Source organism: Lytechinus pictus, chromosome 14 (assembly GCF_037042905.1).
Source record: "Lytechinus pictus isolate F3 Inbred chromosome 14, Lp3.0, whole genome shotgun sequence".
NCBI lineage: Eukaryota > Metazoa > Echinodermata > Echinoidea > Temnopleuroida > Toxopneustidae > Lytechinus > Lytechinus pictus.
Window position 1 is genome coordinate 15,042,042 of NC_087258.1, and position 112,091 is coordinate 15,154,132.

At 37.6% G+C, this 112,091-nt stretch overlaps 1 protein-coding gene, 1 long non-coding RNA gene and 2 pseudogenes across 2 annotated transcripts; 3 read left to right on the top strand and 1 right to left on the bottom strand.

Moving 5' to 3' along the window:
- Positions 1-15,037: 15,037 nt before the first annotated feature.
- On the bottom strand, positions 15,038-19,818 carry LOC135156629 (uncharacterized). Its single transcript, XR_010295685.1, has 4 exons — positions 19,719-19,818; positions 18,314-18,446; positions 17,689-17,771; positions 15,038-16,853 (listed from the first exon to the last, which is right to left on the bottom strand). It is a non-coding gene; the product is annotated as an uncharacterized LOC135156629 (long non-coding RNA).
- Positions 19,819-23,554: 3,736 nt separating this feature from the next.
- Positions 23,555-34,699, top strand: LOC129276190 (uncharacterized). The gene is made up of 2 exons (XM_064109764.1): positions 23,555-23,635; positions 29,062-34,699. The coding sequence occupies exons 1-2, from the start codon at positions 23,555-23,557 to the stop codon at positions 30,811-30,813; spliced, it is 1,833 nt and encodes a 610-aa protein (XP_063965834.1). The 3' UTR covers positions 30,814-34,699.
- Positions 34,700-48,951: 14,252 nt separating this feature from the next.
- On the top strand, positions 48,952-50,330 carry LOC129276188 (uncharacterized; annotated as a pseudogene).
- Positions 50,331-71,816: 21,486 nt separating this feature from the next.
- LOC129276189 (uncharacterized) lies at positions 71,817-73,191 on the top strand (annotated as a pseudogene).
- The last annotated feature ends 38,900 nt before the right edge of the window (positions 73,192-112,091 follow it).

Sequence of the window (112,091 nt, forward strand, 5' to 3'; positions counted from 1 at the left end):
TCAAAAGCACACTGTTTGTGTTATCGGATATTAATATGGCTGACGGCATCGCGCAAACACTCAGAGAGCAGAATCTAGCCCATCGAGACTTCAAGAACCTACATTTCTTGGAAAATGAAAGGTGTCTCTAAACTCTGGATCTCTCATTCTACAAGAGTTAAACCGGGACATGGAAAGGACAAACGGCGACACATTACTTGGAAATACGATAAATCGAGTGCCTCTGATCGGGCCCTACCCCGCATTACAAAATAAGACATCAAATTATTCACATGGAATTTCACTTTACTCGGAAGTTGGACACCTTTTCTGTATCGTCGAAGTTTGTGTTAACTTTAAACGGGATACTTATCCCGGTCTAGGAGTCACAGGAGACGCACTGATAATCTTATTCACCACCCGACCATCTTTCAAACATGTCCGAAGCGACATCAGGACCCTAGTGCCTCCCATCGAAAGAACCACCCCGGCTCCATTAGCCCCCGGTCAGTCCGACCTACCGCCACCACCAGGACAAATGTACCCTAATACCAGCACCCCTCACGCGACCACGCCCTATGATGACTACACCCCGACTTCAAACTCTTCATCCCTCTCTACACTTAATGACTCCTCCATTCCTACAACAACAGTAGTACCTTCTAATACCACGGACGTCTATGCTTACAGCGACACGGCAACGCTTTCAGACTTCCTTAATTTCACAGAAGATGGCAATTCTACGATTGTTACGTCACTGGTGACGTCATTTGTCTCCAATGAAACGCTGGGTGATAATGCAAGTCACGTTGGCATACCTGGGGATGTTATTCGACAACCTAACAAAGGAGGTAAGTCGTTTCAGCCATCATTCCAATCGGTTAATCAAATAAATTAGAATAAAAAGTGCTAAAACCAAGAACAACTGGACATTGTGAAATGGAGCAAAGGAGACAACATGTAATATGTCACTTTGATTATGAGTGACTCTTTAATCAAAAAGTCAAAATGATAGAAAGCTAAAACCCTCATGATTAGAAGATTTAGTTATTGTCTGTTAGTTTTTTCTTTAGTTTTAAAGATATCACTTGTATTCAGTCATTTACTTGGCAAAAAGGAGATCCTTACCTTACAAGCCCTACTTCTTCAGGTTTTTCTTGTCTTTCGTTCAATAGTTTCATTATTTCCTGTGTTTCTCTTTACTGTAATGATGGTTTATGATTATACCGACTTGTATTTGCAGGATGTAAAATCACATTAAAGACACATGTTTGTGCAGAAAGAAAGACGAATAAATATCTTATCTTATATCAAAGAAAATAATTTAAACGTACTGCCGATCACGGAACGAGTTCAACGGCTAGCAACTTTTTGAATTTACCAAAACCATTGATAGATTAATAACCTATCCAAGAGAGTCCCAGGAGCTTCATTGATTATATAACTTGATAATCAAGAGCAATAGCATGATTGATGAAACATTAACAATCGAGTTAATGTGATGTTTTATCATTGTTTTTACTATATCAAAGTTTTTTTGGAACCGGGTATGATGAACATGGGCCTGGGAAGATGGGTGCTGAAGCACCACCCATGATTTGCCTAGGGGGAGCTGCGTATCAGGTTGCTATGCTAAAAAGTAAAAAGTAAACCGTTTCTTTTTTTTGCTTGTCATTTTTTTCTGAACTAAATCAACTTTATTTTGGAGTGAAAAGTTTTTTGGGGGCTTGTCATTTTTTTTCAAACCAACACCCTCTCTTATAAAAAAAAAAATCGTTCCCATGGCCCTGATGGTAGAAATAGTTTGTAGGGGTATGATGAGTTGGTGAGAGAGAGAAAAAAAATCCAAATGAAAATCTATATTCTATTGTTCGAAATAGACATGAAATGGAATACTCCAAAAAATTGCTTAGCCCAATTGATCGTGGGCCCGGCAGCCGATGTGCAGCGCCAGATAGACGAGGCTCTATCCCTTTAACCGTTGAACGCCAAACAGGGTAGCAGCAGTTCCCATCTTTTAACGTCTTTTGGTCTGACGTGGTCGGGGTTTGAACTCCAGACCTCCCGGCGGACGCTCTACCAACAGGTATTAGAAGGGCAAATGGGAAAGCGGGTTAAGGAAATTGAAATAATAAAATTTCAACTCTGAACATTCATTAGATCCGACATTTCAACTAATCAGGTATAATGAGCCAATTTCTAAGAGCCAAACAATTTCTGGCATGATAGGATTTGAAAATGCAACAACTCACGAATTTGTGCGCTATGGGCAGTGCGGATGCAGGCAGTATCAGGCGTATTATCGTATTACAATTCAAATCGTGTTTTCATCCATCAACACTATAGTAGAGATGCTAAGCATTGCCAGGAATACTTTTAACATCTTTTATTCTTGAACCCCTCAGCTCTTGACATTTTCGAAAGAATACTCACTCAAGCTTTCTACAGAATGTAAAAGCCTAAGAGAATACATTAATAATCCCTCAGTGTCCGGTATAGAATTGTGTGTTATATTCAGAAAACGGCAAATGTATAAAAGAAACCTGCCTTCATAGTATACAGGTATAATGCTAAAATGACATGAATAGGGAACTATTTCATAATTGTTTCGAAACCCTTTGTGAGACGTAAAATTCTGAACTATTATGGGATAATCCAATCTGATATTGATGAAGTTGAAAGAAAAGTGTTTTTTTGCAAAACATTTTGGATAATTGAAATTAAATTCTGAAATACACAACTGCAAATTAAAATCGAGGTTGTTGTTCAGCTTGTTAGGAATATGCTGTTGATGGCAAAGTCTGGTTAGCAAGCAAGCACGCACCCACCCCCCCCCCACACACACATACATACATCAAAGTCTCGATGAATATGATTGCAATTGCAAAACAGTGGTAAGTTACGTGCAGTTGCAGTTTCAGGGGGATGGCTCATCCGGTCTTTGCCTCCTTTTTTATTCATTTGTTTTTTAATATTTGTTTAAATTTGATTTGATTTTAATTTTCTTCCTATATATACATCATTGTCAACATAACATAACATTCATCATTGGTATAATCATTCAAATAATAAATGTATACATGAGTGGATCATCATAAGCTCTAGGAGTGATGTAAAAAAAAACTGACAAAAATACGAAATATGTGGTGGTATATTATGTCACCATGATGGAACATGATTTTGTTGTGTGGTTTTAATAATTTTTTTCTTGCTTTCTATTTTTTTCTTTAAATAAGTCAGTATCATTCGGAAGTGAATAACTTTCCCCCTGTTCATATTTTCCTGGTTTGTCAGATTTTTCTGAACACAAACGCCCCCCCCCCCCTTTCTCCTCGGAAAATACCGGACCTGGCCCTGGCCTAGTGCAACAGGCGCGTGATGATCATCAAATCGATGGAACCTCAATCAAACCATTGCCCCCCCCCCATTTGCAGAAATATTAATCCTGAAGGCTATTTAAAGGTAAACGTTTATTTAATTGAATTTCACTCCGTCAAGAAGGCAATGAGCCAAGGAGTTTTAGTTGATGATCAACTTACATGGCTTCCGTCGGACACTTCTGAATGCCACACTGTCTTGTTCGCATTGTAATACATTTGCAATGTAGATACCAGTGATAAGTGCATGTAGTTGTTGTATACCATCTACTAGTATATTACGTAGATGGCCTGTTATACAAAATATGCAACAGATAGACACAGCTCCGAAAACCGCTTATCTAAGAATGATAACAACAACTAAAATATTAACAACAAAGGTTTTACTGCGTCCATTTAGAGATTCATTCCCTAACTTGCTCCTCGTCTACCAATATAGGTGCATACCACTAGCGTACCTAAGGGGGGGGGGGGGGGCAGACTGCCCCCACTGACGAGTCACAACTCATGCAGGGGACGTACCCCTGCCCCCCTGACGAGTCACAACTGATCCAGGGGACGTTCCCCCCCCCCCCTTTTGAGAAGCAAAATTAATAATTTGTAATGTAAATATGCACCGACGTGTGCCCTCTCTTTTGAACTTGAAGATTTTTTTTTTGCTTGTCAATTTTTTTTCTGGTACGAAATGTGCTTTAGTTGCGGTTAAAAACCTTTTTTTTTGCTTGTCAAATTATTTCGCGGACGAAATATCCTCCAAAAAATTTCCCCCCCCCTTTTGGAAAATCCTGGGTACGCCGCTGGTGCAAACTGTCTAAACAGTCAATTATATAATGTTCTAATGTATTGCCTACTCTTAAAACACTGATGATCAGAGTAAAAACTGGTATAAACTTTAGTAAATCTTTAAAATAAGAACTATATATCGGCTCTATACTTCTTTTAAAATTGATGAATTACAAGACTATCTATTATTTCTTGAAAGCGAGAACCTGAAATATTGGATGGGTGCTTTAAGATTAGCTGTGATTGTGATATTATCATTTCCCAGCTCTACATAGATCTATAGAGCTTTTATTCATTTTTAGCAAATTATTCCTATACATGTATACTCTTAAATTTTATTTGGGGGAAAAACAATGCTTCTTGATTTCATGAAATGAATGATAACGAAGAACAAACGATCATCATTCTGTTTGAAACTATGAACCATCGATTTTGCAATGGTTTGGATCCTCCTAAGGAGAGTAAAGTTATGAAAAATAAAAATCTTTATCTTACCACGTAGTCGAACATCTTAGTAGTGTCAGTATTAGTATTATTATCATTAGTAGTAGTAGTATTAGTAGTAGTAGTAAAAGAAGAAGAAGAAGACGCCGTTGAAGTAGTAGTAGGAGAAGAAGGAGAAGAAGAAGAGGAGGAGGAGGAAGAAGTATTCGTAGTTGTAGTAGTCTCATTTCATTTTTTTCATATCTCATTCTGTCTATTTAAATTTCAAAATGTTTCGTTTCGTACATCTTAATAAAATAAGCAATAAAATGTCTAAATTATATGCTTTAGTCAAGATAATCATACAAACGGGTTGGGGATGAGGCTGCTGAAAAAGCCGAGCTTATAAAGTGCAGCCTAATATTCAATTTCGTATCAAGTTATCCATTCTTTGATTCTTTCAGTTTTATGTGTGTTTGTATATATATCCGTTTTTCCATAATTTCATTCTTAGTGGGGGAGGGGTGGCCTTCAATTAACAGACCCTTTCACATTTCCTTTGCCTGTGTCACTTTTTCTTTTCCTTTCCCACCCTCTCTCTCTCTCTCTCCCACTCCTTTCCTTTCTTTTTGTCACCTTCATTCAGCTTTCTTTATACTCTTTCCCCGTCATTTCCACTCATTTTCAGTTACAAGTAACTATATTTATTTATATATTTTATTAATCGCATGCCACAGTATAATTAAGTTAACTTTTTCTGTCCCTGGCGTTCCACTGGTTGATATTTCTTATTTTGTATTGTTTACATTGAAATGTATTTTTGAATATTATTTGCCGAATAAATAATAATAAAAATAAAATAATAATAATAATAATATACTGCATCTCTTTTGTCTCCTACAGAAACAACGTGGGTAGAATGTATAAATCCCGTATACCGAGAAAAAAAAATCAGTCAACTATACATATTTGTTTTGATTTAGAAAAGCTAATTTCTGGAAAGGAAAAATAGTTCATTTTCATATATTTCATATATTCATATATTTGTCAGGGGTAGATAAATTTTGTCCATGAATATAGTTTCAAATTGAATTCATTTTTGAAAATAATTAAACACAATCTTTATCATTCATAGTATTCAAAAATAGCCAATGGACACCGGCTCCTGAGGAAACGAAATATTTACACGGGGAAAATGTGCCAAATGTTTCTACTATTTGTATTACTTTATTCTTGTTTTCATTTAATCATTGAAGTTTTCTATTTATTTATTTATTTACTGACTTCCTTCTTATTGATTAATTCAATCTATTCATTAACTTGCTTATTTACTTATTCATTAATTCGTTTTTGGATTAATATATTTTGTATTTATCTTTTTATTTACATACTTACGATTTTATTCATTTGATTATTTTTGTTTGGGGATGCCCATTAGATTCGGCTAAATTGGTTTAAAGTTTCCCATTTTTTATTACACAGAGTTGAAAGCTAGTGAAAAATAAATCTTATCCGTGCCTTATCAGGACGACAACATTATTTTTTGATGCACCTAATATAAAGGACTGACAATTGATTACACACGCACACCCTCACACACGCCCGCACACAAACACCCACACACACCCAATTTACCCGAAAACACCTCGGCTATCTTCCATCCAAAATAATAGGCTAGACTAACAAAGATTGGCGTACAATGCTTGCCTGCTGTAATTTGCTTCACGCCTTCTTGTATACAATTAACTATCATGAACAAATAAAGGTAGGTATGAAACAAAGGAGAAAACAAAAAGACGTTGTGTCTAATGTATATTTATTGAGAAAAGATGTTGAGGATACGATTAGTGCCTTTCGAAATTAAAATATTTACAAAACGTCATAATTGTAAATGGAACTGCGTAAAGAAAGGCAGGTGCTGACCCAAGATGGATTTGTGGATTCAGAAAAAAAGAATGGGGGCAGAAATAGAGGGAAGGGGATCAAGAGAGACATAAACAGACAGAGAGAGGGGGAGAGAGAAAGGTATTTTCTTTTCCAGTTTTGAACAAATTAACGTTCAAAATAAAATTGTGAGATAGACACTTCATGAAGGCGATGAGCATGTCTTATTCACAAAAGGTGTCAAAAACATTTATTACCTTTTGTTGTTGTTGTTGTTGCATATTTGGGAAACAGGTGAAACATTCAAAACGAGAACTTTACTTTCACAGTAGGTCCAGAATTGACATCGAAAATGTGATATTATACAAAAGAAATACTGGAGATTAAATGGGGGAAAATAAAGGTGTTATTTCTCGGTACACTGAATCCATCACATTACTTCTTATAAAGGGCCTTTTCACTCGTGAATCTTGAATTGTAATCTTGTAATGATGATTGCTATTGAAATCGTGATTGTGATAAGCGTTCGTGATTCTAATCATGTTCTAGTTTGGTTTCACACGTGCTAAATATTCGTCATTAGCCTTATTTTTCACTGGAATCATCATTCAAATTACGATTTTTTACCGTGTGAAAGGGCGTTGTGTCAAGCACAATAATTGAATGTCCTACTTCTTTCGTTTGGGAAGCAAATAAATCGACTTTCTATTAATGCTCATCGATTATAAAACGAGGAAAGAATGTTGCAACCGCTTTCTTATACCTGCATACATTGAAACGTCTTTAATACATCTTCGTTTTTCGGAGCTAAAATTTTCATTGAGTGACGGCAGATTTCAAGACAGAAATTGTTTCTTTTTCGATATTATTTCGAAAAATTATCATTATGCTTATCATAAAGATCGTAACCAATTTTTCAAAAAAGGAAACGGTCTAGATTAAATTGAATAGTCTGTATTCATGCATTTTCAAAACAGATTTGTTATATCATTGTACTGAAAAAAAAACAAATGAAGATAAATGTTAGTGGATAATATCTTTACCGGAATACACTTCTACTACAACTAAATCATCAGTGTTTTTTTTATTACAGCAAGGGTCGTTGAAGAGTATAAGAAATAGTTTGCTGCTCACGTATAAGACGAAGCTATCATATCTATTATATGGATTGTTTTAGTTATTTATTCATTTATTCATTTGGTTGTTTTAAGGGGATGCTTTCTATCTAAATATTTTCCTGGAATATTGAAAGCCACTTCTCAATCTTCCTTAATGGATATAAGACAGTTTGATGAATAGGCTTTCCACTTTTATTTATATCTTAAATGGGAGTTAATCTTCTTCTTCTTCTTCAAGCTACACTGCCTCCTTCAATCCTGAAGATTCTTGCAGTATTGTAGTACCGGGGACCGGCAGGTGCAATACACCGGGTGAACACCCTACTCTTTGACGAATAGTGTATTGGTTTTAACGTGCATAGGTTGTGACTCTCCTATACACGGGACCAACATTTGCGTCCTTTCCGATGGACGGAGTGTTTTCCAACTGCATTCACACCCGCACTGAACACAGCGGTGAGGCACGTTAACACACAACGCTAGCATCAGTTTTTTTGTTAGACGTCTTCCGGCATGCTGCGGGACTCGAACCCACGCACGTTGAGATCTACGATCTTTTCCGGAACAGGCGCTCTAACCGACTGAGCTACACTGCCTCCAATCTATATACATGATATATCTAAAATAAAACGGGATAGCCACCCCCCCCCCCATTTTGCCTGTAAAAACACTTCCGTAATAATTGTGTACGCTTAGGCATATCGTGTGTATAGTGTGCATGATAACATCATATTTTTGGCTTTTTTTCATAAAAAGAATGGCTCCCATTCAGTGGCGTACCTGGGATTTTTCACATTGACAAGAAAAAAAAAAAAAAAAAAAGGTCTTCAATCACAAATGAAGGATTTCGTACCAGAAAAAAATTTGACAAGCAAAAAAAAAAAAAAAAAAAAAAAAAAAATTCTCGTCAGGGGGGCAGGGATACGTCCTTTGCATGGGTTGTGGCTCGTCAGGGGGGGGGGGGGGCAGACTGCCCCCTCTGCCCCCCGTAGGTACGCTAGTGCTCCCATTGTTTTGTGATCCTGGGAATTCATCTATTGTGTGCAAGAAAACAGCAGCATAATGGGGTAAGTGGGGTGGGGGCCGGGGCCCATTACAATCTTACCGTAATTTCCGAGGTATATAAAATAAACCAGTCCGAACCTTCACCATTCTGTCATTTCACTGACATTTCGGAATTTCCGCTTGGATGCTCGACGGTAAATATTGAAGTCTAGACGGTACCAAACAGATCGACAGGCTTGTCAACAGAATGGAATCTCCTTCTTAGTCAGTCCACACACCCTTCATCGCTTCAGATATTACATCCATCACCTTTCACATGGGAAAAATAATGGCATGTTAACAACACTTGGATGATAAAGTCCTTTCATTTCGGACTCTACATGAAATGATTTTCATGCATAAGACCTTCATTGCTCACCTTTTTCTCAAAATAGGAATTATTCTTGATTGAATTAATAGAAGAAAAAGGATTAATTTTAATTTGATCCACATCTTTCAGAAGGGAAAAGTTAATCAATGTTAAAGTATTCCGCCTGGGTCTGTACAGTATAGAGTCAGTTGGGTTTTGTGGACTTGCATACACCATGCTAAAATCTAGGCAGTGGATTTTGGTATAATTGCTCTTCATCCTTCTTTTCGAAATAAACTTGATGAAGTAAAAACTTCCTTTTTTTACAGTTGTTATCTGAATAAAAAAAGAAAAACCCTCCCCAAAAAGTCAGAAACAGTAAGAGAACTGTTCAATCCGACAGCCCCCCCCCCCCCCCAAAAAAAAAAAAACCTTTGTTTTTGTGGCCCAGGTGCTCCTGGTATTGATTTGTTATAAAAAAGGTCATTTGAATAAATACAGAAAATGATTTTTTTTTAGATAATGACGCTGAATATATCATCGTAATTGGATGTAGAAAATGCCCAGACTGACATTTCAAAATCTTGCTTAATTTCACAAGAAACATTTAATGCAAAACACGGTAAGTGTGAAAATGGGGAAGGCGATGAAGACGCCCCACAAGCACAACCCCTCTTGCATTTGATCAGGAAATGTGAAATGTATGAAATCTTTCTTTCTTTTTAGGGTTAGTTATAAATAAGTGTGAGTTTTGACCATAATATTCCACACATTGAGATGAATTAACACCACCTTTCGCAATTAATACACATTTTGATCACGCCATGCATTTAATATGTATTGTTTTTTTTACCCACGCTTAAAGTAACTGCGAATGCTACTATTTCACTATCAATGTCCATTACATTTTAAGTACATTTTGATTGTTATAATGTACAGGGTTATTATCCCACGCCATATTGATAACAAGTATACTTTTTGCATTGTATTCTCATCATAACATTGCTATTAGCAATATCTTATGGAGATCTTTGTGAGCGATGCTGATGATGTTACGTAATCCATAATGGATTTTCATCGAGCTCGTCCCTACTGTTGCTAGGCAACGTAGGAATATAACAAAGGAGACTGCCCGAGAGGCAAATGCATGACCATTCTCCCTCGGCGGATGAAAAATATCAGTGACTTTTATTCCGTTTAATAATCATTTTATACTGCGTAGGCAAATAAACCTATTATGAATACGCGTCCATTCCAAAGCGGCTGCCATACTTATTTATAATGGAACCTTCCATTAAAATGGAATGTCAACACACCGTATGGTTTGCAAAAACTTCGTAAGTGATGATGACCTTACAAAAACAGACATTGACATTGACACCATTTGTTCGGAATCCCGAAATAATTACATCTGCCTATGATGTTTACCATAAAAAAGAGTTATATTCTTGCATGTTATACAATATAATAGCAGGATTTCTTTTTAGTCCATTAAAATACTTTTTTTCACTAATATTTCATTCTATCGTAAATCATGGTTAGATACGCATCACATGAAGTTCGTAAGATATTTACTTACGATGTAGTATATCAGGTGAAACTTTTGTGAAAATATTTATTTAATGTAAGTGTAATTTTACGAGGCAAATCAGTATACTTTCACTTATGTCATGTTCCTTTTTATCTTTTTTTTGGTCAAAATTACAACAACAGTTTTGGTTGGTACCAACCCCATTAGACATTTGAATACCCAATCTTAATTGAATAATATGACGTTCGTAATAGATGGTAACATTTACAGCTCCAATCCGTGTTCAATAATTAATTCTGATATGCCGGTCCTAAAACCGTTTTACTTTAAAACCACACGCTCCTGAAAATGCACCGCAAATGCACTGATATTCATGAAACATGCTAAGTAGGTCTTCTGATAAGAAACATGAAAAGAGGTAATATATCTATCTGCAAAGCAAAGTACTTAGTGAAATCAAAATGTAAGTTACTATTGTAAAGATCTTTATTTGATTCTATTTTGGTCTTTTCTCTCTCTCTCTTTCTATCACTGTTTCAAGGTTTGTCAAGAAGTTATATTGTGCTTATTACGTCTCTCTCAATCGTGATTGGTTGTTTCGCTTTCACTGCTCTGCTACTCAGGATAGGGTAAGTCATACGTCATCATGACGTCACTACTTCTTCTACAACTAATATACTACAAATACTTACCACCGCCACCACTACCACTACTGCTATACTACTACAACTACTACTGTTTCTACTACTACAACTACTAGTGTTTCTACTACTACTACTACTACTACTACTACTACTACTACTACTACTACTACTACTACTACTTCTAGTACTACTACTACTACTACTACTACTACTACTACTATTACTACTACTTCTACTACAACTGCCACCACCACCACTACCAGAACTGCTATACTACTACAACTACTACTGTTTCTACTACTACTACTACTACTACTACTACTACTACTACTACTACTACTACTACTACTACTACTACTACTACTACTACTACTACTACTACTACTTCTACTACTACTACTAATACTAATACTACTACTACTACTGCTACTACTACTTCTACTACTACTACTACTACTACTACTACTACTACTACTACTACTACTGCTGCTGCTGCTGCTGCTGCTACTACTACTACTACTACTACTGCTGCTGCTGCTACTACTACTACTACTTCTACTACAACTGCCACCACCACCACCACTACCAGTACTGCTATACTACTACAACTACTACTGTTTCTACTACTACTACTACTACTACTACTACTACTACTACTACTACTACTACTACTACTACTTCTACTACTACTACGACTACTATTACATCAAAGTGATAATTATTATCATTATTATATTTCCACCACTTGGCAAAGAACACTATTCAAGAGTATTTGATTTGGGGTCAATGGAGGGGAGGAGAAGGTCATATTCGGTAACAGATATCGTTGGATTTAGCGAATAATTTGTTGTTTTTATTGTACTCAGGAGTAGGGTGATGAAAGCGAGGAAAGAGGCTGAGGAGAGGAGGAGAAAGAGACGACATGCTTTAAGAAGAAACCAGGTGAGATATTCGAAAGCGACTAATTTTCCATCTTATCTCACCTCGAGTACCATACCCATTTCTACCCCAACCAATAAATAATTTAAGTCTAGATCTGGACGTTAGTAGTTATTTATTTAAAAAAACCTAAACTCATTCATCCCACAGGAGGAATGAGTTTAGTTATTTCCTTCCACAATTCACATCTTCCCATCCCATGGAAGCACATTCTGGTTCATTCTCACGAAAATAGTAATATTTTTTTTAATATTCATCTTTTAATGTAGAGGTGCTGTGACTCAGCGGACTCTGTATTCGGACTTTGAACCACAAGGACTGGGGTTCGAATCACACTGCAGCGCTCGCGTACTTCGGCAAGGACGCCCTAAAGCTAAATTGTGCTAAATTATTATTATTTTTTTATTATTATTGCCATTATTTTCATTGATAAAGAGATATTTTTAGGGGCATATGTCATGCCTACGCAAGTAAAGACATTTACTTATTTTGCTTGTCAAAGTTTTCCTGGAACAAAACTATCTCCATTTTGTTGTGAAAAACTTCCTTTTTTGGGGGGTGGGGGGAGCTTGTCAATATTTTTCCTGTAGAAAAAACCCCTCTCCATTTGGAAATCCAGGATTCGCCCCTGCTCTCCCTCCCCGGTGATGACTCTTCGCCCCCCCCCCCGATGTTTCCTCATTCTACGCAATTTCCATCCTCTCCCCATAGTCTGCTTTAATCCTACCCTTCTTCGTGTCTTTAACGATAATCCGCCCGATACTTTACCCCTCTTGAATCCCGAGCCCCTCGCCTTCCTGATTGGCTTAGCGTCTTCTATGATATATCTCCTCAGATATCCATTAATGTTTCAACTCTATGATGATGATCCTTCGATTTTGTGGTTGGACTGAGAACAAAAAAGCGACGGGGCTTTATGGAGAGGGAAATGTGAAGAAAAAAAAAATAGCAAAATGTGTCAAAACATTTCTTGGGTCCCCTCTCTCACGTCAAGGAAAGGGGTGGGGGTGGCTATTACATTCATTATTTTTTTGTGTGTATTTTTTTCTTTGTTTGATGTTTCTGTTTGTCCAATATTCTTGTGTCTCTCAAAATTTTACCAGAAAATGCTCCCCGGCCGTAAATGAAAATAGCCTTTTTCGGGATTCGGGGAAAAGAATGTCCACCCCTTTCCATTGGAAAATCCTGGACACACCGCAGGCCAATGGGGAGGGGACATATGTATTTTCTATAAAAAAAATATAGAAAGAAAAGATTGCCAATGTTAGTAGGACGCGTTTTCTCTAAACAATGTATTATTTGTGTACAAATTGGGATAAAAGGGGGATAAAAGTTATCTGAAACGCTGTATACACTTTAAAAAATTAAGTGCTAATTTAGCACTTACAGTGCTTGTATAGTGACTGCACTATGAGTGCTGATTTTCTAGTTCAAATTTAAACTAGAAAGTCAGCACTCGTAGTGCAGTCACTGTACAAGCACTGGAAGTGCTAAATTAGCACTTCATTTTTTTACAGTGTATACTCTGCGTTTAGCATAAGCGGTTGTGATATAACACTAATAATAGAATTGGCTCAAAGGATGGGAAATTATCCTAAAGTTAGATTCTTAGAATGACAATAGTGTAAATTCACTACCAAAACTTTGAACTTGGAACTTCAGATAGAAGAAAAAAGAAAATAAGTGTTTCGTATATCAGGAAAGCAAAATCCTGGAAGGGGATCATTCTGCGATGGAAACGTATTTAAAAGAAATCCATCAAAATCGGGTGCGAGAGTTACGAAAGACTGGACAGTATCAGTCCTCTTGCTATATGACAATCCTAAAATATGAAATATTGCTAAACATTATGAAATATATTTGTCGACCACTTGCATAATGGATGTTCTGCGATTCAGAGATATACTCCATGGTCTTGTGTCAAGATATTAGCTGTCTTTTTAAGCTATGTCGTGAAAAAGAAACAAAAATCAGTTGATCAAAAATATTTATTGAGCATTGAAGGAGACAGGGAGTTCCGCAGGGAATAATGTAGGGATTCTTAGGATTATGATCCTGCCAAAACTCCTACCATTGGAAGATATACTGCCAATTTATGAACTTGAAATATAGAAAAAGCGATTCGGATTCCGGTGACCCTGGTTCGATTCCCGCTTAATAGTGCATGCCTTTATCCTTATTACAAGGTCCTTTTGACCTTAAAGGTAAATGCTAGTTTTGGTAACGATATCAAAATGAGTTCGTACATAATCCAATGAAATGACTACCAAAGTGTCTGTTTGTATAAATAAAACGTATGTGCCAAAGGATTCTGGAAGAAATTTTGTAATTGCTGAGAAATCAGCAAATAAGCACAGGATTCGGGTGGAGTGTCGGGCACGACATTCGAAGCAATTATTATACATTGTCCCACGTGCGCTTATCTGTGTTGGGGATCTTCAGTCTGAACATTTTTCAGCGTAGATTTCAAGATTTCACGAAGTTCAGTTTATGTAACTGTACCAGATCTAGATCATCGATGATATACTGACAATTAAGCCTTGTTTTACAGACTTTCTCATGAAATCAGTGTTTACTGCAACTACTGGAATTTCTCTTTAAGCCTTCGGCCATGTAGTTACTTGCTTTGATGCTTTCTTATAAATAATAATAATAATAATATATATATATCACCAACACCACCACTTTGATTGTTCGCACCCCTCCTTATGCATCCCCTTTCTTCATCTAACGCACATCAGCACATGGCAGCCTTGTAATAGTATAAGGCATGCAAGCGATTTCCCAACACAATACAACCTCATAACTCTTGGAAACAAGAAACCCATATGTCAGCTTAGCCGTACCGATGACCTCTCTAAACTATGCAACGTTATATCCAAGCAAGATGTAACTGAAGAAGTTTACCAAGGACCAATGATACAGATTGAGAGTGGAGACTGACGTGGTGTGTTTGTGTGTGCGTGAGGCGGTGTGGGACTCCCAATCCAGAGTTAAAGTCTGTTTATATATGTGTGCCATCCTGGGAAAATGGGTATTATAGGTGAAATTTTGGATTTTGGTTTTTTAATGTTTTCTGGTACATGGACACATGTACAATGTGTATACGAAATATTAGAGTCTAATTCATATTTAAATTAGAGATATGGCCAATTGAATCAGGGGTACCCCCCCCCCCCCCCCCCCTGCCTGGCTGTATGGGTCGTCATGGTAGTCGGGCTTATTATTCATCTTTTCATGATAGGGAAATGTTGGTTCTTTTGTAACGCCCAACATACCTGGCATAGGCGAGGTGATCTTTTGTAGTGCAGACATAATTTTTATATATACACAGCTAGGCGAATACAATAAAACAAATTATTCTACATATTCAACCACACCCACACTAGAACCCACACCCACACACTCACATTACATGCAAAAAAACCCTTATGGAGACTTTTTGTCATACTATATATAGTTCGTCATAGCGCGTAGTTTTAACATGAGAGGAGGTTCCCAGATCCAATGACCAGGGGAAGATGGGGTTGGGTAATTCATCTGATTTTTTTGTTGTTGGGGGGGGGGGGGAGGGGCAGCTTATCATATTTTGGGGGGGTGCCCACCCCCACAGGCGCCGCAGAACATTTTTTGAAAATGGGAGGGGCTGTCCATGCAAAAAAAAAATTACAATCAAATGGTAATTTTTTACATGTTTATACATGCGTTCTGGGGAAAAAAAGTGGGGCCAAAGCCCCTGCCCACCTCCATCCTAGATTTGTCCCTGCCCTTAACCCCCCCCCCCCCCAAAAAAAAAAGACACCACCATGCTGTTTGTCCATACTTCACTTTCTCGCAAAGTAAAATCTAAAAAAAATCATGCTTAAGCTTTGGAAAATAACCACAAACAAAATTCAATTTTGCAAAACCAAGTTTTTTCGGTGGCAATACACAATAGTGAAAAGCTGATGCGAGCTACATTTCATAAAGATTTAATATGACAGCAACTCTTGATGAAATATCAACTTTCATTGAACTAGCGAATCAGGAAGCAGAAGGTTCACTGTTTTCATGGTAGTTTTCATTCGAGCAAGGGATCATATCCATATTTAATGAAATGGGCCACATTTGGTTTCTTTTTAGGGATGGGGTATTCATGAAAATATATTTCACAAATTGCTGCCAAATTATCTGGATCACTGAAGGATTTTTTTTTAGGTCACTTCGTTTGAAAAGAAGAATAAAACTGTGCGTAAAAACTTGGCTCCACATATTAATACGACAGGTATTATAACTAACAAATACTCACAAATACATAGTCATCTTTTCTCTGCTACACTCTGTACACGTGTGTAATGATATGCGTTGTAAACATCTTGTGCTTGAATAAAAAAATAATATCAGAGTTTAATTCTTGATATGGAAGAGACTACATACATTTACTCTCTTCTATGCAGCAGTATTAGCAAAACTCAGGAATGTGCATCGCTCTCCACTGTCCAAATTTGCACTAAAAATTATATAAAACACGATAATCTCTCCCTAGTGTGTGTGTTTAACATTGTCACAAACTTCTTAATACAGCAGCAAACTTACCACATTTCAATTTTCTACAATGACATCCTTCTAATTGGTTAGCAAACGTTACAAATTAAGTTTAATTTTTTTATCGAAAAACTTCAGAGTTTGTTCATTCAAAGTAAAACATGTATTCATTGTTCAATTTCCTCTCCTACCGGGGAGGCCGCGAGGTGCCTTGTCCTCATCTAAGATCTTTCCATATATCATATTCCCTCTATTTGGAAAATCCAGTTGATAGCTTATCAGGGAGTATCTGAGAGACTATGGCTGCGTTTATGCGACCTCAAGCCAGAATCACGATTTGAATCATGATTCAAAACACAAACATGAATCACAATATCACAGAATCAGCGTTTAGACGACCTTCATTCCAATGCTGTTTCTCCTCAGATTAGGGCCAATCCAGTGCGCATCACTAGTGCGCAGTTTGACAGAGGAAGTTTTTCGCACTTGTTTCGGCTCTCGAAAATTCTTTTGCTTCCATCAGAATTCAGTCTATACCTCATTTTGTTTACTTCTATCATAAAGGGTCCATATGCTTCTATTCATCTTGTTAGTTTATCCAAAATGGTGTTCGGAAGTGAATTTCAGCGTAGATCCAATTTGATATTGATACTGTATACTCAACAACAACTGAGATCAATGTCTGTCCAGTTAATTCATTTACTAGAACTTGAAGTTGAAGACATGACCAAAAAATGAAAAGTAGTGGACGATGCGATGACCAACACAGAACTTGAACATGACAAGAAATGAATTCATAGTACATAGTCATGTACATACAATGAGCATATAGAGCGCCTTGAGCTTGGCAAGAGTCAAACCGAAAGTTGCCCGACACAACAGTGAGGTCATATAATCATGATTGTAATCACGATATCGTTTATTCGAACATTTTCGTACGTGATTCTGCAGAAACGTCTTTCCAAACGCCCCTTTTTTCGTGTTTCATGTTTGTGATTCTAATCATGATTATATTCAATTTCGACTAAACGCAATCGTGATTCTGCAGAATCATGATTTGAATCATGATTCAAATCATGATTCTAGGGTAAAAAAGTGGCGGATAAACGCACCCTCAGTCAGCAGGGTTCACCAAAGGGGATAATTTTCTTCCTCTGCATTGTTTGCTTTCTTCATGTTCCAGTCTTAAAAATGCCACGTTCCGATGACTCAAATCTACATGTTTGATGAATGCAATTGAAAAGTTCACCGATATTAATGTGTTATAAAAACAGTCACATTACACTCTCATTTCTTCATGATTCATGGACATTTATCAACAACATGATATTTAAAATACATTAACTTTTCACTCTTTGGCTTTGTGTAAATGTTACTTGTATTTCTAATAAAGGTGGAAGTACTCCCTGATGTCATATTTTTCTACCAAAAATAATAAGATTTAACTATTGTTGGGTAAAAAAATCCCTCCAAAATTCATGAGATGTTCATATTTAAATGTTTAATTTGATATATCACTTGCAAAAAGCTTTCTCTGCATGAGCTTTTATCAAAATTCTATTTTTTTTTTTCATTTTTTATTGTTTTTATCATTATATATTTTTTTATATTTTCCATAATTCTAGATTTCATGTACTAATAGTGGTAAAATAAATTTTAAAAAAATATCTTATAAAACGGCAATTAATTCGTGGAAAAATCAGTTACAACTGGCACACTATTTCCATATAGAATATGGATAAAGCATGGAAAGCTACCTGAAGCTGTGGTAATGGTGAATCCCATATCAGAGTCTTAAAGTACTTCTTGAAGGGCTGCTGTCAGCTGTATGTTGGTTCTGAGATGTCTTGTTCTCACTGCACTAATACAGTTGCTCTGTAGATACCGTGCCTTTAACATGTTTAACACAACGAAAGAAAACAAGGCCAATTAGTTAACAAATTTTCAGAGTTAAAGTTTATTTTAAAAAAAAACACTACTTAAGAAAAAAAACTTAACAAAAAAACAATTAAAACTATAAAAAAAAAAAATCAAAAATATGTCTTTTCATTTTTCTTTATAATATTGAATGATTTTGTGTAGAAAGTTGGCGAACCTCATGTAATGTAGCTCGACCAGATTGTAGAAAAAATAAGAAATACCCCCCACACCCGCCCCCCAAATACATTGTTATTTTTGAATAAATTTCTTATAAATTGTGACAATCTGTTTTCTAGTTATAATTTCGATATCATTTGCACAGCTTTGGTGAAGCTCATACCAAATAGACCCCACCCCCTCCGAAAAAAAAAATATTTGAAATCAGAAGTCCGACAAATAAGAATTTGTTAGAAGAGGGGATTTGAAAAATGTCCAAAATTAACCGATTTAAAAGGGTACTCCGAGCTGAAAATAATTTCATCAAATGTAAGCAAATGCTGCAAATTTCATCAAAATCTGATAACAACTAGATCTAAAAGGGTTTTTCATGCATTATAAAAACAGTTATATGCACGTCTTAATAAATATTCGTTAGATGGGTTGATGATGACACCCCACTTTAACTTTTCTTATAACAAAACATGAAATCATACTTATTTTATTTGGTCATACGTGTGTGAATGATATGTCACCTTTTTGCATGAATTAATATCTAGTCTTGGAGGGGGGGGGGGGGATAGAACAAACATAATTTCATGTAACAAGGTGAGACATCTTTGCATCAGTTTGTCAAGTAAATTCATAAAAACATGCATAGAACTGTTTCACCGAAATCCATATCTTTAAATTATCATAGCTCTTTTACTCCTTGTCCAATTTTGAGTTTTTTTTTTTACATTTTTTACAAACTTGTTGCATGTGATAGATTTAACTTAAATGGTTACAAGTATGTAACGAAGGCCTATCTAAGTACGTGCAGATCTAGATCTAGTTGATAGCCTAGGCATACATAAGTTAGATCTTAAAAAGGCCGTCAAAGTCCCGGACAAATACCGCGAATCGCTGCAGCAGTCGCATGTAATTTGACGTTTAAAGTCGTTCCTAAAAAAGCTCTCTCTCGATCGATCCACATAAACACGCAACACAAAATTCACATTCACGTGTTTAGTTGCCATGTTCCTCGCATCGCAATTATCAATGAATTTAACAAAACAACTCAATCTGCAACATAATTTAACTTACCTTCATGGATTTCAGCCAAGGGAATTAAATTCAATCAACATGTATCCGAACCCGCCACCAAATATATCGAGCCGATATCCACAGTTCTGAAAAATAAAAATGCGCCTGACATTTTTTTTTTCCCCGCGGGTTGTTTGTTTTGTTTTTCCTCGCGACGCGCGCCAGACAAAAGTTTGATGACACGCGTATTTCAATGACGTCCTAGCGCATTTATTGTCTCTCACCAATAGTCTGGTTTTTGCGCGACGCCACACATTATATAATGAAGTATAAAGCATTTCAGTGATGAACTGATGTTGTCAAAAGTAATGGAACTTTGATTTGATTTGATTTGATTTATTTTATTTCCAAATTTCAAAACAAAAACAAAGAATATACAAGTATAATATTTTTTTTCAATATTACATAATAGGCAAATATTTTTTTAAACATAATGAATAATGCACATAAATCATTATAAAATATCAACTGTACTGTGAAAATTATATCTATATATACATTTTATTTAATTACTGAACATATATATATAGAAATGTGGGAGACCTCCATCTTTAGCTTGGAGCTTGAAACTTCGAAGTACGACACGCATAAAACTATGCCTACTGGAAAAATAACACTAGTAAAATCTTTTTAAAATCAAATTACGTATAAATGACGGCTTAGTGCAAACAATTTTGGCGATTACTCATGTCTGACCTACAGATTATAATGATTTCTGTAATTATAAAACAGTATCGCTACAAAAGTAAACTATAGGGGCCTTACACCACCACCAAAGCCAAATTTCTAATGACACAAATAGTGATAAAATTTTATTGTAAAAAAAAGGTGAAAACGTGTATCAATTTACTTTTTAGGTCTTCAAACTGGCCCACATGTGATGTAATTGTAATGGCGGGTAGACCAAAACTCGTCAATTTGCTTCAATACACAAAAAAAAAACAATACTCACAAATTCATACTAGCAATGACCTTTTCTTTCATGGGGATATGCACTAATATGCTTCATATTTTAAGGTTTTGTTATAGTCTCATGTGAAAATGGATTGAGGGGAAAACCACAAACCCTGATTATTATAAAGTACATGTCTAAATTGGAAGTTATAATTTTTGTCATACTTATCAAATTGCCAATTTGAAATTTGCATAATATTTATCTCATTTTTCTATCATTCATTACTTTCTTATTATATGTCCGATTTCTTTCAAACTCTCACCTTGTTTTCTCCTTCCGCAAAAATATCTTATTATAAGGGTTGGACCGTTGGATTCTCTTTTGACTTTTGCATTGCCACCTGGTCATAATCTCTCTTATATCTAATGAGATCGTTCGCGAGGATGGAACTTAAGTTAGCAATACACAGTTGAACAAATATTTTGGACGTGTCTTTTGAAAGTATAGTTATTCTTAAATGGACTGGCAATATGAATATTTTAGACGCTGTATTTTTTAAGTAAAAAAAAAATATTCGTAAAAATGTCTTATTCTCATTATGTGGAGTACCATCCAAACGTTTTATCAAAGAAGCCTTTGTATGCTATATTTAAGAATAGTAACATTCATACATGAAAACGTACATTGGTTGTTACCCAACCCTTTTACAAACATTTTTAAAATATCAATTTTTAACATCAAGTTCATAATCATAATATGCGATCTCCAGTGTTTTGGCTCAGTTAGTAGAGAGTCCGTCTAGCATCCGGGAATTCAAACCCCATCAAACCAAACATACGTTAAAAGTTGGGAGGTGCTGTTACCCTAGCGGTTTTAAGGGATAGAGCAACGTCGATCTGGCTGCCAGGCCCTCGTTCAATTGGGCAAATTGAATTTTCGGAGTATTTCCATTTCAGATTTCTATTTTGAACTATAAAATATTGATTTTCATGGAATATTTTTCATTTCCAGAAAATGTAATTTAAGGCCTTGTTAGTCTGGTCATGAGGCTAAATCGTGGAGAGTAAATCCAATACCTGTACAGTTACTATTCATCCAATAATAACTAAATCGCAACTTATATCCGCCAGTAGAAAAAAAACTTTTAAAATTGTATTAGTTGACATAACATGTTAATATAAATAATTCTATATTTTACCTAATCAACAACATTCACCGTACCCCTCCAGAATATTCTAATTTTGTTTTAATTATTAAAGCAGAGTGTATACGATTTTGTATTTCATTGTTGGTCTATTTTTTACCTCTGTTTGTCTGTCGGGCGATGGAACCACATATGCTTTAATTTTATTTGTTCTGTTATTCTTCTCTTAGTTTTTTTACGATTTTTTTCTTTTTCTCGGTAAAAAAAAACCGAGGTAGATTGAAGGGCAGTTGAAGATTCTCCTGAAGTAAAGAGATATTATCTTTGGTTGTAATCTTATTTTGTGCTGCAATTTAGGTAACAAGAACACTTTTTGTCATCTTCTTTAGATATGAACATAGTCCCATGGGACTTGATAAGAATCGAGTAACTGTAGTGAGATAAGGGTTCTGAATAATATTCATCCATTAAAAAAAAAATTATGATGAAGATACTTATAACGTATTCATGAAGCAAGTCCCTCACCTTTTCTCATGTTTTAAAACCATTTTATTGCAAAGCGTGTCCTTTGATATAGATTCAGCCACGATAGTCAGCGAAAAGGTGTTTAAAAAAACATTAAAACTTTATAAAAGGGATAAAAGTTGGGATTATTGTTCTTATGACTTGATGTGGTGATGGTTAACAGTCCCAGCAAGTAATCAGTAAAAGACTTCATCTACACTGTTAGAAAGAAAGAAAAACACAGAAGATTCTACAGAGAAAACATTAATTTTAAATTATCTTTTTTTTTCTCAAAAGTAAAGGGTTTGATATATTCTGCAGTTGTGAAGTGTGTCCACTCATGCAGTTTTATTGTTAAAGATTGGATATGTAGCGTAGTCTAAATATCGATGAACGAGGATCAAACGTTAAAATCATACTCGTAGACTTTAATAATAATAATAATAATAATAATAATAGTCAGTTCTTGTATAGCGCATAACACATTATGAATAACTTCTCTATGCGCTTCCAAACGACTTGGATTTTATTACCCTGGCTGTAGCTCAAGCAGCTTTTACGCGCTCGGCATTTCAAGGAATAAATTCCTGCCAGGTGCCCATTCACCTCACCTGGGTTGAATGCAGTACAATGTGGATTAATTTCTTGCTGAAGGACTCTACACCATGGCTGGGATTTGAACCCACGACCCTCCGTTTTTTTTTTTTTTTTTTTTTTTTTTTTTTTTTTTTTTTGCTCGAGTGTGTGCGCTACTAGGTGGCCCAAAAGAGCTCTCTCCAATTTCTTCTTTTTATTGCTGTTACTGTTGCCGGTGATATATATATATGGTCTATCACGTGTTGGAATATAAACCACTGACTCATCAGGACCAATTTGGAGTTATTCTTGTGCATTTCAAGTAGGATTTCTGCAGTATTTCTTTTGAAATGTCATATGTTCTACAAGTACACAGCCATGTTATGTAGTATATAGCCCTACTGTAGTATATGTGGTGCACTTCTATATACTGCTTCTAAAGGCCTATTCACCGGATTAAAGTGATTATTCAATCTGTTTGTTAATGATATCACTCATGTAGTAAAATCGCAATGTGTGCTCTTTGCAGACGACACGCTCTTATACCGTATAATACGAAACGAGTCCGATAAACAGTTACTCCAAGCTGACATTTCATGTGTAATTAAGTGGTGTGAATTAAACAAAATGCAACTTAATGCTGCAAAAACTAAAGTTCTTAGGATTGCCCCTCGTAAGAAAAATGTTGGGCAAACAGAGTATACAATTGATGATACAATGATAGAACAAGTACATTCTCTCAAGTACCTCGGGGTCACCCTTAACTCTAGTGTGACCTGGGATGACCAGGTTGATAATGTAATTAAAAGGGCTAATAGAATGCTAGGTCTTATATCGAGATTAGGTAATGGCGTGTCACAACAGGCATTATTCTGTCTGTACAAATCACTTGTGTTGCCAATCCTGGAATACGGGATCCCGTCACAAGGAAACATACTGAAGCCCTGGAAAGAGTTCAGCGAAGGGCAACACGAGTAATCTTGAAACAAAGGCAACAGGAAATGCCTTACCCACAGCGCTTACAGAGCCTTTCTTGGTTTACTCTTGAATCCAGAAGGAAATATCTAATGATGTCATTTGTAATCAAAAACCTGTATAACATTGTATCATGTGAGGCGGTCAATGACAATATAACTGTACGATCACGCCAGAGTGAACACACAATCCTATTCCACCACATGAAAGCCAGAACCGAACGTTTGCACCAAACTGCAATACATAGATTTCCGATTATATGGGAAAGTATGCCCTCACATATCAAAGATGAAATTGTATCTGGAAACATCTCAAAACTTCTGAACCTCCTTCGTCGTGAAATTCTTTCTGTTTTTTGAATGATTAGATGTCCGATTTATAATGGTATTTCCTTCGATAATGCTTAATTTATTATTTTCCCATTGACAAATTTCAACAAAAGAGCAAGTTTATTCATAATTTATACACTAAATCTAATCCAGCCTATTTCAACTTCAACATTATGTCATTTGATCGCTCTTACATGGTTTTATATATTCTTATTGTATCCCTTTACTTATGGTAGATGCAGTATTATATATCTATAATTTCAAACTTACGATTGCTTTAATGTTTGATGCTTATCATTCTAATGCTTGTAGATACATAATGATGTGATTGGGGGAAGTATTGTGGGGGTTGGCTTGAAGTGACCAAGTTACATGTATGACCATTGTATTTTGCCGATTCTAAATATCTTCTTTTTATTTTCACCATTGGTGTTATGACCTGGATGGGGTTGGGAGGTTTGGGGAGGAAGACCTGTGGGTTATGGCTATTAAGTTAGCCTTTTCCATACCCAGGCAGCCTCTCCAACTCTCATCCAGGTCTTATTTTCTATATCATGTACAAGTTTGATTGATACTGTCTCTGATCTGTTTGTACTCTTATTTTTTTGAATGCCAAATAAAATAATAATAATAATAATAATAATCCACTGGGCCACAACGCTCCACATTTAAACGTGAATGGATATCAACGATTTATATCTAGCCCCCTCCCATTATTTAATACAAGAATGGCGTTTTCTGTAATTATGTCCTAATGTTACGGCCATCACACGATCGGCTAACTTCCCCTTTAATTCATGTGATTATGTTTCATGTAGGTTTGTGAAAAGGCGGGGATGCACCATTTGTTTTCTTTCAGTTCTGCCTCGGCACATAAAATGAAATGCAGCGTTAACTCACCATAGACACATACAACATTGTGACCTTTGCGTTTTTCCCAGGAGGGGAATGCTCTAAATAGAAAATAAATTTTTAAAAGGTGGGGGCGGTTGAGATGGAAAATGATTTGAAGGCCGATTTAAATATCGATTCATACAATAGTCATACTCCATACTGTACGTATTACACATAACACGTATAGGATAAATGACATGTGAATTCTAGACATTAGAATTGTGAATGCTTCAAAAAGGGAAAAACAATTTTGGAACGATGTTTCTATTTTAAGTCTGTTTTTGGATGGGTTTCTAACTTCCCGTGTTCAATTGATTATTTCTATAAAGAATTGAGTTCTTTTTCAAATTTTCAACACTAAACCTACAAAGTAAAGTAAAATATCAGCTAAAATCGAGGAAACCTCCTAAAAAGCACATATTATTAATTAAGTTTTCCTACAATAAATGAATAATGGACATATCAATACAAAATTCAAAACATCTCCAATACATAAATCAATCATATCTTGGTTCATGGAATATGAAATATCATTGTCTTTTAAATGTATTGACGTATTTTTCTATTATATCCAATGTAACTCATAAACGCAAAATGAACGTCGCCATTGTAATTGCTCACAAATGCCCAAGTGACACGTTTTTCTGAATTCTGAAAGATTTTATTTCATTTGCAAAAGAATTTCCTTCAAAAACAACACATCTCTCATATCTGTGTAACTAAGTTTTTACATTTATAAGATGGCAGAATATGTAATGCAGCATCTTACGACCGTAAATTGCAATCTCTTCTAGCTTTTATACAAATCATCACAATAATACAGCAAAGAAATCACCAGGATAATTTGATATTATCCCCAGAATACGAGGACGCAAGGACAAAATTGTCACTGCACAATCGGCATCGTTGAAAAAAATTATAGAATTTATAGCTTATAATCTCTCAAAAAGATCGTAAACCGCTTATTTTCCTTTCCCATGACAGTTGTTATGGCCATTCAGCGATGACGTTTCGAAATATAAATCCGATATTATGGAGTAAGTATTATGTATTATTAACGGAAATGCGTCATGAAAGGTTATTTACCGTAGTGATAAATCGAAAAATGAAAAAGAAAAGGATTATTGCGGTAAATCAAAAACTTATATGGAATTAGATAAAGTGCACCGAAATCGTTTCAGAGACTCTCGATACCCTCAAAGGAAATATCATTATGGAAGAACTACCAAATAGGCAGCCACGACAAGGCGATAATACAGTGTGTCCCAGAAAAAAAAACACACACAAAACCTCGCAATATCGCTTTTTTATCATAACTTAATCGCTATACCAATGGCAAAATTACCTATCATCGTAAAGTTCGTAATCTCGCTCACCTGGTAAAACTCAGATGATTCCTCATTCACGCACAATTGAGTAAAAAACAATTTGAAGAAAAAATACAAAAAGGCTACTTGTCGGGCGGTATCTGAATTTCAAAGAAAAAAATCATTTGTCTAAAAAGCACATAATCTCCTCTCTAATTTGATTCCTCAATCAAAGAAAAAGGTCGAGATATAACAAAATTATGTAAATCTAAAATAATAATAATGGAAATGATAAATGTAAATGCCTTATACCTCGTTATCCGAAGTCTCTAAGCGCCCTACAATACGTACGTCCTAATTTCCCTGGCATAAGGCGCGCTACTGTTACTGCCAATTATCTTCAAATACTTGAATGTCAGTTACGCAAAGCAGGTTCCAGAAAACCTTCATTGAAGTAATTCTAAGGGGGAGAGACATTAAAATATATATTAAACACTTACAATGAAAATATGTATAATTTTAGTTGATAGTGGGATAGTTTGTTAACATTGCTTGGAAAAATACTTCTCATTTAATTACACATTTTCTTCCAGAGCCATTTGGCACATATTTTTCTCATTTATAGATACAGTTGGGTGGTAATTTTATTATTCTGTTCAAAATCATTTTGAAAATCACAACTGGCATATATCTTTGAAACGTGGACATAGCGCACGCTGCAGGGACGTCTTAAGTTTGCCGACCATTGCAAACTGTCTTAAATCACATATGGTACAGCTAAAGGGGCACTCGATTTTCAATGATATAAGATGTCCTCGGTTGTATTGTAAAATTTCAAACACTCCTCGGTTGGCCTGATTCATACTGATACTGCGTCCTTGGTAATTTAATGAAATACTTTAAAAGCAAATATAGATTGTACAATAAACATTTGTGTAGGGATGTTTGTGTGTGTGTGAGAGAGAGACGTATTCTTTTGAAAAAAAATCGAAAGCGAGTGAGCGAATCGACCGAGCTTGTCAGTGGGGCGCTTTTGCTTTTCCAAAGTGATTGAAGGATCTCGTGCATATACTTTTTGGTGAATTTTGTGAAAATTTTCAGTTAAAAAAAAGCAAGTTTTCAAACCCTGTGGGGGGGGGGGTGAGGGAGGGCAAATGCCTCCCGCTGCATACGACCGTACCTTTGGATCATCCTTGGTTATGCTCCAGTCATATCCGCGAACTCGACTCCAGACCAAAAAAAGTATTACTTCATTACCAATGACATATCACAGTGGCGGATCCGGGAGGCACATCCGGCCCTTTTGAGAGCCATAATCAAAATTTGTATTGTAAATATACCGTTTTACTCAGGTAAGTGTGCCACCCCCCCCTATGAAACAGTACTTTTTTTTCTTGTCAAATTTTCCGCCGGCGAAATGACCTTAAATTTTAGGTGAAAACTTTTTTTTTTTGCTTGTTAAATTTTCATCGGGAAAATGTGCCCCTCCCCCCCCCCCACCGTATGAAAAATCCTGGATCCGCCTTTGTACCATCGGTCGGTTTGGAGTCTGTTTCGTTGCTGTGACTGTGACACCAAACTCGCCTCTTCAAAGATTTAAACCTCATTCTGGTAATTGCCTGACATTCTAGATAACTGATACACATTTTAACGAACGCGATGATACGATTGAAGTACATTTCCGTGCCTAGTACACCATTATAATTATCCCATGCTTTTATTTTCAAAAAGGTAGAGCCTGCCAAACACGTAAAGTTGTCAGAATGATAAGCGAATTAAGTAGCGGCCAAAACAAACAAGGCAATTATCCGAATTCAGCGCGATGTTTCGCCTTTCCGCTCAGTGTTTCACCTCTCCGTTCAGCGTTCAATTAATGAGAAGATGCCATTCCACTAAGTGCATGCTTCAATTAGCATCAGAATCACCGGGTGTATGCTCAACCAATGACTTGTCAAGCGAGGGGGATTGGAAAATGGAATGCTTTTTTTCGAAACTAAAAGTAAACATCATGCACTTTCCACCTTTCTGAAAATTACACGATTGTCGCTTGTTGTTGACGTCAAACACCCGGAATGTCCGGTTCTGTAGAACTTCGAAATAGGTCTCAACCATTGGAAATGTGGCTCGTTGATGTAATTACGTTAATGAAAAATGCCCCACTTGACAGACATGAGAATTAGTTTGTAAAATCATTGTAAAGATTTGTTTATATTAATTCACCTCCTTCCGTACGTTATAAAAACAGATAACCAATATAACTTTGCAACAAATAAACATTACTGTTAATAGGAATCGTTTATAAATAACTGTATTTCGTAGATTACTTGTGTAGGAAGTGTTCGAATTAAATGACTGACGACTATTTTTGTGAGTATCAACCCATCGGCTTAAGACAATTAAGATCTAAATTAGTCGTAGGGGTATTTGATCCCAAATGGGTAGAATAAACATTATTAGTATTTTCAAACAGGATGAATTTTATTTTTTAGAGAGATTTCTTAAAGCCCATAAAAAAAATAAGGTTTCAACATGTTCAAGGAGTGGGATGCCTTTGTAAGAATGCTCATTTCAGAAATGAGTTTTCACCATGCCAACGGGCACTGTGTATATGAAAATAATTACACTTCTTGAACACCGACATCGGTTGGTATCACTGAAGAATGGAGATACGATGAGGTGACGATGTGCGGTAATATTTCTTTCTTATCATTTTCTGCAGGGAAAGCGTTCTCCTCAAATCACCATCAAACAGATTCGAGTACGAATAGAACCTGACAAGAAAGGAAAACGAGCTCCCAAAGGTGTCACCAAGCAGATACGGGCACAACCGAATCGACTGAGTCTCCGGCAGCGGCAGGAAAGAGAAGCTGAGACATCTTTCATTACAGTACCTCAGACTTCCACAAGAACTAACAGTGCTCTACTAGAGATCGGTACATGTACAACTGATGTTGTTCTCGGTAAGGGAATGGTTTCCACGCTAAAAGGGGACTCCTTTACATCAGAAACTGAACTTCTTGAATCCTTGGATCAACAGAAAATTAAACACCGTGACAACGAATATGACAATCCCATCATGAATTTGAAAGACCCTGATGAGGATATTGACATGATTAAGAATGCTCGAAGAACGAGCACAGAGACGGATACCCCGTTCACTTCTGATACCAGTAATGTTCCAAGCTGGAATAATTCACCGCTTCATTTTATCAGCGGTAGGACAGTGAGACGAGCATCGTCGCCTGAAAGGACATCATTGTCAGGTGCGAATGCGGAAAGGGATACTGTCTTCAGGGAAAGCTCAGAGTCCGGAAGCAACGGTGAGGTGCACCGCCGAATCAAACTGATGCGAATGCACGGCCGGAGGAACAGTGGTAATAACTCGAAAGATTCTGGATACGCAGGTGGGAGTTTTGCCTCAAATGACAGTTCACGCAATCTTTTAGCGTACAGAGATTTGCGCGAAGATCTGCAGAAACGTGAAAACCCCAACCTGGGCGTAATGAAAGACGTTGATAATACGAGGGATACTACACCGGTTATATTTGAAATGGAGAGTGAAACGGCGCCTCTTGTTCGTCTCAACAGCACCCGACCATTGAATCCCCAACAGCCAAGGCGTTACAGTCTTCAGGTACCACCACAACCTTCTTTGTACCATGCCAATGTAACGCGTAACAACAGCCACCCGTACTACCCTCAGGTCCGACCTGTGAGGCGTATAGTTGGATCATCAGTGAGAGGGAGAAGGAATCCTTTGCCATTCTATCCCCGAGATATCCCAAGGCATGAACGGTATAATGAATACCCATACATAGTGGACTGCCCGCCGCTTTACTACGAAGACTCTTACTTAAATTTCAACGAGCCTTTGGAACATCCTGCAAGAATACCTCGTAGGACCAACAACCCACTGTATCGTCTACCTCCACAGGATAATCAACAGTACTCTCCAAACCTCTTCCCATCTCTTTCTTCCTTTCCAGTGACTCCCCAGCTCCATCAAGTACCTCACGACCAGATGCAATTTGTAAAACGCAGGACAACCTCAACCCAGACACCAACCGACTACAGCCCAGATACTCCCCCAGCTAGCCCGCCCTCTGCGCCGTCCATCATCAGATGGCATAGGGAAGGGCGGTCGTTCGTTATAATGCCTCGTGAGGACATGGCTCTGGATTACCTCGGTCCGATATACTTAGCGGAATCCATGAGTGAGAGTGATCAAAGCCTCGATGAACCTACGGGTATAGCCATTGCATCAGACTCTGATGCAACACGACCACCGCAACAGCCTCGAGAAGGACGCGCCACGAACTCTGAAACAGACAGTGATCAATTGGATAGGTCAGATTCGAATGATGACGAAGAGAGCACGAAGACATCATCTAAAGATGAGGACAGTATAAAAGATGAGAAGGCACTGCTCTTGGAGGCTAAATCTGATTGGATTCATGATACACAATTATGAAGATATAAGCCAGACTTAACAATGATTTTGTTTCTTAGTTTCCTCAAGTATGAAGGTGGCCAATATCATGGCCCATATTTTTTTGCACACATCTTAGTAATTTCGACGACATAGCGTTTGTATACATATCGTACAAATCTAATCTTTCCTTTACAATCCCCAGATTTACGACATACTGGTAAAACTGTGAAATTATCATTACAAATCAGTCGATTACGATATCCAGGGGGGGGGGGGGGCAACGGAGATAATGTTTATAAAAATCTAGGGGGAACACCTCTCACACCTTTATAAACCTTCATGTTACGCTACGTATGATTTTAATTATTACAGAGAAATGGGTAATTATGTGTCCAACCAACATTTGGCATTTCTTTTGGGTATTTTTATTTATCCAGTGTGATGAAATTTTTTCCCATTTTAAAGTAATTGCTGCTTATTTTTTAACCTTACTGGACAATAATGCTTCCCGCATTGGTGTAAAACACTGCCCCTAATTGGTCGGACACATAATTACCCTCGTGGTGGTTAAAATTTTACCAATTTTTTTGTTTACAGTGAACAAGATGTGGGTATTACCTTTTGGTGAAGTTGACCTTAGTCATGGATGATGGAACCTACCATTTAAATAGTGGGATATCATTCTGATGCTGGGATACAAAGCACTCCACTAATAAGGGGGTGTTTTTCACGGCCGTGCGATATACGCACGTAAAATCAAATGGGACATCCAAATTACCGAAAATTATTTTGAAATTGCTACGTTTTTACGCAAATCGTTTTTTCGGGGGTCGCTTTTCGTTTTAGAGTAGGTTTAAAAATAAGAAACTTCTTCTTAGCGACAGGCGAATCCAAGAGACCCCGTGAAAAATTTGTGAAGCTTACGAACATTTAAGCGCACGTTTTGGGCACCCTTGTCGCGTCCTTAAAAAAGCCTTCGCAAAATTTCCGCGAGCCCCGTGAATAAGGCGCCGTGGCGGAGCAAGACATGTTTCCCCAATGAATCGGGACTTGTGAAACCATTCAAGGAAATTCTGAAAAGGACGCAGAGGGGCACACGGGTTGATTATACAATACCCAACGTCGAGGTAAATCTGGTACAATAGCGTTATAGTTTTTATCATTTGGTCCCTTCTTTAGGTATGACTGTGATAAAAACGTTCGGAACTCTCGGGAAAGGAGTTCTAGTTGCACTTCGTTGTGTAGTTTATGTAGTAACACATTTGCTGTGTTTTACCACTTGTCTTTCGAATCTATGTGTTGATATCATGTTAGTTCAAATCTTACCACTTTCATGTTTAAATCTACAATATTTCCGGAGCATTTCAGTAAGGACACCAAGCACTTGACTAAATTTCCGTTCAGAATACTGTTGCTGAAATATTGCGGTATTTTGACCGAGGCGTTATTAATAAAGACAACCAATGGTAATCACCTCCCAAAAGCGGAGCATTTATTAATTTAAGTCACAGATAAAAAATATTACGTAACAATTACATTACTTAATCGAGCACATTAAGTGAGAGCGAAATTTTTTTCAGCAATTAAATGCGTCCTCTCGACGTAACTTTCCGGCAACTTTATGTTCAGTAATATTGCGATCAACAGTCGCGATCAACATAGTGGCAATATAAGCGTTAAAGTAGGGATTAAAGTAAAGGTTCGTTCACTAAAGGCCCTTTCACGATTGACGTACGACCATTTGCGACCTTTTGGTCGTGCGACAGGCTGCAACAGGCATCAATCGCTAGTCATCTCATAAGATCGCACAGAGGCTTTCACAGTTGCAACAGCTGTCGTACAACAAAAACAACCAGTAAACCCCGTTGCACGAGTAAGTCGCATATGCTCTTATTGTGCTCGTGCGATCACATGCGAGTGGAACGGTCGCATACATGCGAATGAAACGGTAGTGCACTGTTGTAAGCCGTTGCGATCGGTCTTGCAATAGTCTTATGGCCCATATTATTATCGCAACCAGTCGCAAGACAGGTCTCTGTACATGTAGGTTGCTTGCACATGTGCAAGTGTTGTACGACTTCCAGTCAAGTAAATGCGACTACTTAGTTGTGCCACCTCTCGCACCAAGTCGTACAACGTTGAACAACACTCGCACGATGATCGCCCGACCGATGGTACGACCCCGGGTACGGCCTGATGCGAGTGAATCGATCGTATTTGATCGCGTTCGGATTTAGAACATGTTCAAAGTTCAGATGTGACCAGTCACGACCACCTCGAGTTCGTGCGACCGTCTACAACGACTGCGAGTGCTCGCAAGACACCAAGAGATCGATCGTGCAACAACAAGAAAAAACTGTTGCAGGCGGTCGTAAACTGGTCGGACGTCAATTGTGAAAGGGGCTGAACGGTCGCATACATGCGAATGCAACGGTAGTGGAATGTTATAAGCCGTAATTTCGAGCGGTCTTGCAACAGTCTTGCAAGTGTTGTACGACCTCCAGTCGTCTAAATGCGACTATACTTAGTTGTGCCACCTCTCGCACCAAGTCGTACAACTTTGAACAACACTCACACGATGATCGCCCGACTGATGGTACGACCTGTTGCGAGTGAATCAATCGTATTTGATCGCGTTCGGATTTTGAACATGTTCAAAGTTCAGATGCGACCAGTCACGATCAACTCCGACCACCTCGAGTTTGTGCGATTGTCTACAACGACTGCGAGTGCTCGTAAGACACCAAGGGATCGATCGTGCAACAACAAGAAACAACTGTTGCAGGTGGTCGTAAACAGGTCGTACGTCAATTGTGAAAGGGGCTTAACCCCCGTTCAAAATACGCATTCAATTAAAGGCACCGAAAATGAATAAATATCAATGCAGGGAATTGGTATAATATACACCGGCATCCTACGATTAGAACATTGTTATTGTACGATCGGCGCATTAATAGTACGATATCTGTACGATCTCCATTTGTATGGCGTTGTCCCACGACGATGCCCAACTAACTGTACAATGCTGTCTGCACATGATATGAACGCAAATATCGTAGCCCCGTACCACCTACGATGCCACCAACAAACGTAGACTAATCCATCGTAGCAAATATAAACGAAGCATTTCTCTGATCTGACCACAAAACATAATTTTTATTCATTTTTTTTCTTCAAAATATATAATATCATACTATAGTATTTCGAGCATTATTCCAAATGCCAATGAAGACAATTATACTTTCAATACAAATTGCGATTTGTTTAATAATCAGGTCGTAGTTGGATTGCATAGTATATTGTGGACAGAAGATAAATAGTGCACATAAATCATAAACGTTGTTCTTGTGAAATTCACCCATGTAGGGGTTCGCGCGATTGTATCTGCCATTCATAGTAAATATTTTGCATTTTTTGTTGCATTGAAGCTGTCGCGTCGAGTAAGGGTCGATCTCACTCTTAATATTAGGTAGATTTCGCTACCACTATGCAGACGCTTTCTGGAACGTAGATAATCTATTGTCAAAAGACCTTTATGACAAAGCAGTATTTGTCGAAAATCGGTGAATCAAAACAGCAGTGTCGTCTGTAACTCTGGATTTTGCAATTTTTCGTCAGCTCCGAATCTTAATACGATCTGCTGTCCTGGTTCCCCAATTTTCGATAAAGGCCCCTCAGCTGTTCATTGTGATTCAACGGGAATTTTCAATACATTGACTATGTTCTAGAATCCGTCTCCGTTAGAATTGCGAAAACTCGCTATTCTTGAATGGAATGTTCAACAATATATCCCAACTGCTTTATCTGGGATCATGTATATTATTGTTTAATACACTCAATGTACACTATATCACTCTTTCTTTTTTTAATACATCAACAATTGCCATATTAAGGGTAATTATCATTAATAAAAGTTGCAAATACAGACCATCGTGTAACTCGTAATCCTTAAAACAATGACGGTTTTATAAATAACAGTAGTCTATTTTCTAAGAGGGACAGACCCTCGTGTGTTCGACATACACCATAGAGTCTGAAATGACACAATAGTGTTCAAGTAACACACAAAATATGTAATAACACCATGGGGATGAGCTAACACCACAAAATTAAAACTGGTGTAAATGCTTGGAGTGGTCCTCTCAGAACGCCAACTGGTGTAATTTCCACCCCACTTTTTTCTGGTGTAAAAGCTAAGGTGTTAAAACAACGCTAGTCTATTTCGTGAAAGGTCCAAGTTCAGAGTACGGTCACACTCAAAATATGAAAATTGGGGAAAAGGAGAGTAGTTTGTTATTTTAAGACTGTTTGAAAATAACTTCAAATAGTCTAAAAATAACAAAATACCCTCCCTCCCCCCCCCCATTTCTATATTTTGGGTGTGACCGTACTCTGAACTTGGACCTTTTCGTATTCTTTATCATGACCGGCTCATCCTTTTTTTTTTCTTTCTCTTCATCTCATCCTCTGTCCTTTCTTTCTTCTGCTCGTGCTTCCTCCTCTTGTTATTGTTCTTATTCTTCTTGTTCTTTCACTTGTACTTTTTAAATATTCACTCTTCTTTTCTCTATGTTCAACAGGATTATGATTGATGATGGTGATAATGATGATGATAATGATGATAATGATGATGATGATGATGATGATGATAATAATGATAATGATGATGATGATGATGATGATAATGATGATAATAATGATAATGAAGATGATGATGATGATGATGATGATGATGATGATGATAATGATGATGATGTGATGGTGATGATGGTAATAATGATGATGGTGATAATGAAGATGATAATGATGATGATGTGATGATGATGGTGATAATGATGATGATGACGATGATTATGATGGTGGTGATGATGATGATTATGATGGTGATAATGATGATGATGGTGATAATGATGATGATGATGATGATGATTATGATGATAATGGTGATAATAATGATGATGATGATGATGGTGATAATGATGGTGATGATGATGGTGATGATGGTGATAATGATGATGATGATGATGGTGATAATGATGATGATGGTGATAATGATGACGATGATGATGATGATGATGATGATTATGATGGTGATAATGATGGCGGTGGTGGTGAGGATGACGATGATGATTGCGATGATAAAATCGCAAATTAAGCGATAGAAATGGGTGTGGTTGTACTTTGAATAACAATTAGTATCACAACCATCTCTTCCTTTTCTATTTTCTTCCTCTTCTTCTTGTTCTTATTTCTTTGTTCTTTATGCTCTTGCTCTTTTCTATCTTCTTTTTGAATTTTTCTTCTTTTTCTCCTTATTTCATATAATGATCATGTTGTTGTTGATGATGATGGTGATGATGATGGTGGTTGTGGTGATAATGTTTATGATGATGATGGCTATGATAATGATGATGGTTGTGATGATGAGGATTTTTTAAAACAAGTTCACACCTAGTTACCAATAATGCATATATTGAAAGAATGCTTTTATTTGAAAGCAGGATAAAAGAGCATTGTAGATTAAATGCCTTACTCACGGGCATAGCTGCCGCGGCCGGCGATCGAACCCCGAACTTTTCATGTATAGCCAGGCGCCTTAGACCACTTGGCCACAGCACCTCCATATGAAGATGAAGATAATGATCGATTACCTTCCTAATAAAGAAATTATATCTCTAACGAACTTTAGGAATTATTGTTACTTTTTAAGATCATAACAGAAAAAAATCATAAAATTTAACGTTTTTAAGTAAATATTTTGCTCAAAATATAAAAAAACAAAAAAAACATAAATTAAATTGATAACAACTTTCTTTAAACCGGCGAAACCAACTGCAGGGTCCCATTTCACAAATATAAAAGAATATTGTAACTTTCCCAGTATGGTAACTACCATGGTAACATGGTTCGGTAGCCAATCAAAATCAAGTTTCATGGTCGTTGAAATAATGGCAAAGTTACCATAGGATAGTACGTCTCTGAGTATATAGGAATACCCGTAAACGGAGATGTCAGGGGTACGCCATCTCTGCAGATCACCAAGAGAGGGAAGGTACTACCTCGGGACTGAGGGTAAAGGGTATGCCTACAAGGAACATACAAAAAGGTATTTGAAGACGAAACTCCAAAATAAGAGAAAGAGATTAAGCCCCGGTCACATATAGACACGGATCCTTAAGGATCAACACGGCAATGTCAGCATGATCCGGGGAGGTCCAGGATCATTTTGCCTCGGATTAACGGTCGACGAGCGTTGATGACTGTACACACGGCATCTTCACACGGATCTACACGGACCATGCAGGCAGAGCACGTCGTCTACAGGGATCATCTGGTCAACACGTCAGCTACAAAAACCAACACGTCAGCAACACAGACCTACACGTCAGCTCGCGTCAGCTACACGGATCAACACGGCAGCTACACGGACCATCCCGGATCGTTGTCTACCTGGCAGTCCAAGTATGACGCCGGATGTTTTTTGCAGTAAAAAACTGCCGCGTTGGCCTCCCGGACGTTCAAGGACCAACACGGACCACCATGGACCTCCAAGGATGCCCAAGGCGCCAACACGGATCTCTCCCCGGACCACCCGGATCAGATCCGGGATGGTCCGGGGTCTATATGTGACTAGGCCTTTAAGAAAATCGGGAATATTTTGGTAAGTATGGAAAGTGGACAAATAATGAAAGGGCAAGTGACTAGATGAGTTACATCGGAATACAGTGATAATAAGATTGCATTTTTATCAACGATAGATGGCGTCCAATGTCATTGGTGATGGTGCCATATTAATTTGAAAGAAAAACAAAATATCCATCATGTGATGTATCATTAATGAACTCAGTTACCAAAACCTCGACGACCAAGTTAAAACGAAGAACAATAAATTGTTGGAGAATTGTAAAATTCTCCGCCATTAATTATTTGATCCAAATGTTGTGTGGAAGGATTTCATGACTTGATGAATAGTTTGTGATAGTCTTCGCAGTTAAAAGGCACATTGGTTTAATAATAATATAATAGTACCAACCCCCCCCCCTCACTGCCTGAAGGGGCTGATCCAGATGCATTCATTGACAACATTCATGAATAACAATTTTTCCGTTATCTCCGGGTAATTGTTTGGTTACTTCTCCCCTATAAATGCGAAGGTGTATACCAAACAAATGTGTGCTAAATAAAGTCAGTATTCTGAATGTGGTTGCATTTAATCCGCACTTTGCTCTAATGTACTGCTTTCAACTATAAAAATTATCCTTTTTTTTTTTTGGGGGGGGGGGGCTTGCTTTATCAAGAAGTTTTCTTGCATAAGTAATATAACATTAAGTTTTAATGAGGGCGCGGTGGCGAAAATGCTCCAGTTATAGAATCCTGTAGTTTGCATACCGAAAAAATGTCATAGATTGCTAATTGTAGATTATAATTTCATATAAACTATCTCGAAACTAGCAATAAGGGAGACAAAATAAGGATTTAGTGTTTACAAAGTGCCTTTATTCATCTACAGAAGTGATGGTGATTCGAATGGGTATATATTTTATTATTTGTTTTAACTAAAACTATAAATCAACATTTTATATCATAATTTAGAAAGCATATACCATGCACATGATCTATACGGAAATATATGTTGAAATAAGCTTGGTCAATTGTAAAGACATGAAAATTACATTAATCATCATTTAATTATATCTATCAGTGTTGTAAGAAGAGCGCCATTGTGATTGAGAAGTATAGAAAGAATGGCGATATTTCGTATTGTACAATATAATTCCAATCATCCAACGTTAATAATATTAATACAAATATTAAGACGGTTGATAAGGGAGTTTCTAAACGCTCTGTTGTTTATGCATACATTAAAACCGGATGTCCAAATTGGAAAGGCTTTACATTACACAAATCGCAAACTTAATCTTATAACAAACATCTGAAATTATAATGAAGGTCAAAGTGGGCATTAAAGTACATGCCAAGAGTCAAAACGACTTTCATCATGTTCATCTAATGTTATACGTACTATTACAAACCATCACTCCCATGTGGGACTGTGCCTCAAAATACGATGCCAAACAATGATTCATGAAAAACAGAATTCAACAAATAAATTTAGCAATCAAGTTGCGGTAATTTATAGGAGAATACAAGAGTCTATATTATTCAAGTCCAAGTTTAAGTATAATGTTTATTTTCATCATATACATCAAATGCATATGCAAATATAGATTACATATAATCACAAATCAAGTACAGATAAATTATCATAAAAAAGGTATTAAAAGCTTGTATGGAAATGAGGGGTTGCATTAAGAAGCGCTGCTTTTATGGCGTGGATCTTCTGTCATATTAGAGTAAGATTATGTAATAAACAATTTAAGAAATGTTGAGGACTCATTCTCTTGTATAGATAACGGACGTAATAAAAATTAGAAAAATATTAAAATTAAATGATAGAAATGAATGTTTTGGGGGGTTGTGCTCTTTGTGAAATCAATTATCACATTCATAATAACTTGGATATATCGTCATCTCATATTACGATAATGCCTATCTACAGCTGATGATTGACGCTATGTCGGCGGTGGTAGTGGTAGAACTAGAGGTACCGTAGAAAAAGCAGTAGCAATATATAGAATAACTAGAAGTAGAGATAGAGGTAAAGAAGAAGTAGACGTAAATGTAGAAGTAGGAGTAGAAAACGATGTATATTTGAGTTTTGTCAGACGTGTATCAATCAGATATGATTATTTACGTCTGGGACCGACCTTTAACGTCACCATCCGAAAGACGTGACCAGGGGTCGAACCTCTGCATCAATTTGTAACTTCCCCACGTAGCTTGGATTACAGGCGCAAGCCACAACGCCCAACGCCTAGTAGCAAACGAAGTAGAAGCAGAAGTAGAAAAGATAGTTGTTGTTATTATTAGTATTAGTAGTAGTAATAGTAGTAGTGGTGGTAGTAGTAGTAGTGGTAGTAGTAGTAGTAGTAGTAGTAGTAGTAGTAGTAGTAGTAGTAGTAGAAGTAGTAGTAGCAGTAGAAGTAGTAGTAGTGGTAGTAGTAGTGGTAGTAGTATTGGTAGAAGTAGTAGTAGTAGTAGTTGTTGTACTAGAAGTAGAAGAAGAAGTAGTAGTAGTAGTAGTAGTAGTAGTAGTAGTAGTAGTAGTAGTAGTGGTAGTAGTAGAAGTAGTAGAAGTAGTAGTAGTAGTAGTAGTAGTGGTAGTAGTATTGGTAGAAGTAGTAGTAGTAGTAGTTGTTGTACTAGAAGTAGAAGAAGAAGTAGTAGTAGTAGTAGTAGTAGTAGTAGAAGTAGTAGTAGTAGTAGTAGTAGTAGTAGCAGTAGTGGTAGTAGTAGTGGTAGTAGTAGTAGTAGTAGTAGTAGTAGTAGTAGTAGTAGTTGTTGTTGTTGCTGTTGTTGTTGTTGTACTAGAAGTAGAAGTAGTAGTAGTAGTAGTAGTAGTAGTAGTTGTTGTTGTTGTTGTTGTTGTTGTAGTCAGGCACGGATCCAGGGGAAGGCTGCAACACGTAATATACCTTTATCGCGCACTCTGTAAAATGAGCGGTGACCTCTCTCTTTCTCTTTTTTTTTCTTGCGTGTCCACCAAAAAATTTCGGGAGACAAAATAAGCTTCATTTTGGACTGATACCCTTTATTTCTTTTTTTTCTTTGCTTGTCAAAATGTTCACAAAATTCTCACCCGTATATATAGGTCCGACTCTGGATCCGCACCTGGCAGTAGTAGAAGAAGTAGTAGTAGGAGTAGTAGTAGTAGTAGTGGTGGTAGTAGTAGTAGTAGTAGTAGAAGAAGTAGTAGTAGTAGTAGTGGTAGTAGTAGTAGTAGTGGTAGTAGTAGTAGAAGTAGTAGTAGTAGTAGTAGTAGTAGTAGTAGTAGTAGTAGTAGTAGTAGTAGTAGTAGAAGTAGTAGTAGTAGTAGTAGTAGTAGTAGAAGTAGTAGTAGTGGTAGTAGTAGTAGTAGTAGTAGTAGTAGTAGTAGTAGTAGTAGTAGTAGTAGTAGTAACTGTGTGCATTTTTTCAGCTGGTCCCATCATACCTTTTCTTCTCCCTGGTCTTGCCTAACAAAGCGTTTGCCACTATATTGTATCATACGGGACATAACTGTTGACCATTGATCTAAAATGATCTAACCTCCCTTTCACACGGTAAAAAAATCGTAGCTTGAATGATGATTCCAGTGAAAAATAAGGCTCATGGCGAATATTTAGCACGTGTGAAACAAAACAAGAACATGAATTGAATCACGAACGCTAATCACAGTCACGATTACAATAGCAACCATCATTAAAATGATGAAAAGGTCCTTAATCAATGTAAAATAAATGATGCACAACGATTGACTATTCAGACTGCAGGGATTGCAATGCACATTCAGTAAGTAATTATGACGACAGTTGGGGCATCCTTTAGCCGGGCTACTGCAAGAGATATTCCACTGTCTATCCGTGAGATTGCAATTCACTGCCAGGGCGTGCGTTAACGAAACGTGACGAAGGTCATGCCTTTGGGCTCCACCTCAATCAGGACTTTGCTGCTGGAACCGCAGGACAGTTTGAAAGTCGGAGTGGAGGTTGAGCCGACAGTGTAGGCGATGATCAGATGGCTGTTTCACGTTTTCCGGAGCAATTGTTGCCGGAGCAAATGTCATGGAACACAATATTGACAGGTGTTGCGAGAGGGCGTTACGCAGACCGTGTGCCGCCATATTCCCACTATTACCGAAGAGATCCAGGGCGATTTATAAAAAAGGGTTGCCTAGCCCACCCAAGGGTTTCCCGCTACGGACGTTCACTGCAAATATTCAGGGATGTAGCCAAGAGGCCGGCTTCGAGGACAAATTTTATCGACTTTGGACTCGGGCCGAGTCACATGTACAATGTCTGTGAGGCCCGAGATACATACGTCGAAAGGTAGACTGAGGCCGACCCGAAGGCGGCTCGACGTATGTGCATCATGCTCAATATTTTTGATTGCCGGACCGCCAAGTCATATTACCAATTTATACAAAAGTCTGATAACATTTTCTCGAACACAAATTGATAGCAATATATACATGCACTGTAATGGGCACTGGCGGCGGAAGCCCCAAAAAATTAGGGGGGACCACCAAAACTTTTTGACAAGCAAAAAAAAAAGGTTATTAACAACAAGTTTAGGGGGACACGTTCCCCCGCTCCCCGCTTCCGCCACCTATGGGATCAACACATTCCTAGCTCTCTATAATTCTCTTCAAAACGTGAATCAAATATTAACAGTTATGTCAGAAAGGTTTGAGCAGACGTTATAGGTTGGAAAGGCGAGCATGATAGGAAACGCGCCATTTCGTCTCTCCAGTCATTTCTGATGCCGTTGTTCATGATCAATACACATAACTCAAGATGTGATAGAATAATTATGGCTATATAAGGAAACATAAATGAATCAGGAATCTCGTCCCCATTACAGTCCTAACAGTGGTTAAGTGGAAACCAGTTTTAAATCTTCGAAACTAGTTTAATGTGCAATGGGAACGCTCGAAGCGGAAATAACAAGTAGATGTACAAAATAAAGAGTAGAAGTAAACACCTCGCGATGTGGTTTTGAAGACCACCTTGCCTCGTTAAACTAGGGGAGGACTCAACCGTTCCTCGAAAACTAATCTTCACACATATTTGGATAGTCCAGATTGGACCTTTTTATTTTGAAGTTCTCTTTCCCATAGCTAACATAGAGGGCACATGTCTCCCAATCTCTAATCAGCGCCAATCCACTCATGAGCTTTCGGAAAGAGAACTTCCAAATACCAAGGTCCAATCTGGACTAATATTTGGAGCGCTATTGCATACGCTGCGGTTTCAAATTTCGTGCGAAACATTTCCCCGCTCTGAGAGCGTTCCCTTAGCACGAAGACCGGCTTGTTCTGAAAACCAGTTCAGGGGCCCGTAACACTAAACTTAGCAATGATCGTTGAACAATTTTTCTACGATTGATTCCATTGACTACAATGTACAATCAATCGTGAAAATCAAGCGTACGATCAATCGCTAACCTTTGTGTTACGGGACCCAGGAGGTGGAGGAGGTTGCTACAGCAACGGCGTTACGCGAGCTTTTAAACTGGTTTCCTAAATTGTTTAAGGGAAACCAGTTCAGAACGTATAATGAGAACGGGGTCTAAGGGTGTGTTTATGCTTCCATTGCGAGGACAGAATCCGCGTTTTCAAACGTCGATTCAAAACGCCGATCGTAAACGTGGTTCTGGGAGTGCTGTTGATGCTTAACTTTTCAGAGGCGAAATCACGATCTCCAGCTGGTTTCGCTTCGTAATTTTCGTTGAGCAGGAAAGCGAGGTCAAATTTGGCGCGCCCTTTTTCGAAAGTTTTTTTTTCCGAGTGTTGTTATGGGGAAGGTACGTCGACTATTATATAAACATCGAACAATTTCCGATATTTTAGTCATTGCATGGACCTTCTTGATATAGCCATATAGTTTCCACCATGGTGAGGATAATAGTAAGAAAAAAAAAAGAATATTAAGTATACAAAATAATAAAATATATATTTGTTTATGCTACTGGGGCATCTGGCGATGTCTCCTCATTATAACTCATGTTCTAAGTTTTTTTTTAATCCCTCAACGTTCATCGTGATGACAAATTGGAAGAGTAATACTAAGTTTACACATGCAAAACAAGGGAGATGAGAGGTAATTCCGTGGAGGTAACATGCGACCATGGAGCAATGCGACTGTAGTTGCCCGCGGATTTTCATCTCACCGGAAGCATGTACCAAATGACGTCATTTAAACACGTTTACGATCGTTGTTCTGTTTATACTTCCCCAGAAAGCCTGATTCTGGTCAAACGACGTTTACAAACGCACCTTTTTGTGAGTTTACGATCGGCGTTTTGAAACAGCGTTTAAGTGAAAGTAAGCATGGACGCAACCGTGTTTTGGACTAATCACGGTTGGAAACGCTGATTCTGGCCTGAAAAGTGGAAGCATAAACACGGCCTAAGTTAAACAAATTACTAGGTGATACTACAATCACGCCAACGAAACCGACTCTAAATGGACCGATTGTATTCCATTGGAAGTAACGTACTACCTGTGGTCGGTCTGGAGTCGGATTCGCTCGTCACGTTGGTGGGATTTTGAAGTAAAGAATCATAAGGAAAGAAGTTCATAATAACTGCATGATATAGCTGAAATGCTTCCTTATGAAATTTAAGAATTCAAATGGAACATGGAATTAGATTAGGTGTTAGGTGATTTCCTTCAGGGTTATTTTCTGTAATTCCTAATTGAATTATATCACAATACATGGGCCGCGGGACGCTTTTCAAAGTGGTGGCTGGCCATGCAAAAAATCACAATCCTACGGTCATTTTTACGTTTTGTACACGGTTTTGGAAAAAATTGCCCCTGCAATATAAGGACAAAACTTGGATGAATCTACTGTGAAAGACACGTAAATACAATCCATGCAATGATCCGAAAGCAATAATTCAATCTCATTTCCCCAACTCCACTGTTTGAAATCGTACCTCCCAACCCTTCCTCGCTTGTATCCTCGTTCTCAGCGCACAGATCCTCAATTGTCAGCGTTACAAGGGTTCTTCCTCGAAGCCTTTCAGGTGTCCAACAGGTCAAAGTAGCTTCGCCGGAACACAGGTGCCACATGTACAATGACAGCATTTGACAATCACATCGCCAAGGATTGACATCGAACGAGATCGACCTAGAAACTTCTGGGAGTATCCCGGGCCAGATATTGACGAGGTAGTTGTTTCCAAGAAGGAGAGAGAATTGGCCAAGATTTCCAAAGGCATTCGGATTGATTATGTTGAGGAGATTCCCCTCAAGATTAAGTTCACGGAGCAGCAAATTGGATCGCAAGGCATGTGTATCTAGGCTTGTCACGGCATTCCCCCTGAGGTTTAAATTCTTGAGTCGCGGTACAAACAGAAATGAATCTTGGTTCAACCGACGGATGTTATTAAACGACAAATCTATCTCATCTGCCTTTATCAATATTAGTAATGGCACGGTAACAAGTAAGTTCTTCCGAAGGGAGATTTTCCACAAGAGTGTAGAAGTGATATTTGTTGGCGCGCTGTTTTGACTGAAGATTGAAGTCACATTGTCCATGTTTAACGAATTCATCTGAGTAAATAATCTATCCTTGCTAAACAAGAGCTCAAAGGGAAAGGATCGGACCAGAGTATTGGACATTGACAACGTTTGAAGGTGAGGGAGATTCAGAAATAATCTTGATTCAACTTTGCTGATGGGGTTATCCGACAAGGATAGGTAATAGAGCCTATCACAACCCTCAAATACCAATGAGTGTAGGTATGATATCAAATTAGAATCAAGCATCAATCGACTGATTGAACACTTTACATTATACTCTGTAATATTTCCCATCTGGCCGTTCACAGAAGGAATACTGCTTGTCAGGTTTTGTATCACATTCTGTCTAGCAGAAATAAATTCAACATTTGAAGAATAAGGTAGAACTAGAAGCTTCAAGGAATTCCCATCCAACTGAATTGTTGTCACTTTGCTTGAACTGAAATAGTGGTCATCGAGATTGGTAATGGAGTTAAAACTCATCTTTAAAAATATCAGATTCGGGAATTGAGATATATTCAATATGTCAGGTGATGACAAAAGGTTGCCATCGAGAAATATGTGATCGAGAGCCAGACTGCCGTTTAATCTTGCATTAACAATCCTGTTCCAAGATAAATCGATTGATTTTAAGTATCGTAGTTCTAGATCATTAAGAGCAACTTCTTGTATCTCATTATTTCGCACATCGAGCCGAAAAGGATTTGAAAATTGCGATAAAGCTGGAAGTTTTTGTAATCTATTACCATCGAGCTCAACTGTTCTTAGATTACTACATCCCAGGAATGTCGTTGAACCGATGTACGTAATATAGTTACTAGTAAACGAAATTGCACCCAATAATGAGAAATTTTGGTATCGACCAACCTCATATATCTTATTGTGCCGAAGATATAGTGCAACGAGTTGTATATCGGGGTTGAGCTTTTGAAGATTGAATGACACGATATCATTGTGGGATAAATCAAGGTGATTTATATTTGGGAAAGACTTGAGAAACCTAAGATCATGGATGTCATTCCCGCTCAGTTTTAAAGATGTCAGCGAGTCGAGAACGTGGTTCCTCGATTCCAGAATTGATATATTCGTTATACGATTGTTTCTAATATCAAGTGATGAAAGAATGGGAAGGGCAGTCTTGTTTATCATTAATGTACCGTGGAGACTGCAATTTGATAGTACAAGACTAATAAGATCGGACATTACCAGCATATGGAATAAATCCTCCAGTGGATTACCATCCAACCTCAGATACTGTAATGAATTTTTGTTACCAACCCTAAAGTCTTCTAGTGAGCGAATTCCATTATAACCTACTTTAAGGGTAGATAGTTTTTTCCCTAACATGATAAAAGGGTAATTGCCAAGTGAGATTGACTCCAGATTGTGGGGGACAACAGTTCTTTGGATGAGGTTGCCCGTCAGATCCAGGCACTCAAGCAGGATGAGGCTACTAAGATCGGGTATAAACCTTATGAAGTTATCTCTCATGAGGATGGTCGTCACGGTATATACTGTGTGGGATTCCTGCATGTCAAAGACGCGGAGTCCGCACGAATCGGCTAAGAGATACTTGGTAATCATGTGACTGTCGGAATATTTTCTTATGAAATTGAAAGAGAGCTCAAGATTGGTAAAATACATAGCGGATGAATCATTGACGGCTAGTGACTGAATTAAATTGTTTCTAATAACTAGGGATATCTCTGGGAGAGATCGAAGGAAACCAAGGTCGGTCAGGAAATTGCTTTCTAGGACCAAAGATGATAGAACAACCATATGCTGGAAGGTTCCACGCTCAATTGTAGATATCGCATTGTGGCCTACATCCAATCTCTTTACCCTGGTCAGGTTGGAGAAAGACTCTGCCTGGAGCACACGAAGGTTGTTTCTTGATAGATTGATAGCCTTGACTTCGAAAGTCACGTTGACTTTGGGAACTTCGGAAAGAATTCCGTTCGCGCAATGGAGAAAAGAATATGAACAAGTACATGACTTTGGACACGGGGGCTCTTCTGATTTCACAGACAATGACAGAATCAACAGCACTAACGTACGAAGATATTGGTTTCGAGTCTCCACGCCAACTGTTGCACAACATAATTCAGAATTTGCCATCTCGAAATTTGGACTTAGCAATGGCCGGGCAATAGGTATTGGATCTCACTTGCATAACTACTACGCTGAAGCATGCAAATCTCCAGTTTCGGGTCTATTTATCAATTTTTCTCTCTCCGAGAAAGTACTTTTTATTCATTTCTTTTGTTTTGCAAACAAAACAAAGCAGCGGCGGATCCAATTTTGCAAAACACATGAAATGCTGGCATTTGATTAGATTTATTAAATCTGCAATTTGATGTTAACATGCTTAGAAATTTTGTTGAATTATCATTTCGATTCATCATGTCACTGGCACCATTAAACATAAACAAAATGAATTCTTTGCGGTATTTTTAAAGGAAACACATGTAATATTTTTTATCAGAATATCATTTATTGCATCTAGAAATGTATTACTGTATTATCTTGTGAAAATGAAAAGCTTTAATTTAGCCAACAATGGAAGATACTTTTTTTTTTTGGCATTAGCAAATTTATGGAATAAGCCACAGAAACAGTAATATACATGTAATGGTTTTGATTGAGTGTTTTTTTATATATATATATACATTTTCGGGATAATCCGATTATACGGCTATTGAACCCTTAGATGTGCTGCATAGGGACGGAGTGGCGCTTGTCTCCTTTATAAGGAAAAACATGAAGAAGATGTTGAAGAAGAAAACGAAGAACAGAAAATTCAGAAAGAAATAAAGAAAAAAGAGAAACAAAGAAAGAAAAAAATAAAGAAAAAAAGGAAAGAAAGTATGATAAAAATAAAGTAAGAGAGAAAGAAAGAAAGAAAGAAAAAAGTGAGGGGAAAGGGAGGGGGAAAGAATCGTAAACAGAAAGAAGGAGAGAAAGAATGAAAGAAAGAAAGATATCGAATTATTTTCTCATAGAAGTATGCATGAAAAAATGTGTCTTATGTTATATATTCAATACACAGTTGAAACTTTTTCAAATTTAAATAAATGTTATCGCATGTCATATCAATAAGGGAGTTGCTCGCATGTGACGTCACAAAAAACGGACTCGCTTATTTTGCCAAATCTTTTTTTTTTTTCATTTGTATGTTCAGAGCCCCGTAAAACAAAGGTTGGTGATTAATCGCTAAGTGAAATCACCTTTCAAGACCATCGTTGCATACATGTGCATTTTGCTCAGTAGATTGACTAGGAACCAATCAGAATTACTCATTTAAATCAGCGATTAATCGCTAACCTTTGGGTCAGGGGGCCTGGCCCTGGTATTGTTAGAATCATTAACAAGTGCTGGTATCGATATTGTAGATATTCATATCTGGGGCCCGTAACACAAAGCTTAGCAATGATCGTAGAAGCACTTTTCTACGATTGATTACATTGACTACAATACACAATCAATTGTGAAAATTAAGCGTACGATTAGTCGCTAACCTTTCTGTTACGGGACCCAGGGGGTGGTTCAAAAACGTACCTAGTAGACATGAAATCTACACCAATATAATAACACAAAAAGGATTCCTATTAATTGCAATTTGATATTGTATCGAATTTCGTACCACGATCAACAAGGGGGGGGGGTGTGATCTTCACCCACGACGTGAGTCAGCATAAGTTTGCAACATTTTAATGCACATATATATATATTTAATGATGATGTTTCCCATGATGGCTTATTGCAAATGCAGGGGAACAAGTTGGCAGAACTTTGAAACGTGGCTAAGAATATATTCGAAGCACCCTACAATGGTCATTTGGGGGTATTAGTTGCTAAGAGTCTATGGGGCTTTTAATTTTAACATGGGGTGGGGTAAGACGATCTAACGAAGATGTTGACATGGGAACAATACGATCTAAACATGTTGACACCGGGGAGTGCAATACAATCTAAAGAAGATGACACGGGGGCAATATGATCTAAAGAAGATGTTGACACAGGGGAGGCAAGAAGATCTAACGATCATGAATTTGAAAGACCCTGATGAGGATATTGACATGATTAAAAATGCTCGAAGAACGAGGCAGCATAGAGACGGATACCCCGTTCACCTCTGATACCAGTAATGTCCCAAGTTGGAATAATCAACCGCTTCATTTTATCAGCGGTAGGAAAGTAAGACGAGCATCGTCGCCTGAAAGGACATCATTGTCAGGTGCGAATGCGGAAAGGGATACTGTCTTCAGGGAAAGCTCAGAGTCCGGAAGCAACGGTGAGGTGCACCGCCGAATCAAACTGATGCGAATGCACGGCCGGAGGAACAGTGGTAATAACTCGAAAGATTCTGGATACGCAGGTGGGAGTTTTGCCTCAAATGACAGTTCACGCAATCTTTTAGTGTACAGAGATTTGCGCGAAGATCAGCAGAAACGTGAAAAACCCAACCTGGGCGTAGTGAAAGACGTAGATAATACGAGAGATATTACACCGGTAATATTTGAAATGGAGAGTGAAACGGCGCCTCTTGTTCGTCTCAACAGCACCCGACCATTGGATCCGCAACAGCCAAGGCGTTACAGTCTTCAGGTACCCCCACGACCTTCTTTGTACCATGCCAATGTAACGCGTAACAACAGCCACCCATACTACTCTCAGGCTCGACCTGTGAGGCGTATAGTTGGATCATCAGTGAGAGGGAGAAGGAATCCTTTGCCATTCTATTCCCAAGATACCTCAAGGCATGAGCGGTATAATGAATACCCATACATAGTGGACTGCCCGCCGCTTTACTACGAAGACTCTTACTTCAATTTCAACGAACATTTGGAACATCCTGCAAGAGTACCTCGTAGGACCAACAACCCACTGTATCGTCTACCTCCACAGGAGAATCAACAGTACTCTCCAAACCTCTTCCCATCTCTTTCTTCCTTTCCAGTGACTCCCCAGCTCCATCAAGTACCTCACGACCAGATGCAATTTGTAAAACGCAGGACAACCTCAACCCAGACACCAACCAACTAGAGCCCAGATACTCCCCCAGCTAGCCCGCCCTCTGCGCCGTCCATCATCAGATGGCATTGGGAAGGGCGGTCGTTCGTTATAATGCCTCTTGAGGACATGACTCTTGATTTCCTCGGTCCGATATACTTAGCGGAATCCAGGAGTGAGAGTGATCAAAGCCTCGATGAAACTACGGGTATAGCCATTGCATCAGACTCTGATACAACACGACCACCGCAACTGCCCCGAGAAGGACGCGCCACGAACTCTGAAACAGACAGTGATCAATCGGATAGGCCAGATAGGTCAGACATCCTCTAAAGATGAGGACAGTATAAAAGATGAGAAAGCACTGCTCTTGGAGGCTAAATCTGATTGGATTCATGATACACAATTATGAAGTTATAAACCAGACTTAACTATGATTTTGTCTCTTAGTGTCCTCAAGTATATATCACTCTTATTAAAGTTATTACCAGGAATAAGTAATTTCTGAAGATGGGCAATATCATGGCCCATATTTTTTTGCACATAATTATCTTAGTCATTTCGACGACATAGCATTTGTATACATATCGTACATATCTAATCTTTCCTGTACAATCCCCAGATTTACGGCATTCTAATAAAACTGTGATATTTTCATTACCAATCAGTCGAGTACGATATCCATGGGAGGGGGGGGGGCAACGAAGATAATTTTTATGAAAAATCTGGGGGTACCTCTCACACCTTTATGAACCTCCACGTTACGCTTCGTATGGATGGAGAAAAAGATATATGATTTTGATTATTACAAAATAATGCTCCATGAAGGTAATTATGTGTCCAACCAACATTCGGCATTTCTTTTGGGCATTTTTAATTAGTCCAGTGTAATGAAAATTTTGCTCATTCTAAAGTAATTGCTGCTTATTTTTTTAACCTTACTGGACAATAATGCTTCCCGCATGGGTGTAAAACACTGCCCCAAATTGGTTGGACACATAATTACCTCCATGGTGGTTAAAATTTTACCCAATATATTTTTTTTTACAGTGAACAAGACGTGGGTATTCCCTTTTGATGAAGTTGACCTTGGTCATGGGTGGTGGAACCTACCATTTCAATAGTCGGATATCATTCTGATGCTGGGGTACAAAGCACTCCAATAAAAAGGGGTTGTTTTTCACGGCCGTGCGATATACGCACGTGAAATCAAATGGGGCATCCAAATTACCGAAATTATTTTAAGATGGCTACGTTTTTACTTAAATTGTTTTTTCGGGGTCACTTTTCGTTTTAGAGTAGGTTTAACAATAAGAAACTTCTTCTTAGCGACAGGCGAATCCAAGAGACCTCGCGAAAAATTTGCGAAGCTTCCGAACATTTAAGCGCACGTTTTGGGCACCCTTGTCGCTCCCTTAAAAAAGCCTTCGCAAAATTTCTGCCAGCCCCGTCAATAAGGCGCCGAAATTCTGAAAAAGACACAGAGGGGCATACGGGTTGATTATACAATACCCAACGTCGATGTAAATCTGGTACAATAGCGTTATAGTTTTTATCATTTGGTCCCTTTCTTTAGGTATGACTGTGATAAAAACGTTCGGAACTCTCGGGAAAGGAGTTCTAGTCACACTTCGTTGTGTAGTTTATGTAGTGACACATTTGCTGTGTTTTACCACTTGTCTTTCGAATTTATGTGTTGATATCATGTTAGTTCCAATCTTACAATTTTCTTGTTTAAATCTACAATTTAATGTTGGGATATTTCCGGAGCATTTTAGTAAGGACACCAAGCACTTGCCTAAATTTCCGTTCAGAATACTGCTGCTGAAATATTGCAGTATTTAGACCGAGGCGTTATTAATAAAGACAACCAATGGTAATTACCTCCCAAAAGCAGAGCATCATTAATTTAAGTCACAGAAAAATATATATTACAAAACCTACAATATTCAATCGAGCATATTAAGTGAGAGTGAAATGTTTTTTAGCACTTGAACGTCGCACAAGTAAATGCGTCCTCTCGACGTAATTTTCCGGCAACTATATGTTCAGTAATATTGCGATCAACAGTCGCGATCAACATAGTCGCAATATAAGCGTTAAAGTAGGGATTAAAATAAAGGTTCGTTCACTTACCCCCGTTCAAAATACGCATTCGATTAAAGGCACCGAAAATGAATAAATATCAATGCAGGGAATTGGTATAATATACACCGGCATCCTACGATTAGAACATTGTTATTGTACGATCGGCGAAGTAATAGTACGATATCTGTACGATCTCCATTTGTATGGCGTTGTCCCACGACGATGCCCAACTAACTGTACAATGCTGTCTGCACATGATATGAACGCAAATATCGTAGCCCGTACCACCTACGATGCCACCAACAAACGTAGACTAATCCATCGTAGCAAATATAAACGAAGCATTTCTCTGATCTGACCACAAAACATAATTTTTATTCATTTTTTTTTTCAAAATATATAATATCATACTATAGTATTTCGAGCATTATTCCAAATGCCAATGAAGACAATTATACTTTCAATACAAATTGCGATTTGTTTAAAAACAGATCGTAGTTGGATTGCATAGTATATTGTGGACAGAAGATAAATAGTGCACATAAATCATAAACGTTGTTCTTGTGAAATTCACCCATGTAGGGGTTCGCGCGATTGTATCTGCCATTCATAGTAAATATTTTGAATTTTTTGTTGCATTGAAGCTGTCACGTCGAGTAAGGGTCGATCTCACTCTTAATATTAGGTAGATTTCGCTACCACTATGCAGACGCTTTCTGGAACGTTGATAATCTATTGTCAAAAGACCTGTATGACAAAACAGTCTTTGTCGAAAATCAGTGAATCAAAACAGCAGTGTCGTCCGTGACTCTGGACAAATACTTTGCAATTTTTCGTCAGCTCCGAATCTTAGGACGATCTGCTGTCCTTGTTCCCCAATTTTCGATAAAGGCCTCTCAGCTGTTCATTGTGATTCAACGGGAATTTTCAATACATTTACTATGTTCTAGAATCCGTCTCCGTCAGAATTAAGTAAACTCGCTATTCTTGGATGGAATGTTCAACAAATATATCCTAACTGCTTTATATGGGTTCATGTATATTATTGTTACACTTAATGTACACTATATTACTCTTTCTTTTTTTAATACATCGACATATTAAGGGTAATTATCATCAATAAAAGTGGCAAATACAGACCATCGTGTAACTCGTAATCCTTATAACAATGAAGGTGTTATAAATAACAGAATTATATTTTATAAGAGGGCCAGACCTTCATGTGTTCATCATACACCATAGAGTCTGAAATAACACCAATAGTGTTAAAGTAACACACAAAATATGTAATAACACCATGGGGACGAGCTAACACCACAAAATTAACACTGGTGTAAATGCTTGGAGTGGTCCTCTCAGAACGCCAACTTGTGCAATTTCCACCCCACTATTTTCTGGTGTAAAAACTACGGTGTTAAAACAACACTAGTCTACTTCGTGAAAGGTCCAAGTTTAGACTACGGTCACACCCAAAATATGAAAATTGGGGAAAAGGAGAGTATTTTGTTAATAATAATAATAGTGATATTTTATATAGCGCGCACACCGTCCAGAGACGCTCATGGCGCTAGGCCAGCAACAGTTCCTTTAGATAGCAACTATTATATACACGTACATTACAAACAGCTACTATAAATAGAAATCTTGAGTCACTACAAGTATTATCCTGGAAATTCCCAGCTACATCCTGGTGGGGCCTGGTGCCCTTGTGCTTGCTGCCCCGTTCACCGACAATTTAAGGGGCAAGCCCGGTAAGCTCAGTACTCACAGGAGCTCTAGCAAATAAGGGCACCAGCCCCCATAGGAAGCTAGTCAGACCAGCGTGTGATGACACAGAGTGTACATTAAATGCAAACAAAACAAATATTATTTCTTTAAAATAGTACATAATTATACAGTGTATATAGATTTAGTTGTGAAGGTATTAAATGTTGAACATATAGGTCTTAAGGTGTACTTTAAATGTTTCATGTACTTTAATGGAGCGAAGTGACTGAGGAAGTTGATTCCACAACTTGGCCGCAGCATGTGAGAAGGACCTATCCCCCCAAGAATGTCGGGTACGAGGAATCAGAAGCAAATTGTCACTTCTAGATCTTAAAGTACGAGTTGGATTGTAGGGATGTAGCGTATCTTTAATATATTGTGGCGACATCCCATGAATGGCTAGAGGAACAAGTAACATGAGCTTAAAATGAACTCTTTTGTTGACAGGCAACCAGTGAAGAGAACGTAAAATTGGTGTGATTGAAGACATTCTAGGTGTGTAGGTAAGAAGTCTCGCACTGGAATTTTGAAGAGACTGAAATTTGTTTAGCTGGTGTTTGGGCAGTCCGAAGAGAACAGAATTACAAAAATCTAAACGAGATGAAATTAATGCATGCAGTAATTGTTCACATGCTTTGTCAGTCAAGAACCTACGTATAAATCCCAAGTTACGCAATTGGTATCTCACTGACTTGGAAATACTAGACACCTGCTGATCAAAGGTCATGTTGCTATCAAATATAACACCAAGGTTCCGCACATTTGAGACAGGGAGAATGACTTTATCACCTACATGCAGAACCAACTGATTGTGATTTGCTTTCATTAAGGAGTTCTTGGAGCCCAAAATTATGAATTCGGTTTTATTTTCATTGATCTTCAGACTGTTGGAATTCATCCATAGCTTCATATCTTGAATACATTCTTCAATATTTTTCAATGCTTCGGCTATCACTTCTAATTTAGGAGGAACAGAAACAAAAAGCTGAATGTCATCAGCGTAGCAATGGTAGTTAATATTATACTTCTTAATTATAATATTGATTGGTTGTAGATAAATGGAAAACAATAGTGGACCACCAACAGAGCCTTGTGGTACACCGTAAGAGAGGGGACACTTGTCAGATTTAGAGTTATTTACAGAGACATACTGGGTTCTATTTTCTATGTACGATGTAAACCACTGTAATGCAGTGCCTGATACCCCGAGAGAGTAAAGTCTCTTCACAAGTATCGAGTGATCAATAGTGTCAAAGGCACTGGACATGTCAAGTAACACCAGAAGTGTTATGTTGCCTTTGTCCATTTCACAAAGGACATTATCTACAAGGTTGGTTAAGAGAGTTTCAACACTGTGATATGGACGGTATGCAGATTGAAGATTATCGATCAGATTGTTTTGAATGAGATAAGTACGAAGACGTGAAAAAGCTACTCGTTCTGCCAATTTAGACAAATATGACAAATTTGAGATGGGTCTATAGTTCTGTAGAATGTCACTGTTAAGGTTAGATTTCTTCAGAGTGGGACGAACTGAGGCAATCTTCATAGAGTCTGGCACTATTCCAGAAACAAGACTTGTGTTTATTATGTTCACAATGGATGGTACGATAGTGGGGAGACATTTTTAAAGAAGTGATGTTGGTATTGGATCAAGGTCACTAGATTTAGAAGATGAGCTCATTATGATGGACCTTATCTCATCGAAATAAGTTGGGGAGAGTGTATCCAACGTACTATCTGTGGTTCGAGGTATATCAAACCCTCCAATGTTAGGGAGAGTTGTTATAACATCTTGTATTTTTTCTTTGAAAAAGTTGCTAAAACGAACCACAAGATTTATCGAGGAAGGAAGAGGAGTAGGCTTTTTTCTATTTAGAAGAACATTAGCAACTTTGAAAAGCTGTCTCGTATCTGTGCAGTTTTCTATAAGAAGGGAGTTATATGATAATTTAGCAGCTCGAACGCATGACTGCACTTCCTGCCGCTGATTACGATATTTCTCACGATCAGACTCTAAACCTGATTTGAGCCATTTGCGCTCTAATTTTCTACGAAGGATTTTTGCCCCAGAAATTTCTTGACAGTACCATTGAGTATTGGGACGAACTGTGACAAGTCCTGTTTTCACAGGTGCAAACTCATCTAAAACGCTGTTAAGAAGAGAATTGTAATTATCAACAGATTCTGAAGCATCTTTGCTTGAGCAGTTTTCAAATAAAGACAGTTCAGTTAGTCTTGCCATAAACAACTCAGGATTTATAGCTTTAAGATTACGTGTATGAATCACACTCTTTTCAGCAGCAGGTTTAGTTAGGAGCAACTTACAAATGATGGCAAGATGATCCGAAAGACCATCTACAACATGGATGTCAGTTACTATATCTCCATCTGACCGGCGGGTAATAAGCAAGTCTAAAGTATTACCATGAATATGTGTTGGGACCTGAATATGTTGAGTCAGGTCATAAGCATCAAGAGTTTCAAGGAAATGTATTGTGTTTGGTGTTGATTTGTTTACGTGAATATTGAAATCTCCTACAATTAATATACATGGCTTCTTAAAAAGAAGATAGTCTAGCAGACATGTAAAGTCATCTATAAACAGATTGAGGGAAGATGATGCAGTCGGAGGTCTGTAGACAACACAAAGGCTCAAAGAAACATAATTCTGTACTGCAATGAATTCAGTGAGTTCAAATGAGCTTATATTGAGTGAGGAAGGAATAAGTTTGATGTCAATGTTACCCTTATATAAAAGCCCCACTCCACCACCTCTTTTGTCAGGTCTTGGAACATGATGGAAACAGTATCCACCTGGATTTAGGGCTGCAATCACAGCATCATCATCTGGATGCAGCCACGTCTCACAGATACCAACAATGTCTAGATCATGATCAATAACAAAGTCAACGAATTCAGAAGTTTTGTTCCGAATTGACCTCATATTGATCATACAGAAAGATGTATATTGTGACTGCGGAACACTGGCCATACCATTAGATCTGACCCGGCGACAATTTCGACGCTTACCTCCCCGACAACCCCTCCGAGTTTTCTTCTGACAACGTCGAAGTCCATAAGAATTTATAGTCTGATTTACATTATGAGGTAACTGAGTAATACTGTCCTTCCATTGCTTTAGCTCAGCTATACTATACTTAAATATGTGCTGTGTGGATAATTGATGAGGACAAGCATTTATCATAGGTATATGATTATTTCCATCAGACTTATTTAACTTATCTGGCCCAGGATTTGGGTGTACTATGGAGATCGTGGCTGGATCGTGGGCGCACGCATGGTACGTTAGGTCGTGACCTCAATAGTGCCGCGACGGACCATGCGTGCGACCACGCGATAAGTATAAAAGCCCCGATCTCCGAGTGATTCGAGTTTTCCAGAGTTTTCCAGAGTTTTCCAGTCAGTTGTTTGTTCCAGTCAGTCATCAGTCAGTAAGAGTACAGTCAGTAATGAGCACGTCGAGTCAAAGGACATATCTAGTGGTAGCCATCGCCCGCAGATCGGTCATCATCAGCAGCTTCGATACTTCGAGGAGATTACCAGACGCGGATCCTTAGAAGGACTGTTCAAGGTAAACCCTCGTCTCCACTATGGCGGGCAAGGTTACTACAGTACATCACCAGCATGCAAGAGTTCAAGCTGGAAACTTGCATGCGAGTTAACATTATATGGAATTCTTCTTTTTAGAAAGCAAATCCTGCTATAGGTTTGATACACATGTACAGTATCACTGACAGGACAACCAACAATAGTGAATGAATGTTCGCACAATAAGTCACCACTCACATACAATGATACGATAAGCCAGACATGAATAAAAGCCATTGCATTACATAATAGTACTTACATTCAAGCTCAGACAGGCAATAACAATACAAGGTTAAGGCTACTTACAGTACAGTAGAGTGTGTAATGGCTACAGTGCCAAAAAAGCAGCAAGACTTCAAAAACTTTTAGCTTTAATAATCATATCAAGAAAAATATCTCCAGAGCCATTTCTTTCCTAGTAGGCTCCTGAATGACTAAATAAACTACTGCTAACAATAAAAACACAAATTTCAGCTTAGAAGTAGTAAAAAGAACTGTCGCTGTAGGAGAGCTAGCATCCAACATGCAAGGACATGGTGTGCGCTCATCCAACATGGCTGTTTGAAAATAACTTCAAACAGTCTTAAAATAAAAAACTACCCTCCTCCCCCCCCCCCCAATTTCCATATTTTGGGGGTGACCGTACTCTGAACTTGGACCTTTTCGTATTCTTTATCATGACCGGCTCATCCTTCTTTCTATTCATCTCGTCATCCTCTGTCCTTTCTTTCTTCTGCTCGTGCTTCTTCCTCTTGTTATTGTTTTTATTCTTCTTGTTCTTTCACTTGTTGTCCTTTTTTAATATTCCCTCTTCTTTTCTCCATATTTAACATGATGATGATGATTATGATGGTAACAATGATGGTGGTGGTGAGGATGACGATGATGATTGCGATGATAACATTGCAAAATAAGCGAATAAATGGGTGTGGACGTACTTTGAATAAGAATTAGTATCATAACCAACTCTTCCTTCTCTATTTTCTTCCTCTTCTTCTACACATCTCTTCCTTCTTCTATGTCTTCCTCTTCTTCGTGTTCTTATTCCTTTGTTCTTTATGTTCTTGCTCTTTTTTTAATCTTTTTTTTTCTTTTCTTTTTTTTCTCCTTATTCCTATAATGATAATGTTGATGATGATGATGATGATGATGATGATGTTAATGATGATGACGATGCTGTTGCTGCTGATGATGATGGTGATGATGATGATGGTGGTGGTGGTGGTGGTGATGATGATGTTTATGATGATTATGATGATGATTATGATGATGATAATGATGATGAAAATGAAGAGGATGACAATGGTGATGATGATCATGATGATTATGATGATGGTGGTGGTGGTGGTGATGATGATGTTCATGATGATGATTATGATGATGATGATGATGATAATGATGATGATGAAAATGAAGAGGATGACAATGATGATGATGATGATTATGATGATGATAATGAAGATGGTGGTGGTGGTGATGATGACGTTTATGATGATTATGATGATGATGATGATGAAAATGATGATGATGAAAATGAAGAGAATGACAATGTTGATGATGATGATGATTATGATGATGGTGGTGGTGGTGGTGGTGATGATGATGTTTATGATGATTATGATGATGATGATGATGATAATGATGATAATGATGATGAAAATGAAGAGGATGACAATGATGATGATGATTATGATGATGATGATGATGATGATGATGATAATGACGACGACGACGATGATGATGATGATGATGATGATGATAATAATGATGATGTTGATGAAGATAATGATCGATTACCGTCCTAATAAAGAAATTATATTTATAACGAACTTTGGAAATTTTTGTTATTTTTTAAGATTATAACAGAAACAATCATCAAATTTAACGTTTTTAAGTAAATGTTTTGATCAAAATGTAAAAAAATAAAAAATAAAACATAGATTAAATTGATAACAACCTTCTTTAAACAGTGTGTTGTATGCTGCGGCTCCACCGGCGAAACCAACTGCAGGGTCCCATTTCACAAATATAAAATAATATTGTAACTTTCCCAGTATGGTAACTACCATGGTAACATGGCTCGGTAGCCAATCAAAATCAAGTTTCATGGTCGTTGAAATAATGGCAAAGTTACCATAGGATTGTAAGTCTAAAAAAATGTGGGTCGTTTGTCCAGTGGTTAGAGCATTGGACATATAATCGCAAGGTTGTGAGTTCGAATCCTCTCTCTACCATTATCTCCACTTTAATAAAAAGGCCCGAGAGTAATATCTGTCGTCTATAAGGTCAGCCACTATGACTGATTAACCTAGACGTAAAATGTTTCATAGGTAATTGGCTACATACCAGCTTGGCGTTTACCAGCAAAACGCTGTCCTGTCGAGTTCAATATTTTGTTTTGTTAGTATGACTGTGGCGTAACTGGGGAGGGCGATCATCATCTTATAGGCCTTACGCACGTGACCTCATGATCCAATAGCGCCCTCCCTCAGATGCTATAGGAATACCCTTAAGGGCACATGAGAGTAATTTAAACGCGAGCAAAGCATGCCGGATAGGCGTAAGTAAAGATCACATGACTTTATTGATTAAAATAATTCATTAAAAATAGACAAAATGTTTGTATATCAAAATATAAATGATAGAAACAATGTCATGTTCATACTCTTTCATAATTAAGGCCTTTGGGGAGGCTAGACTGCATTTTTGTATTTCATTTTAATTATTATTACCCACAATGCAGTTCGGGTTTTTCTGGCAATAAACTGGCCGAAATTATGGTTAGTCCTTTTTCAGGCCAATTAACTTTTGATTGAGCTGGACAAGTACCCGATTGACATATCAAGTCTTAATGTACTGTTAATTGTGACTAATGTCAGTGAATTAAAGCAAAATCTATCGAAGGATTGATTTTGATGATTTATTGATGAGCTATGATTTAACACGTGAGTGAATGGGGGTCTGTAATACTCATGTGAGCCCTTAAACGAAGATGTCAGGGGTACGCCATCTCTGCAGATCACCAAGAGAGGGAAGGTACTACCTCGGGACTGAGGGTAAAGGGTATGCCTACAAGAAACATACAAAAAGGTATTTGAAGACGAAACTCCAAAATAAGAGTAAGATCGTAAGAAAATCGGGAATATTTAGGCAAGCAGGGATGATGAACAAATAATGAAAGGGCGAGTGACTAGATGAGTTACATCGGAATACAGTGATAATAAGATTGCGTTCTTATCAACGATAGATGGCGTCCAATGTCATTGGTGATGGTGCCATATTAATTTGAAAGAAAAACAAAATATCCATCATGTGATGTATCATTAATGAACTCAGTTACCAAAACCTCGACGACCAAGTTAAAACGAAGAACAATAAATTGTTGGAGAATTGTAAAATTCTCCGCCATTAATTATTTGATCCAAATGTTGAGTGGAAGGATTTAATGACTTGATGAATAGTTTGTAATAGTCTACGCAGTTAAAAGGCACTTTGGTTTAAAAATAATAATAATAATAGTACCCCCCCCCCTTCACTACCTGAAGGGGCTGATCCAGATGAGTTCATTGACAACATTCATGGATAACAATTTTTCCGTTATCCCCGGGTAATTGTCTGGTTACTTCTCCCCTATAAATGCGAAGGTGTATACCAAACAAATGTGTGCTAAATAAAGTCAGTATTCTGAATGTGGTTGCATTTAATCCGCACTTTGCTCTAATATGCTGCTTTTCACTATGGAAAGTATTTTTTTGGGGGTGGCTTGCTTTATCAAGAAGTTTTCTTGCATAAGTAATACACCATAACATTAAGTTTTAATGAGGGCGCGGTGGCGAAATGCTCCAGTTATAGAATCCTGTAGTCTGCATACCGAAAAAATGCCATAGATTGCTATTTGTAGATTATAATTTCATATAAACTATCTCGATTTTCTACGCTTTAAAAACGAAGGAAAAAAAAGAACTGGAAAGTAGAAATAAGGGAGACAAAATAAGGATTTAGTGTTTACAAAGTGCCTTTATTCATCTACAGAAGTGATGGTGATTCGAATGGGTATATATTTTATTATTTGTTTCAACTAAAACTATAAATCAACATTTTATATCATAATTTACAAAGCATATACCATGCACATGATCTAAACGGAAATATATGTTGAAATAAGCTTGGTCAATTGTAAAGACATGAAAATTACATTAATCATAATTTTTATTTATATCTATCAGTGTTGTAAGAAAAAGAGCGCCATTGTGATTGAGAAGTATAGAAAGATTGGCGATATTTCGTATTGTACAATATAATTCCAATCATCCAACGTTAATAATATTAATACAAATATTAAGACGGTTGATAAGGGAGTTTCTAAACGCTCTGTTGTTTATGTATACATTCAAACCGGATGTCCAAATTGGAAAGGCTTTACATTACACAAATCGCAAACTTAATCTTATGTACCTTAAAACAACCATCTGAAATTATAATGAAGGTCAAAGTGGGCATTAAAGTACATGCCACGAGTCAAAACGACTTTCATCATGTTCATCTAATGTTATACGTACTATTACAAACCATCACTCCCATGTGGGACTGTGCCTCAAAATACGATGCCAAACTATGATTAATGAAAAACAGAATTCAACAAATAAATTTAGCAATCAAGTTGCGGTAATTTGTAGGAGAATACAAGAGTCTATATTATTCAAGTCCAAGTTTAAGTATAATGTTTATTTCCCATCATATACATGAAATGCATATGCAAATATAGATTACATATAATCACAAATCAAGTACAGATAAATTATTTTTTTAAAGGTATTAAAAGCTTGTATGAAAATGAGGGGTTGCGTTAAGAAGCGCTGCTTTTATGGCGTGGATCTTCTGTCATTTAAGAGTAAGATTATGTAATAAACAATTTAAGAAATTTTGAGGACTCATTCACTTGTATAGATAACGGACGTAATAAAAATTAGAAAATTAAAATATTAAAATTAAATGATAGAAATAAATGGTTTGGGGGTTGTGCTCTTTGTGAAATCAATTATCACATTCATAATAACTTGGATATATCGTCATCTCATATTTCGATTATGCCTATCTACAGCAGATGATTGACGCTATGTCGGCGGTGGTAGTTGTAGAACTAGAGGTACCGTAGAAAAAGCAGTAGCAATATATAGAATAACTAGAAGTAGAGATAGAGGTAAAGAAGAAGTAGACGTAAATGTAGAAGTAGGAGTAGAAAACGATGTATATTTGAGTTTTGTCAGACGTGTATCAATCAGATATGATTATTTACGTCTGGGACCGACCTTTAACGTCACCATCCGAAAGACGTGACCAGGGGTCGAACCTCTGCATCAATTTGTAACTTCCCCACGTAGCTTGGATTACAGGCGCAAGCCACAACGCCCAAAGCCTAGTAGCAAACGAAGTAGAAGCAGAAGTAGAAAAGATAGTTGTTGTTATTATTATTAGTAGTAGTAGTAATAGTAGTAGTAGTGGTAGTAGTAGTAGTGGTAGTAGTAGTAGTAGTAGTAGTAGTAGTAGTAGTAGTAGTAGTAGTAGTAGTAGTAGTAGTAGAAGTAGTAGTATCAGTAGAAGTAGTAGTAGTGGTAGTAGTAGTGGTAGTAGTATTGGTAGAAGTAGTAGTAGTAGTAGTTGTTGTACTAGAAGTAGAAGAAGAAGTAGTAGTAGTAGTAGTAGTAGTAGTAGTAGTAGTAGTAGTAGTAGTAGTAGTAGTAGTAGTAGTAGTTGTTGTTGTTGTTGTTGTTGTTGTAGTCAGGCACGGATCCAGGGGAAGGCTGCAACACGTAATATACCTTTATCGCGCACTCTGTAAAATGAGCGGTAACCTCTCTCTTTCTCTTTTTTTTTCTTGCGTGTCCCCAAATAAATTTCGGGAGACAAAATAAGCTTCATTTTGGACTGATACCCTTTATTCCTTTTTTTCTTTGCTTGTCAAAATGTTCACAAAATTCTCACCCGTATATATAGTTCCGACTATGGATCCGCATTTGGCAGTAGTAGGAGAAGTAGAAGAAGTAGAAGTAGTAGTAGTAGTAGTAGTAGTAGTAGTAGTAGTAGTAGTAGTAGTAGTAGTGGAAGTAGTAGTAGTAGTAGTAGTAGTAGTAGAAGAATTAGTAGTAGTAGTAGTGGTAGTAGTAGTAGTAGTAGTAGTGGTGGTAGTAGTAGTAGTAGTAGTAGTAGAAGAAGTAGTAGTAGTAGTAGTAGTAGTAGTAGTAGTAGTAGTAGTAGTAGTAGTAGCTGTGTGCATTTTTTCAGCTGGTCCCATCATGCCTTTTCTTCTCCCTGGTCTTGCCTAACAAAGCGTTTGCCAATATATTGTATCATACGGGACATACGGGACCATTGATCTAAAATGATCTAACCTCCCTTTCACACGGTACAAAAATCGTAGCTTGAATGATGATTCCAGTGAAAAATAAGGCTCATGGCGAATATTTAGCACGTGTGAAACAAAACAAGAACATGAATTGAATCACGAACGCTAATCACAGTCACGATTACAATAGCAACCATCATTAAAATGATGATTCAAGATTCACATGTGAAAAGGTCCTTAATCAATGTAAAATAAATGATGCACAACCATTGACTATTCAGACTGCAGGGATTGCAATGCACATTCAGTAAGTAATTATGACGACAGTTGGGGCATCCTTTAGCCGGGCTACTGCAAGAGATATTCCACAGTCTATCCGTGAGATTGCAATTCACTGCCAGGGCGTGCGTTAACGAAACGTGACGAAGGTCATGCCTTTGGGCTCCACCTCAATCAGGACTTTGCTGCTGGAACCGCAGGACAGTTTGAAAGTCGGAGTGGAGGTTGAGCCGACAGTGTAGGCGATGATCAGATGGCTGTTTCACGTTTTCCGGAGCAATTGTTGCCGGAGCAAATGTCATGGAACACAATATTGACAGGTGTTGCGAGAGGGCGTTACGCAGACCGTGTGCCGCCATATTCCCACTATTACCGAAGAGATCCAGGGCGATTTATAAAAGGATTGCCTAGCCCACCCAAGGGTTTCCCGCTACGGACGTTCACTGCAAACATTCAGGGATGTAGCCAAGAGGCCGGCTTCGAGGACAAATTTTATCGACTTTGGACTCGGGCCGAGTCACATGTACAATGTCTGTGAGGCCCGAGATACATACGTCGAAAGGTAGACTGAGGCCGACCCGAAGGCGGCTCGACGTATGTGCATCATGCTCAATATTTTTGATTGCCGGACCGCCAAGTCATATTACCAATTTATACAAAAGTCTGATAACATTTTCTCGAACACAAATTGATAGCAATATATACATGCACTGTAATGGGCACTGGCGGCGGAAGCCCAAAAAAATTAGGGGGGACCACCAAAACTTTTTGACAAGCAAAAAAAAAAAAAAGGGTTATTAACAACAAGTTTAGGGGGGACACGTCCCCCCGCTCCCCGCTTCCGCCACCTATGGGATCAACACATTCCTAGCTCTCTATAATTCTCTTCAAAACGTGAATCAAATATTAACAGTTATGTCAGAAAGGTTTGAGCAGACGTTATAGGTTGGAAAGGCGAGCATGATAGGAAACGCGCCATTTCGTCTCTCCAGTCATTTCTGATGCCGTTGTTCATGATCAATACACATAACTCAAGATGTGATAGAATAATTATGGCTATATAAGGAAACATAAATTAATCAGGAATCTCGTCCCCATTACAGTCCTAACACTGGTTAAGTGGAAACCAGTTTTAAATCTTCGAAACTAGTTTAACGTGCAATGGGAACGCTCGAAGCGGAAATAACAAGTAGAGGTATATATGTACAAAATAAAGAGTAGAAGTAAACACCTCGCGATGTGGTTTTGAAGACCACCTTGCCTCGTTAAACTAGGGGAGGACTCAACCGTTCCTCGAAAACTAATCTTCACACATATTTGGATAGTCCAGATTGGACCTTTTTATTTTGAAGTTCTCTTTCCCATAGCTAACATAGAGGGCACATGTCTCCCAATCTCTAATCAGCGCCAATCCACTCATGAGCTTTCGGAAAGAGAACTTCCAAATACCAAGGTCCAATCTGGACTAATATTTGGAGCGCTATTGCATACGCTGCGGTTTCAAATTTCGCGCGAAACATTTCCCCGCTCTGAGAGCGTTCCCTTAGCACGAAGACCGGCTTGTTCTGAAAACCAGTTCAGGGGCCCGTAACACTAAACTTAGCAATGATCGTAGAACAATTTTTCTACGATTGATTCCATTGACTACAATGTACAATCAATCGTGAAGATCAAGCGTACGATCAATCGCTAACCTTTGTGTTACGGGACCCAGGAGGTGGAGGAGGTTGCTACAGCAACGGCGTTACGCGAGCTTTTAAACTGGTTTCCTAAATTGTTTAAGGGAAACCAGTTCAGAACGTATATTGAGTTCCATTGCGAGGACAGAATCCGCGTTTTCAAACGTCGATTCAAAACGCCGATCGTAAACGTGGTTCTGGGAGTGCTGTTTATGCTTAACTTTTCAGAGGCGAAATCACGATCTCCAGCTGGTTTCGCTTCGTAATTTTCGTTGAGCAGGAAAGCGAGGTCAAATTTGGCGCGCCCTTTTTCGAAAGTTTTTTTTTTTCCGAGTGTTGTTATGGGGAAGGTACGTCGACTATTATATAAACATCGAACAATTTCCGATATTTTAGTCATTGCATGGACCTTCTTGATATAGCCATATAGTTTCCACCATGGTGAGGATAATAGTAAGAAAAAAAAAAATATTAAGTATACAAAATAATAAAATATATATTTGTTTATGCTACTGGGGCATCTGGCGATGTCTCCTCATTATAACTCATGTTCTAAGTTTTTTTTTTAATCCCTCAACGTTCATCGTGATGACAAATTGGAAGAGTAATACTAAGTTTACACATGCAAAACAAGGGAGATGAGAGGTAATTCAGTGGAGGTAACATGCGACCATGGAGCAATGCGACTGTAGTTGCCCGCGGATTTTCATCTCACCGGGAGCATGTACCAAATGACGTCATTTAAACACGTTTACGATCGTTGTTCTGTTTATACTTCCCGAGAAAGCCTGATTCTGGTCAAACGACGTTTACAAACGCACCTTTTTGTGAGTTTACGATCGGCGTTTTGAAACAGCGTTTAAGTGAAAGTAAGCATGGACGCAACCGTGTTTTGGACTAATCACGTTTGGAAACGCTGATTCTGGCCTGAAAAGTGGAAGCATAAACACGGCCTAAGTTAAACAAATTACTAGGTGATACTACAATCACGCCAACGAAACCGACTCTAAATGGACCGATTGTATTCCATTGGAAGTAACGTACTACCTTTTGGTCGGTCTGGAGTCGGATTCGCTCGTCACGTTGGTGGGATTTTGAAGTAAAGAATCGTAAGGAAAGAAGTTCATAATAACTGCATGATATAGCTGAAATACTTCCTTATGAAATTTAAGAATTCAAATGGAACATGGAATTAGATTAGGTGTTAGGTGATTTCCTTCAGGGTTATTTTATGTAATTCCTAATTGAATTATATCACAATACATGGGCCGCGGGACGCTTTTCAAAGTGGTGGCTGGCCATGCAAAAAATCACAATCCTACGGTCATTTTTACGTTTTGTACACGGTTTTGGAAAAAATTGCCCCTGCAATATAAGGACAAAACTTGGATGAATCTACTGTGAAAGACACGTAAATACAATCCATGCAATGATCCGAAAGCAATAATTCAATCTCATTTCCCCAACTCCACTGTTTGAAATCGTACCTCCCAACCCTTCCTCGCTTGTATCCTCGTTCTCAGCGCACAGATCCTCAATTGTCAGCGTTACAAGGGTTCTTCCTCGAAGCCTTTCAGGTGTCCAACAGGTCAAAGTAGCTTCGCCGGAACGCAGATGCCACATGTACAATGACAGCATTTGACAATCACATCGCCAAGGATTGACATCGAACGAGATCGACCTAGAAACTTCTGGGAGTATCCCGGGCCAGATATTGACGAGGTAGTTGTTTCCAAGAAGGAGAGAGAATTGGCCAAGATTTCCAAAGGCATTCGGATTGATTATGTTAAGGAGATTCCCCTCAAGATTAAGTTCACGGAGCAGCAAATTGGATCGCAAGGCATGTGTATCTAGGCTTGTCACGGCATTCCCCCTGAGGTTTAAATTCTTGAGTCGCGGTACAAACAGAAATGAATCTTGGTTCAACCGACGGATGTTATTAAACGACAAATCTATCTCATCTGCCTTTATCAATATTATTAATGGCACGGTAACAAGTAAGTTCTTCCGAAGGGAGATTTTCCACAAGAGTGTAGAAGTGATATTAGTTGGCGCGCTGTTTTGACTGAAGATTGAAGTCACATTGTCCATGTTTAACGAATTCATCTGAGTAAATAATCTATCCTTGCTAAACAAGAGCTCAAAGGGAAAGGATCGGACCAGAGTATTGGACATTGACAACGTTTGAAGGTGAGGGAGATTCAGAAATAATCTTGATTCAACTTTGCTGATGGGGTTATCCGACAAGGATAGGTAATAGAGCCTATCACAACCCTCGAATACCAATGAATATAGGTATGATATCAAATTGGAATCAAGCATCAATCGACCGATTGAACACTTTACATTATACGTAATATTTCCCATCTGGCCGTTCACAGAAGGAATACTGCTTGTCAGGTTTTGTATCACATTCTGTCTAGCAGAAATAAATTCAACATTTGAAGAATAAGGTAGAACTAGAAGCTTCAAGGAATTCCCATCCAACTGAATTGTTGTCACTTTGCTTGAACTGAAATAGTGGTCATCGAGATTGGTAATGGAGTTAAAACTCATCTTTAAAAATATCAGATTCGGGAATTGAGATATATTCAATATTTCAGGTGATGACAAAAGGTTGCCATCGAGAAATATGTGATCGAGAGCCAGACTGCCGTTTAATCTTGCATTAACAATCCTGTTCCAAGATAAATCGATTGATTTTAAGTATCGTAGTTCTATATCATCAAGAGCAACTTCTTGTATCTCATTATTTCGCACATCGAGCCGAAAAGGATTTGAAAATTGCGATAAAGCTGGAAGTTTTTGTAATCTATTACCATCGAGCTCAACTGTTCTTAGATTACTACATCCCAGGAATGTCGTTGAACCGATGTACGTAATATAGTTACTAGTAAACGAAATTCCACCCAATGTTGAGAAATTTTGGTATTGACCAACCTCATATATCTTATTGTGCCGAAGATATAGTTTAAAGAGTTGTATATCGGGGTTGAGCTTTTGAAGATTGAATGACACGATATCATTGTGGGATAAATCAAGGTGATTTATATTTGGGAAAGACTTGAGAAACCTAAGATCATGGATGTCATTCCCGCTCAGTTTTAAAGATGTCAGCGAGTCGAGAACGTGGTTCCTCGATTCCAGAATTGATATATTCGTTATACGATTGTTTCTAATATCAAGTGATGAAAGAATGGGAAGGGCAGTCTTGTTTATCATTAATGTACCGTGGAGACTGCAATTTGATAGTACAAGACTAATAAGATCGGACATTACCGGCATATGGAATAAATCCTCCAGTGGATTACCATCCAACCTCAGATACTGTAATGAATTTTTGTTACCAACCCTAAAGTCTTCTAGTGAGCGAATTCCATTATAACCTACTTTAAGGGTAGATAGTTTTTTCCCTAACATGATAAAAGGGTAATTGCCAAGTGAGATTGACTCCAGATTGTGGGGGACAACAGTTCTTTGGATGAGGTTGCCCGTCAGATCCAGGAACTCAAGCAGGATGAGGCTACTAAGATCGGGTATAAACCTTATGAAGTTATCTCTCATGAGGATGGTCGTCACGGTATATACTGTGTGGGATTCCTGCATGTCAAAGACGCGGAGTCCGCACGAATCGGCTAAGAGATACTTGGTAATCATGTGACTGTCGGAATATTTTCTTATGAAATTGAAAGAGAGCTCAAGATTGGTAAAATACATTGCGGATGAATCATTGACGGCTAGTGACTGAATTAAATTGTTTCTAATAACTAGGGATATCTCTGGGAGAGATCGAAGGAAACCAAGGTCGGTCAGGAAATTGCTTTCTAGGACCAAAGATGATAGAACAACCATATGCTGGAAGGTTCCACGCTCAATTGTAGATATCGCATTGTGGCCTACATCCAATCTCTTTACCCTGGTCAGGTTGGAGAAAGACTCTGCCCGGAGCACACGAAGGTTGTTTCTTGATAGATTGATAGCCTTGACTTCGAAAGTCACGTTGACTTTGGGAACTTCGGAAAGAATTCCGTTCGCGCAATGGAGAAAAGAATATGAACAAGTACATGACTTTGGACACGTGGGCTCTTCTGATTTCACAGACAATGACAGAATCAACAGCACTAACGTACGAAGATATTGGTTTCGAGTCTCCACGCCAACTGTTGCACAACATAATTCAGAATTTGCCATCTCGAAATTTGGACTTAGCAATGGCCGGGCAATAGGTATTGGATCTCACTTGCATAACTACTACGCTGAAGCGATGCAAATCTCCAGTTTCGGGTCTATTTATCAATTTTTCTCTCTCCGAGAAAGTACTTTTTATTCATTTCTTTTGTTTTGCAAACAAAACAAAGCAGCGGCGGATCCAATTTTGCAAAACACATGAAATGCTGGCATTTGATTAGATTTATTAAATCTGCAATTTGATGTTAACATGCTTAGAAATTTTGTTGAATTATCATTTCGATTCATCATGTCACTGGCACCATTAAACATAAACAAAATGAAATCTTTGCGGTATTTTTAAAGGAAACACATGTAATATTTTTTATCAGAATATAATTAATTGCATCTAGAAATGTATTACTGTATTATCTTGTGAAAATGAAAAGCTTTAATTTAGCCAACAATGGAAGATACTTTTTTTTTGGCATTAGCAAATTTATGGAATAAGCCACAGAAACAGTAATATACATGTAATGGTTTTGATTGAGTGTTTTTATATATATATATATACATTTTCGGGATAATCCGATTATACGGCTATTGAACCCTTAGATGTGCTGCATAGGGACGGAGTGGCGCTTGTCTCCTTTATAAGGAAAAAAATGAAGAAGATGTTGAAGAAGAAAACGAAGAACAGAAAATTCAGAAAGAAATAAAGAAAAAAGAGAAACAAAGAAAGAAAAAAATAAAGAAAAAAAGGAAAGAAAGAATGATAAAAATAAAGTAAGAGAGAAAGAAAGAAAGAAAGAAAGAAAAAAGTGAGGGGAAAGGGAGGGGGAAAGAATCGTAAACAAAAAGAAGGAGAGAAAGAATGAAAGAAAGAAAGATATCGAATTATTTTCTCATAGAAGTATGCATGAAAAAATGTGTCTTATGTTATATATTCAATACACAGTTGAAACTTTTTCAAATTTAAATAAATGTTATCGCATGCCATATCAATAAGGGAGTTGCTCGCATGTGACGTCACAAAAAACGGACTCGCTTATTTTGCCAAATCTTTTTTTTTTTCATTTGTATGTTCAGAGCCCCGTAAAACAAAGGTTGGTGATTAATAGCTAAGGGAAATCACCTTTCAAGACCATCGTTGCATACATGTGCATTTTGCTCAGTAGATTGACTAGGAACCAATCAGAATTACTCATTTAAATCAGCGATTAATCGCTAACCTTTGGGTCAGGGGGTCTGGCCCTGGTATTGTTAGAATCATAAACAAGTGCTGGTATCGATATTGTTGATATTCATATCAGGGGCCCGTAACACAAAGCTTAGTAATGATCGTAGAAGCACTTTTCTACGATTGATTCCATTGACTACAATACACAATCAATTGTGAAAATTAAGCGTACGATTAGTCGCTAACCTTTCTGTTACCATGGTTACGGGACACAGGGGGTTGTTCAAAAACGTACCTAGTAGACATGAAATCTACACCAATATAATAACACAAAAAGGATTCCTATTAATTGCAATTTGATATTGTATCGAATTTCGTACCACGATCAACAGGGGGGGGGGGGTGATCTTCACCCACGACGTCAGTCAGCATAAGTTTGCAACATTTTAATGCACATATATATATTTTTAATGATGATGTTTCCCATGATGGCTTATTGCAAATGCAGGGGAACAAGTTGGCAGAACTTTGAAACGTAGCTAAGAATATATTCGAAGCACCCTACAATGGTCATTTGGGGGTATTAGTTGCCAAGAGTCTATGGGGCTTTTAATTTTAACATGGGGTGGGGTAAGACGATCTAACGAAGATGTTGACATGGGAACAATACGATCTAAACATGTTGACACCGGGGAGTGCAATACAATCTAAAGAAGATGACACGGGGGGCAATATGATCTAAAGAAGATGTTGACACAGGGGAGGCAAGAAGATCTAACGATCATGAATTTGAAAGACCCTGATGAGGATATTGACATGATTAAGAATGCTCGAAGAACGAGCATAGAGACGGATACCCCGTTCACCTCTGATACCAGTAATGTCCCAAGCTGGGATAATCCACCGATTCATTTTATCAGCGGTAGGAAAGTAAGACGAGCATCGTCGCCTGAAAGGACATCATTGTCAGGTGCGAATGCGGAAAGGGATACTGTCTTCAGGGAAAGCTCAGAGTCCGGTAGCAACGGTGAGGTGCACCGCCGAATCAAACTGATGCGAATGCACGGCCGGAGGAACAGTGGTACTAACTCGAAAGATTCTGGATACGCAGGTGGGAGTTTTGCCTCAAATGACAGTTCACGCAATCTTTTAGCGTACAGAGATTTGCACGAAGATCAGCAGAAACGTGAAAAACCCAACATGGGCGTAGTGAAAGACGTAGATAATACGAGAGATATTACACCGGTAATATTTGAAATGGAGAGTGAAACGGGGCCTCTTGTTCGTCTCAACAGCACCCGATCATTGGATCCGCAACAGCCAAGGTGTTACAGTCTTCAGGTACCCCCACGACCTTCTTTGTACCATGCCAATGTAACGCGTAACAACAGCCACCCATACTACTCTCAGGCCCGACCTGTGAGGCGTATAGTTGGATCATCAGTGAGAGGGAGAAGGAATCCTTTGCCATTCTATTCCCAAGATACCTCAAGGCATGAGCGGTATAATGAATACCCATACATAGTGGACTGCCCGCCGCTTTACTACGAAGACTCTTACTTCAATTTCAACGAACATTTGGAACATCCTGCAAGAGTACCTCGTAGGACCAACAACCCACTGTATCGTCTACCTCCACAGGAGAATCAACAGTACTCTCCAAACCTCTTCCCATCTCTTTCTTCCTTTCCAGTGACTCCCCAGCTCCATCAAGTACCTCACGACCAGATGCAAGTTGTAAAACGCAGGACAACCTCAACCCAGACACCAACCAACTAGAGCCCAGATACTCCCCCAGCTAGCCCGCCCTCTGCGCCGTCCATCATCAGATGGCATTGGGAAGGGCGGTCGTTCGTTATAATGCCTCTTGAGGACATGACTCTTGATTTCCTCGGTCCGATATACTTAGCGGAATCCAGGAGTGAGAGTGATCAAAGCCTCGATGAAACTACGGGTATAGCCATTGCATCAGATTCTGATACAACACGACCACCGCAACTGCCCCGAGAAGGACGCGCCACGAACTCTGAAACAGACAGTGATCAATCGGATAGGCCAGATAGGTCAGACATCCTCTAAAGATGAGGACAGTATAAAAGATGAGAAAGCACTGCTCTTGGAGGCTAAATCTGATTGGATTCATGATACACAATTATGAAGTTATAAACCAGACTTAACTATGATTTTGTCTCTTAGTGTCCTCAAGTATATATCACTCTTATTAAAGTTATTACCAGGAATAAGTGATTTCTGAAGATGGGCAATATCATGACCCATATTTTTTTGCACATAATTATCTTAGTCATTTCGACGACATAGCATTTGTATACATATCGTACATATCTAATCTTTCCTGTACAATCCCCAGATTTACGGCATTCTAATAAAACTGTGATATTTTCATTACCAATCAGTCGAGTACGATATCCATGGGAGGGGGGGGCAACGAATATAATTTTTATGAAAAATCTGGGGGTACCTCTCACACCTTTATGAACCTTCACGTTACGCTTCGTATGGATGGAGAAAAAAATATATGATTTTGATTATTACAAAATAATGCTCCATGAAGGTAATTATGTGTCCAACCAACATTCGGCATTTCTTTTGGGCATTTTTAATTAGTCCAGTGTAATGAAAATTTTGCTCATTCTAAAGTAATTGCTGCTTATTTTTTTAACCTTACTGGACAATAATGCTTCCCGCATGGGTGTAAAACACTGCCCCAAATTGGTTGGACACATAATTACCTCCATGGTGGTTAAAATTTTACCCAATATATTTTTTTTTACAGTGAACAAGACGTGGGTATTCCCTTTTGATGAAGTTGACCTTGGTCATGGGTGGTGGAACCTACCATTTCAATAGTGGGATATCATTCTGATGCTGGGGTACAAAGCACTCCAATAAAAAGGGGTTGTTTTTCACGGCCGTGCGATATACGCACGTGAAATCAAATGGGGCATCCAAATTACCGAAATTATTTTAAGATGGCTACGTTTTTACTTAAATTGTTTTTTCGGGGTCACTTTTCGTTTTAGAGTAGGTTTAAAAATAAGGAACTTCTTCTTAGCGACAGGCGAATCCAAGAGACCTCGCGAAAAATTTGCGAAGCTTCCGAACATTTAAGCGCACGTTTTGGGCACCCTTGTCGCTCCCTTAAAAAAGCCTTCGCAAAATTTCTGCCAGCCCCGTCAATAAGGCGCCGAAATTCTGAAAAAGACACAGAGGGGCATACGGGTTGATTATACAATACCCAACGTCGAGGTAAATCTGGTACAATAGCGTTATAGTTTTTATCATTTGGTCCCTTTCTTTAGGTATGACTGTGATAAAAACGTTCGGAACTCTCGGGAAAGGAGTTCTAGTCACACTTCGTTGTGTAGTTTATGTAGTGACACATTTGCTGTGTTTTACCACTTGTCTTTCGAATTTATGTGTTGATATCATGTTAGTTCCAATCTTACAATTTTCTTGTTTAAATCTACAATTTAATGTTGGGATATTTCCGGAGCATTTTAGTAAGGACACCAAGCACTTGCCTAAATTTCCGTTCAGAATACTGTTGCTGAAATATTGCAGTATGTAGACCGAGGCGTTATTAATAAAGACAACCAATGGTAATTACCTCCCAAAAGCAGAGCATCATTAATTTAAGTCACAGAAAAATATATATTACAAAACCTACAATATTCAATCGAGCATATTAAGTGAGAGTGAAATGTTTTTTAGCACTTGAACGTCGCACAAGTAAATGCGTCCTCTCGACGTAATTTTCCGGCAACTATATGTTCAGTAATATTGCGATCAACAGTCGCGATCAACATAGTCGCAATATAAGCGTTAAAGTAGGGATTAAAATAAAGGTTCGTTCACTTACCCCCGTTCAAAATACGCATTCGATTAAAGGCACGGAAAATGAATAAATATCAATGCAGGGAATAGGTATTATAGACACCGGCATCCTACGATTAGAACATTGTTATTGTACGATCGGCGCAGTAATAGTACGATATCTGTACGATCTACATTTATATGGCGTTTTCCCACGACGATGCCCAACTAACTGTACAATGCTGTCTGCACATGATATGAACGCAAATATCGTTGCCGCCTACCACCTACAATGCCACCAGCAAACGTAGACTAATCCATCGTAGCAAATATAAACGAAGCATATCTCCGATCTGACCACAAGACGTAAAACATAATTTTTATTCATTTTTTTTCGTATTATATAATTTCATACTATAGTATACCGAGCATTATTCCGAATGCCAATGAAAACAATTACATTTTCAATACAAATTGCGATTTGTTTAAAAACAGATCGTAGTCGGATTGCATAGTATATTGTGGACAGGAGATAAATAGTGCATATAATCATAAAAAGTTGTTCTTGTGGAATTCACCCATGTAGGGGTTCGCGCGATTGTATATGCCATTTGAAGCTGTCACGTCGAGTAAGGGTCGATCTCACTCTTAATATTAGGTAGATTTCGCTACCACTATGCAGACGCTTTCTGGTACGTTGATAATCTATTGTCAAAAGACCTGTATGACAAAACAGTCTTTGTCGAATATCAGTGAATCAAAACAGCAGTGTCGTCCGTGACTCTGGACAAATACTTTGCAATTTTTCGTCAGCTCCGAATCTTAGTACGATCTGCTGTCCTTGTTCCCCAATTTTCGATAAAGGCCTCTCAGCTGTTCATTGTGATTCAACGGGAATTTTCAATACATTTACTATGTTCTAGAATCCGTCTCCGTCAGAATTAAGTAAACTCGCTATTCTTGGATGGAATGTTCAACAAGTATATCCTAACTGCTTTATATGGGTTCATGTATATTATTGTTACACTTAATGTACACTATATTACTCTTTCTTTGTTTAATACATCGACAATTGCCATATTAAGGGTAATTGTCATCAATAAAGTGGCAAATACAGACCATCGTGTAACTCGTAATCCTTATAACAAAGACGGTGTTATAAATAACAGAATTATATTTTCTAAGAGGGCCAGACCTTCATGTGTTCATCATACACCATAGAGTCTGAAATAAACACCAATAGTGTTAAAGTAACACACAAAATATGTAATAACACCATGGGGACGAGCTAACACCACAAAATTAACACTGGTGTAAATACTTGGAGTGGTCCTCTCAGAACGCCAACTGGTGCAATTTCCACCCCACTATTTTCTGGTGTAAAAACTACGGTGTTAAAACAACACTATTCTACTTCGTGAAAGGTCCAAGTTTAGACTACGGTCACACCCAAAATATGAAAATTGGGGAAAAGGAGAGTATTTTGTTAATAATAATAATAGTGATATTTTATATAGCGCGCACACCGTCCAGAGACGCTCATGAGGCTAGGCCAGCAAAAGTTCCTTTAGATAGCAAATATTATATACACGTACATTACAAACAGCTACTATAAATAGAAATCTTGAGTCACTACAAGTATCATCCTGGAAATTCCCAGCTACATCCTGGTGGGGCCTGGTGCCCTTGTGCTTGCTGCCCCGTTCACCGACAATTTAAGGGGCAAGCCCGGTCAGCTCAGTACTCACAGGAGCTCTAGCAAATAAGGGCACCAGCCCCCATAGGAAGCTAGTCAGACCAGAGTGTACCTTAAATGCATACAAAACAAATATTATTTCTTAAAAATAGTACATAATTATACAGTGTATATATATTTAGTTGTGAAGGTATTAAATGTTGAACATATAGGTCTTAAGGTGTACTTTAAATGTTTCATGTACTTTAATGGAGCGAAGTGACTGAGGAAGTTGATTCCACAACTTGGCCGCAGCATGTGAGAAGGACCTATCCCCCCAAGAATGTCGGGTACGAGGAATCAGAAGCAAATTGTCACTTCTAGATCTTAAAGTACGAGTTGGATTGTAGGGATGTAGCGTATCTTTAATATATTGTGGCGACATCCCATGAATGGCTAGAGGAACAAGTAACACGAGCTTAAAATGAACTCTTTTGTTGACAGGCAACCAGTGAAGAGAACGTAAAATTGGTGTGATTGAAGACATTCTAGGTGTGTAGGTAAGAAGTCTCGCACTGGAATTTTGAAGAGACTGAAATTTGTTTAGCTGGTGTTTGGGCAGTCCGAAGAGAACAGAATTACAAAAATCTAAACGAGATGAAATTAATGCATGCAGTAATTGTTCACATGCTTTGTCAGTCAAGAACCTACGTATAAATCCCAAGTTACGCAATTGGTATCTCACTGACTTGGAAATACTAGACACCTGCTGATCAAAGGTCATGTTGCTATCAAATATAACACCAAGGTTCCGCACATTTGAGACAGGGAGAATGACTTTATCACCTACATGCAGAACCAACTGATTGTGATTTGCTTTCATTAAGGAGTTCTTGGAGCCCAAAATTATGAATTCGGTTTTATTTTCATTGATCTTCAGACTGTTGGAATTCATCCATAGCTTCATATCTTGAATACATTCTTCAACATTTTTCAATGCTTCGGCTATCACTTCTAATTTAGGAGGAACAGAAACAAAAAGCTGAATGTCATCAGCGTAGCAATGGTAGTTAATATTATACTTCTTAATTATAATATTGATTGGTTGTAGATAAATGGAAAACAATAGTGGACCACCAACAGAGCCTTGTGGTACACCGTAAGAGAGGGGACACTTGTCAGATTTAGAGTTATTTACAGAGACATACTGGGTTCTATTTTCTATGTACGATGTAAACCACTGTAATGCAGTGCCTGATACCCCGAGAGAGTAAAGTCTCTTCACAAGTATCGAGTGATCAATAGTGTCAAAGGCACTGGACATGTCAAGTAACACCAGAAGTGTTATGTTGCCTTTGTCCATTTCACAAAGGACATTATCTACAAGGTTGGTTAAGAGAGTTTCAACACTGTGATATGGACGGTATGCAGATTGAAGATTATCGATCAGATTGTTTTGAATGAGATAAGTACGAAGACGTGAAAAAGCTACTCGTTCTGCCAATTTAGACAAATATGACAAATTTGAGATGGGTCTATAGTTCTGTAGAATGTCACTGTTAAGGTTAGATTTCTTCAGAGTGGGACGAACTGAGGCAATCTTCATAGAGTCTGGCACTATTCCAGAAACAAGACTTGTGTTTATTATGTTCACAATGGATGGTACGATAGTGGGGAGACATTTTTTAAGAAGTGATGTTGGTATTGGATCAAGGTCACTAGATTTAGAAGATGAGCTCATTATGATGGACCTTATCTCATCGAAATAAGTTGGGGAGAGTGTATCCAACGTACTATCTGTGGTTCGAGGTATATCAAACCCTCCAATGTTAGGGAGAGTTGTTATAACATCTTGTATTTTTTCTTTGAAAAAGTTGCTAAAACGAACCACAAGATTTATCGAGGAAGGAAGAGGAGTAGGCTTTTTTCTATTTAGAAGAACATTAGCAACTTTGAAAAGCTGTCTCGTATCTGTGCAGTTTTCTATAAGAAGGGAGTTATATGATAATTTAGCAGCTCGAACGCATGACTGCACTTCCTGCCGCTGATTACGATATTTCTCACGATCAGACTCTAAACCTGATTTGAGCCATTTGCGCTCTAATTTTCTACGAAGGATTTTTGCCCCAGAAATTTCTTGACAGTACCATTGAGTATTGGGACGAACTGTGACAAGTCCTGTTTTCACAGGTGCAAACTCATCTAAAACGCTGTTAAGAAGAGAATTGTAATTATCAACAGATTCTGAAGCATCTTTGCTTGAGCAGTTTTCAAATAAAGACAGTTCAGTTAGTCTTGCCATAAACAACTCAGGATTTATAGCTTTAAGATTACGTGTATGAATCACACTCTTTTCAGCAGCAGGTTTAGTTAGGAGCAACTTACAAATGATGGCAAGATGATCCGAAAGACCATCTACAACATGGATGTCAGTTACTATATCTCCATCTGACCGGCGGGTAATAAGCAAGTCTAAAGTATTACCATGAATATGTGTTGGGACCTGAATATGTTGAGTCAGGTCATAAGCATCAAGAGTTTCAAGGAAATGTATTGTGTTTGGTGTTGATTTGTTTACGTGAATATTGAAATCTCCTACAATTAATATACATGGCTTCTTAAAAAGAAGATAGTCTAGCAGACATGTAAAGTCATCTATAAACAGATTGAGGGAAGATGATGCAGTCGGAGGTCTGTAGACAACACAAAGGCTCAAAGAAACATAATTCTGTACTGCAATGAATTCAGTGAGTTCAAATGAGCTTATATTGAGTGAGGAAGGAATAAGTTTGATGTCAATGTTACCCTTATATAAAAGCCCCACTCCACCACCTCTTTTGTCAGGTCTTGGAACATGATGGAAACAGTATCCACCTGGATTTAGGGCTGCAGTCACAGCATCATCATCTGGATGCAGCCACGTCTCACAGATACCAACAATGTCTAGATCATGATCAATAACAAAGTCAACGAATTCAGAAGTTTTGTTCCGAATTGACCTCATATTGATCATACAGAAAGATGTATATTGTGACTGCGGAACACTGGCCATACCATTAGATCTGACCCGGCGACAATTTCGACGCTTACCTCCCCGACAACCCCTCCGAGTTTTCTTCTGACAACGTCGAAGTCCATAAGAATTTATAGTCTGATTTACATTATGAGGTAACTGAGTAATACTGTCCTTCCATTGCTTTAGCTCAGCTATACTATACTTAAATATGTGCTGTGTGGATAATTGATGAGGACAAGCATTTATCATAGGTATATGATTATTTCCATCAGACTTATTTAACTTATCTGGCCCAGGATTTGGGTGTACTATGGAGATCGTGGCTGGATCGTGGGCGCACGCATGGTACGTTAGGTCGTGACCTCAATAGTGCCGCGACGGACCATGCGTGCGACCACGCGATAAGTATAAAAGCCCCGATCTCCGAGTGATTCGAGTTTTCCAGAGTTTTCCAGAGTTTTCCAGTCAGTTGTTTGTTCCAGTCAGTCATCAGTCAGTAAGAGTACAGTCAGTAATGAGCACGTCGAGTCAAAGGACATATCTAGTGGTAGCCATCGCCCGCAGATCGGTCATCATCAGCAGCTTCGATACTTCGAGGAGATTACCAGACGCGGATCCTTAGAAGGACTGTTCAAGGTAAACCCTCGTCTCCACTATGGCGGGCAAGGTTACTACAGTACATCACCAGCATGCAAGAGTTCAAGCTGGAAACTTGCATGCGAGTTAACATTATATGGAATTCTTCTTTTTAGAAAGCAAATCCTGCTATAGGTTTGATACACATGTACAGTATCACTGACAGGACAACCAACAATAGTGAATGAATGTTCGCACAATAAGTCACCACTCACATACAATGATACGATAAGCCAGACATGAATAAAAGCCATTGCATTACATAATAGTACTTACATTCAAGCTCAGACAGGCAATAACAATACAAGGTTAAGGCTACTTACAGTACAGTAGAGTGTGTAATGGCTACAGTGCCAAAAAAGCAGCAAGACTTCAAAAACTTTTAGCTTTAATAATCATATCAAGAAAAATATCTCCAGAGCCATTTCTTTCCTAGTAGGCTCCTGAATGACTAAATAAACTACTGCTAACAATAAAAACACAAATTTCAGCTTAGAAGTAGTAAAAAGAACTGTCGCTGTAGGAGAGCTAGCATCCAACATGCAAGGACATGGTGTGCGCTCATCCAACATGGCTGTTTGAAAATAACTTCAAACAGTCTTAAAATAAAAAACTACCCTCCTCCCCCCCCCCCAATTTCCATATTTTGGGGGTGACCGTACTCTGAACTTGGACCTTTTCGTATTCTTTATCATGACCGGCTCATCCTTCTTTCTATTCATCTCGTCATCCTCTGTCCTTTCTTTCTTCTGCTCGTGCTTCTTCCTCTTGTTATTGTTTTTATTCTTCTTGTTCTTTCACTTGTTGTCCTTTTTTAATATTCCCTCTTCTTTTCTCCATATTTAACATGATGATGATGATTATGATGGTAACAATGATGGTGGTGGTGAGGATGACGATGATGATTGCGATGATAACATTGCAAAATAAGCGAATAAATGGGTGTGGACGTACTTTGAATAAGAATTAGTATCATAACCAACTCTTCCTTCTCTATTTTCTTCCTCTTCTTCTACACATCTCTTCCTTCTTCTATGTCTTCCTCTTCTTCGTGTTCTTATTCCTTTGTTCTTTATGTTCTTGCTCTTTTTTTAATCTTTTTTTTTCTTTTCTTTTTTTTCTCCTTATTCCTATAATGATAATGTTGATGATGATGATGATGATGATGATGATGTTAATGATGATGACGATGCTGTTGCTGCTGATGATGATGGTGATGATGATGATGGTGGTGGTGGTGGTGGTGATGATGATGTTTATGATGATTATGATGATGATTATGATGATGATAATGATGATGAAAATGAAGAGGATGACAATGGTGATGATGATGATGATGATTATGATGATGGTGGTGGTGGTGGTGATGATGATGTTCATGATGATGATTATGATGATGATGATGATGATAATGATGATGATGAAAATGAAGAGGATGACAATGATGATGATGATGATTATGATGATGATAATGAAGATGGTGGTGGTGGTGATGATGACGTTTATGATGATTATGATGATGATGATGATGAAAATGATGATGATGAAAATGAAGAGAATGACAATGTTGATGATGATGATGATTATGATGATGGTGGTGGTGGTGGTGGTGATGATGATGTTTATGATGATTATGATGATGATGATGATGATAATGATGATAATGATGATGAAAATGAAGAGAATGACAATGATGATGATGATTATGATGATGATGATGATGATGATGATGATAATGACGACGACGACGATGATGATGATGATGATGATGATAACAATGATGATGTTGATGAAGATAATGATCGATTACCGTCCTAATAAAGAAATTATATCTATAACGAACTTTGGAAATTATTGTTATTTTTTAAGATTATAACATAAAAAATCATCAAATTTAACGTTTTTAAGTAAATGTTTTGCTCAAAATGTAAAAAAATAAAAAATAAAACATAGATTAAATTGATAACAACCTTCTTTAAATAGTGTGTTGTATGCTGCGGCTCCACCGGCGAAACCAACTGCAGGGTCCCATTTCACAAATATAAAAGATTGTAACTTTCCCAGTATGGTAACTACCATGGTAACATGGCTCGGTAGCCAATCAAAATCAAGTTTCATGGTCGTTGAAATAATGGCAAAGTTACCATAGGATTGTAAGTCTCAAAAATGTGGGTCGTTTGTCCAGTGGTTAGAGCATTGGACATATAATCGCAAGGTTGTGAGTTCGAATCCTCTCTCTACCATTATCTCCACTTTAATAAAAAGGCCCGAGAGTAATATCTGTCGTCTATAAGGTCAGCCACTATGACTGATTAACCTAGACGTAAAATGTTTCATAGGTAATTAGCTACATACCAGCTTGGCGTTTACCAGCAAAACGCTGTCCTGTCGAGTTCAATATTTTGTTTTGTTAGTATGACTGTGGCGTAACTGGGGAGGGCGATCCTCATCTTATAGGCCTTACGCACGTGACCTCATGATCCAATAGCGCCCTCCCTCAGAGGCTATAGGAATACCATTAAGGGCACATGAGAGTAATTTAAACGCAAGCAAAGCATGCCGGATAGGCGTAAGTAAAGATCACATGACTTTATTGATTAAAATAATTCATTAAAAATAGACAAAATGTTTGTATATCAAAATATAAATGATAGAAACAATGTCATGTTCATACTCTATTATAATTAAGGCCTTTGGGGAGGCTAGACTGCATTTTTGTATTTCATTTTAATTAGTATTACCCACAATGCAGTTCGGGTTTTTCTGGCAATAAACTGGCCGAAAATATGGTTAGTCTTATTTCAGGCCAATTAACTTTTGATTGAGCTGGACAAGTACCCGATTGACATATCAAGTCTGAATGTACTGTTAATTGTGACTAATGTCAGTGAATTAAAGCAAAATCTATCCAAGGATTGATTTTGATGATTTTTTGATGAGCTATGATTTAACACGTGAGTGAATGGGGGTCTGTAATACTCATGTGAGCCCTTAAACGAAGATGTCAGGGGTACGCCATCTCTGCAGATCACCAAGAGAGGAGAGGTACTACCTCGGGACTGAGGGTAAAGGGTATGCCTACAAGGAACATACAAAAAGGTATTTGAAGACGAAACTCCAAAATAAGAGTAAGATCGTAAGAAAATCGGGAATATTTAGGCAAGCAGGGATGATGAACAAATAATGAAAGGTCGAGTGAATAGATGAGTTACATCGGAATACAGTGATAATAAGATTGCATTTTTATCAACGATAGATGGCGTCCAATGTCATTGGTGATGGTGCCATATTAATTTGAAAGAAAAAAAAATCCATCATGTGATGTATCATTAATGAACTCAGTTACCAAAACCTCGACGACCAAGTTAAAACGAAGAACAATAAATTGTTGGAGAATTGTAAAATTATCCGCCATTAATTATTTGATCCAAATGTTGTGTGGAAGGATTTCATGACTTGATGAATAGTTTGTGATAGTCTACGCAGTTAAAAGGCACATTGGTTTAAAAAAAAAAATAATAATATTACCCCCCCCCCCCCCTTCACTACCTGAAGGGGCTTATCCAGATGCATTCATTGACAACATTCATGGATAACAATTTTTTCGTTATCCCCGGGTAATTGTCTGGTTATTTCTCCCCTATAAATGCGAAGGTGTACCAAACAAATGTGTGCTAAATAAAGTCAGCATTCTAAATGTGGTTGCATTTAATCCACACTTTGCCCTAATATGATGCTGCTTTTGACTATAGAAAGTATCTTCCTTTTTTTTTTTTGGTGGGGGGGGGGTTTGCTTTATCAAGAAGTTTTCTTGCATAAGTAATACAACATAACATTAAGCTTTAATGAGGGCGCGGTGGTGAAATGCTCCAGTTATAGAATCCTGTAGTTTCCATACCAAAAAAATGTCATAGATTGCTAATTGTAGATTATAATTTCATATAAACTATCTCGATTTTCTACACATTAAAAACGAAGAAAAAGAAAGAACTGAAAACTAGAAATAAGGGAGACAAAATAAGGATTTAGTGTTTACAAAGAGCCTTTATTCATCTACAGAAGTGATGGTGATTCGAATGGGTATATATTTTATTATTTGTTTCAACTAAAACCATAAATCAACATTTTATATCATAATTTACAAAGCATATACCATGCACATGATCTAAACGGAAATATATGTTGAAATAAGCTTGGTCAATTGTAAAGACATGAAAATTACATTAATCATCATTTTTATTTATATCTATCAGTGTTGTAAGAAGAAGAGCGCCACTGTGATTGAGAAGTATAGAAAGAATGGCGATATTTCGTATAGTACAATATAATTCCAATCATCCAACGTTAATAATATTAATACAAATATTAAGACGGTTGATAAGGGAGTTTCTAAACGCTCTGTTGTTTATGTATACATTAAAACCGGATGTCCAAATTGGAAAGGCTTTACATTACACAAATCGCAAGCTTAAACTTATGTACCTTAAAACAAACATCTGAAATTATATTGAAGGTCAAAGTGGGCATTAAAGTTCATGCCACGAGTCAAAACGACTTTCATCATGTTCATCTAATGTTATACGTACTATTACAAACCATCACTCCTATGTGGGATTGTGCCTCAAAATACGATGCCAAACAATGATTAATGAAAAACAGAATTCAACAAATAAATTTAGCAATCAAGTTGCGGTAATTTGTAGGAGAATACAAGAGTCTATATTATTCAAGTCCAAGTTTAAGTATAATGTTTATTTCCATCATATACATCAAATGCATATGCAAATATAGATACATATAATCACAAATCAAGTACAGATAAATTATTTTTAAAAGTTATTAAAAGCTTCTATGGAAATGAGGGGTTGCACTAAGAAGCGCTGCTTTTATGGCGTGGACCTTCTGTCATATTAGAGTAAGATTATGTAATAAACAATTTAAGAAATTTTGAGGACTCATTCACTTGTATAGATAACGGACGTAATAAAAATTAGAAAATAAAAATATTAAAATTAAATGATAGAAATAAATGTTTTGGGGGGTTGTGCTCTTTGTGAAATCAATTATCACATTCATAATAACTTGGATATATCGTCATCTCATATTTCGATTATGCCTATCTACAGCAGATGATTGACGCTATGCATGTCGGCGGTGGTAGTTGTAGAACTAGAGAAACCGTAGAAAAAGCAGTAGCAATATATATAATAACTAGAAGTAGAGATAGAGGTAAAGAAGAAGTAGACGTAAATGTAGAAGTAGGAGTAGAAAACGATGTATATTTGAGACGTGTATCAATCAGATATGATTATTTACGTCTGGGACCGACCTTTAACGTCACCATCCGAAAGACGTAACCAGGGGTCGAACCTCTGCATCAATTTGTAACTTCCCCACGTAGCTTGGATTACAGGCGCATGCCACAACGCCCAACGCCCAGTAGCAAACGAAATAGAAGCAGAAGTAGAAAAGATAGTTGTTGTTATTATTATTATTATTAGTAGTAGTAATAATAGTAGTATTAGTAGTAGTAGTAGTGGTAGTAGTAGTAGTAGTAGTAGTAGTAGTAGTAGTAGTAGTAGTAGTAGTAGTAGTAGAAGTAGTAGTAGCAGTAGAAGTAGTAGTAGTGGTAGTTGTAGTGGTAGTAGTATTGATAGAAGTAGTAGTAGTAGTAGTAGTTGTTGTTGTTGTTGTACTAAAAGTAGAAGAAGAAGAAGTAGTAGTAGTAGTAGTAGTTGTTGTTGTTGTTGTTGCTGTTGTTGTTGTTGTTGTTGTTGTTGTAGTCAGGCACGGATCCAGGGGAAGGCTGCAACACGTAATATTCCTTTATCGCGCCCTCTGTAAAATGAGCGGTGACCTTTCTCTTTCTCTTTTTTTCTTGCGTGTCCCCAAATTTATTTCGGGAGACAAAATAAGCTTCATTTTGGTCTGATGCCCTTTATTCCTTTTTTTTTTCTTTCCTTGTCAAAATTTTCACAAAATTCTCACCCGTATATATAGGTCCGACTCTGGATCCGCACCTGGCAGTAGTAGAAGAAGTAGTAGTAGTAGTAGTGGTGGTAGTAGTAGTAGTAGTAGAAGAAGTAGTAGTAGTAGTAGTAGTAGTAGTAGTAGTAGTAGTAGTAGTAGTAGTAGTAGTAGTAGTAGTATTAGTAGTGGAAGTAGTAGTAGTAGTAGTAGTAGTAGTAGTAGTAGTAGAAGTAGTAGTAGTAGTAGTAGTAGTAGAAGTAGTAGTAGTAGTAGAAGTAGTAGAAGTAGTAGTAGAAGTAGTAGTAGTAGTAGTAGTAGAAGTAGTAGTAGCTGTGTGCATTTTTTTCAGCTGGTCCCATCAGGCCTTTTCTTCTCCCTGGTCTTGCCTAACAAAGCGTTTGCCTATATATTGTATCATACGGGACATAACTGTTGACCATTGATCTAAATTGATCTAACCTCCCTTTCACACGGTAAAAAAATCGTAGCTTGAATGATGATTCCAGTGAAAAATAAGGCTCATGGCGAATATTTAGCACGTGTGAAACAAAACAAGAACATGAATTGAATCACGAACGCTAATCACAGTCACGATTACAATAGCAACCATCATTAAAATGATGATTCAAGATTCACATGTGAAAAGGTCCTTAATCAATGTAAAATAAATGATGCACAACGATTGACTATTCAGACTGCAGGGATTGCAATGCACATTCAGTAAGTAATTATGACGACAGTTGGGGCATCCTTTAGCCGGGCTACTGCAAGAGATATTCCACTGTCTATCCGTGAGATTGCAATTCACTGCCAGGGCGTGCGTTAACGAAACGTGACGAAGGTCATGCCTTTGGGCTCCACCTCAATCAGGACTTTGCTGCTGGAACCGCAGGACAGTTTGAAAGTCGGAGTGGAGGTTGAGCCGACAGTGTAGGCGATGATCAGATGGCTGTTTCACGTTTTCCGGAGCAAATGTCATGGAACACAATATTGACAGGTGTTGCGAGAGGGCGTTACGCAGTCCGTGTGCCGCCATATTCCCACTATTACCGAAGAGATCCAGGGCGATTTATAAAAGGATTGCCTAGCCCACCCAAGGGTTTCCCGCTACGGACGTTCACTGCAAACATTCAGGGATGTAGCCGAGAGGCCGGCTTCGAGGACAAATTTTATCGACTTTGGACTCGGGCCGAGTCACATGTACAATGTCTGTGAGGCCCGAGATACATACGTCGAAAGGTAGACTGAGGCCGACCCGAAGGCGGCTCGACGTATGTGCATCATGCTCAATATTTTTGATTGCCGGACCGCCAAGTCATATCACCAATTTATACAAAAGTCTGATAACATTTTCTCGAACACAAATTGATAGCAATATATACATGCACTGTAATGGGCACTGGCGGCGGAAGCCAAAAAAAATTAGGGGGGACCACCAAAACTTTTTGACAAGCCCCCCCCAAAAAAAAAAAGGTTATTAACAACAAGTTTAGGGGGGACACGTCCCCCCGCCCCCCGCTTCCGCCGCATATGGGATCAACACATTCCTAGCTCTCTATAATTCTCTTCAAAACGTGAATCAAATATTAACAGTTACATGTATGTCAGAAAGGTTTGAGCAGACGTTATAGGTTGGAAAGGCGAGCATGATAGGAAACGCGCCATTTCGTCTCTCCAGTCATTTTTGATGCCGTTGTTCATGATCAATACACATAACTCAAGATGTGATAGAATAATTATGGCTATATAAGGAAACATAAATGAATCAGGAATCTCGTCCCCATTACAGTCCTAACACTGGGTAAGTGGAAACCAGTTTTAAATCTTCGAAACTAGTTTAATGTGCAATGGGAAGACCGCCTTGCCTCGTTAAACTAGGGGAGGACTCAACCGTTCTGCGAAAAGTAATCTTCACACATATTTGGATAGTCCAGATTGGACCTTTTTATTTTGAAGTTCTCTTTCCCCTAGCTAACATAGAGGGCACATGTCTCCCAATCTCTAATCAGCGCCAATCCACTCATGGGCTTTCGGAAAGAGAACTTCCAAGTACCAAGGTCCAATCTGGGTCCCGTAACACAAAGGTTAGCAATTGATCGTACGCTTGATTTCTACGACTGATTGTACATTGTAGTCTATGGAATCAATCGTAGAAAAATGTCCTACGATCATTGCTAAGTTTTGTGTTACGGGCCCCTTGACTAATATTTGGAGCGCTATATTGCATACGCTGCGGTTTCAAATTTCGCGCGAAACATTTCCCCGCTAAGAGAGCGTTCCCTTAGCACGAAGACCGGCTTGTTCTGAAAACCAGTTCAGGAGGTGGATGAGGTTGCTACAGCAACGCGAGCTTTTAAACTGGTTTCCTAAATTGTTTAAGGGAAACCAGTTCAGAACGTATATTGAGAACGGGGTCTAAGTTAAACAAATTACTAGGTGAAACCACAATCACGCCAACGAAACCGACTCTAAATGGACCGATTGTATTCCATTGGAAATAACGTACATGTACTACCTGTGGTCGGTCAGTGGGGCGTTTCATGAAAGGACTTGTCGGACGTTTTATCCGACAAGTCCCATTTTATCCGACAGTTACCATAGGAACAGTGTCTCTCAGCCAATCAAAATCATGGAAAGATGTCAGGTCTGACAACTTGTCGGATGAAAATATTGATGAAACGCTCCCCTGGAGTCGGATTCGCTCGTCACGTTGGTGGGATTTTGAAGTTAAGAATCATCAGGAAAGAAGTTTATAATAACTGCATGGTATAGCTGAAATACTTCCTTATCAAATTTAAGAATTCAAATGGAACATGGAATTAGAATAATAATAATAAATAATATATGGTATTTATATTGCGCACATATCCACCTTGTTAGGTGCTCAAGGCGCTCCTATATTACCCGGCTAAGCTAGGCGTTCATAGCGCACACAGCTTTTTAAGGAATTACTTCCTACCGGTACCCATTTACCTCACCTGGGTTGAGTGCAGCACATTGTGGATCAGTTTCTTGCCGAAGGAAATTACGCAATGGCTGGGATTCGAACCCACGACCCTCTGTTTCAAAGACCGAAGACTAATCCACTGGGCCACAACGCTCCACATATGTGTTAGATGATTTCCTTCAGGGTTATTTTCTGTAATTCCTAATTGAATTATATCACAATACAGCTTTTCAAAGTGGGGGCTGACCATGCAAAGTATCACAATCCTATGGTCATTTTTACGTTTTTGTACACGGTTTTGGAAAAAATTGCCCCTGCAATAAAAGGACAAATCTTGGATGAATCTACTGTGAAAGACACGTAAATACAATCCATGCAATGATCCGAAAGCAATAATTCAATTTCATTTCCCCAACTCCACTGCTTGAAATCGTACTTCCCAACCCTTCCTCGCTTGTATCCTCGTTCTCAGCGCACAGATCATCAATTGTCAGCGTTACAAGGGTTCTTCCTCGAAGCCTTTCAGGTGTCCAACATGTCAAAGTAGCTCCGCCAGAACGCAGGTGCCACATGTACAATGACAGCATTTGACAATCACATCGCCACGGATTGACATCGAACGAGATCGACCTAGTAACTTCTGGGAGGATCCCGGGCCAGATATTGACGAGGTAGTTGTTTCCAAGAAGGAGAGAGAATTGGCCAAGATTTCCAAAAGCATTCGGATTGATTATGTTGAGGAGATTCCCCTCAAGATTAAGTTCACGGAGCCGCAAATTGGATCGCAAGGCATGTGTATCTAGGCTTGTCACGGCGTTCCCCCTGAGGTTTAAATTCTTGAGTCGCGGTACAAACAGAAATGAATCTTGGTTCAACCGACGGATGTTATTAAACGACAAATCTATCTCTTCTGCCTTTATCAATATTAGTAATGGCAGAGTAACAAGTAAGTTCTTCCGAAGGGAGATTTTCCACAAGAGTGTACAAGTGATATTAGTTGGCGCGCTGTTTTGACTGAAGATTGAACTCACATTGTCCATGTTTAACGAATTCCACTGAGTAAATAATCTATCCTTGCTAAACAAGAGCTCAAAGGGAAAGGATCGGACCAGAGTATTGGACATTGACAACGTTTGAAGGTAAGGGAGATTCAGAAATAATCTTGATTCAACTTTGCTGATGGGGTTATCCGACAAGGATAGGTAATAGAGCCTATCACAACCCTCGAATACCAATGAATATAGGTATGATATCAAATTGGAATCAAGCATCAATCGACCGATTGAACACTTTACATTATACTCTGTAATATTTCCCATCTGGCCGTTCACAGAACGAATACTCCTTGTCAGGTTTTGTATCACATTGTGTCTAGCAGAAACGTATCCAACATTTGAAGAAAAAGGTAGAACTAGAAGCTTCAAGGAATTTCCATCCAACTTAATTGTTGTCACTTTGCTTGAACTGAAATAGTGGTCATCGAGATTGGTGATGGAGTTAAAACTCATCTTTAAAGATATCAGATTCGGGAATTGAGATATATTCAATATTTCAGGTGATGACAAAAGGTTGCCATCGATAAATATGTGAATGAGAGCCAGACTGCCGTTTAATCTTGCATTAACAATCCTGTTCCAAGATAAATCGATTGATTTTAAGTATCGTAGTTCTAGATCATCAAGAGCAACTTCTTGTATCTCATTATTTCGCACATCGAGCTGAAAAGGATTTGAAAATTGCGATAAAGCTGGAAGTTTTTGTAATCTATTACCATCGAGCTCAACTGTTCTTAGATGACTACATCCCAGGAATGTCGTTGAACCGATGTACGTAATATAGTTACTAGTAAACGAAATTACACCCAATGTTGAGAAATTTTGGTATCGACCAACCTCATATATCTTATTGTGCCGAAGATATAGTGCAACGAGTTGTATATCGGGGTTGAGCTTTTGAGGATTGAATGACACGATATCATTGTGGGATAAATCAAGGTGATTTATATTTGGGAAAGACTTGAGAAACCTAAGATCATGGATGTCATTCCCGCTCAATTTTAAAGATGTTAGCGAATCGAGAACGTGGTTCCTCGATTCCAGAATTGATATATTCGTTATACGATTGTTTCTAATATCAAGTGATGAAAGAATGGGAAGGACAGTCTTGTTTATCATTAATGTACCGTGGAGACTGCAATTTGATAGTAAAAGAATAATCAGATCGGACATTACCGGCATATGGAATAAATCCTCCAGTGGATTACCATCAAACCTCAGATATTGTAATGAATTTTTGTTACCAACCCTAAAGTCTTCTAGTGAGCGAATTCCATTATAACCTACTTTAAGGGTAGATAGTTTTATCCCTAATATGATAGAAGGGTAATTGCCAAGCGAGATTGACTTCAGATTGTGGGGGACAACAGTTCTTTGGATGAGGTTGCCCGTCAGATCCAGGAACTCAAGCAGGATGAGGCTACTAAGATCGGGTATAAACCTAATGAAGTTATCTCTCATGAGGATGTTCGTCACGGTATATACTGTGTGGGATTCCTGCATGTCAAAGACGCGGAGTCCGCACGAATCGGCTAAGAGATACTTGGTAATCATGTGACTGTCGGAATATTTTCTTATGAAATTGAAAGAGAGCTCAAGATTGGTAAAATACATAGCAGATGAATCATTGACGGCTAGTGACTGAATTAAATTGTCTTTAATATCTAGGGATATCTCTGGGAGAGATCGAAGGAACCCAAGGTCGGTCAGGAAATTGCTTTCTAGGACCAAATATGATAGAACAACCATATGCTGGAAGGTTCCACGCTCAATTGTAGATATCGCATTGTGGCCTACATCCAATCTCTTTACCCTGGTCAGGTTGGAGAAAGACTCTTCCCGGAGCACACGAAGGTTGTTTCTTGATAGACTGATAGCCTTGACCTCGAAAGTCACGTTGAGTTTGGGAACTTCGGAAAGAATTCGGTTCGCGCAATGGAGAGAAGAATATGAACAAGAACATGGCTTTGGACACGGGGGCTCTTCTGATTTCACAGACAATGACAGAATCAAAAGCACTAACGTACGAAGATATTGGTTTCGAGTCTCCATGCCAACTTTTGCACCACATAATTCAGAATTTGCCATCTCGAAATTTGGACTAAGCAATGGCCGGGCAATAGGTATTGGATCTCACTTGCATAACTACTACGCTGAAGTGATGAAAATCTCCAATTTCAGGTATATTTATCAATTTTTCTCTCTCCGAGAAAGTTCTTTGTATTCATTTCTTTTGTTTTGCAAACAAAACAAAGCAGCGGCGGATCCAATTTTGCAAAACACATGAAATGCTGGCATTTGATGGGACGGGGGTAAATTTACGATATATTTATTAAATCTGCAATTTGATGTAAACATGCTTAGAAATTGTCAATTTTGTTGAATTATCATTTCGATTCATCATGTCACTGGCACCATTAAACATAAACAAAATGAATTCTTTGCGGTATTTTTGAAGGAAACACATGTAATATTTTTTATCAGAATATAATTAATTGCATCTAGAAATGTATTACTGTATTATCTTGTGAAAATGAAAAGCTTTAATTTAGCCAACAATGGAAGATACTTTTTTTTAATTTGGCATTAGCAAATTTATAGAATAAGCCACAGAAACAGTAATATACATGTAATGGTTTTGATTGAGTGTTTTTTATGTATATATATTTTCGGGATAATCCGATTATACGGCTATTGAACCCTTAGATGTGCTGCATAGGGACAGAGTGGCGCTTGTCTTCTTTATAAGGAAAAACATGAAGAAGAAGATGTTAAAGAAAAAAACGAAGAACAGAAAATTCAGAAAGAAATAAAGAAAAAAGAGAAACAAAGAAAGAAAAAATAAAGAAAAAAAGGAAAGAAGGAATGATTAAAATAAAGTAAGAGAGAAAGAAAAAAATAAAAAAGTGAGGGGGAAAGGGAAAGGGAAAGAATCAATTCAATTCAATTCAATTCAATTCATTTATTTTCTCTTTCAATCTTTTTACATTTACAATGATAGTTCAATATGCATATTTACAAAATATAACATTTAAATCAGTAAACAGAAAGAAGGAAAGAAAGAATGAAAGAAAGATATCGAATTATTTTCTCATACAAGTATGTATGAAAAGATGTGTCTCATGTTATATATTCAATACACAGTTGAAACAATTTTCAAATTTTAATGTTTTCGCATGCCATATCAATGAGGGAGTTGCTCGCATGTGACGTCACAAAAAACGGACTCGCATATTTTGCTAAATCTTTTTTTTTTCATTTGTTGTTCAGAGCCCCGTAAAACAAAGGTTGGTGATTAATCGCTAAGTGAAATTACCTTTCAAGACCATCGTTGCATACATGTGTATTTTGCTCAGTAGATTGACTAGGAACCAATCAGAATTACTCATTTAAATCAGCGATTAATCGCTAACCTTTGTGTCAGGGGACCCGCGAAATTATTTTTCCCACCGAGTTCTGGACCAACATATGAATATTCATGACTTGCGTCTTCGGATTAAGGTACGCATGCGCGTGGACTTCACCTCGACCAGTCTGCCGGTCGTAAGCATTCACGTTGCTCAGAATGAATTAGCATCGTCAAATTACCGGTACCCTTACATAGTTACATAGGCCTTATAGGCTTAGATCTATGTATATATGTATATATATATATCCAATTCTTAAAAACTTATCAAACTAGCTGCCATTAATGGCAAGACATGTGCTAGGCTAGGGCTCGCTTAGGCTAGCGCATTAACTTTACCTCAAATCTGGACCTGTCTAATGCCTAATACTAATAGTAATAGCCGACTAATGCCATAATTATGGTTAACTTCGAAACGGTAAATTCCTAACTTTACGTTTGATTTTATTTACCATGGTTTAATATGTCTAGTCCGTATACAGAATTATTCCTAGATCTTTAAAAAATATCTTAGTTCTAGTCTAGTCTCTAGATCTAGACTCTGATCTACACTGTATTAGCATGGAACAACTAGTGTATAGTACCAAGGGGGGGGGGGCAGACTGCCCCTGACGATTTACAACTGATCCAGGGGACGTGCCCCCCCCCCCTTTGAGAAGCCAAATTAATAATTTGTAATGTCGAAATGCAACAAAAAAAAGACTTATGTCCCCTCTTTTGAACGTGAAGATCTTTTTTTTTTTTTTGCTTGTCAATTTTTTTTTTCAGCTAAGAAATCCTTAATTTGGGGGTGAAGACGGGTATCAAGATCACTGACGTTAGTTTGTGCCTGACGTTAGAATACGTTCCATGCACTGCAGTGGCGTAGCTAGGATTTTTTCCTGGGGGGGGCACTGGGGGGTCCTTGCTTTTTCAGGGGGGGGGGCACAGGCCATTTTTTCCGGTGTGTGTGTGTATGTGTCACAAGGGCGGATCGAACTTTCGCCAATAGGGGACGGGGCCCAAAATTATCTTCACCTATGTTTTCCCCGATCAGTCACTTCTTAGTTTTATTCTTATAAAACAACATAAACATGAACTAATCTCATAAGCCTTATAAAAAGTGTGAGCGCGAAGCGCGAGCGATTTTTTAAAAAATATTATGGGCAATGGTATGTGTGATCCTGAACAAGATTCGTATGTAACTATATAGATGGTTACTGCAAAGGCCAAGCACGCGCAGAAATTTGTATTAACTGTTCCAGCATTATCAAAAAGGGACCTGTTAAGGACTGCTTTCAGTTACCGACGAAGACGGTATATATTTCAATAATGCGAGCGCGAAGCGCGAGCAATTTTTGACATTCCGACCTAAAAAATGGTCATTCTAAGCACTTTTTGTATTAATAAATGGGATAGGTATGTAACTAAACAATTGATGCGAGCGCGAAGCGCGAGAGGAAGAAAATTGAGATTTTAGACATAAAAGCAGGACACTATTCATTTTTGTATTCATAAATAGGATATAGTTAATTGGGTATCATTAATAATGCGATCGTGAAGCGTGAGCAGACAATTATTGGTATTCTGATGTGAAACTGGATAATTTAAGTACATTTTGAATAAAGAACATGCAGGCTATCGCGCATGTTTTAGATTTAGACCTAGAATCTGGGCATTCTGAATACATTTGTTTAATGGAACATTATGGAATACACGTAGACATTATGGACTTGGCAAATCAAACAATGGTGATCACGCAGCGTGAGCTTAAAATGCTGATATGTAGACCATAAGACGGACATTTTACAGAGCACTTAAATTTGTAAATGAAAAAAAAATAATGAAAGTTCGAACGACGTCCGAGCTAAATTATGTTTTGTATACTGACTTCAAAACTCGCTCCATATCAATCAGCCTATTGAGCAAGATATGAATCTCATCGAACAGGCAATTCTGGCGCGAAGCGCAAGCAAAAATATTATATAGTAACATTAAATTTTTTTTTTCAAGTCTTCCCCTCACATTATTTCATTCACTCGCCTTCCTCCCCTTATTTTCCTCTTCTTTTTTTCTTCTGTCTTTATTCTTCTTTTCCGTTTTCTTTTCTTCTTTCTCCCCCATTTTTGGAGGATATTTCGTCCGCGAAAAAATGTGACAAGCCCCCCCCCCCAAAAAAAAAAAAAAAAAAAAAAAAAGATCTTCACGTTCAAAAGAGGGGACATACATGTACGTCTTTTTATTGCATTTTTACATTACAAATTATTAATTTGGCTTCCCAAAGGGGGGGGGGGCACGTCCCCTGAATCAGTTGTGACTCGTCAGAGGGGCAGTCCCCCCCCCCCCCCTTTGGTACACTAGTGGTTCCATGCTGATACAGCGTAGAGTCTAGATCTAGAGATTAGACTTGAACTAACATAATTATAATTTTTTTTAGATCTAGGACTAGTATTGTATACGGACTAGACAAACCATGGCGAATAAGCTTTGTCTAAACCTAATTAAACGTAAAGTTCGGAATTAACCAGTTTGAAGTTACCATGGCATTAGTCGGCTATTCAGTGTTGTAGTCAAGGCTCAAACCTCCAAGGCCAAGGCTTCAATACCAAAGGCCAAGGCCTGAAAACCTCAAGGCCAATACATTTCAAACTTACGATATACAGAACAATGAACTAACAATACTTAGGCGGCAGACATCACACATGGTAAAATGTATGTGAGCGAGAAAAAAAAAATGATATAGTTACCTGTGTACACATAATCCATAATTTTTCTAGGCGATTTACATTGCAATAATTATTATTACCACGGTCATCTGATCCTGGCATTCTCAACGTATGTTTTTCTCCACTCCCTGGGACAGGGGCAGCATAAAATTATTATGGGGGGGGGGGGGTCAACGCCAAAAAGGCACTCATTTATAAAAATGAGTTTTTTGTGCAAACAGATACATGTATTTTCAAAATGAGATTATGAACTGCGTGAAGTAATTGTGTGTTTTGTAGAAATTAAGTTGAGCAAAGGCTTTCTAAAGTGATTTTTAATTATAAGATAGATATTTTGATTTAGGTTTTACTTCTCAGCGACAAAGCATAGCGAGCAAGCGGTTTTGAAAAAAATCAATTCTGAAGTTGTAAAACTTGATTTATGATCAATTTTGGGGCTAATCATTGTTAAAAGGGCATCCTTGCGCAATGTTGCCAGCGCGAACCACCAGCTCAAACTTCTTGACATGTCGTGTAATAAGACATGGAAATTAAATATTCTGAGCTGGTTTTGTAATCATAAAAAATATGTGTATTTAACTAAAAATAACTTTACGCTCGCTAAATTCTTTTTATATACTGACCAGTAAAGGAAGCAGTTAATTACTGCATTTTAATTAGGATACATAACTCACCAATAAAAATAATGCGAGCGCAAAGCGCGAGCTCAAAAATTTGTGATATTCCAACCTGAAAACTGGCCATTCTAAGCATGTTTTTTGTAAACGGGAATAGAATGAGTACAATAATTGATACTAGTGCAGGAAGCGAGCCAAAACTTGTGATATTCCAACCATAAAGCAACATTCTATACATTTTTGTAACCATGAGCAGGATTAGTACTGTATATACTTAACAATAATTGATGCAAGCACGATTCAAAATCTGTGATTTTCGAACCTAAAATGTATTATGTTTTATTATTAAAGAAGGTATATAAAAAGGGCATATTTCATTTGGAAAAAAAAATCCTAAAGGGAACTTTTTTTTGGGGGGGGGGGGGGCAAGAGAGCACAAAGCGCAATCTATAATTTTCAAATGCCTAAACTGAAAATGAGTCATTTTTAGGACTCTTGTCAGTTTTCATATTTTTTTCTGCTTACAACCACTTTTGAATTTCAATTCTCATTTCTTGTATCTTGTACATTTATTTTACCTTAAAAAAAAACAGAATAAAGAATACTAACAAAATAAAGTTATATTCAAAAGGATATAAAATAAACAGGGCGCACCCCATACCCTTAGTTGGGAGAGGGTAAATCTTAATTATTTCTTTAAACAGTTAATCAATCATTAATTATTAATACTTATTGATAATATTAATAATTATTAATTAATCAATTATTATTTTTTTATTAATTATTATTTCTTGAAACCATATTGACACAAAAACAAATAAGTTGTTTATTTCCTTGAAACTGTAGAGAAATGAAATTCACTGTTGAACGATATATAATTAAAAAGAAGTAAAAATTTTTCCCCCTTTGTTTTGTCAATCTGACCCAAAACAAATATACAATTTAGAAAAGAGATAGAGAGAAGAAGAAGTTCCACCACCAAGAATAAACTTAGACAAGGGGGGGGAGGGAAAGGAAAAGATGGAGTAAATGTGATATTATTTTTTAAACAATCTATCGCAAAATTAGCTTCTCCTCTAGAATGAGGGGGAAAAATTTTGTTCACTCGCTCGCTTCAATCGCTTTCGTTCTTTATTTGACAGAAATTTTGCTCTATATGCCATGCTTGGCCCCTCAAAGTTTCTGGCTCATCATGCCATTGACATAACCCATTTGGATATAACAAAATTGAAGACTGTGTTCAAGTTTACCAAATCTTTTCAGAATATCATTAAGACTTAAAACATTCTTGTTGGCCAAAGAAAATAATACAAGGAAAATCCTAATGGAATAGAAATCAACCTTGTTATCGTTCTTTACAGTTAGCTATGTTTAAAGTATGAAAATTGTTGTCAAAATTGCAGTCAGGTGTCAAATTTATTCTTGTCATCAAAGCACTATTATCTTGATCATGATCATTATTATTTACTGTCATTATCATCATTTCAGTTTCAGTTTTATTTTTTCTCATTTCCAACAAAACAGTATACAAAATCCATCATAAATACATTTATAACAATTGAAATGTATAAAGAAACATGTAACACAATATATATATTTATCTAAATTATACATTTGAAACTTAATATGGATCATTAAATATTTGTGGCTGAAAATAACATGCTGGAAATGGAGAGGTCCACTGTGAAGCTGTGCTTGTAAATCGTGGACCCCTCAAAACAAATTATTCATTAATATTAAATTACATTATTAAAATAATTATAGTGGCCAAAAGAGGGGAAGAAAAATGTGAAATAAACAATAACATGATGCATGAAATGAGTAATTTACGAAGAATAACCACAAGGAGAGACGATGAGAAGAACATATCTGCATGTGGACTAAAATAAGAGAATGTTTCACAGGTGATGTATAACGAGTATGAAGTAGACGCGCAAAAGAAACGGATCAAAGTGTATGCCTGGTTGAGCAATGGTGACGAGTTCTTCGATATCAACAATAATAACAATGATAGTGATAATAGAGATAATAATAATGTTGATGATATTGATAATCACAATAATAATAGTAATCATGATACTTATAACAAAAATAATCATGATAATAGTGATAATCAATAAAAGAAGGGACAATCTACGTACAACAGGGAGAGCTAGGTTTTGTCATTAGCCAATAAAAATGTCTTAAGTTTTCTTTTGAAGACTGCGAGTGAAGGGGAGTTTTTCAAATCTATGCACAAAGTATTCCAAAATTTAGGACCTTCAAAAATGAATGTATTTTGTGCTGAAAGTGTTTTTAGTAAAGGTAAATGAAATTCTTCAGACTGTCTAGTGGGATATTTATGAATAGTTTGATTCTTTATAAACATATCATGAAAAACTAAGGGAAGGGTACCAGAATTGAATTTATACATAAATTCTCCAAGATGAAACAAGTAGAGATCGATTACTTTGAGAATATTATGTTCAAGGAAAAGTGGATCTGAGTGGGCACGAAACGGAGCATTGCAGATTATACGAATTACTTTTTTTTGTAACAATATAATTTTTTCTAACAGAGTTTGATGAGTGTTTCCCCAAAGCAAAAGTCCATAATTTAGGTAGGGTAAAACAAGAGAATAATAAAGAGTAAGCAAAGATCGTTGTGGAAGATGTGATTTTAGTCTGTTAATAATACCAATATTTCGAGAGATTGTTTTGCAAATATTTTCGATATGTAATTTCCAGGAGAGCTTGCTATCAACCAAAACACCTAAGAATTTTGTATGAGAAACCTGCTTAATTGGGGTATTGTCAAACATAATTTGAGTCGGTAATGAAGCTAAGGAGTTACTAAATAATATGTAATTCGTCTTCAAAAGGTTTAATGACAGTTTATTTGTTCTTATCCATTCTAAAATATTTCGCAACTCTGCATTGACGACATCAACAAGAACATTTGGATCTCTGTGTGAAAAAAATAAGTTAGTATCATCTGCAAATAAAATGAATGACAGTGAATTGGACGATTTATGAAAATCATTTATATAAAGAATAAACAACAAAGGGCCTAAAAGACTCCCTTGCGGAACACCACAAATAATATTTCTAAAATCAGATTCGTGCTCATTTAAATATACAAATTGTTTCCTGTTAGAAAGGTAACTCCTGAACCAATCCAAGGCCTTTCCACGGACACCGATATGATTGAGTTTATAAAGTAAAATGTCATGATTTATCGTATCGAAGGCCTTGGAGAAGTCCAGGAATATACCAACTGTGTGAGAAGAAGAGTCAATTGAATGAGCAACCTTTTCTACAAAAGTCATTAAAGCGTGAACAGTACTATGTTTCTCCCTGAAACCAAATTGGAAGTTAGAAAATATATTATTTTTCTTCAAGAAAGTTATCATTCGAGTGAAAACTATTTTTTCTAAAATTTTGGAAAAAGAAGACAATAACGAGATTGGCCGATAGTTACCTACTTCAAGTGTGTCACCTTTCTTAAACAATGGTATGATTTTAGCAAGTTTCATGGAATTAGGAAATTCACCATGCAGCAGTGATAAATTAAAGATGTGGACCAATGGATCTACAATGTAAGGAATAATGGCCTTTAAAATAACGTTACTGATTTCGTCAAAGCCGGAACTTTTTTTATTTTGTAAGTTGGAAACAATGTTTGTGACTTCATGTCTATTCGTAGGAAAAAGGAAAATAGAACTTGGATTAGCAGGACCTAAAAAGTCAGTAAAACACCTGTCAGAAGGGGGGATATTTTTAGCCAGATCGTTACCAATTGAGGAAAAGTAATTATTGAAAATATTCGCTATATATTTTGGATCTTCAAAAATTTCATTATTATTCCTGATTCTATTTATTTCAGAAACTCCTTTAGTTAAGTTCATCGCCTGTTTGATGATTTTCCATGTGTTTTGGGTATCGTGTTTGAACATTTCCAAACGATTTACAAAATATTTTCTTTTTTCTAAACGAATGATATTGATTAATGTGTTTTTATAGGACGTATACTTTAATTTTGCTTTCTCAGTACCTTTTAATTTGTATTTATAAAAAAGATTATTTTTTCGATTAATTGAGCGTAGAATAGATTTTGAAATCCAAGGAAGTTTTGGTGTTTTTTTTATAATTTGTTTTGATTTTTTGTTTCGGCATAACTATGTCCAGCTGATTGCTTAATATTTGGGAAAAAGCTTCATATGAATTATTTATGTTTTCATTTATGTAAACACTCGACCAATCATAATTTTCCAAATTAATACCAAGACGTGCCAATCTTTCGGCGTTAACTTTACGTCTGAATAGTGAGGAACTATTGGTATTTATAGGTTGTCTCAGTGGATAGTGCATTGCAATAGGGTAGTGATCAGTAATGTCCGAAATTATTATATAAGAATCAGGATGTGGGATTACATTTGAAAATATATTATCAATTAAAGTGGCAGATGTATTCGAAACGCGCGTTGGTTTGGAAACTAGTGGCAGACAAGAGGCCGATAAAATCAACTCAAGAAATTCTTGGGAAACGTTGTTGAGTTCATGGTTCAATAAGTCTATGTTAAAATCTCCCATCAGAAAAAAATCTTTATTGTCAAAATTAATATTTCTTAATAAATCTGAAAAATGTTGTAAAAATTCTTTAGTACTAGAGCTAGGGGATCTATAAATAACACCGGCGATGATATTCTTATTTCCAGGAATCAAAATTTCAATGAAGAGGGATTCAATAATGTTGTTGCAAACAGAGATTTCATTCAAAATAGTATAATTAAGTGATTTGCGAACGTAGAGAGCAACACCACCACCAACTTTATTTTTTCTATTTTTATTGATGAACTCATAATCCTTTATATGAAATGGGTGGTTTAAATCGTGATTTAACCAAGTTTCCGTAAGGCCGATCAGAGAAAGTGGGTTTGACATGGGCTTATCTATAAGTGAAAGAAGGTCATCAAAATGTCGATTCAAACTTCTGATATTTAGGTGAAGTAAGGAAAATGTATTTAATTCAAATTCTTTCAAGACACGGGAAAACTGATTGACGGTTAAATAATTAGTAATTCCTCGTTGGGCTGGGTCATCGAAATCAAAATCAAACTCCAAGTTTACTGATGAAGAATTCATGCTATCTCTGATAAGATTGTCGTATAAATTAGTAGAGGTAAGAGAGGCATCATTATATTGCATAGGTCGATGTAACTCGAAGAAATCGTCATCACTAAGCCTATGGAAAGGCAATGATTGTCTATCAAACGAATCAGACATCGTCATAGATTAAAAAGTATTTTCTCATTACAGATATTTGGCGATTAAAAGAAATCATGTCTAAAATAGCGCTATCAGTAAGATATAGAGGATGTGGGGAATGAACAACGTCCACATGAAGTAAGGTTGGAGACGAGTAGATGGATAACAAATGCAAATGGAAGAAAGTGGTGATAAAGAACAAAAAACGATTGGAGAAATGAACACACGATGATGATGATGATGATGATGATGATGATGATGAATAAGAAAGGAGATACAAACACAGAGTCTCTGATGGCACAACAAACTTAGGGCAATCTAAAGGCTGGAACATCATAGGAAAGAATAATCAGCATTAGAGCAAATAACAAGAACTTGTATAATGAGGGATTTTGATAGAATAGAGGTATAAATCATCAAATATACTTGTAACAAAATTCATTCTAATGAGGGAAAAATGGCAACATTTTCTACAAAGTAGCAAATACTACTATACTGATAAAACAACCCTTATTTAGATAACTTGGAAGATATTTCATTAGCACCACTAAGGACAAACGAAAAAAGGATAAACATATAGATTGAGGATGTATTCTTTCAAATAGATAAGTTTACGCGTACGAGAACGTAAGTCAGTATCAAAAGCCACATAGATTCACGCCGCCCCCCAAAAAAAAAAACATATAAGGCTATCCGCACAGAAAATATAGAAGTATTACTTACAATACGTATACTGTGACCTTATAGAAAGAAACAATCATTTTGAAATGAACGAGTGCCAGAATAATCCAACATTTAATCGTGGCAAGTATTTTGATTTGTAGGATAAACATGACTGTATAAACAATATGATTACGTTCTAGAATATGAACGAAGTTAGCATTTTGTAATATAAGAAGACATGCGCTACTCAGTTATCATGACAATGGATCAATGATAATCATTGCATATACAATAAATCATTGTTCAGAATAAACGAATGAAAAGAATTTGACGGCATTTGTGTTTGACCGAACTAAGAACTGTCCATCTGACTAAGCTGTTAAAATACATCTTCTCGATTCTAATCGTTAAAAAAAAGAAGAAAATTGAGTAAAAAACAAATCAGCGTGACATAACTGCTTTACTAATGTTTTATTCACATCAAGATAAAATTAGGTTTACTAAGAGTAGCCTGGGCCAGGTATGTTTACCAGGCCAGTAGACGATTTTACATTTTGTAGGCACATCTGCTTTAAAATAATAAATAAAAACTTCAGCAATAGGAATCTAATGAACCACTTTCGCAATGTGTTGATTTTCTTTTATTTTCTTTTTTTTTAACAAATTTGCTCAGTGATCATCCACTCAACCGACAAAACCCTTCCAAAATCCAAACGGTCCAAATGCAAACGCGGGCACAAACACTAGGTCGGGCAAACATTAAGATTCACTCAACCCAGCAACACACGGTGCATGCAATGTGTATCATGAATACGTATAACAAAAAAATGGCAGATGTAAAGGATCTGAATATAACGAAGAAGAATGTAGGAAAAAAAAATTAAAAAGAAGAACCGATCACAAGTACGAAAAGGTTCATTATCCATGTTCATTACCAGTTAATGTATGCAGGAATTCAGCATGTGCATTAATAAAAAGTCAGCAGGAAAAATACTGCGATGACCAGATAACACTGATCGATGCCAATGAAAAAAGCTATTATTTGATTGTAAAAAGTATGTAAGACCCATAAACAGGTAAGTTTGTTGTGCTAATACAGCTCAAATGAAAATGATTTGAAGCTACCATACTGGATAATCCTTATCTTAAACTGCACCATAAACTTAGTATAAAGATAATTGGTGGAAGCTTAATGCCCGGAAAACAAAATATACATTCGGAGCATATACTATTTTTGTATAGAGACGTATTAAAGACAATATAATAAATGTGAACAATACTGATATAATGCAGAAATCTAATCATCAATGATAAAGGTTTTGTGACATCTGCATTATGCGTACTATTGAAACATCAGGTCAAACGAGATCAAATCAACTGATGATCCTCAAGTGCAATATCACTTGCTTTATTCTAAAGAATAAAACAAGTAATAATTCTGTGTTACATATTTCAAATTTTAAGTAAACATGAACAGGCATTAAACATGTTTATGCTATAGCATGTATAGTAGGAACCAATTTACTATTATTAAAGCATGCAAGTGGAAAAATCTTATTAAGATGGATGTATTATGGTCACTTTCCAAGTTATCTATAGTTTTTATGCAATATTTTGAGTTGTCAAAAACCTTGTGAAAAAAGGAATGCTTGCGAAATACAAAATATGTTTGCGATAAATATCACAACACATACAGCTAGTGCACTATTTGGTTTTGGTATTATGAATATGACAAGAAAATGCTTTTCAAAGATGAATTGTGGGACATAAAAATACCAAACATGCTTGACATGCTAAAGGAGACAAGTGGCAATACAAATCATGTCTAGCATTAAAAACAATGATATACCTGAAATTGGTCAGTGCACGATTCTAAAGAGTATCCTTTTTAATGAAAAAAAAATGCATTTTGAAAAAGAAAATATGGACGATATTCATTATCATTAACATGACTATCATGACAAAAGAGAAAAACAATTTTTTTTAATGTAATGTAGTTTTCTTACTCTATGGACTGTTGATATAACTCAAGACACGTTAAGTTTTAGGCATGGCAAATAAGCGCTGCTAAGAAAATAAAAATTGATTTTATCATTTCTCTGAAGTTAACGGTTCAAAGACGAGTTATGATCTTGTTGGAAGCATGTAACTCAGTATATCTATCTCAGCTATCTCGGCTCGTCCACAGGATGAGTGAGCTAAAGCAAAGATGTCATGGTTAGAAGCGAAAATAACAAGGACTCACTTAGAAAGAGGCACTTGAAAATTCTGCATTCTAATGCATTCTCTAGGTTCATCAAAAATGGAATCTGGATAATAAATCAGTGTTAACTCACTTTAGTCAGACATTTAGGCATTACTTGATGCTTTATTGGCTGATATCAAACGTAAACCATTAACCAAACCTCTTTCAATTTGGATGTAACACAAAATATAATTGAGACAGTAAATAATCTGGTTGAAAAGACTTTTTTTTCAGGATTTTTATTGCATCACTGACGAAAAAACGTAGACACTCGGATCCACAATAAATGTTAAAATAGATTCATCACTTACATGTGGATCAAAATCAGCAAAGCATTCCAGACTGCATCACTCGTCCCAGTTGATCCATGGCGATTGGGCCGAACCATTTTGCGCTTTCTTGCGGGTTTGGAGATATAGGTTGATTCCGTTGACGCGAATTCTCGTAGAAAGCTGTTTTTCTTTCCTAATCTTGTAGGCGATTGAAGCTAAACGTCCACGTTCACGTTTCATATCCGGTGGGAGATCCGTACGAATCGTAACGCGATCGTAGCAATTCTCAGGGGCCTGTTGCATGAAATGGTCTTTCGTAGAACCATTCTACGTAAGAACGAGATATCGCTCAACTGTTTCACAAAGCCGATTTGGGCGATACGAAGAATGGTCCTTGGAAAGACACCTCCAGACATGTCCTACGTAGGCATGATCTTCTTTGCACACCGCCCGCCACCGTCGGCATTGAGAGAAAATGCGTTTACGGCAAGCCACACTGACATATCACCTTTAAACATTTTTTGGGGTTGCACACTGATGCATTTTATCTGGGATGGCGCCAATTTATTTTTTATATGGGGGCTAGTTGTCATCAATTGCAGGTCGTCTTTTTGCACGGCAAGACGACCAAAAACAAATGTCATTATAACTTCTCCGGGCTTTATAATATGTCCGGGGATAATGTAGGCCCCAATATTTTTTTAATATGTTTTCTTTTATGGTCCGTCCTATCCCCACACCATTTCCAATATTTTTTTTTGAAATATCGAAATGGGCGGCACTATCTCTCTGACCCCTCATGCTTTCTCATTGTAGATAATTAAACAACATGAAAACAAATTTCTTTAAAAAAAATTATGTAAGGTAAAAAACGTGTTTATAACGTTCAGCAAAAAAAAAAAAACACGATACAAAACTAAAATGTTAAACATGGTAAATCATTCATTTATTTTTATTTCATTTTCATTATAATTTTTTTTTTGCTGAGATTAATTTTAATCAATGAAAATAAATTGTCGGATTTGGGCTTAACTTGAGATGTACTGAAACAGTGAAACAAAACAAAAAATCTGCAGTAACAAAATACCTAATTGAATTTAAGATACAGATTAGGCCTATAGCTTACGAATCCATCCATGGGTGTCGATCACGGGGGGGATGGGGGGGATATATCCCCCCCCAATATTTCAAGTGGGGGGGATGGCCTGTATTATCATCCCCCCCAATAATTTAGGGTAGAAAAATTATAATAATGATGATGAAAAAATTAAAAGTTTGATCATGATAATCATAGTGATGATTATGTCATCAATCAGTTTGTTTCCTTCGCAATTTGTGTATATTGTTATTAATTAAAAACATTCTTTTTCAGGACTATTAAACAGATGGGTGGAGGTTCAGGATGAAAAAGAGTGAAATGTTTTTGTATATGATATTTTTAACACATGACATAAAAGGACCCCAACGAAAAACAACTTTTGTTGATAGGGTGTTCCATCCCACCAGTGGTGAAAAAAATAATTTTAATACATCAATTAATTCAAAAGGGTGGACAATAAACGGGAGTAAAAGGGTGGCAAGATAAATCGTCTAAGGAATGACCATATAGCTATTACATACAGTAATAGCTCTATGGAATGACGGTAAGCCCGATGGCGCACGAGAAGCCACATAGTTTGTAATTTGTGCTAGTCTTAATTGGTCCGAATCTGCATGTTATCATCATGCATTAAGAAAAAAGATATTGCCAGTCGGGTTAGATTTAAGAGAGACATTGTATACACAGAGGCGTCGATTCGGGGGGGGGGCGATCACCCCACCAATGAAAATATTTGGGGGGAACATATCGTTTTGCCACCTCCCAATAATTCCGCATGTGCAACTAAAAAATAAGATTGTAATGCTACACTGAAACCAGCAAGCGAGATTGAGATACCAACTCGATTTTGATTTAAAATCGTGCTCAAAATGTCTGCTTTTCAGATTGGAATATAAAAATTTTCAGCTCGCGCTTCGCGCTTGCATCATTTCTGTACCAAAACCCCATACTTTTCATGATTAAATAGGTGAATAGAATGTCCCGCTTTCAGTTCTATACCTCAAAAGAATTCCCGCTTCGATTTGCAATAATCTTTTGATGGATATATATATCTTGTTCTTTATTAAAAGCGTCCATTAAACTGTCTTTTTTTTCCAGATCGAAATATCAAAATTTTCAGCTGGCGCTTTGCGCTCGCATCTATTGTTCTTCTAGATACCCATCTTAATCATTGGTACCAAAAATGCTTAGAATATCAAGCTTTCACGTCAGAATATAAAGAAATTTTTAGCTCGCTCTCTAGTGAGATTCATGTATTTATGCTCCTCATGAGTTACTACAAACAAACCTAAACAGGTACATTTTTCCTGTTTTCGTGTCATACTAAAAAAATTCAGCTCGCGCTTCGCGCTCGCATTGTTGGTGAGGGTAAGATATGTGTCTATTTCTCATGAGTCATATATATATGTATGCATATATATATATAATATAGGCCTAGTGTGTGGGTGAGTTTGTTCGTTTTGTATGATCGAGCGCCTTTGGAACGTTGATTCATGATTCCCCCCCCCCCCCCAATCTGAAAAATGGATCGACGCCCCTGTGTATACATCATGCTCAGTAAACAGATCACTATGCACATGGTCCAGACAATTTTTGTCATTTTTTTTTTGTTACGAAAGTCAGAGTCTGACTGCAGTAATATTAGCAGCAGCAGTAGTAAGTGTACTAGCAGTGTCATCAATTGTTATTGTCACCATTATCAAGAATTTCCAAACAAAGAATACATCAGTTATGAAAAATATAATCACTGCAGGTCCCAAGAAAGTGGCTTCTTTCATCCAAGTGATATTCATGACTTGAGATGTTTTGCATATTTAATGAGCTTGATGCGGACCAAAACACCTCTTTTCATTCGGCCATTGCTGCTCTAATTGTGCATCGAATCTCATGAATTTGGTACCATTGTAGAGAAGAAGAATCATTCTTTCAGGTCATGTGTTTGAATTTATTCAAAGATTTTGTAATATAGGTTAAAATTTGATTTAAAATATGCTACAAAATAAATATTTTCACCTGACAAAAGCTGCTATTTTCACACTTTATTTTTGTTTGAGCCCAAATGATTTTTATATCATGATAAAGCTGAATATGTATGCTTTGAAATGATATAGGTTTCAAAATAAGAATTGGTTTAATCGGGTCAAGATCACACTTTTCATTTGCCAAGTACATAAAACAGTTTGAAAACAAGAATACTGCACTCTGATTTGTCAAAGAGACCACACAATGGCAAATTCCAACGTTCCCAGTGCCTGGGTTCGTGGGAAGGTCACACTTCCCATGTGGTAATCTCCTCAAATACCCCGCGCCTGTTGTCCTGTGAACCTTATCCAGCCAATCAGAACTCTGGATTTCTTGCAAGTACAAAATTTCAAAAATCTCGTCTTGTACCTTGGTGGGAAAAGTGTGATCTTGACCCGATTAAAAGGTGCCGCATATCAAGAGTGGCATTGTGAGAAAGTACAGAAGTTCAGCTTTATGGTGATATAGAAATTATTGAGGCTCAAAAAATAAAAGCACAATTTACAAAAGAAAACAGAGGAAGAAAATTCAGTTTTGAGGTACATTTTCAGGCCAGAAATTTACTTATTTAACAAAATATTGTATACAAAATAAATGACCAATATGAAAGAGTAACTTTTACTCTATCTGATGGTGCAATAATATTTCATTTAACTTGAGGTTAAAACAGGTAAATTCTTAGAGAAAGAAAATCTCACGAATCACGAGACTTTGCAAGGAGGAGGATTCAGCCACGAGATGATTTGGATGAATCTGGCCTTTTTGCTCATTAGCATAGGGACCTGCGGTCTGACTGACTGGTGACTGGTAGTATTGATCATTAGTGTCATTAAATAAAAAAACAAACTATTGAAACATTTATAATTACTTATTTAAAACAAATGAAAGTACAAAATACAAAATGCCTTGAAAATGCCTTGAAATTTCAAGGCTCAAAATCCTCAAGGCCAAGGCCCTCTCAAGGCCAAGGCTTTGAAAAGGTAGGCCTTAAGGCGCCTTAAGGCCAAGGCCGAGCATCAAGGCACTACAACACTGATTAGTACTAGGCATTAGACAGGTCCAGATTTGAGGTAAAGTTAATGCGCTAGCCTAAGCGAGCCCTAGCCTAGCACATGTCTTGCCATTAATGGCAGCTAGTTTGATAAGTGTTTAAGAATTGGATATATATATATTGCCAAAAAATTTGACAAGCAAAAAAAAAAGCACATATAAAGGATTTCGTACCAGAAAAAAAATGTACAAGCAAAAAAAAAAAAAAAAAAAAAAAAAAAAAAAAAAAGGTCTTCAAGCTCGTCAGGGGAGGCAAAACAGTTCTTCAACCTCGTCAGGGGGGGGCAAAAAAGGTTTTATTAGCTCGTCAGGGAGGGCATGTATACGTTTTTTGTATTGGTTGTGACTCGTCAGGGGGGGAAGACTGCCCCCCTGCCCCCCCCCCGTAGGTACGCTAGTGCATGTAACTATGTAAGGGTACCGGTAATTTGACGATGCTAATTCATTCTGAGCAATGTGAATGCTTACGACCGGCAGACTGGTCGAGGTGAAGTCCACGCGCCTTAATCCGAAGACGCAAGTCATGAATATTCATATGTTGGTCCAGAACTCGGTGGGAAAAATAATTTCCCGGCCCGGCCCTGGTATTGTTAGAATCATTAACAAGTGCTGGTATCGATATTGTTGATATTCATATCTGGGGCCCGTAACACAAAGCTTAGCAATGATCGTAGAAGCACTTTGCTACGATTGATTCCATTGACTACAATACACAATCAATTGTGAAAATTAAGCGTACGATTAATCGCTAACCCTTGTGTTACGGGACCCAGGGGGTGGTTCAAAAAATATTTAAGTGTGACTTAGTGTCATCAATAGAAATGCCGCACAAAACTCAAAAACGCATTTCCTATAAAAAATATATATTTTGGATGTATCATTAGTCAAATAAAATGATTGACATTCTAACAAACTTTGTAGCTCGGATCGTCTATCATTTTGATTACCTATACCGTGATGTGGCCTCGAACATCCATCTAAAGTCGACTTGTAGTTACTGTTTCTCTGACAGTCTCCATTAGCGAGGACAAATGTTTGCGATAGGTGACCGCCTTCTATGCTACATCGATTCGTTTCGTGCAAGAGTAATGACGAGTCAAAACTCGTTTGTGCCCAACTGGTGCGCGTACTGGTGTGCGTACTGGTACGAACGACCAAACTTTTCTGTCTGGAGACCTAACAGTGATCAATGTATGAATACTTGATCCGCTTCCTTTAAATCTGTTGGCACTGCTTATAAACCATTATGACCACTATTTCTGAAGACGTTGCCGCAGTTATCATCACAACAAAGTCGGTAGAGACACCATTTTCTTCATATACCGAACCGCTTACTAGGCACGATTATCGCCCAGTGTCCGCTATGTGTATTGGGCAACCGTTTCACACTCTGCATCTTGAAACGGGCTAAAGACTATTTTGATGATATCACCAAGATTTTGTTATTCTCTCTAACTTGTATCTACCTCCTTCTCGGTACCGACAAGGCTTTTGTACCAGCACTCGCATTCTTCCTACCAGACACTTCATTGTAGTTTTTTCCTGTGCAAGTGCAACGACTCGTTCATGTGCCCATGTGTTTTTGAAGCCATCATCATTTCAACTTGCCTTGAACCTCAATTGGTATTTGATGATTTTGATGCCATTAATTAACCAAACATTCATGACGATCGAGAGAGCTAAAATCATCATTGCTCTGTCGACAGCCGTAGTCCTGATATCATCACTCGCAATGTTCCCATATCCGGGAACAGCGATGGACGCCTTTCATGACCGTTCTTGCAACTACGTGGTTGAGAAATTTCATCAGATCACTTATAACCGCAAAGTCCTGCATGTCTTCTTCATCTTCTACTGTTCTCTAGGAACTGATGTGGGATTGTTTACTAGTATAAACAAAGCCATAATCACAAGAAGACACATGAAGCATGAAGCTGGTAGACATGGCTCTAGGCAATGTACCTACAGTTACTTCTCAAGGAGGCGGGAAACAGCTTTCAGATATTGGAAGCAAAGAGAGGCATGAACCACAGAGAGGCCGCTCTTGCTCAGGACGAGTATTCATCACACCTCTGTTGTTGAACATTGTGGTCGTTCTGGGTTGGTATCCAATTTTCTTCATGATCATATCATTCTATGACGGAATAAACCTCAACAAAACGTTATCTAGGGGTAGCCGGTTTATTTCATGCTCAGTGACATGGTGACACTGCACTATTTATATCGTCACGAGCAGCGGTTACCGTAAAGCTGCTGTTGAGGTCTTCAGAAATTCAAAGTTACAATTCAAAGGGTTCTGATTATCCATTCGAGAATCTCTGGCTGGTTTCGTATCTAGCGTCGCTTTAAAATGTCTTTTCTGTTTGTTGTCCTGCGTAGAAGGGGAAGAAGAGGGAGACAAGACCAAGGACAAGGACGAGAAGGGCAATAATAAGACAAAGTAGAAGACCAAGAAGCATGTGATGAAGGAGAAGAAGGAGGAGGAGAAGGAGAAAAAGAAGAAGAAGAAGAAGTAGGAGAAGAAGAAAAGGAAGATGACGATAATGATGATGATAATGATGATGATGATGATGATAATGATGATGATGATGACGATGACG

Excerpts from the sequence above, each read along its gene's own strand:
- LOC129276190 (XM_064109764.1), top strand. The coding sequence starts at position 23,555 with ATGATAGAACAAGTACATTCTCTCAAGTACCTCGGGGTCACCCTTAAC. Across the intron at positions 23,636-29,061 it reads GGGATGACCAGGTTGATAAT|GGAAAGCGTTCTCCTCAAAT; the intron begins GTAATTAAAAGG and ends CATTTTCTGCAG.